The following is a 113,569-nucleotide window of genomic DNA, read 5'->3' as shown; positions in this document are numbered from 1 at the left end:
CATTTTTGCTATTGAATTGCAACGGTCTCCGAGGCAAGATCGACGAGATTTTGGATGTTATGAGTCGGAAGAACATATTGGTTGCAGCGATTCAGGAGACAAAGCTGAACAACACCTACAGCTTACACGGTTGTCACGGATACAATGTGCTACGTAAAGATCGCTCAAGGAATGTAGGTGGGGGATTGGCCTCAGTGATACATCATTCCGTGCAGTATAGACCCATTTCGGCTGCGCCTGGCGCCAGTGACCCCAACATGGAGTGAATGGGGATAGCAGTTAGGTCCGGTACTGGCGAGATGGAGCTATACAACGTGTACATACCGCCGGTTGGTAGATGTGTCCCATATCTGGCCATAATCGTCTGGCATTCTCCCCGACCAGCGTGGCATAGCTTTGGTAGAGCAGATTGTAGGCTCCACGTTTTGCACGGTGAATCAGGATGCCCCCATTAGGATTACGAGGAGGTGTAGCAGCTTGCCGGACATTTCCACTGCATCCCCTGATCTCCTTAGTGACGTATCCTGGCAAGCCGTCTTCTTCTGACAAGAACATAAAGAAATCAGCTGATTTTGTTGTCAGTCGAATGAAAGCAACCCCAAATTAAATTTTTCTCACAAATTTATGATTTAACCAGTTTTCTCACAAATTTAACAATTACTTCGTATAAAATAACAGCTTTGCTTAAATTTTTAGGTTATGTTTTACGAAAATAACATACAGGTGTGATAGCAAAGTGGTATATGAATTGACAATTTTGACAAACATTTTCAATTACATGTGAATACAAAAAGTAATAGTCATATGACATCTACATAGCGTCTTTAGTGATATATCAAACCTTTTAAGCTTATTCATCTATAAAGAATGAAAATAAAAACATGATTTTTTATATAAGAAAAATAAGTAATTTTTATTCAAAAGCACAATTACGTTTCAATGTTTCGATTTTATTTGTAAAAATATGTAAAATGGAAGCATAGTTCGTATTTTTTTTTATTTTGTATTTTTAAACACAGTGCATAGTAAAGACTACTGACGACTTATCTCGAACTGGCGCGTATTGTATTACTATGTCAAGGGAGAAAAAAATACAAATATAAATTAGAAATATAATATAATAAAAATTAGAGTGGGGAAGACTAAATCCATTTAAATAACTAAAAAAGGTAAATTGTAAAAATAAAAACAAAATAATATTCAATTAAACCAATCAAATTAAATTACATATAAATAGTTAATAATAATAATAATTAAAAAAAAATAATAATAATAAAACATTATTAAGGCACTTGAGAATTTTTCAATGACAAATTATTGGTTTTTTCTTATTGTTGTATACATGTTTTCCTCTACTTTTAAATATAATAGACTAAGACATATGATTTAAAAAAAAATATTACTAAAGTAAATATTTAATTTAGATGAAATGTGAATGCTGGAAATAGAAAATTAAAAAAAATGAAACTTTGCTCAATTTAAAATATAAAATAAAAACGGAAAGGACAAATTGTATGTTTTATAAAAAAAAATAAACTCATTCTTTAAATAATTGCCATTGTTTTTATTCTAAATTTATAGAAAATAGTGTAATATATATATAATAACGTACATATATAATATTTTGTATATGTATTTGTTTGTGGTTGTGTGTGATTTATATAATTTAGTTAATAAAAAAATAAATTATTCTTTCATTTAAATTAAGGTTTTTGTTTTAAATTACATATGTTTTTGTTTGTGTTCTTTTTCTTCGTTACAGATTTCTATTTTTATTCTCAATTTCATTTGATTTGTTTATATACATCATGATTTGTGGTTTTCTTTATTCCAACTTTAGTTTAGAAATTTTAAAAATTACAATTTTTTTTTATAAAAACAAGCGAAAATAATAGTAAGCAATTGACTCTGTACGCACCTAAGAAGTCTCATACGAAATTGTTCATAAAAATCTTTTTTTTTATTATTATTATCAAGTTTGTCATATAGCAAAACAAAAAAACAATTTTTAATTAAATAATTAAATTAAAAAAAATATATATAGAAAATTAATTTTAAATGTTCAGAGGTATTTTATTTTTAATATTATAAATATTAATGTATATAAGGCATATTCATTAAAAAGTACTTTCATTTGGGCATGTATGGTGTGAATTTCCAGTCCAAGGCTTTAAGGAAATATTGCAGATTAACTGGCCAAAGTCTTAATTGTTAACAATGCTTTCATTAGATAGCGAGACAAAGGCCCAAAATTTACAATGTTGTTTTCGTTGGTGTATATAACGGGAGGTTACAGAAACTAAATATGATGTAGTCCACCACAGTCATACCAGATACTGGAAAAGAATATTTTAAGAATTTAAACAACTCATTGTTTCTACCAAAGCTAAGTTGCCCTTGTACAAATACCTTTTGTCCGCTTGAGGTATACAAATCAGCTGTTTTCTTATTTTAAAATACATATACCAAGCTTATGAAAGAGGTTCTTATTTGTGTACTCATCATTAAAGGGTTTCCCCATTCATATGCTGTGAAAAGTATACAAAATTACCTATACAAACAAGAAATTTCGGCCAACCAATATGTCTTGTGATGGGCTTTGCGATTGCAATGCATACTTATGCGCAACAACCACTAAGGTAAATGAGAGAGTGAGAATGTTTCATAGACAATTTTAAAAATTTTGCTCTCTCAAGCAAACCCATACAATTTTCACTATAACTGAGTGGGGGCGTTGATGGCTTCAGATCAATGATGAGCAAATACACACACACCACACACAAGAACATTAGCTCATGGGCTTGACAATGCTGGGCCTATGTGTTAGTCCCCATCACTGCTCTTTTTTCTTGTTACCACAGTTTGTTTTGTTGTTTTGGAAAAAATCTAAGGTATTGCTACTCAACTGGCAATTTGGCGGCAAAATAGGGACATATGAAAACAAGTTCATTTTTTGAATATTGCCAATTCATACTTATGCGCAACAACAACTAAGGTAAATGAGATACTGAGAATGTTTCACAGACAATTTCAAAAATTTTGCTCTCTCAAGCAACCCAATACAGTTTTCACTGCAACTAAGTTCGGGGCCGTTGATGGCTCCAGATCAGTGATGAGCAAATACATACACACACACACTTTTGTACACGTGCAAAAGAACATTAGCCCATGGGCTTGACAATACTGGGCCTATGTGTTAGAATGTCCATCACTACTCAAGATATAACGGCTTTTTTTCTTGTTACCACAGTTTGTTTTGTAGTTTTGGAAAAAATGTGAGGTATTGCCACTCAACTGGCAATTTGGCGGCGAAATAGATACATATGAAAACAGGTTTAATTTTTAAATATTGCCATCGATTAAATAAACCATACAAAAAAAGGCTATTTTAGGCGTATGAGCATAATAATTTGGTTACCCTGCTGGGTTACCGTTCAGAACTTTGCAAAAAGGGGAAAATGCATTTTTTAAGTAAAGGGTCACAAAACATAATATTTTTCAAAATTTTACCAAAATGATTAAGTAAAAATAAAAAGATAATAATTATCCCATTAACGCCGATTAGGCAAAATTCTAGCTCAAGTTGGGAAAGTGGCTTTGCAATAGGACGAATGAAACTAGTTAAACAAATTTATGTCTTGTCCTATAAGGTTATTTTCTTGGTAAAAGTTAGCAATTTTGCAAAGCTCCAAAATTCAAATAAAAAATCTTTTTAAAATTCTTGCAAGTGTAAAGTTCTGGAAACTTCGAGTTTTCTTGTAGTTTTTGAGGGTTAGATATTAGAAAAAAAAAAACATTAAGGACGATAGGCCTACTATTTTGGGCTACAGACAACTTTCCTTTGCTTTGCTTTAATTTTTTTCAGTATTTAAAAAAAATACTAAGCCAACATAAATGCTTTAAATAATTAAAAGGAAATCAAGGGTCAGAAGTTAAGGGATTAAAAAAAGTAATATTAAAATATATATATATAATTAAGAAATTTTCTATGCAAATAGAATTTTGAAAGGTTTTCTTAAACCATTATAACGCCAGACCCTCGATTGAGAAATTTAATATATTGATTATTTTGGCTAATTATGTTGAGGTAGCATTTTGTTAAATTTTTTTTAAATATAAAAAATTGAAGAATTTTTAATTTAATTATTTTTTACCAAAAATACTTTTTTAAAGCTTGAAAAAATTGTATTTAAATTGAAAAAAAAAAAACAAAAATAATTGAAATATAAATCTTAAAATCTTAAGTTAAAAAAATTAAATATTAAAAAAAGAAATTTTAATTTTTTCAAAAAATTTTAAACAAATAAATTTTTTTTATTATCCCAGCCACAAATTGTTTACAAAAACAAAAAACCAAACGTTTACTTAATATTTTATGACAATTTAGCGAAGAAAAGTGGATTTTGTTGACTTTCACATAAAATCGCAACTTTTCCCAAAAGTGGTAAGCTTATCGCCATGTTTTTTATAATACAGAAACCATTAAATGCTAAAAGATACTAGAACGATTTCCAGAAATCTCATTCATATATATTTTTTTAGAATTTTTGAGCAATTTTTACAGCTGGTTTTCGACAAGCCAATTTTCTACAAAACATGACCTTATATGACGGCAAAATATTTTTAACTAGTTTCATTCATCCACTTTATGACAATCCAAATTGCATTTCCTTACTCGAGCTATAATTTGTCAAAAAAGGGTCACTAAAATGGGCAAACCTTTATAAAAAGTATCAAATTGCCCCTTTGGTTACACAACGATAGAACGAGCTGCTACCCTGTTCGAATGCATAGGCAAACCCATTTGCCGCCTACTAGTGATCCAATAAATAAATAAGATGATAAAAAGCATTCTGGTTAACATCAAACCCAAAAGCTCTCAAAAGTTTCTCAGACTATACCCTTATTGGGCAAAATATGCTTTAACTATCTGCTATATAAAGGGTGGTTACATTTAAAGCGAAGATGTTGATTTTGAAAAGCTTAAACGCATTGCTCAATTGTGTATCCTTACATGGTTTAAATTGAGTTAGTCTGAAATTCAGAAAGAAAAAATTTGACATTTCATATGGTGGTTTGACATTCAACATCGGCCCTTAACATTTCATCACCTTTTATAATTCTCGAACAATGTGTTCTTATACCGTTATATACAAAACTTAATGTAGAATCGGAATTGATTTCTTGGAGAGAGTTCCCTTATAGAATTGTTAAATAAACCTATAATAATTGGCAGTTTATGCGTCACATCATGATCGTACTCATCATCTGTATAGATTTTTTTCTTTTCTTTGATTTTATTTTACTTTCCAAACTTTTCTTCTCTTTTTATAATTTGATTTTGGCCAGAACATATTTTTCAACAGCTGTCAATTAATGATTACACATTTCTGTGTAAATGGTAATCGATAGACGACAGTCATTGAAAAAATCAAATGATTTAGATTTTTCGGCCATGTGACGCATTTCACCAATATTATTACAATGACCAAGTATCATGATGTGTAAACTGATTATAAGGCTTCATTAAGCTTTTTAAAAAAAAACGGGCCCTTAATGTTAAGCTCGATTTTAAAACAATTTGAAGTGTTCAGTATTCAGAAATGAAGTTTGCGGTAATTTAGCCATACTTTTTCTTTTCAATGTGGTGTTTTTTTTTAACTCTTAAAATATTCATGTTCCTGGTATGATGGAAATGGAGACAACTAATATTTCCCTCCTTAGTGTTGGTAAATGTTATTAAAATAAGATGTTTCCCTTAGTGAATTCTTGTTTGAGGGATATGAGGGAGGAAATAAACTGTTTCTGTTATAATTTTGGCACAATATGACAACTATTTCTTTTGATATTTTAACAACTCGTTGTTTGTTTTTTTTTTTCTCTCTCTCTCTCACTCTCTTTTTAAAGTCTGTTAATATGTGTGCTTATTTTATTTAGGCATTTAGTTTTGTGAGTTTTTGTTTTTTTGAAAAATATCACTCCATTGCTTTTTTGAAAACATCTAATGATTTGTCTTAAAATTTGTTTTTTTTTTTTTGCTTTTCTTTTCAAGATCTTATATTCTCTGGTCTTTTTTTTTGTTTGAATGTCTTTTCTTTAACGCTTTTTTGTTAAGTTACAAAATTTTGTTTGTCTAAGAAATAAGTTAAGAAGGAAGAAAAAAAAAAATAAATAAAAAGATTAATTTTAATAAATGCAAACATTTTTTTGTTTTTTCTTTTTTACATCGTTTAGATCATAAAGCAACCCAGCCAGAAGTTTTACATTTACATTGTGTATTTATGTTGGTTTTGTTTTTCTTTTAAATAATTTGTTTAAAAATAGGTATATGTTTTTTCAAAAAAAGTCATATCCACTTTTATGGATAATTATGTGTAAAATTAAATATGTGTATGTATATATATATATAGATATAAATTATAAATAGTAAATATAATAATAGTATATAATTATAATAGTAGTGTGTTTTCTTGTTTTTTTTTCCTTTTGAGATAAATAATCAAATTGTTGCGTTTTTTTTTTGTTTTAAATAATTATAATAAGTAATATGTATATATAAAGTTAAAATGTTGCGTGTGCTTGTGTATACATGTTTACATATACAATGTTGTTTGTATGGATATTTTTCTATAATATGTTGTATGAATGTTAATGTTTGCATAATAGTTATAACAGAGTAGTTGTCTTAGTTTTGCACTGCAATGTAACTTTGCTTTCGATTACATGTGAAAACGATAACACGCCTTTGTATGGCATAGTGCTAAAAATGTTATCGATTTCATGTGACGCCAGCCGATAGCACGTATAGACGCAACATGGAAAGACAAACAAACAAACCAAGCATTATACCGTTACAAATTTTTTTAAATACTAGGTATTTATATGGAGCAGCAATATGCAAGTGCTCCCCATGTTATCGCATGATAAATATCAAAAGCTACTTTGCAGAGCAAAAACAAAACAGCTTAACATTTTTCATCAATAATAGTTTCAATAATTTAGTACATTTTTTAGCAGTTTGTCGTTGTTGTTTCTTTTATAAGTGTGCATATGCAAATATCAGTTTTGTTTTTGTTTTATAGATATGTATATAAATTAATGATTTTTTTTAGTTATTTGCTGTCTGTCTCTGTCTGCTGTCTGTACGTCTATGCTGATTGTTGTTAAATGGTTGTCGGTTAGTTGTTTGGTGGTTAGTTCTGTCTGTACTGGTTGTTGTTGTTTAAATAAATGAATTGTGTTGTTAAATAACAAAATATGTAGATGTATATAAAAGTTAGATTGATAGATATAGATAGGGGTGTCTGTGTAAAATATATATGCATATGGATAAAAACATTAAAAAATAGAGATGATAGCATAAAAAAGTAAAAAAGTAGTTATTTTATAATTAATTACACATAAAAGATTTTTTGTTTTCGTTAATATTAATATGCATAAAGAAAAAAAACTAGAATTTTTAATTGTCTCTGGTTTCAATTAAATATTTGTATGCGTCGTGTGGGGGTGTGAAATTATTGAGATTTTTTCTTTGTCGCTTGTTGGTAAGTTGCTGGGTCAACGCGCAAGCAGGTTTGCGCACGCGTTATGTTCTTTGTTACATATATGTTTGAAAGTATGCATATGATCAAATTAAACTACTATATTACAGAGATGTTTATAAAGCTACATGGGGAAATGTATCTGCTACTGAGCTAATGCGATTGAACACAGGTAAACGTGCCTCATCGGCTGCCACAGCACCATTCAACGATGACACAGAGTTGACTTTGGTAGGAGTAGTAGTTTTGGTGGCACCACTGCCAACACCAACGCCGGCATTAGGGTTCCTCAGAATCGCTATGGGAGAGCTGGAACTTTTCTGCAACAATTGTTTGCAGGGTGGTGCAATCGAGGAGCTGGCAGCGGCAGCAACAACCTGACCACCGCTACCATTGGTGTTATTGGACACCAACGGCTTACTATATATGGCACCCAAGATATGGGTGGGTGGTGGTGTGTTCACTGGCGACATGGGTTCATTGGGACTATCGGGTGGTGTACTCCCATAATTGAAGCTTATTTGAAACACGGAATTTGCTGGACTGATTTGTTCACCAAATGTGAAATTTGTCATGGAACTTGTGGGCGAAAGTGACAATGAGCCAGTTGGTGATTCGCGATCGGAGCCGGTGGACATGCTCAAGGGAGGACTTAGCGGTAGGGAATGATTGATACCGCCGGCTGCTGCTGCTGTTGCTACTGCTCCTCCATTGAGACTAGATTTGGCACTCAAGGGGTTGTTTATATAATAATTGGAATGATTTTGTAATTTAGTTTGTTGTTGTGGTTGTTGAAATTGTTGCTGTTGTTGTTGTTGTTGCTGCTGCTGCTGTTGTTGCTGCTGTTGAAGAGCTCGCGCTTCATCAGCGTTGTGCACAAAATGGCAACGTGGTCCATAGGGGCAAAAGCCCACGCTATGGAAAGTGCGACAATATTCCGTTTTGTACTTGGGATGTCTCTGTAGGTTACGCAATTCATGATAGCCATGAGCGAACTGGCACTTTTCACCATACTTGCATTCGCCTGCTTCTTCAAAGGGGCGACAAAGTTCAGTTTTGTACCTTGAAAAGAAAAAACGAAGCAAATAAGAAATAAAAAAATTCAAATAAGTAAAAAAGTAATCATTCGATGTTAATGCATGTATAGTTCATTCCAAGTCAAACATATTTGGGTCACCACCTCGATTTGTTCACAACGTAGCTTTACGGAACTATTCCTACATACGTTTGGCGATAAGAAAATATATTTGATTTCCATTACATTTGGAAAAGGCAACATTTCGATTCATATGAGTTTGAACTCATTCATCAGATTAGAACGAAAAACAATCTTTGCCGCCTAACTGTTTGTGCAATAGCCTACACAACAATGTCGTATTGTGATGTACAGTAATACCTCGATTTACGTCGTGATTGATTCCAAAAAATCGGCGAATAAGCTTTCACCTATTCTCCATTAGTACGCTCGTTATCCTATGTGCTACCATATCATACCGAAATCTATGCTGATATCCTACCAATTCAATCTCCTTCTGACTGTTCCAGATTTTACCGTACCGTTTGTAACTCAGCCCAGTTTACTATCCGTAAAGATGTTCACACTCGACGTTCTCGGTTAACACTAAAAGTACCACCTAACGCATTGCGCGATCGGGCGGATCTCCTCTTGCAGGACCGTATTACGGTTAGGCAGTGGGAAACAGAGCTTAGTCCCCGGGTGATAAATGTAGACCTTCAGGCTCATTATGTCCTCTAGCTTTGATCCGTACAAGACTATGCCGCAGGCACCTCAGGTGTCGTCTCAGGTATTTAATCCGAGACCTCTTCAATTCCTTAGTTTTTCTATTGTCGCCTCGATTATACCGCGGGCTGGTATGACCTGCTTCTACCTCTGTCCATTTTCCCATCGCCTAAAGTCTCTTGAATCCCTCCTACCAGTGTGCTGGTGGGCGTGGTCCCCATCGTCCCGCGTATACCAAGACAACAAGTTCTCTCAACATGTTTTATTATCCTAATAATAAACCGATTAAAAGTGATTCAGTGAATCCCGGATTGAACCATTGTTGTTATTCTGCACAACTACTTCACATAGTTGATTTTCTGGTTTTATAAAACATCCATACTGCCGCTCATACAAACACAATCCAGTACTATCAATTGTGTTAGAGTGCCCATCATCGCAGTTGAGGGCTACCTAAAGGTCGTGTATGTCTCCATTACTTTGGAAGAGCGTTCGTACGCTCGATAAATAAAATCTTCTCGACAAATTCTACAACAGAACTCTCATTCAAGATTTTTTAGCGGTTGTTGTTCCACATTGTCATGTAGAGGTGACGATACTCGTCAAAGTCATGTAGGTGAGCAAGCTCGTTCCGGTGAAAGGACCGATCGCCGCTGGAACAGAGTGGTCATTGGTTATTTAAAGGCGCCAATAACTTGCTCTGTCATATCGAGCATCATAGGCACTCAGTATTTGTGCGAGAGCCGGTCCCGCCCGGCCTCTCACTGAGACTCTCCGCCCGATACCGCTGGTTGCCTGCGACTGCCTTTGCAGCTACTACGATTGGAGCAGTCCACTATCCGCAACCTGTGGACGCGCCCGGTAGCTCGCGGTTAAGCTTCTCGTGACAGCAATGAACACCACTCAAATTGGAGCCCAATGTTTGAGCCTGTGTGGTGCTCACAGCTCTCCCGTGCCGCATAGCAGGTGTTACGTTTTGCGATTAACAGACTAATCTCAATAGACATTTTCAAATCTTTTAAGCGAATAATGTGCAACCCACAGAAGAATATTTAATAAATCTTCTCATTTGCTATTCGTCCTTGCGAATCTTCAAAGACTTTTCTGACTTTTTAGGTAGCAACTACCAGAAGATTCGATCCCCACGACGTGGGAATTACCAGAAGAAAATTGTTTAGGCGTAAATCCGTCTAAAGAAGTAGTTGGTATTTTCAGCAGGAGATACAATGTACCCCCGGTGAAACCTGACACATTGGGAGAAGTGTTATTTGTTTTATTTAATTTTTCTCAAAAGCGTCATATTTCAGTTAAGTGATTTCAACTATTTCGTAATTTTTTTTTAACATCATGCCACTGTGTGTTATGGCCTTGAAGTAAATTCGATTTTCTGTTGGATCGTCAATGTGTTCGAACGCATACATACATTCATACACATGTTTAAAATTATAACCTTCAGATTAATTAACCCAAATTCCCCCCACATCCCGTAAGGGAACGGTTTAAGACTTTAAATCAGTGATGGGCAAAAACACGCACACTATTGCACATTATTGTGAATGTACACAAGAAAATAATTCAATGCAAGTTCATGGATTTGGAAATATGTAATTGCAAATAGGTTTATGGTGCTCACCCCAGCTTTAAAGTTTTTTCATACAACATACTTATAATGCCTAGTTTGAAATGAATGCTGCATCCACATGTAAATGAGTCTTGCTACTTACCTTGATGCATTAACCTGTTGCGGCAATGGCTCCGATTGTGTTCTTTCCAGCTTCCTATGTAGATTTATGTTGCCCAAATTCTCAATTAGGGTATTCACCATTGCCACATTCGGATCATGTTGCTGTTGTGACTGTGCTTGTGTTTGATGCTGTTGCAATGTACTTAGATGATGTGGTGGTTTGATTTGCGGCTGGGGCGTAGAGATGGTGCGAGTCAAAGCGGCATGAATGCGATATTGATGATTGAGCGCTTTAGTTTGAGCATTTGTGTTCGATGTGGTGGAATTGTGTTGAATTTGTTGTTGCAACTGATCCATTTGGTCCATATGATCCATTGAGGAGTTGTTTGAACAGTTAATATCCATGATGTTGAGTTCGGACAATGAGCTGCCGCCATTTATATGTCCATTAGACATATGATGATTATGATGATTCTGAAGAGGTTTATCAATGTTTTTATTCTGAAACAAAAGAAAAGAGAAATAGAAACAAAATCAATTATCGGTTTGAAAATAAAACAAAGTATCCCTACTTCTTGATGCGGCGACATTTCAAATTTTTAGCCGGCCTTCAATTGAGTAACAAAAAGCAAATTAAAAATCAATCCAGACCCACACGCACAACATTTGATAGTCACCAGCAGATCCACCGCACTACTACAGCACTCCCAATGCGAGTGCGATAAAAGGTATTAACGTTGAAGAACTAACCGCTGCTCCCAATAACACATAACAAACGAATCGAACTAAGTGAGCAGGCAGAGATGCCGCATCGTTCAATCGCCAAATGAGAAAGAAACAAACAACACGAGAAGAAAAAAATGGCAAAACCCCAAAATTCACAAAATCCTAAATGCGTAACAATGGCACTATAGCAAACACACTTCACCGACACTCTCATTTGTTCACCACAAGTTGTCAATGATAATCCATCCATCCATCGACCAGCCACCAAAACAAAGCCACAAAAAAGAAGAAGAAAAATAAACAAGAGTACTTCTTCTTCTACTTGGTTTGAACGGCAGCAACAAAAATAAATTACCTGTTGGTGGGGTGTTTGCCGCTTGGCTCATTGTTTGTAGCTGGTGCTGCTGGGTCGGTCTCTCAGTCTAGCTAAGCTGGCTGGCTGGCTCACTCACTGGCTGATTGTCAGTTTGTCTTTCGATGCTGTAATAATGTTATGCAACATACCAATTATGTATAGAGCTCAAGTTCAAACCACCAATACACATTTACCAAAATCTACGTAAAAACCCGTCCATCAAACACATAAACAGGCACGACACTGCAAAACACAGCTCAGCATAGCACATCGTGCTCTTTCCCAAACAAACCAACGTCGTTTCATACCGACCAGACCCAAAAGCACGATGGACGAATTTTCAGTCAACCAAACTGTGCTGATCGTCGGCGTCATATGTGAATAAAGACTCAAAATATCGTCATCATCTCTCATCATCCGTAAATGTGAACAACAAGCGAGTCCAACAACACACCATCCCCACTATCAATAGCTAAACACAACCAATTGGCCGTATAGCAGCAGTACAAATGTTAACCAATTTTTGTTTTTTCTGTTGTTTTTATTGTTGGCTGACAACCTTTAGCTTTAAGCTATGATGTTGTTTGAAGCGAGCAGCTTAAAATAAATCCGGTAATATTTGTTGATCGTATGAGTTGAGTTTTTTTGGTGTTATTCTTTTTTTTATATGCTATCCCCACCTCATACAACATCCACAACTCGACAAGTTCTACTGCTACGTAAGAACAACAATTACTAAGCAATTAGTTTGCTGTTCAAAAAGAAATGAGGAGCGTTGCCACCCTTGACAAAATAATTTTCGGCTAAAGATTTTCTTTAAATAAATCGAACAAGCAGTCACAAACAGACCTTTGACTACAGCCTAGTGATCCCAAGTTGGTACCAAAAGTCGACTTTTAGATTTCCAATCTTTATCAAAATAGCAAAAGTCGGCTTTTCGGCTTATTTTTGCAAAAAGTCGACTTTTGTCAAAAATTTGCGAATTTTTCTAAGTAAGAACTTCTATTTCCTGCAAGTTTTCGTAAACGTTTGCCATCAACTTATAATCATTTCCTGTATTTTCGTAAAAAGGAGGTATTAATAAAGGTTTTAAATGCAAAAAGGAGGCCACCGTAGCGCAGAGATTAGCATGTCCGCCTATGACGCTGAACGCCTGGGTTCGAATCCTGGCGAGACTAAAGACATCTACTCGTATCCAGTACAATCAAGTTCTAGATAAATTACCAGTGGAGTACAATCGTTGGTTTAATGCAATTTTGTTCCATACGACATTTTCGAGTTTTTAGGTGTAAATATGCCCTATTTCAATGTATATTGCAAACTTCAAATGCGTTTATATCAATAAAGTGACGTATGAAACAAGATAGCATTGCACCAACGTTACGTAGAGCATATCTTCAGGATTGCCATGATATGTTTTTCACAGTTAAGTGTGGCCACCTGCATAAACGCCTCTATTGTGAATGGCAGGATACAATTTAAGGCATCATTTGCGTTTTATTTCTATCCTTTACGGCTTGTATAGAGTACTAAAATAAAACACAGCCTATATTAAAAAATAAATTTCAACAGGAAAAATTAAATTCATATTTTGAAATAATTATTATTAATTTTTCTTTTTCAATTTAATCAAAAACATTTTAGTAAATTTTTTTTTTGTTCGATATTAGATTTGTTATAATTTAATTTATTAGAAATTAAGTTAAATTTTTTATAATATATGTATGTAATTTTAAATATTATGAGCAAATATCTATCCGGTTTAATATCGTCAAAAAATTACACGATGGCAACACTGGCAATAAAATAGAAGCTACCAACTGAATTACCTCGAGCACACGATGTGCAAATATTATAGTACGCAAAGTAATTGAAACAACCAATAATACGAGGGGGAGATAATTGAATGACAAATGAAGTGAAGCTTAGCGGCCGCGCATGTGTTTTTTTTTTACAACACTACAACTCATTTAGAAACAATAATGAATAAGAAACTAGTTAGACTGGCTTAAAGCTTCAAACGTATATTCTTCATCATTAATTTCATTTCCTAAGTTCTCCGGAAGATGTATTTTTAGTAAGAATGAATGAGCCCAATAAGAAGAAAAAGAAACGAAATAACTAGGTTTGGCTAAAACAAAAATTAACTGTTTTATTTCATTATTGGTTTGGAACGCAAGACGCAAGAACAACCAGTAAAACGCACAAAAGCTATCCAGTGAAATTTAAACAATTTAACAAAAGATAACGACGTTGCCAAACTTACAAAACATTTCAAATAAAAAAACTGGGCATTTTGGAAAAATTCGTTCAAGAAAACCAACTTGCCAAATATGTCTGGCGTAGCAAATGAAAAACAATTACAAGTATTTGCATATGTAATTGAAATAAAAATATGAATTTTTCATTCACAATAGAATTATTTCTTTAGTTGACCACACTGTGTGTAAAAACATACCATGACATCCCTAACGGCTGATGTACCAAAAAATTGATCTATTACGAAAACAAAAAGGAGATTGCATCTGTGAGATCTTTTCTAAGACTGGATATATAACCAGAATTAGGGCCGAATTAGAGCATATGTGAACATATTCTGTGGTGGTTTTCCCCTCCTAATGATGGCAACATTTGTGAGGTACTATGCCATGTAAAACTTCTCTCCAAAGAGGTGGCAGGCCCCTTATCATTAGGCATAAACTTGAATCGGACTGCACTCATTGATATGTGAGAAATTTGCAAAAAATTTGCATTTGCAAGAACACGAGTGTTTAAATAGATCGTTATTTATAAAAACTTTGACATAACAATATGTATTTCAGTGGTATAACTTCCATTAAATACGAGTTGAAATTTTATTCGATACGAAATCACACTCGATCACGCATGCGGTTATTCGGCCGCTGTATGACACTTGCTAGTGGAACAAGGGCGATCCCAAAAGTAGCCGACTTAACAAAGAAAGCACAACAAACTTTGGAAATTTTTCCATTAATTCTCAACATAATCTCCTTTTAGCTTGATACACATTTCCCAAACAGGGTATCAATAGCTTTAATACCCTGCTTGTAATAAGAACTGTCTAGCTCCTAAAAATAGTCATCAAGTGCAACTTCCATCTCTGCATTACTGACTAATCTTTATCGGCCGGACCATTTTTTCAAGTTTGAAATAAAAAAGAATAATCCGAGGGAACTTAATCTCGTGAATTTAGTGAGTTTTGAATTCAATACATGGATCTTTGTTATTACAATGGTGGATTTGTGAACTGGTGCATTGTCTTGATGAAACAATTCTGGGTTTTTCGCTAAATGAGGTTTTTTATACCCACCACCTTATTGTAAAACTTTGAAATATTGATCTGCGACCCCATTAAGTATATATATTCTGGATCGTCTTGACATTTTAAGTCGATCTAGCCATGCCCGTCTGTCGAAATCACGCTAACATTCGAAGGTGTTCAGCGCTTGAAATTTTGCACAAATACTTCTTATTTGTGTTGGTCGGTTGAGATTGTAAATGAGCTATATCGGTTCAGGTTTGGAAATAGCCAACATATAAACCGATCTCCTAATTTGACTTCTTGTGCCTCTGTAAGCCGCAATATTTATCCGGATTGGATAAACTGTGCCAATTACGGTTTAATTCGGTCATTAACCTGATATAGCTCCCATTCAAAAGGATTTACCGATTTGACATCTTGAGCCCCTGGAATTCGTAATTGATATCTAAGTTGGTTGAAATTTTGCACGAAGTCTCTTGTTATGACTTGCAACCACTGTATCAAGTACGGTCTAAATCGGTCAATAACCTGATATAACCACCATATAAACAAATCTCCCGATTGGTCTTCTAAGACGCCTAGAAGCTTCAATTGGTGCCTGATTAAGCAGAAGTTTGGTACGTAAAATACTGTCTTCAACTAAGACAAATCATACTATTTTAAATCATATGATTAGTGCTGGCAAAGAACTCGGATGGGCAAAAATTTCTTGTAGCTCAATTGACGATGTGCGTGATATTCACAATTTAAGCGCAGCCCACGCGAAATTTTCGATAGCTTGGCAAAGTTACTACACTTTCGATAGTTTGGCAAAGTTACCACACATTTTTACTGATAGAGTACACATTTACCAAATTAAGTATCATAATGTACAAATAGTTACGTTTCGTTGTGTAAAAAATTACCAAAACATTAGTTTTTTTTAAGTGAAGCCGAAAAAAATTCCAATGACTAGAATGTCACCCTGTATCACAAAGCAAACCGAAAATTTCGCTATGATATGGCAATGCAACGACAATTATGTTTGCGCTGCTTACCGACCTCTGGCTATTTCTTTGATTACCGCATGGCGTGTAATTCCACCTTAAGATCAAGACATATCTTTACTTGCTAGACCCAGTATGCACCTCAAGTGAAATTTTCGGAAGCATTTGCAACGAAAATTATGTTTGAGCTGCTTACCGACTTTTAGTCATTTGTTTGATCAAGATCAAGGCATATCTTTATTTGCTAGGCCCAGTATGCACCTCAAGCGAAATTCATGGTGACAGAAAGCTATGCATTCGATTGGCCAATTAGCTTTTCTTTTGGCAACGAAATTTTTGTTAGTGCTGCGAACTACCCATTACACACGAAATGTTTGTTTGCCTCCTTAACAGTTAGACGGCAGCCCTTAATCGCATTGTCAATCAGTGTTGCCACTCAAGAAAATTATTTCCTACCGAAATTTAAGAAAAATCCTACCAAACCCGTTCAAAACCTACCAAATGTTCTAAAAGCCAAATATGATGCAAATGTTTTTATACACACCGAAGAGTTGGCCATTTTGCAGTTTCATTTGGAACACGACAATTATACGTTTTCAAGACTGCAAAGTACCAGATCGTCGTTATTTTAAGAGAATTTAGACATGGCCGACCGTCTTTTTGTTGAAATCACTCTGCAGCCTTATGTTCAAAGATGGCGTATATCTTGATTTAGCACCCTTTATATCGATCTCCCGAAATTAAATATTGAGTTAAAATGTCGAATTTTTATCCCGATTTCAAGGTATAACTGTGTCAAGTTTGGATAAAGCGATCACCCGATTTAAGTGTTTGAGCCCAGAAATGCTCTTTTGCTACCCATTTTCGCCTTTAAGGGCAGTATGTACATCTGGCAAAATTTTCGTTACCATAAGAAATGCATAGACATATCCTAAGCAAAATTTTCGTTACCAAAAACTTTGCTTGCAGTTACGCAGCTCAAATGAAATTTTCTTTGCGTAACTGGGTGAGATAACAGACATTAGAGAATTTTTTCTTGCAATTACGTATGAAAATTTTTGTTTTAAAAGGCCCATGAAACATAAAATTAAATGATTTGCAAATAAAAACGTATAATTTTAATACTTATGTACTTTGTTAGCCAAAAATAATAAATATTTGGCCAAAATTATAAATCGTTGTTTGTCGCCATTTTGCAACTACGCAACTATTTTTCAGTGGTGACATAAATGTTGTTGATTGCAACCGAAAATTTCGCTAGAGGTACATACCCAACTTTACAGGGAGTTGCATGGACCCGTCAACATGTGAGTATGTATCAGATCTGATCATATTTCTATACTGATGCCATATAGCCCTGTTTTCCGATTAACGCATTCCCTACCTTGATTTGACTCTCGTATTAATTACAGTCAAAATCAGAACTTACGCCCTTTTTGCTGAAATTTTAAGCAGTAAGACCCTTTGTAACTGTATTAGGCCCCTCGACATTCATGGTTTTATTCTGCAATCTTAACGAATACACAGAAACGACAAAAGTGAATTCATTTTGCGTCATCCCTGGCGATTTTTCAGTAATTAACCAGTTATTTATGTGTTGAAAAAAACCTACCAAAAATTGAGGTCTGCCTACCAACCTACCATGGGAATAAAAACCTAACAACTTTGGTTGGAACCTACCAACACTGATCTCAATTCATTTTTTTGGCAACGAAATATTTGTTTGTGCTGCTAACCGCCCATTACAGACCAATTTGCCAAAATTTGTTTACTTCCTAAACATTTAGACGGCAACCCTTGATCGCATTGTGTGTATGCTTATTATTCTAAGCTTCCTTTATATTGCAAGAAAATATGTTTTTATGCGCCTGAATTAATAATTTTTCAGCTGAGATGGTGTAACAAAACGACATCAAAAAAAAAAAAAAATTAACCGTATTGACATTCTTTGAGATTAAAAAAAAAGATGGCAGCCCTGTTTCTACGACATTCGTTTGCACCTTACATAAAGTGAATGTGTAACTACATATTAGAATATCATTTCTTTCAGCTGCTATTGCTTATTACATAAAAACTTCATATGCTGTGTTTTAGTTTGAAGTTTATGGCGATACTTGAATGGTAATGTAAGAATGAAGTGCTCTTAATATGACAATAAAAGATAAGACTTGTTCTAAATTGCAATAAAACTCAACGTACACATGGAAGTGACTTGAAAAGTTTTCAATGAAATTTTCGCTTTCATTTGGCAAATGTAAACTAGTTCTTAACACAATTTTCACTATTGCTCTAGAAAATGTTGTAAACATAAAAAATATCTTTTTTGCGATATCAATAAACAACATATAAGAGAAGAAATTATAAATGAATAGTAATTTTGAAACCTATACAAATTATATACAGTTAGGTTCCTATCGAGAGGGATGAGAAGAAGATGATATGAAGATTTGTTGTACAATAAATCTATACATATTTCATGCAGGCAATAAATCGGTATATCGATAATAACCGTTACTGCTAACGATAATAACCTTTATTTACTTATGAAGGTAGCAAAACATATTAAAAATCACCTACAGAGAAACAAAATCCGTAAAATATTGATATGAATAACTGCTTAATTAAGATGTTAACTGTAATATAACATTTTTACCATAATGTAAAACTATTTAACATATTAAATTATATAAATCGATTTGTTGAAACTTGTTTTTGGTACACAATCGACCCCATCGACCAAACATTAATATGGACCAGTTGTTTATAGTTCATAATTTTCCCATCGAGTATATTGAACGATGTGTCTTAAAATGATGATGGACCGTGAAAAAATAAACTTCTATAATTTTATTCTTGTTTTTTTTTTTAACTTTGATTGTGTCTTATGTTTATGATTTCAAAAATAAAAGTTCAAGGTTATGTTTCCGCAACCTGTTACATATATAAAACGGTAGAACATAAAATATGCCACTTTAACAAACAAAATATAGTTTTCTGCCTATGTCCAATAACTGCTAAGCTATTAGCTTTCAAAGTATGTTCCCACATATTTCTAACATATATTCCGCAATTATTTTGAACCTAACCACTGTGATATATTTTGGAAACCAAAGAATTATGCTGGCCGTATGTAAATATTTTTGACTATTCTTTTCTTCTTTGTATTGTTTAATATGCAACACCACTCTCAGTTTGAATGTTCAAACGTCGATTTCAAGTAATGCCATTTAAGGTCGATACGCTGTTTGTAGTAAAATTTTAACGAACTAAATTATCATGTTGGCAAAAAAACAATTAAAATGCTTTAGGAAATCATTTGCGACCTTGAATTGTCAAACTTTGTTGATAGTATTCAACTTTAAGTTAAATAGTTCTAAATTTCGAAACAAAATGATAAACAAAAAGTTATAGAAATTTGTTAAAAAAAGAAATTGTGGAAAATAATTTTTTTTGTATTATTGTTAAAGTGATAATTACAGACAAATTGTGTCACACACAGAACTTTGAAAAAAAAAAATTGGAACATTTTTTAAAACCAATATTGCTCCTTGTCGAAATTGCATATTCTTCGAAAAAAATCGACCAAAAATTTTTTAAAATAGTTTTGTTTTTTTTGACATTTTTGGCGAATTTTGATTTAATAGAAAACTAGCTGAATAAGCAGCTGCTACTGCTCAAGTGCCGTTTTGCCTAAGAAATATGAAAATCCTAAGCTGTGCAGATAGCGCATTATGCTGGGTTCTTTTGGAAGTGGGTTACTTGTCCCTTAAATTTGACGACAAATTCCTACACGGAAATATCTTGGCCAAATATGAATCGCAGATTCTTACTCCTTTCTTCAGAATGGGGTTTTCTTCAGATCTCTGCTCATATCCGCTTGGTTTTCTTGCATGTGGTAAGGCTTCAGTTACTCTTGTCCCTTCCTTACATTTTATGACCGATTCGTACACTTATAGCAAAAATCTGTCATTTATATCCCATATGGTCACTATCGGTTATATATTTTAGTTTTCCGAGGCTTTGGGGGTTAGACGATCCCCTGATTCTAAACCCCCCAAATGTGGATGGCAGATTCGTTCTCTACCCCTAAATATCATTCCCGTGAGTGAGTTCCATATTGTTATAATCGGTTTTAATATTCATCTAGGGAGTTTTGGAATTTGCAAACAAATTTTGTCTTAAAACCCATCTCTCAAATCAAGGAGTTCGCCTTCACTGATTCCGTCCTCGCGTTACGCATCCCGTGATCGCCCGGATCTCGCCTGCAGGACCGTATTATGGTCAGGCAGTCTAAAACAGATCTCAGTCCCTTGGTTCTCAATGTAGAACCCCAGGCCCACTCTGTCCCCTAACTTTGATCCATCCGTGTAACTTGATCGTCCAGATGGCAATAGTAGGCTTCCGTCAATCCAAGACTGTGTCGATGGCAGCAGTGCCTCGCACTCGCGTCAAAGTTCATCTCAGGTATCCGATCGGAAACCTCTTCCCTTCCTTCCAATCGTCTGTGTTTCCTATCGTCGCCTCAATTATATCGCGATGATATGAGCTGCTCCCATCCTCAATTCATTCTCTCATTGCCTTTAGTCTCATAGCCGCAGATGCTGCCTAACACATAATCTGTATGTCAATGGGTCGGATATCTAGAATAGTCTCCGGTGCCCTAGTGGGCGTGGTCCTCATCGCTCCGTCTACGCCAAGACATGTTCTCTGAACCTGTTGTATGGTCATTATGTTGTACTTTTTCTCCATAGCAGTCCACCAAACTACTGAGGCGTATTGGTCTAATCACGCTCCTGTAGAGCCAGTGGACTATCCTCGGGTTCAGGTCCCATTTCGAGCCTACGGCCCATCTACATAGTGCATCTGTGAGCCTTCCCGCGAACGTTATATATTTTGCTATGCTAGAAGCCCAATTTAAAGGAGTTTTAACCCTTTTTCCAAAAAGGGGCAGAAAAATACTTTTTTACAAAATAATCCAAAATATTGAATTGGTGCAAGTTTGTGCAGCTGAAATTTAGCTTTTTTGATTCAGAATACTTTACTGAAGAACACTGGAAAAGAATAAGGGCGGCCCAAGTCAACCCCTTTTAGATCTTTCCTAAATACTACATTTCCCATGAACATTTCACTAAGGAAAAGGGGTTACTACAATTTTCTGTTCAGACGGGATTTGAACCCAGGCGTTCTTTGTCATAAACGGACATGCTAACTTCTGCGCCACGGTGGTCTCCAATTTGATTTGAACCCAGGCGTTCTGCGTCATAGGCGGTTACGCGAATCTCAGTGCCAAAGTGTCCTTGGTGTGTCCCCACACTCCAATTTGGATAGATCAGTGTACAGATTCAGTGGCAAGATCAGCATTCATTAGCGATTCATTACCAACCCTCGATGGCCCGGGGAACCTAGCAAAGCCTGACAGCGTTTTCGATGGTTTATATTGTAGATCCTTTTTGCTTATCCTAAACAGTTCCTTATCTAGCATGACGCCAAGAACATTAACCGCTTAACAGTCCACGTTCATTGCAATACATTATTATGACAGTCGCTCCTCCATCGAAATTATCTCCAGGGTCTAGAAGCCCGCTAAGACCTCTTTTATTTCGTGTCCTAACGGAATGTCGATTAGCAATACCACTTTGTAGAGCACTTACGTGGCTGGATACCACACAAATGTCGCCGACATTAGCAAGGGGAACCAGGGGGATTTGAATCCCGTGTATACCGAAGGTCCAGGTGAGACAAGATACCTTTCCCACTACGTAAAAGCCGTCAACATGGAAGGACCCCAATGGAACATAGTCCGCTACGCTGCCTTACCAGCTTTCAAAGGTCGATCAAAGTCAGGTATCCATATTCGTTGCATTGGATCGAGTATGGCATTTACCGCCTTCCTCTAGTTGCTCCTCCTTCCAGGTCCAGGTAAGACAAGATACCTTTCCCACTACGTAAAAGCCGTCAACATGGAAGGACCCCAATGGAACATAGTCCGCTACGCTGCTTTACCAGCTATCAAAGGTCGATCAAAGTCAGGTATCCATATTCGTTGCATTGGATCGAGTATGGCATTTACCGCCTTCCTTTAGTTGCTCCTCCTTGTCCCAGAGATCAGCAATCTCGCGTTTGCCTATACTTTCTCGCTCGCAAAGAGGAACCCAAACCTGATGCCAGACCAGACACCCATACTTGTGAATCGGCCAAATTTTCACCATAAACATCCAGTGCACCGTCCCCGGCATAGGCCTCTAATTCCTACCTATCAAGATGAGACTGGAGTAGAGCACATTCATTCAATCATTTGACCCTTTTCTCGTCGTTGCTTTAGTATCTGGTTACAGGTACTTTGACTCCATAGATGAAGGCTGTTGCATGCCATCGAGGAAAAGTACATTGAACACAATACGGGGGATCGCATACAATAGCCTCCCTAGTGTCTTTAAGACGAAGTATGAGATTGATACACGAGGTCAGATCAAAAAATAACCCTTTTTTTCAAATTTCGTCAGTTACGTATGCATTTGCTTTTTCTGTTATGTTGGTACACATGTATTTGGATTGTCGGTTTGGTTAGTCGTGTTTTGGTGTGCTCTTCGATTTTTTACTATTCGAAAAAATGGATCAAATACTATATTAAATTTTGTGTGACCAAAAAGCGAGTTTCAAAAGTGTTTCGAGGTTGGAAAAAATATCTGATGGGGATTACTTTGATGGCGACAAGATAGTTATTGACGAATAAATAAAAACTTTTTGAAAAAATTTAAATAATGTTTTTTTTTTATCAGACCTCTACGAATCTACTGAAACTATCAAATCTCTGATGAATCTTTCCAAAAGAGTGTTGGACTTGACTTTTCTATTGTCTTTCAGAGATATTTTCACTAAGGGTGTGTCACTCAAACAAACGATTTTCGTTCATAATTTCAAAATCAGCTGATTTTTAAAAAGGAAACAGCTGATTTGTATAAATTAAAGAACGAAAGCTATTGGATCGAAGAGGCAAAAAAATCAATGTGCACTGTAATGAATGAAATTGGTCAACGAACTTCAACAGACTGATCTTAACAGATATTATAAGGATTTTCACATTTATCGAGGGGACTGGTTAGACCAGTCCATTGGGATGGTACAAGACAATCTCTCTAGTTTGTTATTTATTTATTTAACAAACGAAGCCTAAAAAAATCAGGAAACAGCTGATTTGTATAAATTAAAGAACGAAAGCTATTGGATCGAAGAGGCAAAAAAAATCAATGTGTACTGTAATGAATGAAATTGGTCAACGAACTTCAACAGACTGATCTTAACAGATATTATAAGGATTTTCACATTTATCGAGGGGACTGGTTAGACCAGTCCATTGGGATGGTACAAGACAATCTCTCTAGTTTGTTATTTATTTATTTAACAAACGAAGCCTAAATATGGCTTGAGGTACATACTGGACCTAAGCAGTTTTTCTGCATCCTTTAAACTTGTTTTTACTAACAATTTTCTTTGAGTTTGTATACCAACTTTATCATTCCTTCAATTTTGTGCACTTTTGTTCTGTTTAAAGACAAGGAAGAAAAAGAAAATGAAGCAACAACAACATTGCCAGGTAGTTTTAAATAGGTTTTTTTATTGTATGGGTATATATGTAGGTATATGTATGCATATAAAGAATGATCATCGATGCTAATTAGAAAAATATTAACTTTTAATGGCTAGACATTTACAGAGGTAGCGACTTTGTATGTAAATTCTACGAAAAGAACTTACTCCACCAGATTCATATTATTCTGCTCTCATCGGGAAACAATAAACCACCGCCAACTGGTCGGTTGTCGGCAACAACCAGATCAACACATTCAAAACGAAACTGAAAACTTGTTAAATGGGATAGATGGATGGCATGGCTGTTTGGTTGGTTGACTGGTGGACTGACTGGATTGGTGTTTCGTAGGTAAATGCCTGAAATTCGCGTAATTGCTTAACGACAAAATACCAAGACACCACACACACCTCAGTGAGAAACAACAGCTCAAAGAAAAAGGAAAAACGCAAAGCAAAACAAGTCAGTATTTTATTAGCAGTGTTGCCATTTTTTTATAAACAAAAACAAAATTTGGCTTAGTTCTGTGATCAAATATCTACACATGGGGCACATGACTTTATAGAAGATTTCAATTTGATTTTCTGTTAAAATCACTAAAATTTTAGCATTCTCAATTCATGGAATTTAGTTGTTTTCATTAATTTTGCATTTTCAGTATACAACATTTTTGATAGCGGTAACACTGATGTGAAGCCTATCAGCAGAAACTGCCGCAACATTTTCATTCAGTACTGCTACTGCCGCTGTTGTTGCTTGACTCTGGCTGGCTTACTACTATCAGCAGTTAGTTGCTCAACAAAGTAGTCAAGCAAGAAACCAACCGCACGGATGGGGCGGCACAAGTAGACCTCAAGCTGGCTTTTTAAAATCAGTCACTTAGGACTCAAGCGCTTTGCGTTAGTTCTGCTGCGAGGGCTGCCCACAATCCTCAATATGCTGATGACCACATTTTTAACAGCAAAATTTCGTTGCAGAATTTCTTGATAGGCACCAACATCGGCCAGATCATGGGAGCATTTTGAAATATACTCGCTTTTTATACCATATCTCTATACAAAAAATACATATGTGTACATACACATACGTTTGTACATATTCATATTAATCGAGATAATTCGCTGGTGCTCAACCCATTTGATCTATTCATTCGTCGCATTCGTCGTTTCCAAACAAACATTATTCACAGCCAGTTGCCCCGCTGCTGCTGCGTTTTAAGTTGTTGACGCAACAGTCTAAACTACGTTACGTTATTGTTATTGCGAATAATCGAGATTCAAGATTTAAAAAAGGCTAAAAAACAATTGCTTGTTTAGCAGCAGCAGTAGCAGCAACAGGCACATAAGGCAGCCTCTTTGCAGGTACAGAGTCTGGCTGCGACGTTTTGCTTTTGTTTTCGTATATTTTTTCGTAATTTTTCCAGCCTGTTTTCAAAGTTTGTTTATTTAGTTCCTGTTCCACTTAAATACGTAAGATACAAAAACAAAAAAGGCGGCGATACCACAAAATTTTTAGTTGTAAAATGGTGTTGCCACCAGGATTGCTTGGACTAGAATACACATGTAATGCGTAGAACGATATATCAAATTAAAAAAAAGTGTCTTTCATCGGGCAGGAATTGAGGCTTCCGGGGCCTCAGAAACTCTGTTGACTATTCATAAGACAACGATAAGTTACATGATATTAGTTTTATTGACCGTTCATTATTTTGTTTACAAGCCACCAAAAGCATTTGCCTCTGTGTTTATTTAAAAAGAAAGTTATTCGTGATGGGGATCAAGTGTTATTGTGTGATTGCTTTATATTTGGCTAGAAAATCACAACCGGCTATTGTTGGCGAACTCAAACATCACAAAATGAACTGGTAGCGTTGTCAAACACCATGACGTCCAAAAAAACACTACAACAACAAATGCTAAAGATCTAAAAATATCCAGCGAAAGGATGCAAAATATATTGAAAAAGTTACATGGTCCCAAAAAGCCACACAATTTAACACAAAGACAAAAGTCAGGCTCCAAAGAGAAAATTAGTTGTTGTACTAAACAAAAGTGGAGAATTTCCCAATTGAGCAGCTCCCAAAATGATCGTGTTCACTTAACCGAGTGTACATACGAGAATTTGAGACCACGAACGTCCACGGCAAGGGTAAGAACAGCAGTCACCGCCGATGGCCGCACTCCAATCGTTCTCATCGAGTCTGGGGTCAAAGTAAATGCGACTTTTTATCGGCAAAACATTTAGGAAAATGCTTTGGAGCAGTGGGCACGCAAATATTTCAGTCGTACTCCATGGACGTACCAACCAGACTCAGCACTGTCACATAAAGAGCGTATAAACCAGGAATGGTTAAAAAGTAATTTTGCGCGCACAATGTTGCCAGCATTTTTCCGTCTATTGTCCACAAAAATTTTGAGTGTTTTTTCTAGGTACAACCTAATATTTTTTATTTGTCAGGCTATGTATATATATTTGAGCTTTATTCAAATCTGAATCGTTTTCCACCAAAAACTATAGAATAGTAGTAGCCATAGAAGACATTGCGTAACATTTTTAGAAAATCGGTTGAAAAATGCGCTGACAAGAGTCTTGAAGGGAAAATCGGGCGATACATGTATAGGAGCTATTCACCAATCTGATTCCTCTCAAATTCACCAGTAACGGCAAAAGTCATAAGAGAATCTTGAGTGCTTTGTCAGGATCGGTTAACAGAAGACCACTTTATTCCAATATTTTTCCAAATCTGAAGCGATTTCTTTCAGTTTCAAGTCAAAAAGAAATGTCAAAATTCAAGACGATGACATATCTATTGTGATCTGGAATTTGTCCACAAATAAACAAGGCAAAATCGACGGACGTGACTCAATCAAATCAGCATGTGACTCTGAGCTGATCGGTATACTTATCAGTGAGTTTTTCTCTTTTCCTTTTGGGTGTTACAAACAAATTAAAATTCAAACTATAATACGTTGACCTACAGTAGTTGTCCTGGATAGTTATCGATAAAAATAAAGCACAGCAAGTACAACATGGTATAAATTGTTCCAATATGTTATCAAATGTTTATCTAAATCGACAATAAACTACGTGTAGTCGGATTCGGACCATAAATGAATTGAATGCTGAACATTGTAGAAGTCATTGTGTAATATTTCAGTCCATTCGGATAAGAATTGCGCCTTATAGGGGCTCAAGAAGCAAACTCGCTATAGATCGATTCAGACCATATTGGACACGTATGTTGAAGGTCATGGGAGAAGCCGTTGTACAAAATTTCTGCCAAATCGAATGAGAATTGCGCCCTGTAGAGGCTCAAGTAGTCAAGACCCCAGATCGGTTTATAAGCAGCTATACCAGGTTATGTTGGAAGTCAAATCAAAACGTGTCATGCAAAGTGTCAGCCAAATCGGATGAGAATTGAGCCCTCCAGCGGCTCAAGAAGTACGGCAGCTATACCAGGTAATTAACCGATTTGAATCATGCTCAGCACAGTTCTTGGAAGTGATACCAAAACACCATCAATCAAATCGGACTAGAATTGCGCCCTATAGAGGCTCAAGAAGTCAAGAACCTAGATCGGTTTATATCGGCTATATTAGGTTATGAACCGATTTTAGCCATACTTCGCACTGTTGTTGGAAGTGATACCAAAACAACACGTGCAAAATTTTAGTCAAATCGGACTAGAATTGCGCCCTCTAGAGGTGCTTTCGACAGACAGACGGACAGACATGGCTAGATCGACTTAAAATTTCAAGAATATATATACTTTTTGGGGTCTTAGACGCATATTTTGAGGTGTTACAAACAAATACTCCCACCATCCTATGGTGGGGGTATAAAAAATAGTAAAGGTAACAAACAAAAATTTTTAGCGAAAATTCCTCCCCAAAGGATACCTAATTTTTGCTCCGAATCCCCAAGTCCAAAATTCGTGCCTATTTTCGAAAATAATTCCCAATTTGGGGAGTAGTCTCCAATACTGGTTCCGCACTTCATTTCGTCCATACAGAGCTGTCCAATGCGAAAGATGCCAATCCAATGGAATTTGCTTTTGGAGCCATTCTAGAGAGCAGGGTAAGTATTAAAAATATGCCAGTATGGATGCGCAGAGCTATTGTATGGGAATGGGCCACAATACCGGCACTTTACATTAGAGCTGGCAAACTATCGATATTCGCTACATTCAATATTTTTGATAGTTTAATAATAAATATCGATAGTATCGATACTATCGTTAATTTCCCATAACATATATTTCAAACGAAAATGAGAAGTAAAAATCAGGAAATCGATGTATATAGAAGCAATATCTATGCACAGACCAATTAAAATATGGCTTTATAAAGTCAGTTCGAAGTCATGAGAGAAATCATTGTACAAAATGTTAGTCTAATCGGATGAAAATTGTGCCCTCTATAGGGGCAATGTATTGGGTTGCCCAAAAAGTAATTGCGGATTTGTCATATAGTCGGCGTCGACAAATTTTTTCACAGCTTGTGACTCTGTAATTGCTTTCTTTCTACTGTCAGTTATCAGCTGTTACTTTTAGCTTGCTTTAGAAAAAAAGTGTAAAAAAGTATATTTGATTAAAGTTCATTCTAAGTTTTATTAAAAATGCATTTACTTTCTTTTAAAAAATCCGCAATTACTTTTTGTGCAACCCAATAATAATCTTAATGGACACATTCAGTGTCGGATTACATATTTTTGTTTAGTTTTGCAAAAAATTTAGCTTTTGCGATAGTATCCATCGGAAAAATATCAATCGATATTCAGTTAAAATATTAAATATCGATAGTATCGGCAGTGCCATCGATATTTTGCCAGCTCTAGATTACATTCGTGTAGTTTGCAACTCATTTTTTGACCGACTCGGAGCAAGTAATGGCAATAGGTTGTCATATGGAGCAAAAGGGAAAGGATTCTAAAACTTAGATTATTTTCACAAATTTTTAACATTTGAATCAATACAAAAGAGGTTTACAAACTAAATGTGGTCGTTTAAAGTGGTAACACTTTGTTTCAGCTACCCTGTACGTTATACCAACTGCAAAAATTTATTTAGCAATTTCTTTGAGTCGAATCCAGCCCATTTCTGGCGAATGGGACAACGATAAACTAATCGAATAGCTGAAATGCTAATCCATGCTTCACATTGATCTCCATTCTATGTTCTTGTCCAAATAACAACTTTTTGGCTTGAAATTGGATCTAGTTTTACAATTTCTTCTTTTCATATCTTTATCGATTTCACACCTAATCGAAATTTGGAATTTCCTTCAATTGTGAAATTTCTCGAAGTGGCATCGCTGGACCACATATCTTATTTGCACTCACACTTTCGCAGGAGCAAGTGTTTTGTAAAAATAAATCTGACTCAACTCCCCTGCGTCTGTGTGTATGTATGTGCGTTAGCCTGAGTTGGCTGACTGTTAACATAAACAACAAGTTGGAGTACCTACATACTCCTCGTCGTACTAGCTAACCTCCCCCAAATGATTGAACATTCACATTCACACGCAATCGTTATCTGCACATGCAACATTAGTAACCGGTAATTCCCCAACAACAACATAATACGGAATAAATGCTTGTTTGCCATATTTACAGCAGAGCAACATGGCGCTGCTCTCTTTCTTCTCGTAGGCAGTACGACCTAATAGGTGAACGAATTTTTATAGAAAGGAAAAGTTAATTTATAGGTAGTGACTGTGAAAAGACACTATCTAATGAAGTGTTACAATGGATGGTTTGTCACAGTGATCAAGAATGACATGTCGTAGTGATTAAAAGTACACTTTGATTATCATTGAATTTGGGGCCACTTAATTGAGCTCGTGATAATTCGTTTCTAAAGATTTAACAAAAACTGAAGTAGGGTTCAACATGTCTTAAAATATCCAATTCTCATATGTATATCTACCTATGTGTTTATATTTTTGTCTCAGTTAAGTTCCATTTTGCATCGTTTTATTAATGAAGCCGTGATTGACAAGTTGAATGGGATTTTCTGCCACATATATCTCTACAAAAATTCTAAGAAATCTAGCAATGAATACAACCTCACACCAGAACAAAAATTCCACTATCTATGAGCCATAATTTATATATTGTCGCGCTTTGTTTATTCAAAGGCAGTTAGTTACCTAGCTGCTGGTTATGGAGCTGTTGTTGGTGTTGGTGTTGCTGCTGTTGATTTGCTAGTCACACAGCATACATACTATTTGCGGTCTTTTATCTATTTTACGCAATCTCTTAGAGAAATGAATAAGTTTCGTGAGTTCTGTTTTTTTATCGTGGTGATTTGTTGTTAAACAGAATTAGCAAGCAAACAAACAAGTGGTCATAATATGACCAGCTTGTCAAACTTGTTTATATTTTTGGCTGCCATTTCGCAATATTCTAATGCAATTAATGTTGTGTACTATTTAAAATGAGATATTGGAATTTGAGATGATGTTTATGATAAGGAGTAAAAGAATCATTTCAATCACATTTTTTGTAATAGGTTGAAATGCAATTCAAATAAAAAGTAAATAAAAATCAGTAGCTATGCTAAATGAGCAACCCTATTTCGATAAATTTTGTTAGCGATTACAATGTATAAAGCAACAGAATGAAAGGAAAATCTCAATAATAATGAAAGAGCAAAAGAAAACACGTTTATTGGCGAGTTTACACCGGTAAATAATCTAGGTTGGGTTAGATTGAAGAGAGGGTGCGGATATTAATCCCCCCCCATGCCACTATGCAATTCAAATAAAAATCAGTAGCTATGCTAAATGAGCAACCCTATTTCGATACATTTTGTTATCGATTACAATGTATAAAGCAACAAAATGAAAGGAAAATCTCAATAATAAAAGAAGAGCAAAAGAAAACACTTCTATCGGTTAATCTAGTTAGGTTAGATTGAAGAGAGGGTGCGAAATTAAAGGAGGAAAATCTCAATAATAATGAAAGAAGAGCAAAAGAAATCACTTTTATCGGCGAGTTTACACCGGGAAATAATCTAGGTTAGGTTAGATTGAAGAGAGAGTGCGGAAATTAATCCGCCCCATGCCACTATGGACATACACCTAAGACAGTAATCGGCTTGTTGTGCGCACTAAATACTAAAAAAAGTAATCTCGAAAAAGAAAATTTAAGTTAGGAATTCGTTCTACTTACAAAATTCTTAATTGTTTTCCATGCCATGCCAAGTTGGTTCAGATAACGGTACCTAAGTGCCGGGCAATGACATAGGAAATGGTCCAACGTCTCATCATCTTCCCCGCATTCCCTATACATTTGCCACACCGATTTTGCATAAGTGAGCTCGTAGTTCTGTGTCCCTTTATGATACCGAAAGCTTTACTGACCTCCTTCTTACTTCCTTTAAGTAATATCCTCGTTTTCTCACGATTTGGATCTCCCAATAGGATTTTGCTTGTTTTGCTGGAGGCCACCGATGCGCAGAGGTTAGCATGTCTACCTATGTCGCTGAACGCCGGGGTTCGAATTCCCCTCCTAAATCTGGCAACATTTGTGAGGTACTATGCCATGTAAAACTCCTCTCCAAAGAGGTGTCGCACTGCGGCACGCCGTTTGGACTCGGCTATAAAAAGGAGGTCCATTATTATTGAGCTTAAACTTAAATCGGACTGCACACATTGATATATGAGAAGTTTGCCCCTGTTTCTTAGTGGAATGTTCATGGGCAAAAGTTGTATTTTACCGACGGTTTCGCCGTTCCACAGAATTACACGGATCGCTCCATCCTCAGAGAAAGCATTAATCTCCTTCTTACATTCCAAGACTGTTCGTGACCTTACCGTCCTCACGCATTCCGTGATGGCCCGGACCTCCGCTTGCAGGACCGTATTATGGTCAGTCAGTTTAAAACAGATCTCAATCCCTGGGTTCTCAATGTAGACCACCACATTTTGAACCCCAAGCGACTCACTCAGGGCATAATTTCGGATCCATTATTTGAAAGGTTTCGCCATCAAAATATGTTAAAGTTTTTAATTCAATTTAAACTAAAAACAAGTAAGAGTGTGGTCTGCATTTGTCGAGTTCCTTGCGCGGCATCTCCTTTTAGGCAAACAAAGAATAATGGATACAAATTGTTATGCTATTGGAGATATATCAAGTTATAGTCCGATTCGGACCATAAACGAATTGAATGTTGAAGACCGTAGAAGTCATTGAGTAATATTTCAGTCCATTCGGATAAGAATTGCGCCTTGTAGGTGCTCAAGAAGCATAATCGGTAGATCGGTTTATATGGAGGCTATAGATCGTTTCAGATCATATTGGACACGTATGTTGAAGGTCATGGAGAAAGCCATTTTACGAAATTTCAGCCAAATCAAAAAGTCAAGATACCAGATTGTTTTATAAGGCAACTATATCAGGATATGTACCAATTTGAACCATACTTAGCACAATTTTTGGAAGTCATAACAAAACACTTCATGCAAAATCTCAGCCAAATCGTATGAGAATTGCGTCCTCTAGTGGCTCAAGAAGTCAAGATCCAAGATCGGTTTATATGGCTGTTATATCAGGTTATGAACCGATTTCAACCATACTTAAAACAGTTGTTGGAAGTCATAACAAAACACTTCATGCAAAAATTCAGCCAAATCGGATGATAACTGCGCCCTTTAGTGGCTCAAGAAGTCAAGATCCGAGATCGGTTTATATGGCTGTTATATCAGGTTATAAACCGATTTGAACCATACTTAGCACAGTTGTTGTAAGTTGTAATAAAACACTTTGTAGTAAATCGGATAAGAATGACGCCCTCAAGTGGCTCAAGAAGTCAAGATCTAAGATCAGTTTGTATGGCAACTATATAAAAACATGGACCTATATGGCCCATTTACAATCTCAACCGACCTACACTGATTGCAAGTATTTGTGCAAAATTTGAAGCGCCTAAAGTTTGAAGCGACTGATTGCAAGTATTTGTGCAAAATTTGAAGCGCCTAGCTTTACTCCTTCCAAAGTTAGCGTGCCTAGCATAAACCGATATGGCCCATTTACAGTCCCAACCAACCTACACTGTTGCAAGTTTTTGTGCAAAGTTTGAAGCGCCTAGATTTACTCCTTCCAAAGTTAGCGTGTTTTCGACAGACGAGCATGGCTAAATCGACTTAAAACGTCATGACGATCAAGAATATATATACAATACGTTATGGTGTCTTAGACGAATATTTCGAGATGTTACAAAAAGAATGACGAAATTAGTATACCCCCATTCATGGTGGAGGGTACCAAAAAATAGGTAGCTATTCTAAATGGGAAACCCTATTTCGATAAAATTTGTTATCGTTTATATTGTGGAACTCAAAAAAAAAGAACTACAGGAAAACCTCAATAAATTATGAAAAGAAAGAAACCTGAAGAAGAAAACCTGAATAAATTATGAAAGATGGGGCAAAAGAAGAAATAAATAAAGGGGAGAATTTTCCCTTCCGACATTTTTGTAAAAATTTTCTATTTATTATTGTAAATATTTGATTTCGATAACTCGTTATCCTTTCATTTTGGTATATAATATATTTAACAATATAAGAAATAAAACTGTGCCAAATACTTTTGGGAATATTTTGATCGAGCCACGAAGGGGTCATATTGGGGACTTTACGAAAAAGGGCTGAATGACATTTTTTGTTTCGATTACATTGAGGAACACAAGACTTACAAGGAAAACTAAATAGAGTAAATAAAAATCCTTCTATTTTAGGCTTTTAAACTTATAAACTAAAAATTTTACCAAAGTTTCGCAAAAAAAATTACAATAATTCTATTGAAAATTTTATTAAATTTTCTTTAGTAAATTTTAACAAATGTTTTATTTTGTGTATTTTAAGAAGACATTTTTTAAAAACAAATAAAATGTTTTCCATTTTTTTCTCTACAACTTTAGAGAACTACGACTTCATAGGAAATATATAGTATTATAAAATTATTTTTTTAAGTTGTTGCAATCTTCACAAATTTCACTTTTTGTCCGGGTTTTAAACAACGTTGTTTTGATTTACTCATTCATATCTCCTACACTGTTCTAGTTATCGAAACCAACAAACGAATTGACATATAATTCAAACTAAAACATATGTCCATTAGAGTTGAAGTAATTTTCGGTCCCTCCGCGTTTTTCGTTCGTTGGGTAATCTTTGTGTAGTAGTGGTCGTCTCTTACCATCAGACAAAAAACAATCTTTATGTCCATAAATAACCCATGAAAGGAGCCTTTTTGGGACAGGGGATAAAATACCTTATCAAATTGGGTATATGACACACAACATAAACACACACATGCAAAATTTACCTACTCTCACATAAACTCATATAAATAAAATCTAGAGATAACAATGTCAGACAACAGTATCAGGAAAGAATGTTGGAACCGTAAAAACAATGTGTATTTCAATGTAGGAAGGTAATAACTTGGGAAGTGTTATGGTTGCCCAAGAATAAAGCGTTGTTATAGTGACTTGCAATGCAGCTGTAAAGACGCATACGACCAAATAGGGCAGTATAAGGGTTGAATAAAAAATATATCATAAGAACTTGTTGGCATTACAAAGGCCAGATTATTTTCCTTTGATTAGATGCTAGTGGTGTATGCAGTCAGACACACTAATCCCTTGTGAACAACAGAAGGAATGATGCCTTCTAGTCTCTACCATTAACCCAAGTCAAGTCTTCAAAGAAATGAGAATCTAAAGTAGAACTCCTGTCCACTAGCCTGGGGCAAGCACACAGCAGATGTTCTATAGATTCCTATTTCTTGACAACCTTAACTTTTCGGCAATTTCGTTGAGATATTTGCGATAGTAGATTGCGACCTGTAGAGATTTAGCAGAAGCCCGAAAATAGCAAAAAATTCCCCTCCGTACACATTGCAGTGACTAGGGAACCTTCTTCACATATCATGTCCTAAGACTTTAGGGTATAGTCCACCCGATCGTCTTCATTGAAAAAATTACGTTAGATGGATTAGGTACCTTCTGTTACTAGGGATATTTTAGTTTAAATAGACTCTATCTGGTATAGTGTTATAGTCGTGTTTATCAAATAGCAATTCAGACGATGTGATTGCTTCATTGCCTGGAAAATATGGCATTGTATTAAGGATTACACAATGTCCATATCTGCTGCTTGGCCACAGAGAAAGATAGCAGAACATTGTATAGCCACGATGTCCGTAAGCTTAATGTGTAAACTTGTATTAAGTGCTCCATAGGTATTGTCAATGTTGTCATCCTTTGAATTGAATTGTCCCGTCCACTCGACTACAGCACCATATAATATAATGGCTTGTCTTCCTTGTTTTAGTCCTCACCTTACTCTCTAAAATGGCCCAACAAGTCCATCGTATTGGCATCTGTCGAATTGGATAGTCACTGTCTGGAAGAATTGAGTGTGGAATAAGCTTTATGTGACAATGCCGAGTCTTGTTGGTACATCAATGGGAAAGTTTTCGGAGAACACGATGTTCCGAAATTGACCAGGTTCTTGCAAGCGCCTTTGCTCTTTCGATTCTAACTTTGTTTGCTTTGGTGTAAGGTATTTTTCGAAAAGATCACTCAGGCATTTTTGGTAAATGATCTGCAGCTGGAGGTAGAGCAGAGATTAGCATGTCAGCCTATGAAGTTGAAAGCCTGGCGGGAACATCACGACAAATACTCAGCGGTGTCGACTGCGAAAGTCGACTTCGATTTGTTTTAACTTCTTTTGCAAAACATTCCATTAAACGATTAGTCGAATTTTAGATCCCTATTTGGAACATGTAAGGCTTTAAGGTGCCATCACATTACATGTTCTTGTCTCATGACATATCAAATTTTGCTATTGGTAAAATTGCACACATAGTGTGATACAAATGAAACTAACACATGCAAATCACTTTTCAAAATAGCACTGTTATTTTATTGATTAGAGCGTTGCTCTATTCCTTCAACTGTTTTTGTTGTCAGTTGAATGAATGAAACCCCAAAATTAATTCACAACTTTATGATTGTGATGATTCTCACAACTTTAACAATTTTTAACCATAAAAAATTAGTTTTTGTTCACATTTTTAGGTCATGTCATACAAAAATAACATCCAGATGTAATAGCGAAAATGTGAATCGTATGTAAATTGGGAATTTTGACACACATAATGCAATACCAATGATACATAAAAAGTAACATGTGATAAGACAAAAACGTATAGTCTGATAACACCTTTAGTTTGAGCTCGTTTTCAAATGTATGTTGCATCCTTTCACGAGATATTGTCAGAACTTTAGACTTCACTTGCCGCAACATTTCAGGTGTTGTTTTTGGAAAACTATCATGACGTTTGGCAACCCTACCAGCCCTATGGTGGCGTATACACATTTTGTTCACTTTGAGGTGTTAAGAGTTCGCCAACAATATAACGCTGTCATAACGGGATACATAGGACGAGCTCACTTATGCAAAATAGGTGCGCCAAATGATAGCATTTGGGGAAGACAATGGGACGCATTTCCTATGTCAGTGCACGGGTTGCGCGGCTAATAGACGCCAGCACTTTGGTGGACACACAATGCCAGGCATGAACCAACTTGAAGGCGTGCTATGGAAACCAATTAGGGATTTTCTTTTTCAAGGTTACTTTTTAGTATTTAGAGGGCTCAAAGTGTATGTCCATAGTGACATGCGGCCATATATATAATTTTCTGGCCTGCAATCCCTAATGATCACAGTTTGCCACTCTAATAACCGATTGTGTCGATTTAACTTAATTATAAATTAATTAAGTTTTCAGTTCTTCTCCGGTGCAATGTGCCTTATTTAAGCTACCGATTCTGTTTGTTATTTTAACACAAAAGCACTCAATATCATTATTTTTTTAAAATTGTAATTTGCCTTTGCAATCCCTAAGGGTTACAAAGTGTTGCCATATGTCACCTATTTGTATTGTTATTGAACTAAAAGTTGTAAATCTTCCATATCCACTAGAGGTGTGTACGTGAGTCGTGAGTGAGTTTCAAATCTAATCACGTGATCGTGCGTGAAATTATTCGTGCGTGAACGTTAATTACGACTCAAAACGCTAATCACGACTCACGAAATATAACGACTCATAAGAAAATCACGACTTAGGGTTGGTTTTCTATTCTTCCAAATTTTGCCATGAACATTCCATTAGGAAACAGAGGCATTCTATAATGCTTTCCGAAAAGTCGCTTAAAATTTAAATTGTTTCGAGAGTGAAATTTCACAGCATTCAAACGTTTTTTTTTTTTTTCATACCAAAAGACTTTTTTTAGTTGAACTCTATTTAATTAATTTTTTTTTTTTGAAAGAAATAAAGAAAAACTAACCATTTAAACCGTTCAAACAAACAATAAACCCAAAAAATATTTTAACAAAAAACTAATTAAGTCAATATAGGAACAATTTGGTCGGTTTTTTATTTCTTGAAATAGTTATTCGGCACTGCAATCCCTAACGATTACAAAGTGTTGCCCATATACCGCTGATTTGTATTGATATTGAACTTAAATTTGTAACACTTACATATTCACAATAATTCACCATCATTGGTAATCTTGTGCACTGTAGTATGCTGTAAGTTTTGTTTGTGATTGACATTACACAGGGTTGCTTACTATTCACCATTGAACGAAATGTTATGAAAATTGGAACATTCGTTTACTGTAGAGCACTGAGTTTATACACTTTAAATTTTTAAAGTTCTTTAAGAAATTTGTTTTCAGTCAATCAAAGACTACAATATTTTTGTAAATACATACTCGCGCACTGGTTTGTTAATAATTTTGTACCCCACTGTAGGCACATATCACAGATTCTTGTTATTCATTCACTGATAATTGGAACTTTAAAAATATAAAAAAACACATTATACCAATAGTAAGTACTCTGGTAATAAGATCAATTTAATTTCTTAGTAGTTTTGTAGATAATTTTCGAAGTAAAAAAAAAACACTCAAGCACGAAGAAGATTGAAAAGGTTTGAACTCCTTCTTATCGGAGTTGAAATTATTTATTATAATTTTCTGTTGGGCTGTGATTAGGGGGCAGCAGCAGCAGTACAGAAAGACGACCACTAGGCAAGCGGGAGGGTTGTTTGGTTCGTTGCTTGAGTTTCTTTCTTATCATCATCATTATTAGAAGCGATTCTTAACGGTCGGTCAATAATATCAACAGCAACATGCTGTCTGTCCCTCCGTGTATGTCTGTCAGTCTATTCATCCGGCACACAAACAACTCAGTCACTTAGTGTTTAAAGTAATTTTCGAATCAGTTCGTTATCAGTCATTTGTGATTCAATTAAAAAAATACAATCGATGATGTACGTGCATTTCTTTAAATAAACTATAACTCACTCTGCGGCTCCGATCCAATGCGCTCCGCTTCGCTCATTGACCGAACGTTCAACCAAGTGTCTTCGTTTTGTTTGTGTTGTCTTTTTGTTGCTGCTGCTGTTGTCTTGCCGCGCTTGTCATTGTCTTCGATGAATAACAAAATAATTTTAACAATATTTCAGTTTATAAGTGTCAAGGAGATGTAGATAGGGACTGGATCAGATCAGCAGGGCAAAGTCAACTAAAATGTATTTTAATAATTGAATGTAGTTTAAGGTAAGTCTAGAGAGCAACAATAAAGCCAAGACTTTTTCTTCTTCTTGGTTTATTTTATTATTGTTTTTTTTTCTTCTTATATCTTGCCCGAAGGGCAACAACATTTTTGTTGAAACGATGTTTTGAGAGCAGCAGCATCATACAAAACCACCATATGAACGTGTGATGTGTATAAATTTAATATGGATTTTAAATCAATATTAATTAAATGTACAAATGTACGTAAATATGTAAATATACACGTTAATACTTGAAAACCTGCTATATGATAAAGGAAATGGTTATACAGTTGCTGGGCTGGTGTAATAATATATGCCACTCTTTATGATCAAATGTACATTCGAAGGTATTGCAGGCCCCAAACCAAATCGAAGAAGATGTGCAATTCAAAGTCAAATTCAAATGAAATGAACATAGTATGTTCTGTTAACCAAAACAAAATATTTTTATTCCAACAATCATGAATATATTTAAATATCTAAATTTTTGAAAAAAAAATAAAAATTTTGGGAAATTGTATTCTCATGAAAATGTTTTAAGAAATCTCATTAGCAACAGTCCAATTGGCAATCCTTTAAACTGCGTATCATGTATTAACTGTATATTGTAGTTGCCAGACCTATAATATTATATGATGTTGTGGTCTGGTGGACAGCACATTCAAAATCCACCCACTGTTCAATGCTTAGTCGAATCGATAGGGGGACTTTCGGTAAAGTTGTATGAACGACGCCAACTGTTTAATATTCAGAATAATCTAAAGGCTGGTTGGGATCTCTGCATTACAACGGTTCTGAGAACGACATCTGGAAATTGTCGCCTGATAAGTTAATGTCATCATTGTTGTAAAGTTAAGAGACACTGCCATCTGTCTCCCCTCGAAAGAAAGGAAGTTCCGTTAACTGAAAGTTCAAAATACCTGCATGAAAAAAATTTAAACGTTTGAAATATCTTTGCGACAAATGGAAGGCCACATTAGCGCAGAGCTTAGTATCTCCGCATATAACGTTGAACACCTGGGTTCTAATGCTTCGGCAATATCAATACTATCCATATCTTATTTTTTGTCTGAATCTCAATTGCTATTTTTCCATCCGATGCTATCGGCAAAGTTAACTTTTTTATAAATATGAACAAAAATATTTTTTAAGATGCTTTGCGCCTATAGAGGGCGCTATTTTCTTCCGATTGGGCTAATCTTTTTACAAGGATTTCTCCCATGACTTTCTCCGTTGAAACATCCAGATCGCTTTAAAAAACATAATAGTGCATAGATATTCCTTCCATATAAATCGACCTAACGATTTTTACTTCTCATTTTCTTTTGAAATATAGGTGATGGGAATTTGCCGATAGTATGGATGCTATCGATATTTATTAATAGAAATATCGAAAATATGGAAAGTTGCGATTATCGATAGCTGAAGGGAGCTATGATCACATGATCGAGTTTATAAACTCTGAAAAGTGACGATTTTTCAAATTTTACTTTAGATGAAAAAAATGCTCGTATTTACAATACCGCACGCAACAAACGGCGCCAGGCTAAAGACAACAAGAATTTCTACAGGGTATATTCTGCTTCATAAATAAATATGCACCCTTTGTATTCGTCACAAATTCTTGCAATTTTATCCTAACCAAAGTCTATACGTTTTTCATAAAAGAAGTTTACTGATCGTAAAGTTCGCTTATGGGTAATGTACTTATTTGTTGAGTGTGGGAGTTATACTGAACAAGAAAACCAATATTTTAGAAAGGGCGAAAAAGAACTCATTTGCCTGTCCACCTGCAAGGGGGCTATTGGAAATCGTTTAAAGGTTTAAGCCACTTGTCCTGCACTGACTATAAATGGCAGTTTACAGACATATGATTAGCAGCCCGAGGTAGGCATATGGGATTCAAGCCCCTGAGACGATCTCCCATGTACTTAGATACTTGGTGAGAATATTGAAGAACTACCTGAAAGATGGAGGCCACCTGGGTTCGAATCCTGGCGAGACCATCAGAAAAAAAATTTCAGCGGTGGTTTTCCCCTCCTAATGCTGGCAACATTTGTGAGGTACTATGCCATGTAAAACTTCTCTCCAAAGAGGTGTCGGCTATAAAAAGGAGGCCCCTTATCATTGAGCTTAAACTTGAATCCTGTTCCTTAGTGGAATGTTCGTGGGCAAAATTTGCATACCTGAAAGAACGGCTACTAATCTATGACACGATCCAAGCTACAGAAAGGGTGCAGGTGACCTCAGAAGCTGCCTAGGGATCAATATTGGGCCAAACCTTTAGAATGCAACCTACGACGAGATTTTAGAAATAATCATGCCTGACGACAATTGCCTAGGGGTTTCACAAAAGATATCGCAGCAGTGATAAAGATGAGCGGCCCAACGCAAACTCCGTCAAACTTTGATCCGCACAAAGAGCTGGCTGGACTCACATGTCCTACAATTGGCCACGCATAAAACAGACAAGACGACACATACCCCTGGAGATGGAGATGAATGTAGACGACACTATCATCCGGACAAAGACGTCTGTCAAATACCTAGCGATGAGACTCGATTCCAAAATAACGTACTCGAAGCAGCGGAAATAATCTCATGGTTTAGCAAGCTAATGGCCAATATAGGCGGACCTCTTCCAAACAAGAGAAAACTACTAATGGGGACCACTAACAGTATCTCCCGGCACGGAATAGCTGTGAGCACCACACAGGCTGGGAAATTTAGGTCCGATCTGAGTGTTGTACATGGCTGTCACGAGAAGCTTATTTGCGCCTTTAAATAACCAATGGCCACCATGTTTCTATGCCGATCGGTTATATAGACCAAAACGAGCTTGCTCATCTATAAGATCTTAACGAGGATTGTCACCTCCACCTGCAAATATGGCTACAACAACTTTTTCCCAGTTGACCACAATGGGCCTTTTCTCTCTATTGTGTGTTGAATTAAATTCGACTTATCCATATTTCTATTACGACTTGTAGGTGGCGCTGTGTCATGAAATTTGAATTAGAATATATTTTCACATATTGATTGAGATTTTACCTCTAGAGAAAAATTAACCGAAATGTTGGGTTTGTAACGGAAAAACTTTTCCTGAAACAAATATGGCATTTATGGGTGAAATGTTTATAAAGATTTATAAAACAATGTTTCTTCTTATAGGTCCGGGCCATTTCATCTCATCTACATATTTAACCAAATGTCTTCTAGTAGCCAATATGCCGAAGAGTATCACTTAAAAAGCTCTCCCCTATTTATTATTGCTGATCATTGACCCAAATCACTAGCTCGCATCTACATTTGTGCGTGTGGACTCATATCTCGAGTCAACGTCGAAGAAGCAATTGGTATGTCGTCTTTGCATGATTACAATTCTTCGGGAGTTAAAATCGTAGGAAAGAAATACAAAACTGCTGGTGCAATTAACAGATTGATGTTGATCACCAGCCATCGACAATTGCCTTAATTGCAAATGGGGAGGGACACATTTTGTGAGCCATACATTTGTGTTAATTATGATTAATTCCAATGAAAATGCATCCATCCCATACATAAGAGTACATATGAATATTTTCGATTCCAAACAAATGATAAGGGAGTCAATGATGGCAATAATCTTGATATTTTATAAAGAGACACAGTGCTCCGCTTGCTTTGGAAGGATATGGGTGATGCTGAGATTTGAATGCTTCTGAGAAATGCAGCTAGCTGGCCAGCAGCTAAGGCTACTGACAGTTTAAGCATTTTCCAAAGTTAAGGACAAGCAAATCTTTAATCTTAGAATCAGTTTATAAAACTGGTTGACCACTCTCAGAAAACTACAATAAAAAGAGCATTAAGTTCGGAAGGGCCGAATCTTTTATACCCTCCAGCATGGATCACATTTGACACTTTCAAATATATAGGATACGACATTTAACATTTCATCCCAATCGGATAAGAATTGCGCCCTCTAGAGGTTAAAAAAACTCAAGATTCGAGATAGTTTTATAAGGCAGATATATCAAGTGATGAACCGATTCGAGCCGTATTTGGCACGGCTTTGGGAAGTCAAAACAAAACACCTCATGCAAAATTTCAGCCAAATCGAATGAGAATTGCGCCCTCTAGAGGCTCAAGAAGCCAAGATCGGAGATAGGTTTATAAGGTAGATAAATCAAGTTATGAACCGATTTGGGCCATATTTGGTACGACTGTTGAAGGACAAAACAACTTATGCGAAATTTCAGACAAATCGGATGAGAATTGCGCCCTCTAGAGGCTCACGAAGTCAAGATCCGCGATAGGTTTATATGGCAGATACATGAAGTCCTGAACCGTTTTGGGCCGATCTTGGCACGGCTGTTGTAAGTAAACACGAAACGCCTCATGCAAAATTTTAGTCAAACCGGATGAGATTTAGAATTTTAGTCAAACCCTCTAGAGGCTAAAGAAATCAAGATCCGAGATAGGGTTATAAGACAGATATATCAAGTTGTGAACCGAATTGGACCATACTTGGCACGGCTATTGGAAGTCAAAACAAAACACCCCATGCAAAATGTCAGTCAAATCGGAAGCTCTAGATATTGAAGAAGTCAAGATCCGAGAAAGGTTTATATGGCAGATATATCAAGTTACGGAACGTTTTGGGACGGCTGTGGGAAATCAAAACAAAACACCCCATGCAAAATTTCAGCCAAATCGGATGAGAATTGCGGTCTCCAGAGATTCAAGAAGTCAAGATCCGAGATTGGTATATGTGGCACCTATACCAAAACATGGGCCGATATGGCCCAGATACAATCCCAACCGGCCTACACTAATAAGAAGTATTTGTTCAAAATTTCAAGCGCCTAGCTTTACTTTTTCCATAGTAAATGCGCATTCGGGCGACAGACAGACGGACGGACAGTGCTAAATTTGACAAAGAATGTTGTTGGGTCTCAGATCAATATTTCCATATGTTACAAACGGAATGATGAAATTAGCATACCCCGATCCTATGGTGGAGGGTATAAAAATAATCTTTTTCTTATTGGTAAACATATTGTTATAGCTAAAACTATTTCTTCTCTTTTCCTTGGAACAGTAGTATGCAAAACAATGGGATAGAGAACCTAACTAACAGGACATGACAAATGCATTGCATTATTATTGTTGTAAAGGAAGCCAACCCAAGTTTAATTAATAATAACAATTTTAGTTTCCCACAATTTCGATATATTTCCACCCATGCCACCATTTATGAGTCGCAATGGCATAAGGGTTGATACCAGGTGTGGGAATATGCGGGTCTACAGCATATAGACGGGGTAGTTATTATTAAAACAAACAAAATTGGCTGCGTTATTGTTTTTCTGGGAAAATTAATAGCAGGACTCTGCTCTATTATTTTATTCATAAAAAATTATTTCAAATGCTACCAACATACAGTCAGCAAAAAATAAAATAATAACCCTTATTTCATTCATTGATTATGAATGATGAAACACGAAATATAGGCTATTTTCTTTTGAAGAAATCGAGTTTATCAGCAGCAGAAGAATGATATCAGAAAATTTTTGAAAGATAACAGAATACCAGTCATTATACCTCTAGCAAAGACGTTCCAAGTTGTTTCAAACCTTTCTTCAATACTATAATGCGCTACCCTGTCCATTTATCCTATTGACAGTTGGTACCTTTTTAATCTTATGTTAGGTTTGTTTACGTTAAGATTACAACCCAAACTAATCAAATGAAAGAAACTACGAGTTATATAGACATTACAATTCTGGCAGCCACGTTTCCAGGTTAGGTAAACTCTTTATCAATACCATGATGTGTCAGTCTGTCCCACAGTTCATAGCTCGCTAATCATATCAAATTTACCCACATTTAGATTAAAAGCGAAACTAATCATACGAAACAAAATAACAGATCAACAGCCATTAAACCAATTACAGTTAAGTTTTCTAGTTGCCTAAATTCGTTATCCATATCATGATGTGTCATTTCACCGCCCCAACAGTTTATAGCTCGGTAATCATCTGAAATTTAGATATGGAATTTAGATTTCTACCGAATATATACTAAAATAGTATGAATCGACATAGTCGAAAGGTTTTTTTTCTACCAAAGTGTAGTGAGGCACAGTGGGCCAAACGGCGAAAAATTAGAAATAAGTCCACAACTTTTTGCGTTTTGATCTAAGCAGTAAAAAATGTACTGGACATCTGTAGAGGAGGACATAAATGACGTTGTTGATCTATATCTTTAATAGTGGTCGAGATACAGGATGCCAAAGTTGACCACTTTCCACTTCTTCAACTTTTGATCTACTGAACCGATTTGCATGATGTGGAAATCTCCAAATCATGTAAATCGGTTTAGTAGATCAAAAGTTATGGCCACTTGCTGGTTGAAGAAGGGGAAAGTGGTCAACTTTGACACCCTGTATCTCACCCTGTATTAAATATATAGACCAACAACGCCACTTATTTCCTCCTCTATATATGTCTAGAACATTTTTTACCACTCAGATCAACAGGTTAAAAGTTGTGGGCTTATTTCTAATTTGGCCCACTGTGTGACATTGGGATAATTTCGCATCCACAATTGCAATATGTTTAGTTTATCAGAATCTGTAACACGAGTACTATAATCCACAGGAAATGCGGTTAGTGGGTTGGGTTAAGCCTAGTACCGAGTAGGAGTGGTACTTAGTTTTATGAGCAAAATAATAGCGACATGTAGCTGCGTCATTATAAATTTGGCTTCAGTTAATTGCAAATCTAATTAAATGCTCATGAACTACATCACAAGCAACTCTGTTTCAATGTAGCTGCCTGTTTTTGTGTGTAGTTGTATGACTTTTGTGTTATGTGGTTCCATAGAATGCGGCATGTTTCGCAATCAATTAATAGACAATTTTCATGGTAACATAAGCGTAGTAAGGCCTCTGGGGGTGGGCTGAGCACACACCAAAAAGTTTTAGCATCTAGTTTTTAGCATTTTGTTTTGTTGATATTTAATTATTTTGGTTGTGGGTCAGTGCTGCCAACGTTTGAAGTACAAACCATTAAGTGGGAAGAGCCTTTACTTGTCCATAAGCTAGCGAATTCTCTAGACTGGTAACTAAAACCAACCAAATATACGACATTAGGATAGCCATGATATGTTCTTTTTCCGTGCTAGTATGGCCAACTATAGAAGTACACCTATTGTAAATAGTACAATAACATGTAGAATACATGTCTTGCAAGATTAATTCCGAAATTTTATAAATATTCTGATTTTTCTACCTGAATTGTTTTGACAGTTTGATAAAGGCGTAGGAGGCCCCAGTAGCGCAGAGGTTAGCATGTCCGCCTATGACGCTGGACGCCTGGGTTCGAATCATGGCGAGACCTTCAGAAAAAATGAGCGGCGGTTGTCCCCTTCTAATGCTGGCAACATTTGTGGGGTACTATGCCATGTAAAACTTCTCTCCAAAGAGGTGTCGCACTGAGGCACGGCGTTCGGACTCGGCTATAAAAAGGAGGCCCCTTATCATTGAGCCTAGAAGTTGAACCGGACTGCATTCTTTGATATGTGAGAAGTTTGCCCCTGTTCCTCAGTGGAATGGTCATGGGCAAAATTTGCATTTTAGGAGGGAAAAACCACCGTTGAAGTTTTTTTTCCGATGGTCCCGCCAGTCGTGGGTATTAAGTTCGTGTTTCAAAGTGAATTTCACTCATTATTTATAACAATATTTTATTAATAAAAGTATTATGTTATCAGTGAGAAGTTTGTAGTTTTTCAAGACAGAAATCGTGAAAAACATGGATTTTTACTGTGACACAGGAACTTAATACCCATCTTTAGGTGAAAATAATTTATAATTCAAAAGCAAAAGCAAAATAGCCAAATTATCATCTTTGACCATTCACAATATATTTTTGTTCATTCACAGTTATCCTGACCAAATTATCATCTTTCACCATTCACAATATATTTTTGTTCATTCACAATTATCCTGTTGCTCAAGTTTTCTTTGTTTATTTCTATTCGTTGCAACTTGCAGAGAGTCGCATAAAACTTCTATGGCCAACACCAAATTTCCATTTAATTTTTTTTATCATACACTTAAAATGTTCATATCTAATTTGTCTAGTTTCCATGAAAAATGGTGTTGTAAAGCAAAAAGTACCTTTTATTAATTAGTTTTCTTGATTCTCCAACGCCTTTAAGTCACAATGACCTAATGATGGCATGTTAACACAGATAAAACTTACCTAGAAAGAGAAAAAATTTAAAGAAAAAAATTAAAAAAATGTATATTTAAAACCAGCAATTATATAATTATATCTTAGGTTGTATAACAACTAGTTGAAAATCTTATGCCAAAAAATAAAAACAAAAAAAAACATTTAATACGATAAAACACGTTCTTCATCGCTTGTCACTTTAGTAAGAAAAACAACAAAGATCACAAACGTCTGTTGCCCAGTCTATTGCAAACGTATGTAGGCCGAAGACGCATAAAACTTGTATAAAATACTATTTTTGCTTAATAACACTTAAACACACATTTGGAAACCTTAAGGAATGTTAACACAAAGAGACTTTCAATTATGATCAATGATTGTGGGAGGGAGTTGTAAGACTTTAAATTCACTTTCGTTATATTAACGAACCTGGTTAAGTAGGTTAATAAGCCCCACTATGGGATAATTGTTGAAGCAAATTGTGTGACCTTGTGCTTTTTTTCTTTTTCTTTGGATCAAAGTAAATGTTACAAAATCACTCAATGGATTTTTAACTCCCATCTCCATACCTTTTCTTATGAAAAATATATTAATGATAACATCCGCTCAAATTCCATAAGCTTTAACAAAATTTTGACAATTTTAAAAGAATTATACCATACAATATTACACTCGTTAAAACATCTATAATAATTAATAATATCTTTTTTTTACTTCCGTGGAAAAAAAGAACAATAGAAATATTTTTTACATCTTTCAAATATATAAACGAATGTTGCACAAGTTTTTCTTCATTTTCAAAGTTGTTGGAGTACAATTATGGGAGATAAATTAACATAAAAATGGGTATTAACTTTAGTTTTCACAGTCAAACTCCATATAAAAAATTATTGAAAATAATCTGTGAAAGCAATTTCTTTTGTAGTACTAAACCCCGTTTACACTGCCCTATAAATCTTCGGATTTAATGGCTCGGTCATCTGTTTTCCATTTATAAAATTAGCTGGCGAGAGCCTTAAATCCGGATGAGCAATGTAAACGGGGTTTAAGTTCTTTATAGAGTGGAAATTTGGCATTCAGTAAAGGCGTCGATGAAACGTTTTTCAACTTAGGCCAACATGATAAAAAAAGGAATTTTCGTAGCATTCGCGTTGCATTTTCGTTCATTTTCTTTTAAATAAATAACAATTGTTAGCAAATACAGCTCTTTTAGTTTTAATTTTCGTGATAACACTACGCAAACAACACAATTTACCAAAATAATGCTGGTGGTGAAACATATGATGGCAGTGTTGCCTATATGTCTTTTTATTGGAAAAAATGCTTTTTTGAGGATTTCTACAATAATGAAAAAATATTTTGTGAAAACACAGTGAATCTCAATACCTACCTTAACATACACAATTTCAGTCAAAAGAGGAAAATTGAGGTTTCTAGGAATTAAAGTAGTCAAATCCCAGACCCAGACATTAACACAGCAAATGCTCAGTAGTCTCCTCTTCATCCCCATCAAGGCAACTCCTACAGAAGTCATTGTGCGGTATTCCCCTGCGCGTCGCAATGCAAGCTAAATTGGACAAAAACTTTTGTCTTCGTAATGCTCAAGAGAGATTAGAAAGAATTATATCGCTTGTTTCTTCCTCAGGAATAATAGTGGAATGGAATGATTTGTAGAGCAGGCAAAATATCAATGGCACTATCGATATTAAATTTTTTGACAGAATATCGATTGGTACTTTTCCGATGGATACTACGCAAACGTTAAATTCCATATATTTTGAAGATTATTTCATGCAAATGTTGACCGTGGTCCTCTAAGTCCAAGTTTGGCATACTCTTTCCAACATTTCGGCCGGTATATCACGATTAAATACCTCAATGTTGACTTTCAATGCGTCAATTGGAGCGAGCTTGTCTGTATAGACATGAGCTTTAACATAGCCCCATAAAAAATAGTCTAAGGGCGCTATGTCGCATGATATAGGCGATCCATTGACCGGTCCCGAACGTGAAATACAATGTTAGCCGAACTCGCCTCTCAATAAGTCCATTGTTACACGTGCTGTGTGGCATTTGACCCCGTCTTGTTGAAACCACATACCATGCAAGGCAAGCTCTTGCATTTAAGGCAAAAAAAAGGTTGAATATTATCTCACGGTAGTGCTCACCGTTCAGTTACGTTTCGATTCGTTATTTGAAGAAGTACGGTACAATGATGCCACCAGCCTTTAAACCACGCCGACTGACTTTTTCTGAATGCATTGGTAGCTCTTGCAATGCTTCTGGCTAATCTTCACTCCAAAATCGGCAATTCTATTCATTTACGTACCCATTGAGCCAAAAATGAGCATCGTCGTTCAAGAAAGTAGTAAAGGGAGTTTAATTATAAGTAAAGTTCTTCGGAATGGCAGCACTATTTGATAATTGTATTCAAACGTCACATGTGAACTTGAAACGTGTTCAGTATACTTTGCCATTTCATCATGAATAAACTCAAACGAGCAGCACTGGTTGATAATTGTATTCAAAGGGTGATTTTTAATGAGTTAAGTTTTTCAGAGTGGCAGCACTATTTGTAAATTTTGTTCAAACGCCGCATGTGAACTTGAAATGTGTTTAGTATACTCTGTCATTTTATCATGATGAAACTCGAACAAGCACCACTGGCCATAATGGTGTCCAAACAACTTCTGTGAAAATGAAAAGTGTTCAATATACTCTGCCAATTCATCTTGAAGAAACTTACAATCAAATAACTTCTGCAAATCGAGAAATTAATTATCCAAATGCATGCTCTGTGACAAATATCGAAGCACAAACGGACAGTTAAAAAGCAAAACTATGGCCTCTGGTGTGAAGAAGAGCCACATGCCGTGCAATAGTTCGTGATGATAACCATCGTTGACAATTTTTTCTGATGTTCTAACCAGGATTTGAACCCAGGCGTTCAGCGTTCATCCAAGCCCACATGTATATGATTCCCATGTCGGATTAACCATTGGCCACGCATATATGACCTCGTGTAGTATCCCTCTCAATGGCTTTCTGTAAAAGCCAAATCGTCTCAACTTTTTTGAGCAGATCTCTCCGATAAGTTAGCAAGATAGCCTAAATTGGAGAAAACTCGAAAAAGAATTTTACAAAAAATCTTTCTCATAAACACTCCAAGAACTTTCTTGTGTGCTTTCGTAAGCGCCGCCATTCTGTACACATAAGTCCTGAGTTCCGAGGGTGGTACATCCCTTCCCAGAATTTTAATTGCGGCTAAGGTAATGACACAGATATTTGCTGAACAACCGTTACTTCTCTCGGCATTCTCAGCGACATATTTCCAATGAGAGTAAATCCCCAACTCCTTCCCCTCTGAAGCCCTCAACAAATCATCCCCCTCCCAATTCTCTCTGCCTTCAATAATCCTCCCCGAACCTCTACTGAATAGAAGAACTTTTACCCAAGAACCCATGGGTCCATAATAAAAATCAAGCTTTCGGGTTTTAACGGCAAACTCGAATGGACTAAAGCAATTGGAAACTTAATTATAACCTTAGATTCATGGTTTCTTGGGAAAATGTTCTTAGAATTTTTTATAGATTAAGCATCCGTTGAGTAAATTTTTCACCTCGACAACCTAGCCTGTGGTATTTATCTCAACGATCGCAGAATACCGAAGCATGATAGTCTCTGGAAGAGGCCCGGGTGACATTTGTGGAGTACTATGCCATGTAAAAACTTCTACCCAATGAGGTGTCCCACTGCGAAACCTTGAATCAGACAGCACTCATTGATATGTAAGAATTTTGCCCTGTTCTTTATGAAATGTTCAAGGGCAAATTGGATTTGTTGGTTAACCTATATTTGTAAAAAAAAGACGTACAATGGCAATCCTGGTAGCAGATGTACTACACTACATTAAAGATTTCATTCACAACAGCATGCCATTCAGAATTAGCTGCTAATGAATTGTTCAGTTGATATGCTTATTTGTAGAAAAAACGTACCCTGGCAGTGCTGGTACATGCTCTACATTAGCCGCCCAGAACTTTGTTATCCTAAGTAGCATTCAGTTTAACATAATTTCCTAAATACTAGTAAAAAAACATAGAAAGCGGAGGTCCTACATAAAATACTAAGGTAGTGGTACTTGAAATTATGGAATCCGGCACCTAGAAATAACCTCCGTTTGGCCTTTCAAATTAAAGTTTTAAAAAATTCATGCTGGAAACTGACTATCGTTTTTGGAAATTGCCCTTCTCTTTGTAATGTGAGCATTTCCCTCAGTTCTTTTCCGGAAGTTTATTGGATGTACAAAAATACGGGCGGACATGTTTTAATGGAGGATAAGCCAGATTAATGGTTGTGACGGCGACCATTTATAACAAAACATAAAACAAAAACTCAATGTCATAGGTATTTACCACGATGATGACGACGACCTTGAAAGCTGCTGCTCATAACGATTTTGGGGAAGAAAAAAGATACAAAAATAATATGGTAACGTTTCGCAAGAAATAAAAGTAGCCCTGCGAGATTTTATTGGCGGCATACAAATATACACACAAGTACATATTGTATATGACAGCATTGTGGTCGTGAGAAGTGGTTAATTAGGGAATTTCAATTGCGGTCATATGATTTTGTTTGTTGTGGTGGCCCAAATCTTGGTGTCGTTCTGCCGCAAATGCCATAAACACTTAACAATTGGGTGCTTAAATTAGACATCAATGCTTCACCAATTCCAAATGCGGTTCAATAGACTTATTTGCACACACAAGTGCCTACCATAACAATTTGGCTATTATTTTCCTATGGGACCCTACCTTGTCCGCATCCCCTCCTCTCGCTCTCTTAACCTTATAATGCATACAAATAACCATCTAAAACACACGTGCATGTGCATACATTAGCCAAAGAGCTAAGACGACAGCCTGACTAACTTGCTCGATTCGCCTCAACTCAGCAGTCAGTGAATGACTGAGTGAGTGGTGTCTTTTTCAGTTTAGGTCATGGTCAATCGAATGGTCAAAAGCATATTAAAAAGAGTGGCTTTGGTTGTTTGACTGCTACCAAATTAAACGCTTACAACAGCCAAGAAAATTAAAATTTCCAGTTTATTTTGATTTTGTGTTCCCGCTTTTGTTTCTTTCGCCACACAATTTGGCTGGCGGCAGGCGGCTGCGACTGTTGCCGCTTCGCCGAGGGGTGTTTGCGGTAGCACCGACAAAATAAAAGAAAACTCGTGTTTCAAAGAAGCATTGCCCTTTTACTGCTACAACAATAACAATATGACCAGTGTCCCTCCTCCCCACCATCATTATCAACAAACCCCCCTGTTCATGGAGCTATGATGATCGCCTTGTTGTAGGTTTTTGGTAGCTTTATTTATAATGTATGCTCAATGCTTCTCTTTTTATTGCTCATATTCAGTGTTGCCATCACTATTTTTTTTTTCAACCAAAATGATGATAGATGGATGTGAAGAGTTCTTTGACAAAAAAGTTGCAAAACAAATATGAATAAAAAACAATAAAAAAAATTGATATATAAAAACAGATGAAAAAAATAAAAAAAGGAAATAAAAAAATATAAGAAGAAAATAAGAAAGAAAATTTGAATATGCAAAAAATAAAAATTAGAGCAAAAAATAACAATTTTAAAATAAAAAATAACAAACATAAAAATAAAAAAAAAATAATAAAAATTATAAAAAGATTAAATTTAAAAATTATTAAAAAATATAAAATTAAACTAAATATAATAAAAAACAATTAAATGAAAAGAAAAATATAAATATAATATAAAAATAAATGTTTATAAAATTTAAAATATATATATAGACAATAAAGATAAAAATAATTAAGAAGTAGAAAAAAAAATTTATAAAAATATGTAAAAAATATTAAAAAAAATATTAAAAAAAAATTTTAAATGTATTTAAAAAAATAAATAAAAAGGCATTAAAATAAATAAGAAAGGAAATAAATGATAAGAATTTGCAAAATTACATAAAAAAAAACAAATTAAATAAAAACAAAACAACAAATAAATTAATTAATTTTATTAATTAATTAGCAATATAAAAAAATAAACAAATTAATATAAAAAAATTATAATAATAATAAAAATATACGAACAAAATTAAATTTTTGTTCCGTTTTTTTTTTATTACAATCGAGCTCGAGGTCTTTTTTATGGTGTATTTACTTATCACTCCGATTGGAACAAAAATTATGAATAAAATATAAATTAAAAAGATAACAAAAATAAAATAAAATTAAACTAAGGATATATGAATATAAGAAAATTAAAAAAGAATAAACAAGTAAAGCGTGACAGCGAACAATTCGGCCGCGTCGAATCTTATATACTCTCCACCATGGATCGCATTTGTCAAGTTCTTTGATAACTTTATCAATATATATATATGGGCTACATCAAGTTATTGACTACTATGATCCGTACTAGTTGCGCCCTCCAGTGGCTCAGAGTGCCAACTTGGGAGATCGATTTATATGGCAGTTATATCAGGTTTCCACCGATTTAGACCAACGATATGTGCGAAATTTCAGCCGAATCGGATAAAGATTGCGCCCTTTAGTAGCTCAAGAATTCTAATCAGGAAATCGGTTTATAAAGAAGCTATATCAGGTTATGAACTGATTTCAACCATACTTAGCAAAGTTGTTTTTGTTGAAGTGATACCAAAACACCACGTGCAAAATTTCTGCCAAATCGGATAAGAATTGCGTCCTCTAGAGGCTCAAGAAGTCAAAACCCAAGATCGGTTTATATGGCAGCTATATAAAAACATTCACCGATTCATTTCAGCACCTAGCTTTACTTGTTGAATAGTTAAGGTGCTTTCTGGAGACAGACGGACGGACATGTCTAGATTGACTTAAAAAATCATGACAATCAAGAATATATGCACTTTATGGGGTCTTAGGCGCATATTTCGAAGTACTAGAAACAGAATGACAAAAAAAGAAAAAATATTAATAAAATTTTAATAAATTAAAAAAAAAATAAAAAAATGTTTAGAAAATATAGTTATGTATATTAAAACAAATCGAATTTTTAAAATTTTTTTGTTTTATTAGAAGTTTGAAATAAATTTCCTAGAAAAAAATCCTTGCTAATTAGTAAAAACCTATGCAAATAATTTACACAAAAATTTTCGACTAGTACTGAATTGGATCTAACATCTACTGATTTTTTTATAAATAGATATACCTATCAACTTTTTGCAAAGAAAAAATTAAAACGGCAACTCTGTTTTCTTTATTTGTGATCTGTGCAGCTCAGCTGTGTATGTTGTGTGCTTGTTTTGTGAATTTGAATTTGTCAGGGCAAAGCTTGTTCAAACGCCGATCGTGCTCCAAATAATGTCATTAGTTTTTGTCTTTTTCCCCATTTTTGTTTTGTTACCAAAAATAATTTTAAAGGTTTTGTGCGAGCATGGGGATGGATATATGGAAGGTGTGATGAAAAAAGCACATTGACAACACAAACTGAAGACACACACAGCCATCTATCTATACAAACAAAATTGTTGGAGTAGAGCAGCAGCGACAGCAGTAGAAGACCAACGATTGTGACTGAATAGCTTTTGTGGTTTAAATGTGGTGGTGATGATAGTAGTGGTAATAAAGTTTAACGAATTTTTACACAATAACAACAATACGGATAGATGCGAACGAACGAAGGGGAACAAACGATTGTGTGTTCAAATCGACCTAGACCTCAATCAATGGACATTATGTAAATGATTTCTGACGTTTTGTTTTGGAGTTTTTTTTTTATTCGTTTGGCTTTAAAAAATCTATATTTTACCATTTTTACACAACGATGCTCTTTCTCTTCTTCTTCTCAACTGGTCATCGTATTCATTTCATGTTTATTGAACTCCAAAGGTTTGTAAATAACGAAATACACGCAATATACCTTTAGGAAATAAAAAACAAACAACTTAAGATACGACAATAAAAAAACCTGGGTTTTCGGAGTTGCTTCCAATTGATGAGTTGTTAACCCGATTGTAATCATTAAAGTGATCAGCTTAACAACGACATTGTCGCAGGGCTTGAGAATAGCAGAGAAAAACAAACATTAAAATGCGACTTTAAGATTGTTTGCACCGTATCTGATGAATCTTAAGATTTTTTTAGAGACAAACGTCAATTGGAGAGAAGCAGCACTGTGTTGAAACTGATCATAATTTTTTTTTCCTTTATTCTGGAAAGAGTCGAATATTTGAGGATAAATCGAATATCCATCGTTTTGAAGATCTAATAAGAATACATCAATATAGAATAGGGTGCTAGACATGACAAAATCTTAAGTACGAGTAACAGTATCCCTGCTTCTTTTTAGCTTCCAAGCCGAGAAGGACAGAAAGTTATACGCATTTAATCTTCCCAAACATTTATTAAGACGTGTACTTATAATTTCTTTCCTTTCTTTTTTCTGTCATTCACTTTAAAGCCTCCATCTAGAAAATTGTTAGGCCCCACAAGGGTGATAGGTGCCTTATAGTAATCTCTGGCTTTCCTATATCATTTAAAAAATCTTCTATTGTTAGGCTCGTTTTGAAAGATAAACAAATCATTCACAATAGATGTTTTATTTCAGTTGGCCACATTTGTTTGTGAATTGCATAACATGGCAATCCTGGAGACAGATGAATTACAATAAATAAGCCTGCATTGATTGCTTATCCAGAACTTTGTCGTACTGGATAGATGTAATTTCCATAAAATTTGCACTGGTTAACATTACAGTATGAAATATTTAACAAAAATGTTAAAGCATTAAAGTGTTGCCAAGAGAATAAAATTCCAAATAATATCAGAAAATACTGAAGATCACGGAGTAAAAATACGACGTACTGAATGTCACGATTAAACTGGGAGCTAACTGCCCCGACTATCATTTTATAGTAGGCAAATAAGAGGGAGAGAGGGATAAAGAGCGGAAAAGGGGTAAAAAGCGGGAAAGGGAAATGAGGATGAGGAGACAGAGTTTGGGAAATATTGTGAGAGTGAGGTAAAGAGAGAGAGAGAGAGGCTAAAGGGTGGGAGAGGAAAGAAAGGATGGTTGTGGGAAATTGAGAAAGTGGGAGAAGGTAAAGAGTGGGAATGGGAAAATGAAAAAGGGGTAACGAGTAGGAGGAAGAAAGAGAGAGAAAGATAGGGCGGGCAAAATATCAATAGAACGTTTGATATTTTATCTTATGTCTGAATATCGATTGATATTTTTCTATCAATACTATCGGCAATGTTAAATTTTTTGCAATATTGAAAAAAAATAAGTAAACCAAGCACTGAAGGCATACTATAAGATACATTGCGCCTTTAGAGGGTGCAATTTCCATCCGATTGGGCTTAAATTTTGTACCCTGATTTCTCTCATGACTTCCAACTGATTTATTGATTCATTCGGTTTGTGCATTGATATTGTTGCTTCTATATAAATTGATCTTTGTTCCTGATTGGAAATCAACGAAAGTAACGATATTTATTATTAAAATTATCGAAAGTTGCGATTATCGATAATTTGCCAAAGAAAGAAAGAGATAGAGAGAAAGGAAGAGTAAAAAGGAAGGGGAAAGAGGGAAATTAACGAATGTCTACATATTCATTATTAGAACTATCGAAAGTTGCGATTTACGATAATTTGCCAGCCCTAGATAAAGAGAGTGAGGAAAAGAAAAAAGGAGGGGGAGAGAGGGAAGGGGAAGGAGGGAAGAAACGAGGGTGGGAATGAGAGAGAGGGGAAGATAGAGCAGGAGAGAGACAAGGAATAAGAGAGAAGGAATGAGAGGCAGGGCAGGAAGAAAAAATAGAGAGAGTGGGAAGAAAAGAGAGGGGGGAAGATAGAGCAGGATCGATCTTCCTCCTGATGGAAAATTACCGAAGTACCGATACTATCGATATTTATTATTAAAAGCAGAGCTGCGGAGTCGATTTTTTAGTTCGAAGTTCAGCAAGCCTTTCACGACTCTCCGACTACGGCTTAATATTCCGACTCCGACTCGGGATCGGAGTCGAGGGTTAAACTCCGCAAGCCCTAATTATAAGTATTGAAAACATAGGAAGTTGCGATTATCGATAATTTGCCAGCTCTAGAAAGAGAGAGAGGAAGTTTAAAAAGGAATGATAGAGCAAGACCAATCTTCCTCCTGATAAGAAATTAACGGAAGTATCGATATTTATTATTAGCAAATATCGAAAATATTAAGTTGCGATAATTTCTCGGCTCTAGAGAGAGATAGAGGGAGAAAGAGACAGAGTAAAAAGGAAGTCGTGAGAGGAAATGGGAAAGACGGAAGAAACGACAGTGAAGAAGTGAGAGAGAGGGAAAAAGATAGAGCAGGAGAGAGACAGAAAAAAAGGGAGAGGTAATAAGAGCGAGAGGGTAGGAGAGAAAGGGTGACAGAGGGAAGGAGTGAGATAGAGAGAGAACGAGTGAAAGGGGGAAGATAGAGCAGATCGATCTTCCTCCCAAGGGGATATTAACAAAAGTACCGTTATTTGTTATTAGAAGTATCGACAATAAAGAATGTTTCGATTATCGATAGTTTCACAGCTCTAGAAATAGAGTGAAAAGTAAGCCGAGAGGGGGAAGGGGAAAGACGGAAGAAACGAGAGTAAAGAAGAGAGGGAAAATAGAGTGGGAATGAGACAGAAGGGGACGATAAAGGAGGAGAGAGACAGACAAAAAGAGAGAAGGGATGAGAGCGAGGGCAGGAGGAACAAAAAGAGGGGAGAGAGAGAGGGGGAGGTAGGAAGAGGAGTTGAAATATAGCAGGAGAGAGAGACAGGGAATGAGAAAGATAGGGCAGGTGAGAGAAAGAGAGGAAAGGGTGAGTGAGAGAAATGGAATGGAGAAGAGCGATACTAAGGGAATATAATAGGTTTACCGGCAAACAAAACGGGTTACCGGCACGCCTACGCAAATTAGTTGGTACTAACGGCGCCATGTGTAGGGCACGTGGAGAGCACCAAGAGATGTTTGAATACTTACTATTGGGTTGCCCAAAATGTAATTGCGGATTTTTTAAAAGAAAGTAAATGCATTTTTAATAAAACTTAGAATGAACTTAAATCAAATATAATTTTTACACTTTTTTTCTAAAGCAAGCTAAAAGTAACAGCTGATAACTGACAGAAGAAAGAATGCAATTACAGAGTCACAAGCTGTGACAAAATTTGTCAACGCCGACTATATGAAAAATCCGCAATTACTTTTTGGGCAACCCAATACATCTGTGTCCGGCTTTGGCAAAAATACAGGTCCCATCAAATGGGATCGGACATAATGGATTTGCATCAATTTAGGGATAGCGTTTGGAAAAGTAAAGACTTCTTAAGGTTTCTAACCATTATAATAGCTTACTGATCAGTTTGATCTTGAACATCAGTATGACTTATTAAGGGTTGCAGGCATGTGGTATATATCGATAGTACCGATACTATCGATATTTATTATTAAAAGCAGAGCTGCGGAGTCGATTTTTTAGTTCGAAGTTCAGCAAGCCTTTCACGACTCTCCGACTACGGCTTAATATTCCGACTCCGACTCGGGATCGGAGTCGAGGGTTAAACTCCGCAAGCCCTAATTATAAGTATTGAAAACATAGGAAGTTGCGATTATCGATAATTTGCCAGCTCTAGAAAGAGAGAGAGGAAGTTTAAAAAGGAATGATAGAGCAAGACCAATCTTCCTCCTGATAAGAAATTAACGGAAGTATCGATATTTATTATTAGCAAATATCGAAAATATTAAGTTGCGATAATTTCTCGGCTCTAGAGAGAGATAGAGGGAGAAAGAGACAGAGTAAAAAGGAAGTCGTGAGAGGAAATGGGAAAGACGGAAGAAACGACAGTGAAGAAGTGAGAGAGAGGGAAAAAGATAGAGCAGGAGAGAGACAGAAAAAAAGGGAGAGGTAATAAGAGCGAGAGGGTAGGAGAGAAAGGGTGACAGAGGGAAGGAGTGAGATAGAGAGAGAAAGAGTGAAAGGGGGAAGATAGAGCAGATCGATCTTCCTCCCAAGGGGATATTAACAAAAGTACCGTTATTTGTTATTAGAAGTATCGACAATAAAGAATGTTTCGATTATCGATAGTTTCACAGCTCTAGAAATAGAGTGAAAAGTAAGCCGAGAGGGGGAAGGGGAAAGACGGAAGAAACGAGAGTAAAGAAGAGAGAGAGGGAAAATAGAGTGGGAATAAGACAGAAGGGGACGATAAAGGAGGAGAGAGACAGACAAAAAGAGAGAAGGGATGAGAGCGAGGGCAGGAGGAACAAAAAGAGGGGAGAGAGAGAGGGGGAAGTAGGAAGAGGAGTTAAAATATAGCAGGAGAGAGAGACAGGGAATGAGAAAGATAGGGCAGGTGAGAGAAAGAGAGGAAAGGGTGAGTGAGAGAAATGGAATGGAGAAGAGCGATACTAAGGGAATATAATAGGTTTACCGGCAAACAAAACGGGTTACCGGCACGCCTACGCAAATTAGTTGGTACTAACGGCGCCATGTGTAGGGCACGTGGAGAGCACCAAGAGATGTTTGAATACTTACTATTGGGTTGCCCAAAATGTAATTGCGGATTTTTTAAAAGAAAGTAAATGCATTTTTAATAAAACTTAGAATGAACTTAAATCAAATATAATTTTTACACTTTTTTTCTAAAGCAAGCTAAAAGTAACAGCTGATAACTGACAGAAGAAAGAATGCAATTACAGAGTCACAAGCTGTGACAAAATTTGTCAACGCCGACTATATGAAAAATCCGCAATTACTTTTTGGGCAACCCAATACATCTGTGTCCGGCTTTGGCAAAAATACAGGTCCCATCAAATGGGATCGGACATAATGGATTTGCATCAATTTAGGGATAGCGTTTGGAAAAGTAAAGACTTCTTAAGGTTTCTAACCATTATAATAGCTTACTGATCAGTTTGATCTTGAACATCAGTATGACTTATTAAGGGTTGCAGGCATGTGGGAAGCAGTAATAGGTACGTAATCCAATATGTTTCATTTGTAATTTGTAGTGTCAATAGAAGTATTGAATGAAATGTTACACAGAGCCTATAAGAAAAAAGATTAGATAGCTGGAGTATGACTACTACTCAGTATTTTGGAAGGTGATGGAGGACTAGGCTGAAACTGGAAGTCATTTAGCAACGAATGCATGACCCTGAGAAAAAATTTAACAAGACCGGCTTCTTGACAATGCGAAATTCAAGGAGAGAACACATAGGGTTATTATGCACTACTAACACGACGCTCTAGCACTCACCAACACTGATTTCCAATCGAGACAAGTGTAATGAAGGGAATGTAGCGAACTCCCACAAGATGTCTATGTTTAAAGAAACAAAAAAAAAACAGGTATGGGGCTAAATGAATTTAGCAAGTCATTTTATGACGATAGATATAGACCTATTCGTCTGCAAACATGCTAAGAGATTTATAAATATATTTGAAATCCATCCATAGATGATGAAAATCATATTAAGACAAGGTCTCATCGACTTGATGATGGTCTGCATTCGCTTGTCTGTCTGTCTGTCAATACCAAATATATTCGAGAATACCGCAAATCTTTAATTTTATGGTATATTTAATATAACATATGAGCTTGAACAGACTTCCAAAATTGAGTTTTATGTATTCTTGTTGTTTTTGTTTCATACACTGAACACACATTCAGACGCGTTCTTTCTCATATGGACATGCGATGGCTAACCAATAAAAACAAAAAAAAACCTGCAAAATTGAATTTATTATAATTTATTAACATGTGTTGTATACATAAATACGACAAGTATTTGTTGACTCTGAGCGCTCCATGGTTTCTTTTTGGTGGTGTTCTGAACAAATTAGTGAGCCAAGTTATTTTCAAGAGCATATGAAAATATGAATGTACATCGCGTCGCGCAACTCTTCAAGGTATAGCCAAACGCAGAACATGGACGAGACCGAAAGACGGGCAGACAGACAGACAGACGGTGAGTTAGGCGGATGGACGGACATACAGAGGGACGCTCACAGTAAGATATATATGCATGTGTGTGTATGTTTCGAATGTGTTTTGTTTTTGGTAAACTTGGGACGGATGCTAAGAAACCAGTTATACCATCCAAGCAATAGCCATGGCTAAAATTATTTCAATTTTGTCGATGTCCGTTGATTATTGATGATTCGAAATTGTTATTGTCTTGGTTTTTGTGATTTCGTTAGTCGCCATCAGCAGCAGCAGCGCAGGTAGAAATAAATGTTATCATTTTGTTTTTTGTTTGTTCATTGGACGTGATCTTTTGACGAGCAACTTGAAATTCACTGTTTCAATGATTCTTTTTTTTCCATTTCATGAGTTTCAGCGGTTCTGATGTGTTTGCCTGCTGCTGAAAGGGAGCTGAGGACCCCACGCCACAATGACCAACCACCACACAGCAGAAGCTACAGCATTTTATTATAGGTATATAACAAGCAATACACCGCAACCTTACTTCCTGATTTGATTTGATGTCATTTTATTCAAGCAGAGAAGTAAAAAAAAACTTTTGATGAAGGATAATGAAAGCATTGACTTATGCCTTTAAAGTAATAGAACCTAAAGGGGATACCGTAGCTTACAGGTAGACATGTCCGCTGAACGCCTGGGTTCTAAGCCCGTTGAGAACATCAGAAACAAATTTGCAAATTTGTCCATGAACATTCCACCAAGGGACGAGCTAACGGACGCGCCCGGTAGCTCGCAGTTAAACTTCTAGTGATAACAATGAACACCATCCAGATCGGAGCTTAAAGGTCCAGCCTGTGTTGTTATTATGTGCCGCGATTGAATATCTTGATTGTAGATCATGCAGGTGGCGGTTTGAGCAATCACGGAATGCTTAATCTTGTATAGTGAAAATACGAGACTGGCATTTGTGAACGTGTGACTATACAAATCAGGTGATGATACCAAGAACCGTTCTAAATTTCAAGGACAGTAAGGCCAGAGAGTTGCCGGTGACAAACTATGGAATAATGAGAAGTCTTTCATGGCAATGAGATGAACGGAAAACGTACATGTGGCATTGTGGAACGAAGAAAAGCAGAAATGCCAGCAAAGATCCTTTGTGGACTTTCAATTCCCTGGGATATCTCTGGAGCCCGGCACCCGGAATAGTTGAATTTTGAACTTTCAGCCATTTCGTTGAGCGATGTGCGACCTTCGGGGACGGCTGAATGGCTGTCTGAGAAGATATTTATGCCCGTTGCCGTAATGACATTATACCTTTGCCATTCATTAAATCACTTCTTTAATTCAAGTATCTTCGCTTGCTACACACTCCAGTGGTCTGGTAACCTAGTCGATATTATCAGTCCTAGTTCTTCAAAGTACCGCTCGAATACCACCTGGTCGTCTATTTTGGAACCATCTGTATAGAAATGTATGTAATTTCTTTTACCAGGGATATTGTAATTCCAATCGGTACTTTTAATCAAAAAGCGGCGCAGGCACTGTGTAATTCACACTGCCTGGAACATTGAGCATTGTAACAAGGCTGACAAAGTGTCCGTAGCCGCCGCATGACCAAAGAGACAGCTCCCTTAGCCTCACAGCAGTGATGTCAGCAATTTGTCCAGGCACAATGCTACCATTGTGTATTCCTTGAAAGCGAGAGAACCCTCTATGTAGGCGACTAGATCATGAAAGGCTGATTCAGTGAATCTGCCCTTACTATATGCATAATGTTGCCGTGACAGTCGATCTCCAGAGATCTTTGCCCTAAGATATGATTCTATCAACCTCTCTAGAGTCTTCAGCATAAAGCATGACAGACTAATTGGACGAAAATCGTTCGCTTTCTTGTGGTAAGGTTCCCTGCTTTCGAAATGATAAAGATCTTTGTGTCTCTTCATCCCAAAGGTATATACGACATGCAAATACAAGCGGAGGACATCTCCCTAAGACAAGGAGTCAGATAATAACCAAACTTGAAGCAACTTGGAGCTATGTAATACAAGATCGATCCCATTTACTGTCTTAGGTAAACCCAACAATCATGTGTGAGAGTAAATCCTATGCTCTCTTTTCAACGTAGCTTAAATTAAACTGCAAAAGCAGACCAAATAGAACTTGCAGTGTTTGAAAAAATCCGTAGTATCGTAAAGGTCAAACTTCAGACCCTTCATCGGCAGATCGGTCTGTATTGCAGTTTTATCTAAATTTAGTTCGATCTGAACCATATTTAGGTCCTATGTTGGGAGACGTATAACTACTCATTGTTTAAAATTTCAGCGAAATCGGTTAAAAATAAAACTTTTATGGGCTTCAGGCCCTTAATCGGAAGATCGGTCTATAGGGCAGCTATATCTAGATATAGTCCGATCTGAACCATATTTAGATCAGAAGTCGGGAGGCTTAAATTAACCCACTGTTTCAAATTTCAGCGAAATCGGGCAGTAAATAAAGCTTTTATGGGCTTCAGACCCTTCATCGGCAGATCGGGCTACATGACGGATATATCCAAATATGGTCCGGTGTGGCCCGTTCAAGAAATTATCCAGCGTACATCAAAAAGAAGTATCTGTGCCAAATTTCATCCCAATATCTCAATTTTTGAAGGGACAAACGGACAGACATCACGGACATCATCAGACACGGACATCGTTAACTCGTTTTAGATTTTTTTAACGACGATCCGAAATATATATACTTTGTAGGGTCGAAAATTGATATTTCGATCTGTTGCAAATGGAATGACTACGGTGGTGGGAAAAAAGGCCACAAGTGACGTCAATATAAACACCGGTCATTGAACAGCAGACATGTTTGATAGTATGGTGATTATAAGGAAAAAGCATTCAAGATTTTATCACCTTCCAGTCTGATCTGAATAACACATAATGTTTACCAACGCTCTGTTTTTTCCCCCAAAGGTGTGTAATCAACATAAGCATTTAAAAAAAAATATATATTATAAAAAAGTTGTATGGTGTGATTAATTTAAGATCGTTTAACAAAGGGGTAACTTTCATAGTAATGTTAAATATCAGTTAACCCATTATAGATATGAATTAACCCCCCATCCTTGGCAATACCCAATCCATTTATGACAACAATGAATTATATATAATAATATTCGGGGTCGAACATTAATATGTTAATGCAAATATATAGGAGAAAAAAACAATACAAACAACATTATTAAATAAGTACGTATGCACTCCCCACTCCTATCCCAGCAATTCAATGTTGAAAATAAAAAACTTCATAAAATGTCAACTTCATTTCTCCTTGTGTCGTTTTGTGAGTGGAGTGAGCAAGTCAAATTATTTTGAGTAGAGAAAAAAACATATATTCATCATTAAATACCCCCGTCAGAGGTGCTTTTCCCTCTCTTGTTGACATTTCTTATCAGTAAACCATGACTCTATGTTTGTGCATGCAAGAGATTATTCTCAGCCAACTAAACGTCAAAGTGGGGGGAAAGAAATGTACGCACACATACAGTTGCGTTAAAAAAAACACACACACAAAACAAATGTCTAGTAATACTGACTCTTATCGACGAAAGGCAAGGCTCCAAGCAACAAGCCAGAGACTTGTCAATGTGAACCCACCACCACCGCATGAGTTCGTTTACATACAACCGAAGCAACAAGCTCTTGTGTGGTAGGCAATTATTACATACAACAAACAAGCATTACACCACAAGAACTTGATCGATATTGGGCAGTGTTGCCATTTTACATTTTAAGGCTGCAAGACAACCCTGCTTTTGGTAAAATAATATGAAATGGAATTGCATTTAATTCGAATTTGAAAGTTATTGCGTACTTTGGTTAATAAAAAGAATAAAAACGCAATTTAGAGAGTAAAAGTACAAGTGAACTTTGTTGATAGTAAACTGATTTGAAACAAAACAAAAAGTTATCTACAACATTGGACATAAAATAAAACAAGTTAAAGAAATGCGTTGATATTGACGGGCCAATCAAATATGCCCTCCCCACCATGAGTCACATTATACAAACAAGTCTATATATAAAAGATTTCAAATAATTTAATTGAGAACTTATCTTCAAGGATTTATATCGATTTACCAATTAGGACTTAGCATAAATGCTAAAGGTCAACAAAAATCATCATAGGAAATTTCTGCTAAATCAGGTAAGAAGTTCGTCCTCCAGCTGCACAAAAAGTTAAATTGGACGATGAGTTGTATAGGTTTGGTTAAGTTGAAAAGAGAGTACGGATATTAATCCGCTCCATGCCACAAGGGACATACACCTAAGTAATCGGCTCGTTGCGCGCTCTAAAAACTAAAAAGTAATTTGGAAAAAAAATCTTAAATCAAAATATTTAATTGTTCTTCATACCACGTAAACTCGAAAAAAAAATTAAAATCTTTGTTTTCCATACCAGTTGATTCATGTTTGGTATTGTGTCCCCACCTAAGTACCGGTATCTGTTAGCCGGAAGATGACATAGAAAATGCTCCAACGTCTCATCATTCTCCACATGCTATCATTTGCCACACCGAATTTATATAAGTGAGCTCGTAGTCCTATGTGTCCCGTTATGATACCGAAAGCTGTACTGACCTCCTTCTTACTTCCTTCCAGCAATAGCCTCGTTTTCTCATGATCTGGATCTCCCCATAGGATTTTCGCCACCCTACCGACCGTTTCACTGTTCCAGAGGGTTGCATGCGCATTCGTCGCCCACGCTCTTAACTCGGGGTAACAGTTGAGCAAAATCACAATTTTGCGAATTGATTTTATATTCCGGTAATCGAAAATCGCAAAAATGTTCCGATTTCAAATCGCTCAAATTGCCTCTGCACCGAATTGTGTGTCAGAAAAAGAAATGAGTTTTTCGCTTTGCACTTTATCATCATAAGATGATAATAAAGCCAAATAAAAACAAATGTTGATAATGCTTTATAATTATTTAGTAATTTTAAACGGTTCTTCTAAAGCAGATAAAAAGTAATTGACACAAATATATGTACGTATGGTGTATGCAATTAGGCAATACATTTGACTCATTTCTGTTGCATCTGTTCAAGTGTTGCCAACGAAATGTTAATAAAAAGAAAATCGCACGAATGCCGAAGAATCAACCCATGCATCGCCGCACCAAATGCTTACGATATGGAATCGCAAATTTCCGTGAAAATAGGAACAGGCGTGATTACACAAAAATTGCTTAAAAAATAACAATAGAAATAAAAAGTAAAGTATATATATAAAAAAAAATAAGTAAAAAATAAATGAAGAAAATAAATAAATAAAATAAAAAAATTATAAAAATAATAAAAAAATAAAAAAATTATAAAAATAATAAAAAAATAAAAAAATAAAATAAAAAATAAAATGAAAATTAAATTTAAAAAAAAAAAAATAAAATAAAAAATTTAAAAAAATTAAAAATGAAAAAATCTAAATAAGAATTAAATAAAACAAAAATTAAAATCAAAATTGAAAAAAAAAATAAAATGTAAAAATTAAAATCTAAAATAACAAAAAAATATAAAAATTAAAATCTAAAATAACAAAAAAATATAAAATTAAAATCTAAAATAACAATAAAATAAAAAATTAAAAAAAAGTAAAAAATTAAAAAAAAAGTAAAAAATTAAAAAAAAATAAAAGCAAAAAAATAAAATTAAATTAAAAAAATAACTAAATAAAACATTAAAACAAAACAATAAAATAAAAATTAAAATTAAAAAAATAAAAAATTAAAAAAATAAAAAATTAAAAAAAATAAAAAATTAAAAAAAAAATAAAAATAAAAAATTAAAAAAAAAAATAAAAATAAAAAATTAAAGAAAATATAAAACAAATAATAAATAAGGAAAAAATAAAAATAAAAACAAATAACAATTAAAAAAAAATAAAAATTAAAAACTGAAATATCAACATAATAAAAAAATAAAAAAAGAATAAAATAAAAAACAAAAAATTAAAATTGAAAAATTAAATAAAATCAAAAAATTAAATAAAATTAAAATTAAAAAATTAAATAAAATAAAAAATAAAACAAAATAAAAAATTAAAGAAAAATAAAAACTTACAACAAAACCATAAATAAAGCAAACAACGAAAAGAGTACAAAAAAATGCAAAAAAATACACAAAAAACACAAAAAATGTTTATATTGTTGTCACATCTTTGAAACCATCTAATCATCTTCCGGAATTTAAAGCAAAAACATTTGCACTAATAACCTATTTCAAAATGATGCTTTTGTTTGCTTATGACGTCAAAAAGCTTAATAGGGACTTTGGAATTAACATAGAAAAACAAGGTGACACAGTGCAAGTTTAACGCAATACCTACTATCAAAAAAATACATTTATTTAAAACATTTACTAATCGAATAGGTATGTTTATTTTCTTTAAGCATTAAAAGATGTAGCAAATGGCAACACTGCTTCTGCAAAGATAGATATGCTAGCATAACACACTAGAGAATAAAACCTATCACCTATTCTAGGTGATGGTGATAGACGCCTATGTTCTACCATCCCCAAGCGTTGTTTGCACAGTGTCAGTTCATCAGACTGCTGCTTATTTTTTTTATTATTACTGTTGCCACATGTGTTTGTGTATGGGGTTTTTTTTGTGGTATTATTGACACCATCCCTCCATGCAAACCATTCGGCTCATTATTGACGCGGTACTCATTCAACTTTATACACACTACTATCAGTCATTCACAAACAAAAAAAGAGAAAAAACAGGCTGACATAAAATAGAAATGAATAGCAACAACAGCAAAAACACAAAGAAACATTTTAAAATACACAAAGTGTTATCACACTCGAACTCCTTCATGTCGTGATTACAGCCATAGTCTTTTGATTTTCATAATTGTTGTTGTTGTAGCCGCTGCTTTGTTTTATTAACTCAATAAAATATATACATATATCACATACAACACATACACACAGCTATATTCTTAAATGTATTCAAGTTACTTCTTAAGGTATGAACTACAAAATGGTTTTGGAACGGAGAAAGAAAGTACAACAGAGAGGAAAGATAGATAGAATATGCTGAAGGGGTTGTGGGCAAAAGCGACTAACCAAATTAAGTATTTAACACAAAGTGATAAGAGGTAGTAAATGCATGGTTAAATTATCACTAGCACTTGTCTCACATGGTGCTGCCGCCACCCAATTAATATGTTGTTGTTGTCGTTGTAAACAATCATACATACAGTTGTGATTTGCGTAAAAAACTCAAATTGCGAGTATCCCCCCTTACAGCTAAGCACATATCGATATACTGCAAATACCTTGATATTATCTCACCTTCAAGACATGGTTGTTCTGTGTTTGTCATCAGCTCAATATTTGTTGTGAATGTGTTTTGGCGTAACGAAAACAATTTGTGACGTTGATAATATTTCATGATTCCGCCATAGGATTTTCGCCGTCCTACCGACTGTTTCACTGTTCCACAATGTTGCATGCGCATTCGTCACCCGCTCCCTTAACCAATCCCCTAAGTTGATTCATGTCTGGTATTGTGCCTCCACCTAAGTGCCGGTATCTGTTAGACGCGAAGGCAGGGCAATGACAAAGGAAATGCTCCAACGTACATAGGTGAGCTCATAGTCCTGTCCCGTTATGATACCAATAGCTATACTGACTCCTTCTTACTTCCTTTCAGAAGTAGCCTCGTCTTCTCGCGATCTGGATCCCCCCATAGGATTTTCGCCGTCCTACCGACTGTTTCACTGTTCCACAATGTTGCATGCGCATTCGTCACCCGCTCCCTTAACTCGGACTGCGTCGACCCGAAAGGCTTCGGGTTAACCAAGTTTATTGACGACAGTCCTCTGGCCTTCACCGCCAAATCGTCTGCCCTTCTATTTCCCATTACTCCGTTATAGCCCAGCACCCAAACGATGCGGATTTTGCCATTCTCAGTGAAGGCGTTAATATCCTTCTTACACTGCAAGGCAGTTCGTGACCTTACCGTGCTAGTTGTTATAGCCCTTATGGGAATTTTACTGTCGGTAAAGATGATCACACTCGACGTCTTCGCGTTAGCACTACACCACTTCACGCATTGCGTGATCGCCCGGATCTCCGCCTGCAGGACCGTAGTACTGTCCTCTAGCTTTTATCCATCCATGTAACATGATCATTAGTATAAAAAAAGTTTACGTTCAAGTAAAATAAAACCGAAGGCCACAGTAGCGCAGAGTTTAGCATGTCCGCCTATGACGATGCACGCTGGGGTTCGAATCCAGGCGAGTCCATCAGAAAAAATTTTCAGCGCTGATTTTCCCCTCCTAATGCTAGCAACATTTGTGAGGTACTATGCCATCTAAAAATTTCTGTCCAAGGAGGAGTCGGCTTTAAAAAAGAAGCCCCCTTATCATTGAGCTTAAAACTTGAATCGGTCTGCACTCATTGATATGTGAGAAGTTTGCCCCTGTTCCTTAGTGGGGCAAAATTTGTAAGACAATTTCTATTTGGTTCAAATACAAAAACTTTGCCCTCTAGAAACCAAACCGGAAGTTGTGGGTATAAACTTTACATCAGGTTGTGAATCAATTGGAGTCATATTCCTTACAGCATATCCACGATGAATACAAAGCAATAACAATTTTTTTTAGCTAAATTGACATGTTCTACATATGTGTTATACATTAAGAGAAATTAAAAGCTAATGTATTATGATATTTGACACTTTCATGGAAATCCCAATAACAAGGTATTTAGTTCAGTTCAAAACAATATGAAATGAACGAAATACAAAACACCTGTACACATTTGGAATTTGTCCAAATTATTTGATTGATTGTCAACACACTTTTGAGTTTCGATAATCTTAATATAAAAAAAAACAACAACATGGTATGTGTTGTACTATATCGTTGTATTTTCAAACAAGCTGTATAAATAGAATGATTAATGCAGTTAAAAAATCATCAATTGGGCATTATTATATGGGCGGCCTAGTGTATACAACAAAGAGATTATACGCAGCAGATCGTACGAAAGTTCAGCATTAGCTAGCATTTAACATTTAGAAGTAAGTTAAGACGGGACGCGAGATAACAAGTTTGAGTGTCGAATTATTCACAAATGAAATGAGTTTTAAAGAAACAGATGAAATAACTAAATATTAAGAAGCTGGAACCTAAGAAACAAAAGGAATAAGGACAATGATTTTAGATTGGCTTTTGCGTACACTTTACATTGGTATTTTATATGTACTACACAGAAAAAATACCACGAAAATTTTTTCAATTAAAATTTTAATTGAAATTAAAAATCTTTTTAATTAAAAAATTAATTGAATCAATAAATTTTTAAATAACTACGGATTTTTTTCATTCACGATCGTGATTTAAATTTTGCCGATTTTTAATTAAAAATTTAATTGGAAATTATCATTAAAAATTTTGCGCTCTATAACGTGCAGCCTCGATTTCAATGCAATATGATTCACATATATTTAAACTCCTATATCTCGAATTTGAGGTTTTAGTTTTAGGTCCATGATTACTTTTGATTCAATCCTTTTTTTTTTTAATTGGATTAATTAAAAAATTAACTGGAAATTGCAATCATTTTTTCAATTGAAAATGCAATTTTTTTAATTGAAATTGTATTCAATCACCTTTTTCAAAAACTGTGATTGATATTATCATCTTCGTGATTCAAGCAGTTGCAACCAGTAAGGAAGGGCAAAAGTCGGGCGGGGCTGACTGTATAATACCCATGCATAGTCATGTAAAAAATTATAACCAAAGGGGTGTCGCACTGCGGCACACCGTTCGTACTCGGCTATAAAGAAAGTACATTATCATTGAGATCAAACTTGAACCGCAAAACACTCATTGATGTGAGAGATGTATGCCCCAGCTCGGTTCCTTTGCAAATTTTTACTCTACTCCCAAATGACTTTTTTTCAGTCCTTTACTACCGTATTGGTAAATATTTCCGGTTTAGGGGGTATTTCGGAAGTGGGTTGGCCATCCAGGCCTAAGCTTCGTGCTCTACTTTCAAATGCATTTTATATGAGCACCAATAGGCCAATAGGCAGGAACGGTAAACGGTTTGAGGGTGGGGTGGAGTCCAGGCCACAGTCGGAAATGAAGTTCAGTTAAGGGGGAGCTTTTGGGCGTAACCTCAAACATTTGGCTTCAAAATTGAATAACAGATACGTGTTCTACTCTCAAATACCATTCATTTAAGTCCCACATTGTTATAATGGGACAATTTTGAAAAAATTCGGTCTGACCTAACTTACTCCCAAATGTAAGTGAATGCTTCCTTGTACAAATTATATAAATATGATGTAATAATCTCGTGTATATTGATTGTATATAAAATAAAACAAAAACTTCCTAGCTGAAGTGTATAAGTAAGCGGCACAAAAGCTTATATGGCTGCATACATATCCTATATTGAATCTGGAAACATCTTCCAGAAATTTTTTTCATTTTCTTTCATTTATAAATTTAATTTAAGCATGTTATTGTTCTTTTTCCAACTCGGAAGATGTAAAATGCTCCCAGAACACAAGAACACGAAGATATTTATGTACATTAAATATAAATACAATATTCATTCATTACTCATAAAAATAAAAATAAGTGCCATGAACAACAAAAAAAACTTGAATTAAAGAAACAAAAATAAAAATTGTATCTCATTCACACTAAATTTTTATATATGCAGATAAACACACGCTTATCTAGTTGCATTCATAAAAATTGCAAATATTGGCATAACATCATATACAGAATGAATGCTGAACATTTTTTTAAGTCAGTCATATCCGCAATAAATGTATTTTTTTTCTCCCCATAGATAAAGCAAACAGATTAAATAGTTAAGCAAAAAACAATAACAATAATTTTAAAGGTGGTTAATATATTCAAATGGGAATTTTAAAAGAAATTGATAAACCATTTAAATATTATATACATTTTGATGACCATATGATTAGGTAAAATAATATATATTAGCCCACCCAGGCACTCTACGCTGTGCCTTCTTTCACAATACACAAAACAAAAATTTACTTCAATTTGTAATCTAAACTTCTAGAGTTCATGGTTGCATCTTAGCTTCAAAGGATTGTGTATTTTTATTAGTATTTTAAGTAGAGTTCAGTGCTCAGATACTTGACTTCATATGGTCAATGTTAGATCGTACTCTACTCTCAAAACCCTGCCCTTGAGATACTTGGCGCAAAAAGTTGTATATCAAATACAGTTGGGTATCAAATTTGTGCACTGTTCTCAAATATCTTGAATTTAAACCACACATTATCATAATTTGGTTACATGCCCGTTAGCCCGTTTTGGGGTTAAGGCTCTCTGAAAGATGAATCAATATTTTAATGTTTGTTTGATACCATGCTTCTAAAACCCCCGCAATTGAGTACTACCTTATCAAGATCATTGGTTTTAGAGCCTGGGATAACCTCAAGGCACATGACGCCATATTTCTATGTCAGATTCGCTATATCTTCCATTTGAGACACCATATTGCTTTGATTACGCCTTTCGTCGCATTATCTCCAACAACCCCAAAGCGAACATGTACATTTTGAGTATGTTCGCGAAAAGGCGACCTACCACATATCCCGTTCTTTAATTACTTAGAATCTTTATTCACTGCGAACATTTCAAGAATATTGACAACTTCGACTATATGAATTTACAAACTAAAAGAATTTTTATTTAAATAATAAACATATGAGCCCATCACATATTGCAAAATATTCCATCCTCTCCCCTACTTCTTTAAATTGTCCACCAACTATTTTGTTCATTGAGTGCATAGTATAGCCACACAATTAGTTATTTTGACTGAGCGAATTATTCATATCCGGCTATCTTTTTAATTGTCGCTTCTATGTTTAAATACAACAAGTGACACTGCATACTACAAGTATCGTAGTTCCAAAATTGTTTGTCTTGTTGTGTAGGCTCCCAATATATACATATACAAAATGCAAAAAAAATGCAAATGCCAAATAAAGCCGAGCCTTAAGGAATTGACTGACCTATTGGGTTGCCCAAAAAGTAATTGCGAATTTTTCATATAGTCGGCGTTGACAAATTTTTTCACAGCTTGTGACTCTGTAATTGCATTCTTTCTTCTGTCAGTTATCAGCTGTTACTTTTAGCTTGCTTTAGAAAAAAAGTGTAAAAAAAAGTATATTTGATTAAAGTTCATTCTAAGCTTTATTAAAAATGCATTTACTTTCTTTTAAAAATTCCGCAATTACTTTTTGGGCTACCCAATACATGATAAGCAGGGCCACGCACATCACACCACCACGAACCCTCACCTTGGCTCACCTACATGCCAAGTAAGGCCACGTACTTCACACCCCCACAATACTCTCACCTACTATAAATAGTGATTCTCTTTCTCTCGCACCTTTTGTTTCTCTTACTCTCACTACTACTCGCAAAACATGTACAAACAACAACAGCAAATGCCAAGCATGCCAAGTAGGGCCTCGCACATCACACCCTCACAACACTCTCAACTACTATAAATAATGGTACTCTTTCTCGCGCACATCTAATAGTTGTTTGTCTTACTCTTACCACTAATACTATCACATATGGCTTTGCACTCACACCCATAATGAATGCTTTCGAACAAAAACCCACAACAATTTGCTGTGCTTATGCTTCTTCTTCTTATATTGAAAATTAATTCCTTATTTTTATGACTTTTCTTAAAGGAAATTTAATTTTTATATATATTTGTCACTTCTCTGGAAAAATATCTTTCGATTGATGCCAATTTCAATAAAATCAATTCGGCCGCAATATCTACCGCAAAATCGCCTTTATATTATTAAACGGCAAGGGATTTTAAACGGCGTTTTGAGATACATACATCATATTACGGCCAAACGCCTGAATGGATTTTAATGAAATTGACACCAATCGAAGGATATTTTTCCAGAGAAGCGACAAATATATGTGAAAATTAATTTTTCTTAAAGAAAAGCCCAGCAAATTGTTGTTGGTTTTTTTATAGTAGTTGAGAGTGTTGTGGGGGTGTCATGTGCGTGGCCCTACTTGGCATGCAAGCCATTTGCTGTTGTTGTTTGTGCATGTTTTGCGAGTCTGCACAACGATACAGACAATTTTATAAATGCAGGTTATATGCAGTATGTGGTTGTTGTAAAGGCGAGTTTGTGGTGGTGTGGTAGAATATAAATAAACATTAATATCCCGAAAAGAAAATCCATGAAAATGAGAAATTAATTTCCAATAAAAAAGAAGCAGAAACACAACAAATTGTTGTTGCTTTTCACTTAAGCATCCGTAAATGACATCAATCGAAAGATATATTTCCAGAGAAGCGACGAAAATATATGAAAATTTCTTTTCCTTTAAGAAAAGCGATGAAAATGAGAAATTAATTTTCAATAAAAAAGGGAAGAAGCATAAACACAGCAAATTGTTGTTGATTTTTTTCTAAATCATTCGATATGGGTGTGAATGCAAAGCCATAGGCTAGTGGCGAGAGTTAGGGAAACATGTGGTGGGAGAGAAAGAGTATTTCTATTTGGATGAGGGTGTTGTGGAGGTGTGATGTGCGTGGCCCTACTTGGCATTTAATTCAGCCAATTTCTTAAGGCTCGGCTTCGGCGTGCGAGGCATTTGCATTTTTGTTGTTTGTATATGTTTTGCGAGCCTGCGCAAGTCCTTTGCAGAAGTTGAAATTAAAGAGATAGCCAGTTATGAACGATTCTGCTCAGTCAAAGTAACAAATTGTGTGGCTATACTATGCGCTTAATGAACGATATAGTTGGTGGACAGTTTAATGACGTAAGTCAGAGGATGCATGTATTTTTTTGCATTATATAATGGGCTAATATGTTTATTGCGTAAAAAAAGTTAATTAATGTTTGTTTGTATGTCTATATAGACTCTTCAACGACGTAGTTAGCGTGCATTCGACAAACAGACAGACAGTGTTGCCAAGTCGGAAAATTTTCAAAAGTAATTCTGGAAGTTTGTACACGAAACTTGACATAGTCAATGTTGAGGTTTTTTTCCAACAAATAGATATATTTCGTGCACATATCTCCATCCGTTTAAAAGTTCCAGAATTAATTTAAAGATTCTTCGATTTGACAATACTGTGAAACAGATAGACTATCGAGAATAAATATAGTTTGTTTGATCTCAGATCAATATTTCCATGTGTTACAAGCGTAATGGCCAAATTAGTAGATCCCCCGATCCTATGGTTGAGGGTAAAAAAAACTACATTACACTTTGTAATCATTCTTATTAACTTACTCTTGGTTGACTCTGTAACTTAGAACTGCTCAAGGGCACATCCAAACTTACCTAAAAAGAAAGAAGCAAGGAAAAAAGTTAAGAACGTTTATAGAAAACAAAGCATTCGAAATATTATGATTTACTTCAAATATTTTCCACTTCAATCATCGGTATAACAGCGACCAAGTCGCAGAGACACTGATGATGCATTGACAATTTTATCACATATTACTCGAAATAAAATTTAAGTTTTGTCCGGTAATGTCTACTTTCTGTTTAAAAGTGCTATCGAAAAGGATATTCCCATCAGATTAAAATCGTCGTCTTCAGTGGAATTTTACCAACGTTCTACGTTCGGGGGACCCTTTATTAACTCAGTTTACATTTGAATTATTTGGCAACAATCAAATCACGAGTTGATTGCGGCTTCTATAGTCTCAAGGACTCATATCGGGGTATCGATACTTAAGGGGCCTATATTAATCAATATATTGGCCGATTCGTAACATACTTGCACAGCTGCTGGAAGTCGTAAAAAACTCCCTGTGCTAAATTTCAGCTAAATCAGGAGAAAATTTAAGCTTCTAGGGGTTCAAGAAGTCAAGTTCGATTGAGGCTTCTAGGGGCTCGGTTTATAAAGGGCTATATCAGTTTTTTTGACGAATCGGGGCATACTTGGCACAGATGTTTAAAATCATAACCGGGTGAAAATTAAGTCAAACCAGGTGAAAATTAAGGCTTCTGGGAGCTCAAGAAGTCAAACAGGGGATCGGTTTTTATGGGGGCTATATCAGTTTTTTAACCAATTCTGAGCATTGTTGGAACGGATGTTGGAAGTTATAACAGAGGTCCTTGAGCCAAATTTCAGCCACATCAAGTGAAAACTTAAGCTTCTAGGGGCTCAAAAAGTCAAAAGCGGGAATCGGTTTATATGGGGGCTATATCAGTTAATAAATCGATTCAGTGCATACTTGGCATAGATGTTGAAAGTCATAACCGATGTCCTTATGCCAAATTTCTTCCAGATCGGATGGAAATTGAGGCTTCTAGAGGCTCAAGAAATCAAATCCGGGTAGCGATTTATATGGGGGCATAACAGTTTTTGTGACTGATTCTGAGCATAATTGGCATAGACGGGCGTGCATGCTTATGAGAGAAATGATTACACAAAATTTTAGCCCAACCGGCTATAGTGTCGATAGGAAAACTATCAATCGATATTCAGAGTAAAAATAAAATATCGATAGTGTGATTGATATTTTGCCAGCTCTACTATAAATCCTTATAAATCAAAATTTAACCGCCACCCCAATTTTTTCCAATTTTATCAAATAAATCCATAAACCCCCGCTTTTACACTGCTCAATAAACCGGATTTGAGTCTCTCCTCAGCTGATTTTATAAAGGGGTAACAAATGGTCGAGCCATTAAATCCGGATTTGAAGAGCAGTGTAAATGGGGTTAAACAGTTAGTTGGTATAAAACGTATTTCATTTGACATTTACATTTTTCTCCATGCAAAAATAAACGAGCAAATCCATTTGTCAACCAAATAAAAAACAGTTATTGAATGTTCTAATCTTATTCAGTAACATCTTAAAGTAACTGTTATGAAATGCAAGGAAATGTTAACAAAAAAAATGACTGACTCATCTGGCAGCAAGCAATGCCAAATCATATGTAGTTATGTAATATGGGCAAATGGCCACATTGCCTATGATGCCAACATTACCTTTAATAATATGGCATCCCCCTTCGAATATGGGGGTGGGTGGGTGTATCGTAATTGCATTAGTAGTGGCATCCCAGTTGGGATCGTTCACAACTGTTGGAGAATAATAATGATGACATGTGACATTTGAGACGTCTTATTGTAAATAACTTCGTGATAATTGATTTACATGCTATCGATTATCTCAGTAGCATGTATTGCCAACAACGTCAGCAATAATTACAAAACGAAATTAATATATGTTTATTAAAATCAATATTACTCCTTACCAACCAACGCCACACCATTCAACAATTGCACTGCATTGTTTTCAAAAAAAAAAAACCACAACAACAGCAATTCAAATTACAATGACGAAATTCGTTAATCGTTTATTCATTATGACGAATATTTTGTTTTTTTTTCGCCTTATTGTGTGTTAGTGTGTGTGTGTGTTTCTTTTTATTTTCATATTTTATTTTGCTTATTCCACAGTTTGTGCCTTAATCTATACTTGTATTGCGCGGCTTCGTTTGCAGTTTCTTGTTTCTGATTTTATTGTTGTTGAGTTGTTTTTTTTTTTCTTCTTAAAGCTTGACTTTGTTGTTGTTATCATTGTGTGTTTTTTTGTTGTTTCGTTTTGGGGTCTTTTTCTTTCTTCATCTTCTGAAGCGGATGTTAAGGTTTATATTTTATTTATACAATTTTGTTGTTTTGTTTTGTTTTATCCACACCACACTCCATACTACACAACATCACACCATATAGCACATGCATAAATGTCTGGCTTGCTGCTTGCTCCTCTCCGGCTGCTTGACTCTTTGCCGACAACACCACAAATCCACATGGTGTTGTGGTGTAGTTTTTTTCTCATATTCCCCCTCCACCATTCTCCACTTGAAATTTGTATAAAGGAATAACAACAACAACTACAACAAATCTTCGAGGAAAGAAACAAAATACAATAGCAAATAAAGCAAAATATGATCACGGTTTGTGGTATGACTCCGTGAGGAGTGTGGAGGCGCGCTTTTGCAACAGAAAATATACAACAACAAAAAACGCGAAAAACATTCACTTAAAAAAGTTATTGTAACCAAATAAAATTCACAACAAAAACAAAATATTTGGCATGGTAAAACAAACGACTTCACACAATTATGTAATCGCGTACTTTAAAATTATAAAGAAAACCAAAAACAAAACTACCAACGAAAAATGGTCTAAGGATGAATTATACCCCATTGAGATTTAAAGCGTAACCAGAGTATCCACTATAACTATTTATAGTGTTATACCACCACCACACTACAAGAATGGAAAAGTTGGGGGAAAAAAACCAAAATATTGGCTTATGGTCATCGACTATGGTCAAGCAAAGTAGGAAGGAAAACAAACACAATTGACTTATAAAGAGAAAAGCCTGATGTCCAACATTATGATCTGCTTCCCCATCACCAATTGAAGCATAATAATCGAATGATACAATTATCGGAGAGAAGCTTAATTGTTTGTTTGCTCTCTGACTTCATTACATTCAAGGCCATAGCAAACGTGAATTTGTTGTCGTTTATCGAATGTAAAACATCCGCTATGAGTAATCTCTAGTTGAATGACACAATTGTATGGTTAACACATAAAAAAAAATTAACGGGTTTGCCTAAAATTTCCATGTTTGATTTTTAACGATACAATTACGTCAAACACCTGCATAAGACGATGGAACAGCAATCAATTGAGAAATATTTCACTACTGATTATAGAATTTATGGAAGATACGTATACTTGATACAAAAACTTTTATAAAATACTACCAATTTCGTTTCACTTATCCGTAATTATACCCTCCACCATAGGATGGGGGTATACTAATTTCGTCATTCCGTTTGTAACACCTCGAAATATGCGTCTATGATCGTCATGACATTTTAAGTCGAACTAGCCATGTCCGTCCGTTCGTCTGTCAAAAGCACGCTAACTTTCGAAGGAGTAAAGCTAGCCGCTTGAAATTTTGCACAAATACTTCTTGTTAGTGCAGGTCGGTTGGGATTGTAAATGGCCCAAATCGGTCCATGTTTTGATATAGGTGCCATATAAACCGATCTTAAGTCTTGCTTTCTTGAGCCTCTAGAGGGCGCAATTCTCATCCGATTTGATTGAAATTTTGCACGTGGTGTTTTGGGGTGGCTTCCAATAACTGTGCTTAGTATGGCGCAAATCGGTACGTAATCTGATATAGCTGCCATATAAACCGATCTGGGATCTTGACTTCTTTAGCCTCTAGAGGGCGAAATTCTTATACGATTTGGCTGAAATTTTGTACAACAGCTTCTCTCATGACCTTCAACATACGTGTCCAATATGGTAGCTCGATACAGCTCCCATATAAACCTGTCTCCTGATTTTGCTTCTTGAGCCCCTACAAGGCGCAATTCTTATCCGAATGAACTGAAATATTGCACAATGACTTCTATAATGTTCAGCATTCATTTATGGTCCGAATAGGACTATAACTTGATATAGCTCCAATAGCATAACAGTTCTAATTTAATATTCTTTGTTTACCTAAAAAGAGAACTCGACAAATACGATCCATGGTGGAGGGTATATAAGATTCGGCCCGGCTGAACTTAGCACGCCCTTACTTGTTGCATCTACGAAGATGAAGAACACGTGGATGACGCTAAACATATTTTCTTCCACTGCACAGGAAGGAGGGAACCACGCGCCTCCCTTGAAGGTCAATTAGGGTCAATACCTGCAGAAACTGTTGTGGACAAAATGATCGGAAGTATTTACAACTGGACCGCAGTAGAAAGATCCTGCGAAGACGTCCCGAGACCAAAGGAAACTGATCTCAATGACGCAAATGCTGTCCGGGCACGGATATTTCCTTTTCTCTACGAAGATGAAGAACACTTGGATGACGATGAGTGTATATTTTCTTCCACTGCACACGATGGAAGGAACCACGCGCGCACCTTGAAGCCCAGTTAGGGTCAATAGCTGCAGAAAATGTTGCGGGCATAATGATCAGAAGTATTGACAACTGGACCGCAGTAGCAAGATGCTGCAAAGATTTCCTGAGACAAAAGAAAACTGATCTCGACTAAACATAAGTAATCTCAAGGATGAGTACTTGGATGCAAGCGATGTAACGAACGACGGTGTAGGAACCGATTTGAGGGCAACCTCGAAGTAATACAAAAGCGGTGCAGCGGCGCATTTGACTCTCTACAGTGATAAGATGGGTTTTTAGTCGGTCTGAAAACCTGGCATATCACATAATAGACGACTTATGTGTATGCAGCAATGCATTTTCGCATCCTAACCCAAAAAACAAACAAACAAAAATAAAAAAATGAGGGAATGTACAATTGAAATTTCCATACTATTTATAGAGAAGTTGGATCAGAACAGTTGGAATTCGTAACACAACACCACATTGAAAATTTCAGCCCAATCTGCTAACAATGCGGCTTCTAGGGGCCCAAGACGTCACATCCGAGGATCGGTTTATATGAGAGCTATATCAGGTTATACGCCATGCCGGACCATACTCACCACGGTTGTTGGAAATCATTACTGAACACTGCGTACAAAATCACAGCTAAATAGGCCAGCAATTGCGGTATCTAGGCGTTAAAGATGTCAAAACGGGAGATCGGTTTATATGGGAGCCATATCAGGTTATACACCGATTTGGACCATATTGGGCACAACCGTTGGAATTCGTAACGGAACCCTACATGCTACAATTAAGCCAAATCGGCCTACAATTGGGGCTTGTAGGGGATCAAGAAGACAAATTTAAATGGGAGCTACATCAGGTTATACACCGATTTGAACCATAATTGGCATGATCATCGAAAGTCGTGACCGAACACTATATGCAAAATTTTAGCCCAATCTAGGGGCCAATGAAGTCAGGTCGAACGACCAATATAAAAGGGAGCTTTATCCAAATCTGACCCAAGTTAAAAATTATTAAATTTTTGCGCATATTTGCCAATTTTTTTCAGAACGACTCCTTCCTTTCCTTGTTTATTTCAAGCCTTGTTTAACTCATTCTATTCTAATGTAGGTACATATTCTTTGAGTAAAATGATGACCTCGGGGTTTTTTTCTCACTCTCATAGTGTTTCACATACCCTTTTTTCACTGTGTGTTGTTTTTCATATCTTCCTGTTGCCTACCATTGTCGATCTGTTTGAGCACAAACACATGCGCACTTTTAACTTACAATTGCTGGACTAGAGAGAAGTTGTATTTGTTGTTGCTTGTGCTGGCTTGACATTTGATTTCAGAATTTTTATTTTAAGGAAAGAAGACACAAACCAACGTACAAAAAAAAAAGAAAATCGTATAACAATCAAGAATGGCTCAAGATGCACAATGTGGCAAACACGTGGTTGGAATTGCTAAATAAGTCTACTTTGTCAACATGTTTTTCATGTGTGTCTGTCTTTCTGTCAGACATATAAAAACGGCCGCCTTTAGCATGAACTTTAGAAACAGTGCCTTGCAATGAATTATGTCCTCCCTTCTAGAATTCTCAATGAATGTAGATATGTAGGTGTGTATCTAAAGTTTAGATATACAAATTCACCGGAAGGTACAAAAATTGGAATAAAACAAAACAAAAACAATAATGAAATAAAAAAACTTGTTGGAAAATGGTTACATACTATAGACAGCTATATTTTGAAAACCAATGGTTAACGATATTATTTTATAAAGATATATGCTGGGTCTATTTTATCGAGTATTTCTTGCGATTTTCATTTTATTTACACTGCATTTCGTTGACAACACTTCAACAGCTGTTGCAGAAATGAGTCAAATGCTTTGCTTAATTGCATACGCCATACATACATACATATATTTGTGTCAGTTACTTTTTATTTGCTTTAGAAGAAATATTTAACATTACAAAATAATTTTACTACATTATCAATATTTGTTCTTATTTGGGTTTTCAGGAGATCGGTTAATAAAGAAACAATATCAATGCACAGACCGAATAAAGCCAAATTTAATAATAGCTACACACTTTGCCAAATGGAATAGAGATATAAACAAACAAAAAAAAAATAATTTAAAAAAACATTTTTTCCTACAACAAATTTTTGGCTTAAAAGAAGTTTGGAATTTTTGCGTAAAAAAGACACAGACGAAGTTCATAAAAGTTTTACCATAACCGAAGAGACTTAAACATCAACATTTGGCAAATTGGCAACTAACAATACTAACACCACGACTAACTCTAACTGACACCCTCAGTTAAGGGTGATCTATTTTGCCAAACACTTAATATAAATTTAGGTGCAAAGGCCTGAGATCGAAAAAGTTATTCAGTTCTCTCACGGGGACTTTTTCAGTCCTTTTTTCCACAGAGCAGCAGCGCACAGTAATCTGTACCTTTGCGTTCGTCCTGCGGAGTGCACAGTTGTCCAGAACCCTATGCCACACCAGACATCCATAGGTGAGAATCGGCCGAACAACTGAAGTAAGCTTCCAGTGTACTGTCACCGACCTAAGCCCCCAACTCCTTCTCAATGAGTTGCGACAGTTGTTGTTGTAGAGCGCATTCAGGAGATCGGTTTATAACGTATGATTTTGGCCCCTTTCTTAAAGTTCCTTCTCCAGCTTTGTTTCTGGTCAAGAATCACAACTATGAATTGGTTCTAAGGAGAGGACGGTAGCTCAACCCCCTGGAAATACCCTGAACTTTTCAGTCTTTTTAGGGTTTAAAACAAGGTCATTAGTCCTCGTTCTAGAGCTGGCAAAATATCGATGGCACTATCGATATTTTATTGTTTTCGGAATATCAATCGATATTTTTCTTATCGATACCATCGGCAAAGTTACATGTTTTTCCAAAATTGAACAGAAATATGAGTTCCGACACTGAATGTATCCTATAACATACATTGCGCCTATAGAGGGCGCAATATTCATCCGATTGGGCTAATATTTTTTACATTGACTTCTCCAATTAATTCGAAATGACTATATTTAATTTCGTTTTATGCGGTCTGTGCATTAATTTTGCTTCTATATTAATCGATCTCCTGATGTTTACTTCACATTTCCGTTTGATAGGTGATGGGAAATTAACGATAGTTGCCATTTTTATTATTAGAAATATCGAAAATATCGAATGTTGCGATTATAGATAGTAAATTTATTTAAACTTGATTTTATTCGATCTGTACATTGATATTGTTTCTACATAAACCGATCTCTTAATTTTTACTTCTCATTTTCGTTTGAAATATAGGTAATGTGAGATTAACGATAGTACCGATACCGATCGATATTAGAAATATGGAATGTTGCGACTATCGATAGTTTGCCAGGTCCATCCAGGCAACTTCCTCAATGCCCCCGTCATAACCCTTGTATGGTTCCGATAGACCTAGTTGCCACGGATCATAGGGCCATACAAGAGACTATCGAGAGATGGCAACAAAGGGGCTGGTAAATACAACGAAGATGATATGGATAATCACCACATATGGGCCCTCCTCGAAATAATGCCGGATTGTTACGAGGTAGAATTAATCCCCCGGGGTAACAAAGGGTGGATTTTTAGCCGATACCGTTAATAAGATCGGAGTCCGACATAAGGCGAGAGATGTACTCGTCACATGCGTAAAGCGTTTTCCCATCCTGACCCTCAAAAAAAATCTCCCGCAAAATTCTATACCCCGAAGTAGGTAAAGAACTACAACTATAATATAGTCAGCAATTGTATCTACCTTGGCGCCGCCTTGAACTTTTGAAATATAATATTCGGGAACAAAGCCATCTCTCAACAGACAAAACCAGACACTGTTTCAAAATCAGACGAGGTGGTACTTTGCGTTAATCTTTGTTTTTGAGCGTTGCGTTGAAGAATGCAACTCTGCACCAAATCCCACAAAAGCAAAGCGTAAAAATTAAACAATCTTGACAGTATTTGAGGATATCGGCGTAGTATAAACCACGAGTTGTAAGAAGGATATGAGGTCGTTAGCATATTTAAACTTAAAACATACTTAAAAGGAAGAAGTTTTTTGAAGGTAAACATTCTGATAACAGGGGCAGGTGCAGTCCAATTCAAGTTTAAGCTCAATGATAAGGGGCCTCCTTTTTATAGCCGAGTCCGAACGGCGTGCCGCAGTGCAACACCTCTTTGGAGAGAAGTTTTAGTTTGCCCCTGTTCCTTAGTGGAATGTTCATGGGCAAAATTTGCATTTGCAAACATTCTGGTACACCCAACAAGGGAAGACCAAAACTCCGACGGAAAAATCAAGTGGAGAAAGACATCTGGAAATTAAGTGTCAGAAATTGGAAGATCGAGTTGCTTGGAAATCTAAATTCGGTAAGCGGAAGAAAAGTGTTGTCATAGCCAATTAAACTTAATTATCGATCGATTTCGGTCACATGTAACTATCTCACGATTATATCTTGTGATGTCTACTTTGGCAATTCAATACAAGACGGGGTCGCTTTTCTAACCCTTCCAGTTTAGAAAAATCCCATTTGTGAGGTAGCTAAGTAGGTACAATATTTTACTTTTCTTCAATACATTGGGGGGGAGAGGAGAGAAGTAAAGAACACACAACAAATGAAAAGTAAACTTGAGAACATTGTTTTACTACGTCGTCAAGAAAAACTAAAACCAGTTATAGGGGAGAACAACAACAAAATAAAAAATCGTTCACCTATAAATGCATAATAACCCATGGTGTTATGGTGGTTGTTTGCTTGATGATGCCACTTTTCATGTGTTGCTTCAATTTAAAAGCCGGCATTAGTTGCCACTATGAAATAATCCCAGAGTACGAGTATGTTCAAATGCAAGCATTGCTTGAATAAACCAGCGTTTGCTATTTCATGTTGTTTTATTTTTTTGTTTGTTATTTACTTTTATCCAAGAAACAGGAGAAGTAAGTCGACATTTCTTCACACACACACACACACACAAGCATACACACATCTCAAATAAGTAATGGCAAACATCGGCATGGAAAAGTAAAAGGCAACGCAACAAAACCCGGTAACCACCAACGGACGGCAGAGAAAAAAAATCATCAAATGCATGAAATCAAAAGTAAAGAAGAAAAAGAAGCACAATAAAAGTGCAAAAATGTTGATCAAACGATAGTGAATGGAAATGTGGAAATGTTTACAATGTGTACGTCTCATTACCTAATACTCGATTTCAAGAGGAAAACCAGCCAAAGATGAAAAGTGAGTGTGGCCTACACAGATGTTGCGAGATGGAAAAATATATCACATTTCTTTGGCGATAGGCAATAAAGGCTTAGTGCAACGAGTGCCGTATCCCATAACATTTCATTTCACAGTTGCAGGAAAGTTATGCGCTCTCTCTCTCTTTTTCGCTCTTTCTTTTTTTCTTATCGGTTTGAATTAATACTTAATTGCCCGTATTTGTCATATGGCAGAGTATAGGGAATTGTCGCTGTTGTCGCCGCCACCGGCGTCATCATCATTTAAGCCAAGTAAATGACAGACGTCAAGGCTGCAAGAAGAAAGGGAACTTAAAGGTCCAGACGTGATTAAAACGAGAAAAAATGCACACACCACACTACTTACTAAACGGCAAACAGGCAGCAATTGAGCCAGACTCACCATCAATCCCATTCAATGCTGCAGCCTTTCAATAGCACAAGAGCATATGATTTGAAACCTCTGAAAAGATTATGAACATAGTTTTCCTATACCCTTACAACAAACACACACACGCTTAAACATCATATACGTATGTATGCATGTACGTGCACACAATACACCATTGAGCCCGCACATGTGTTCAAGACAATACTTGGCCAAGCCAGTGAGCCGACCGTACAACCAAACGACCGATCGACCAGCAAAACCAGTCAGTCAGTCAGGCAATTCAATAATAATAATAAAATGCTGATTACAACACAAAATAACACCAAGAACCACAGCAGCAGCAACAATAAAAACAATGCCCCCAACAAGAAGACGAGAGCAAGAATATAATTCTATGGCGAAATATGAGAGCAACGCATATTTGATTCTGTAAAAAAAAAAAACGAACAAAAAGAGAACATGAACGTTTCTTCTACAGGCCATTGTTGCCAGATGTAATGAGTTTTTGTCTTATTGACAAATCAAAAGAATTGACACAGAAATGTTGTCTTGAGTGAATTAGGGATTTGTTTTTCCAAGACTAGTGACTCCGGTCACCTATATTTCAAACGAATATGAGAAGTAAAAATCAGGATATCGATTTATATGGAAGCAATATCAATACACAGACCAAATAAAACCAAGGTTAATAAAGTCAGATGGAAGTCATAATAGAAATCATTGTACAAAATGTTAGCCTAATCGGATGAAAATTGCGCCCTCTATAGGCGCAATGTATCTTAAACGATACATTCAGTGTCGGATTGGTTATTTTTGTTTAGTTTTGCAAAAAGTTTAACTTTTGCAATAGTATCCATCGGAAACATATCAATAGATAATTAGTCAAAACATTAAATATCGGTATTTTGCCAGGTCTATCTCGATACTGTAGAAATGATGATGACTCATAGGATTAATGACTGATCCGAAAAGATGCTAGAGCTGGCAAACTATCGATAATCGGAATATTCGATATTTTTAATAACAAATATCAATAGTATCGATACTTTTCAACCACCTACATGCAAAAAATAAAACGTTTGGGATATTTTTACAACAAACAAAATACTTTTTTACAAAGTTTTTCTTTTATAGTTGCCGGGCGCCCCGGTAGCCGAATTGGTAGCGTGCTTGGATTACCAGTGCAGGGGTCGTGGGTTCAATTCCCGCCAGAAGCCTTGGTATGGTGCTACTATGGTATCACAATGGACCTTAAATTGTCTAAGTGCGTCTGTAAAGGACTGCCACTCTTACCTAACCTACCTTGTAAAACTAAAAAAGCCGGTGTCGGCGATCAATGTTTTTATTTAGTTAAATCTTCTCAGAACATGTCGAACTTTTTAACTTACATTCGATTTTTCGAAATCCAAACGGGACTTTTGTCTAAACGTCCATAAAAATTACACTAAATATAAGCAATCCGACACGATACATTCAGTGTCGGATTGCTTATTTTTGTTTAGTTTTGCAAAAATTTAACTTTTGCGATAGTATCCATCGGGAAAATCTCAATCGATATTCTGTCAAAAAATTAAATATCGATAGTGTCATCGTTATTTTGATACATAGCGCCTATAGAGGGCTCAATTTTCATCTAATCAGAATACCATTTTGTACAATGATTTCTCTTATGACTTCCAACTGACTATATTAACCTTGGTTTTATTTAGTATCGATACTATCGAAATTTATTATTAAATATCGAATGTTGCGATTATCAATAGATTGCCAGCTCTAATTTGGTCTCTAGAAAACGAAAATGTTGTAATTTGCTACAGCCGTTTGCAGCTGTATGTGTAGTATTTGATTTAGTAACACATCCTCAATGTAAGAACTAACTAAATATTTAGTTGACACTGGGGTTTAACATTAGTAATTATTTTAAAATGTCAGTAAATGTTGTAAATTGTTGTTGTTGCTTGAAGTGGTATATATATTTTATAATAATATGATACATTTAATTTCGAGACGTTGAGGATTTTATTTCGCTGTAGGCGGAGTATAGCTATTTCGTACTACTTTAAACCTTTTTTGCAATATTCTGGGATTTTTAAATCCCATCTTATTCCTAGTGTATGAAGTCAATGAGTCAGCTAAACAACTCTTTAACATTAATAGGGTTGAAATTGTATATTTGCATTTAATGTTATCCAATTTCATACCATATTTATATTTTCTTTCATTGCTTCTTGAAATGGCACTTAAGAACCTATATTTATATTTATATTTCAGTCTCAAAAGGTAAATTTTTTCATTGTTAATAGCATCAAATCAGATCTTTACAATACTGCCGCAAACAATATTTCAATGTAATATTTAAACCTGTTGCCTGAAAAGTGAAAATAGTATAGTCTTATTGGTTCCAAATAGTACTTATTAGTTCCAAATAGTACTTTTTGGTACCAAATAATACTTTTTGTTAACAAATAATTACTTTTTGTATCAAATAGTACTTTTTAGTAGCAAATAGCACTTCTTGGTGCCAAATAGTACTTTTTTGATTTTAATGTTGCAGACCAAGATTTCCTGCTTCATTCGTTAAGTGGTACGGGAAAAAGTACAATTCGAACAGTTGTACGAAAAATGGTACATTTCGTATTGTTGTGCCAATGGCCCTTAGCTATAAATTTGAAGTCGATGGCTCAACTAAAATTCTTTTTGTCGCACCTTTCCATACAAATGGAACCAGTGTGGAACCGTGATAGCTCAACAACTTTCCTGCAAATGCAGACGACTCATTTCCTATTGGGCAGTGATTGATACGAAAATGCTAGATGTATATCTCGCTTGTAACGAGGGACCACACGACAAGCGTCGCCTATTCATCTGCACAACCAGCAATCGATCTCCCTCCACAAATATGCAGCCACAAAAACAACAAACCTCGTTTTAATTCATTACAAAATGCATTTCTGTTCATTATTTCAAGTAAACTTTAATGTTCTGGCATGCTTTGTAAAACTTTGAGTATGGCAACACTATTATACTAAACATATGAGTGTCTCTTATGTATGTATATGTGTGTAAGTAATTGAAAAAAAACCCCTTAAGTGGTCGAACAAGTGATCGAACGACTGGAAATACATAGCAATAATAAAGAATGAACGATGATAATAACAATTCTACAATTCTTGTTGTCGTCGTCGTCATAGTCGTCAAAGTATTGTTTATTAAGATTGTTTTTATTTTTCTTTCTTCACGAAAAAAAAAACTCATAGTCAGCAGCAATAACAGCACCAGAAAAGTTTGCAGTTAATCATTCATTCCAATTTTTATTTAATGTTATAATACTACATTTAGTATTTAAATATATACAAACACAAAACTACATTATATTACAACATTTTTCTATCGGCGTAAAATAAATATACAGGGTGGCTGATGAAAGCCGCTACCAAAAAAAAATGTAATAACTTTTTTTCTATTTAATAATAATAATTTAGTAATTAATTTAATTAATTAATTAATTAATTTAATTAATAATAATTTAATAATTAATTTAATAATTTAATTTAACATGAATAAAAGAAAAATGTATTCCATACACCGAAAAAAAAATGTAGCAATATTCATCATTGTAGCAATATTCATCAGCCACCCTGTATGTTAAGGTTCTATGTGCTATCTTCTTTCTATAGTATAGGGGTATCAAGTAACATATCTTGAAATATCGAAATATCTACGACACTATACAATTCATGCAAAATTTTCAGAAACATAAGAGAGAGAGAGAGAGAGAGAGAGATACCAGTGACTGATGTCAAAAAAAGGTTTTAGGCAAAAAACAATTGGATCTACATACTTTCTTAGTCTGCTCCGAACAGCATGACCCAAAACGACCTTCCTTCATAGTGAAGTTTTAGATGACGGAAGTTTTCATAAATGTTCATTAAAGGATGGCGCTAGCTGACACACGTGCTTCCATTAAAAAAGAACCTCTAAGTGCAGTTTAAATCATGATGAGGCCTTAGGCAGGGAGGCAGCGTATTGTTTGATATCTTTAATATCCTACTGACGAAGCTTACGAGATGCAGTTGTGAATAGAATGACGCGCAATTTGCAAAAAAATGCAACAACACCTAAAATGTTTCGGCAAACGTCCACTAACGTCATGAATTTCCGAACATTGTGTTCCTTGAGCAGAAAAATTTACCAATTGAGCCAAAATTATCGTGTTGTTGTAGAAGTGTGTTGTACACTGAGGAGGCAGCCCTTGCCGACGAAGAACTTCATCAGCTCAATACGGTACGTACAACCGGCTGCCATGGCATTCAAAATGATCGTGTTAACTTAACCGAGCGCATGCACGGGGTGACTATGAGCACCACACGGTTTCGAATTCTGGGCTCCATCACGAGCATCTCAGCTGCCGCGTCCACAGATTGCGGATACTGGAATTCTTCGTATACGGAGTAACTGCAATTGCAGTCGCGGGCAATCACCTATATCGAGTGGAGAGTCTCAGTGAGACGCCAGGCGGCACCGGCTCTTGCCTAAATGCTGAGTGCCTGAGATATTCGATATAACGCGGTCCTATGGACCGGAACGAGTTTACTCACTTTTGGAGCTGGACGAGTATCGCTACCTCCTCATACAAATATGGCTATTAAAGGATTTTTTCAGGGATGCTACAAAAGTACGCCAATAGGGACAGCAAACGACGCCATATTTTTTGCCGCTGTTTTAACACTTCTCTTCAGTAAGGTTTTCCGTCTCATGATGCATGTGTATGTATGCGTCTTATGTTCATAAATTAGGCTGAGCTACAACTTGAAACTGATTCGGATTGCCAGCGAAAAACCATTTTCAGCGATGAGGCTCATTTCTGGCTGAATAGCTTCGCCAATAAGCAAAATATACGTTATTGGTTAGACAGCAAGTAATTCGATTTGGATCTCATTCACGAATCACGTGACTCACGCGTGACACGACTACTCCCTCACGTAGCACGCCTCTTATCCACAACCGTTTTTTTTTTATTTAATAAAATTTTAATAATATCGACACTGTGGTCATATCCATCTTCTCTCTTAAATGTAGAGTCTTAATTAGAGCCGGAAAACTATCGATAATCGCAACATTCGATATTTTTGATAGGTTTGATAGTATATATAGATAGTATCGATACTATCGTTTATTTCCCATCACCCTATGTTTCTAACGAAAATGATAAGTAAAAATCAGGAGATCATTTATATACAAGCAATATCAACACGCAGACCAAAAAAAGCCAAGGTTAATAAAGTCAGTTGGAAGTCGTGAGAGAAATCATTGTACAAAATGTTATCCTAATCGGATGAAAAAAGCGCCCTCTTTAAGCCCAATGAATCTTAAAGGATACATTAAGTGTCGGATCGCTTATTTTTATTTAAATTTGCAAAACATTTAAATTTTTCGGAAAAATATCAATCGATATTTAGTCAAAAAATTAAATATCGATAATGCCATCGATATTTTGTCAGCTCTAGTCTAAATATATCAGCCATCTGGTAAATTGTTAGGAACTTAGTTTGTGTGATTTTTTTTTCAACGCAGTTGATTCCTATGTAAAGCTAATTCTTATTACATACAATACATTGGTAGTCCATATAGATATGTATCTTTATGGTGGAAAGTGAACGAAATATTTTACTAAATACCTATATATTTGAACTGAAAGTTTTTATGTTAATCTATGATTTATAGTGACGCTACGTGTTTAATCATGCCGATAGTACATCGTCTATACATTTTTGTTTTGCATTCACGTTGTCGTAATCCAATAGCAAAATCAGGAGAGCGAAAGTGAGCGAGAGAGAGATAGAGGAAGGACAAAGAGTAAAAAACTGGAGTTTAAGACATTGTTGTACTCTTGCTTTTGGTGTAATAGTTGCTATTGAGGAGTCACAAAAATATAATAACAACAACAACAACCACAATATACAGGCATATGAAATGCATTGCACAGAGGCTTGTTGTAAATTTGCTTGCATTGAGCGGAGGAGGGAGGGAGAGAGAGAGAGTAAGAAACAAGAAGTTACTTGCAACAAGAAATCACACACAGCTGAAATTTTTGTTATCGCATAGACAGGAAATGGAATTTACATACAAACATACAACTTACTCGTAACGAAATATCAATGTCCATGGGTATGTACATATGTATGTATATACAAAACACAAATCAAAATAGGTATAAATGTGCATAGCAATTGCTTTTATTTGCTTTTATAAAAATTGAAAGAAAACCCGAAAAATGTATTCCAATATTGTCGGTTTTCCGACCCCCACCTCCATTAAAGCAGTGTAAATCAAAACATGACGAGATCTCATCAGACCACTATTGATTTTCATTTGCCTTGGCCTCAATATTCTGATGCGAACGATCCTCGCTTGCTATATATTTCACAGCCTAAAACATTGAATTTCCATTTTGTATGAATACTTTAAAATGCGATTCTTGGAATAACAAAAGTAAATAAAATATGCATAAAATGTAAATTTCCTGAAAACAAAAAAAAGAGCATTACAAATATAAGGATATATATTTGTAATATATACAATAAGACATATATTTGCATACTGTGAACCCTATAACCACGAAATGTATTTGAAAGAAATCTAAGTGTGATTATCGATTTTTCGTATAAAAGGGGTTACATATTTTGGATTTCTAGGACTAGACGTTTAGGTATCTTAAGGAATTTACAAAGCGATAGAAAAATGGATGCCTTATCATGACTATAAGAAATCATAAAAAAATCGGGTGATAATGGCGCCCTCTAGAACCTAAATAAACAAAATCGGGCGATCGTTTAGCGTGACTACCACAGACTGACAAAGGGAGAGTGCTAAATCGTTTTAGAGTTCCAAGAAAATCAAGAATATATACATTGTTGGGTCTCAGATCAATATGGCGATGAGTTACAAACGGAAAGAATATGTTAGTTTACCCTCATTCTATGGCGAAGAGTATAAAAATGTTTTCGCATCAGATTGAATCTGACTCTTTTCAATGTTAATGCCTGTTTTACAGAGTTTATAGAGTTCCACACAAAAACAAACCTACGTTTTGCATAAAGTAAACTGTTTACGTTATATAATATGTATATACATACGTACGTTTTTGTTGTTGTTTTTTTTTTTAATTTTTAATAATGCTGAGATTTCCAAACCAATTGTATGGGGAGACCTAACAACAATTGTTTCAAAACACAAACAAATTATGGGATTTTTTTTTTTCATTTTGTGTAAAATAACTTAAACTGATTAGGTTTCCACGCTATTCTTATTGTGTTATCACAATCACAATGTTTTGTTTTTTTGTACTTGTTTTTTTTTGTGATCATATATGAACAAATTTTTTTTTTGAAAACACTAAAATAAATTTTGGGCAATTAACCTACTTGTACGAAACATTTCAATGTTTTTTAGCATGGTTAACATAATTAAAACATTTTTTAAATGCCTAACTACACATGTACCTACTAACCCAACCTTTTTGTAATGAATAAAAATTTGAATGAAGACAGATATATGAACAAAAATATATAGAATATGTGGATCAAAACATTTTAACCCATCCAAGACCTAATAAAGTCAAAAAATGAGTCATAAGCAGTGTTGCCACTTAAGAAAAATGCTTCCTAAGAAATATTTAAAAAAAAAATACTACCAAAATCTACCAAATGTTCTAAAAGCGTAAATGCGGTATATGTTTTTATACCCACTACCGGAGACTAGCCATTTCGCCATTCCATTTTCAACACATCACATTATACATTTTCAACGCTACAAACGATCTAGTGCCATCGTTATTCATAAAGGATTGATCCAGCCATGTCTGTTCTTCTATTTGTTGATATCACTCTATAATCTTACGTTTAATGATCTGGACCCCAAATACACTTTTATCAACGACATTTATCGAATGGAATTTGGTGCTTTATATACCCGAACCTAGTGATGCACACTTTTAAAACATTTAAAGAGTCAATTACAAATCATAAACTAAAAAAATGAAAAGCAAATAATAACAATAACAAGTAAAAGCGTACTAAGTTCGGGCGGGCCGAATCTTATATACCCTCCACCATAGATCGCATTTGTCGAGTTCTTTTCCCGATATCTCTTTTTAGGCAAACAAAAATAAAAGAAAAGAATTGATTTAATATTGGAGCTATATCAAGTTATAGTCCTATTCGGACCATAATTGGATTGAATGTTGGAGACCATGGTATAAGTCATCCAAGATCGGTTTATATGCCAGCAATATCAAAACATGGACCGATATAGCCCTTTTACAATCACAACCGACCTACACCAATAAGAAGTATTTGTGCAAAATTTCAAGTGGCTAGCTTTACTCCTTCGAAAGTTAGCGTGCTATCGACAGACAGATGGACGGACATGGCTAGATCGACTTCAAATGTCATTACGATCAAGAATATATATGCTTTATGGGGTCTTAGACGAATATTTCGAGGAGTTACAAACAGAATGACGAAATTAGTATACCCCAATCCTATAGTGGAGGGTATAAAAAACTAAAGAAGAAATTTTTTCTTTCCCTTTTTTTGAAAAAAAAAAAACAAACAGAAGCAATCCTCACGATTTTGTTTAGAACCATTGGAGGAAAAAAAGTGTATTTAAATGACCATAACATAAAATCGTACCCGTAGAACAAAATAGTGGGCCTATCGCTCTAATTTTTTTAATACACTGGATCACATCATCTCCTAAAAAAACTACATAACATTTTCACAGACCTCACACGCTCAAAAATTTACGCTTTCGCCGCTTAAATGTGCTAGTCCACTTAGTAATATTATATAGCATTCTCTCATATCAATGTGTGCTTCCGGCTCTAGTTTAGTCTCAAAGACTTGGAATCTCTATTTTTTAGCCAGGTTGGGCTGCCAGAATTTTTGGTTTTTCTTTTCAATTTTTACACCCAACACCGAAGGATTGGGGTATATTGATTTTGCCATTTTCTGTCCCACTCAATGAAATATTCCCTCCAACCAAGCAACGTATTGTTGATTGTTGTAAAATTGTTAGACGCTCTAAACATACATGTATAATAGATTTTTATTACAAATTATCACATAACTAATCTGACAGATTTTAGCCGAGTCGCCAAGAGCATGCCGCTGAGCGACACTCTTCCTTTGAATTTTTTTAAAAGCCAGAAATCTTCACTATCGACTTAGAATGTCACGATTATAGACTTTTTAGAACGAAATTAAGTACCACATTCGTTAATGTTCGATAAATAATGTTTTTGCATTGAAAATATATTTTTAATAAAATTTTACTTATAAAAATTGTTCGTGGGTGCATCTATACCATAACCATGGTATGAATTATTACTCATAACTCTTTCCCACTTTAGTTTTTATTGCAAACTGCTGATTTGTTCTCTTCTCCACCACCCTCCAACCAATAAAATCGATAACACAATATGTACGACGAAAGATGCCATGGGTGGTATATTATGGCTACGCTGCTCGACGGCAATTCATGTCATGTCATTGTTTTCGAGAAGCTAATAAAATTCGCAAAGCTTATCAGAATTAGCGCAATATAAGTGTTAATCTCATGTCGAAGCAGGTTATTGTTGTTGTATAAATAATACTTTGGGTTATTATTATTGTTGTTGTTGTTTATTTATTCGCAGAATATGCCATATTTTTGTTAATCAATTTTGAGTGGCGCAGCGAACACAAAAGCGCTGGCGCAAGAGCGGCAGAACAAGCAACAACAGCTGAGACAGACAACAGTAGTTCCGGGTTAGTTTCATTTCAAATGGATAGCTTATAAATTGAAGTTAAAGTGATTTTGCAAAGACAAAATAGAAAAAAAATAAAAACAAAAAACCACTTGAAAGCCACAGCACAAGTTGGGCTTTTTTTAAGTTTTGGACTTCTATTTTTCTCCCCTTGCGTAAACTGAGAAAAGTGAAAAGAAAAAATTTGTGTTGTTACCTCACAAATTATGTCAATATTGGGCTTAATATACGGTTACCAAGTTGCTGCCTTGAAGAATATTAACGCCCCCGAGTGCAATCTCTGTAGGATGGATGATTAAAATTTCGAACTGGTTGCAGATGTGTAACCACAACCACATCACTTTAATCGAATAATGATGAGAGTTGTTATTGTTACGCTAAGTACTTGACACACAGCACTCAGCTACCAAGCTAATTAAATTCCCAACATTTCAATAAGAATTTAAGAAAAAAAAGGTGCTATTGTATTTTCCTTAAAGGGGTCTAGAGAAGTCAGACTTAATGTTCTTTAAAACACAGCTCTATGTTTTTACGTCATTTACATTTGTTATTTATTTCTGTAAACGTGTATGTGTGTGTGTGTGTTTTTTTTTTTTCAATTATTAAAAAAAGGTTCGTTCGCAAGCGCACCCATACACAGTCAACCAGCCAGCCATGCAGCCAGTCAGTAGAATAGTCCGCACTACGCTCTCTTATTAAAATGCACTTCAACGGAATGTTTCTTTTATTTAAACAGCAGGTAATAAACAATCAATGTCGAATGTCATTAATGCCCTCGTTAGTCAGCTAGTATAACAGAGTGCAGCAGCGCGCATTCTTCACTCTTAAGTACTGCCATACAATTGAAGCAACATGTAAATCAAAAGTATAACAGACGTTTAGTACCGTTTCATACATTTTGACAGGCGAAGAGTTTGTTATTGTTTTTTGATTGAAAGACCCACAGGTGTCAAATTCTTTAAGTCAAATGCAATTACCCAGCAAACTTAACGGTCATTATCTGGAAAACGTGATGTGATAGCTACAAATACCAATCATTATTTGACTCATCAAAATTAAATGGAATTATTTTTCGACTAAAACACACCATTCGAGGAAATTCTTTGATACACAACGGCTCAGTGCGATATTGTTACGTAACAAACAAAACACAATACAACAGCGATTTCTAAGCGAAAGGATAATAAGTCATAAACAATACCAAGCATATTTATATATATATATATATATATATATATATATATATATATATATATATATATATATATATTTACAAAACTTTATGTTAGTTTATTTGACAGATTTACTTTATAGAACTGTCAAATAAACCTATTTAAAAGCTTCATTAAGTTTTATGAATAAGGCCGCAAGTATTTATATTATATTTGCAAGTATTTATAATCTATTTCCAAGTATTTATATTCTATTTCCTAAAGCTAAGGAAGAGGCCTGCGCATATTCAACTAGATCACCCTGTCTGAGCCTCTACTCCGAACTCGGGTCAAAACAAAAATACAGAAATCTCAATGCAAATGAAGAAAAATAGGAGAAATATAGTGGGGCTGTTTCGGGGGTGCAAACTTATTCAACGCGAATCGGATACCGTCTCCGGCTTAATTCTCCAACTTGGACTCTCCACTCCGCAGACCTGATGTGAACACTACCAAATTTCTGGGCTTTCCAAAGGAATTTTTTTATACCCTCCATCATGGCAAGGGAGTATACTAATTTCGTCATTCTGTTTGTAACTCTCTCAAATATTTGCCTAAGACCCCATAAAGTATATATAATCTTCACCGACATGACATTTAAAGTCGATTTAGCCATGTCCGTCCTCTGTCTTTTTTCCCTTGTAACCAACACACTGGGGATGTCCCCTATATATGCAGTGCATTGCGTTGGCAAATTTAAGGTTTGGAGGGGGGAAAGTGGGAGTAGTGTTTATTGATATTCGTTTTAAATTTCTGAACGTCAATGTCGGTGGGAAAGACATTAGCCGGATGTCGATTCCACATACGAATGGTTCGGGCGAAAAATTAAATTTCTCGGGAATGCATGGTTCGGCCGACTGGCCAATCAATTACAAACGGGTGTGAGTTCCTGGCAAGTCTTTTATTCCTGGTAAACATCCTAACGTCAAGGATAAGAATTCGAATATCACTGGAACACACGCCATGAAAATAACGATAGAGCAATACAACGCTACCCACATTCTGACGATGTTCAAGAGAAGCAATAGAGTTGGATACCCTACTGTCCCCAATCAACACCATCACTCTCCGTTGAACCCGGTCAAGTAGCTCCAAGGATGATTTTGGAGCTCCTGCCCATATATGAGAGTTATATTCCATCCTCCGCCTGATGTAGGTAGTATAGATAATGAAAAGATCAGACGAGGTGAAATATTTCTTGCACCGCTTAAGAAAGCCCAAACACTTGAATGCTTCTTTCGACACTTTGAATACGTGTTTTGACCAACGGACATCACATTGTATCTTCATACCCAGAACATCAAGAGCATTTGACTGTTCAATATCTATACCGTCGATAGATATCGACGATTGAAGTGGATTAGTGAATCGCTTGCGAGACAAGAAACAGGACTGCGTCTTCTGTGCGTTAAAGTCTACTCTGTTCATTCAACCCCATTCGGAAATGGTCAACAAATCTTGGGAGATTTAATTTAAGTACTGGGCCTATGGCGGATTGAATATGAATGACACAGACTACTGTCATCGGCGAATGAGTAGACTGGATTCGAAGTCTGACCCAATAGATCGTCAATGAAAATATGAAAATAAGAAAAAGGGAAGGGAAAGGAAAGGACAGAGCCTTGTGGCATACCTGCGGTCAGTGTATACTCATCTGATGAGAATCCTTCTACAACAACTCGTAAAGTGCGATCCCTGAGAAAGATCGATATAAATCGAACGAAGTTATTACCGACTCCAAAAGCGACAAGCTGTCGAAAGCACACAAACTTTCTGTCTGTCAAAAGCACGCAAACTTTCGAAGTAGTAAAGCTAGCCGCTTGAAATTTTGCACAAATACTTCTTATTATTGTAGGTTGGTTGGGATTGTAAATGGGCCATATCGGTCCATGTTTTAATATAGCAGCCATATAAAGCGATCTTGGATATTGACTTCTTAAACCTCTAGAGGGCGCTATTCTTATCCAAGTTGTGGCTCTTTCTAAGGCGCTTGTTTATTCCAATGGTAGCCATGGGCATTACAAGAAATACTTTTGCTCCTGTTCTTTAGACATTACAATGAAATAAACTGTCTAAGCCATTCTGCTTAGCATAGCCTAATATCGAATTGTCAGTTAATTTGAGCAAGAATCGAATGTTTGTCTATGCTGTTGAACGAATTTTCCAAGTCCACATTTAAAAATCAAAACAAATTGCAGGAAAATGTTATTCAATAATAAAAGGAAAAATAACTGAACAATTACAATACAATGCGTTTTTAGTTTTGTTTTTTTTTTTTTTTGTTTAACAAAAAGTAACGCTCGTTTACATGCATAAGTTGCTCACCAGTCAGGTTTGCATGCAAGAGCAGGAGGAGGGAGAGCGTGCACAAAAGTTGTATTGCGGTTGAGTGGCTGTCTGGGGGCTACTCCTATTACTTTTTACATAACTTCGCAAAGAGCTGGTGCTGACCCATTGGACCATTTTACTTTCAACATTTTTAGTCTTGTCTGTTTGTATGTCTTATATATTTGTATGTATTTATATTATATTATTTCTGTAATAGCAATAGTAGCTTCAAATATTTTTGTACATACATATACTTGTATATAAAAGAGTTTTATTTTTTTTTATTTTATGCGGATATGATGAAGACATCTTGGTGGATGTCTGTTTGCATTTTGGCTGTTCGGCAATACTGCTGCGGACTGTGTGTGTATGGCTCAAAGCTTGGCTTTGGCTAAGCCATAGTCCCCAGGCTGGTTGGTTGCATGATTGTTGCTTGGTTGGTTTTTTCTTCTTCTTCTGCTTTGGCTTCGTCTTTGTCTTGCGAGTACAACAAAAACAATGCCAAAACAAAAAAAATGTGACTTTAATTTAGCAAAAGGTCAGTAAAAAATATTTATTAGATAAAAAAAAAACAGAAAAACAAACAAGGCATCAATGCAAAAACCAACAACAACTATTGCTGCATTGTTGCTGCGACGCTCTATAACAATAACTGCTATATACCTACTTCTTTTTTTCGCTCATCACTTTTAGTTTTAATCAATTTACATAAATATTCATGAATTAATGTTGCTTCTCTCTCACTCTCTCGCTCTCACTCACACACACCCCCTGTTTCTCTTACGGTGGCTGTGTTAAAATTTAAATATGTGCAACAGCAGCAGCATCGTTTGCTTTAACAATGGGAATGGCATAATTTGCTGTTATTTACAACACATTTATCCCCCTGGTATCGAAATGGTATTAAAGTATTAGTCAATCGTGTAACACACACCACCTTGGAAATAAATTAAAAGCCCTTAAATTCATTTGACTGTTAGATCTTCCAATAGTAATGAGTGACCTGCAAACTTGAAGATGAAAATATATACAAAGGAAAAGAAGATCTTAATTACCCTGAAGGTAAGAGACAACATAGGATCAAGGGAAAAAACATATGTAATCAACATAAACATGTGTATGCAATACATCAGTAGAGAAAAATGTATTAAAATGCTCAGGGTATTGTAACAATTTGTAATGAAGTATGTCTCATTGAGCTCTCAAAACTGTTATAATGGTTGAATATGGCTTGAAAGAGTTTCGGGTAGTTGAACTGGGCATTAATTTCCAAAAAAAAAGCAAAAGCATAATTGTAATCATTAGCATAATGTAAGTGTACGGTTTTATAAAAATGAGTTCGATTTATCGTTAATCGATTGCGATAAATAAAATAAATATGAGAGGAAAGGATGCTTCCGCTTTGATTGCAGACCAATTAAAGCAAATAATTAAAATAAAGATGAAACGATCAATACCTTTATTGATTTGAAGTGAATTTGTAATACCAAAGTTTAATAAATAAAATGATCGAGCCTACCCTAATTGGATCTAGTCGCGATCACTTATGTATCCGCCGTTTATTTGTGTCTTTTGCCAATTGCTTTTATTTAGGGTCGCTGCAGTTAAAGCGAGGCCACCGTATCGCAGAGGTTAGCATGTCCTCTTATGACGCTGAACGCCTGCGTTCGAATCCTGGCGAGACCATCAGAAAAAATTTTCAGTGATGGTTTTCCCCTCCTAATGCTGGCAACATTTGTGAGGTACCATGCCATGTAAAACTTCTCTTGAAAGAGGTGTCGCACTGCGGCACGCCGTTCGGCTATAAAAAGGAGGCCCCTTATCATTGAGCTTAAACTTGAATCGGACTGCACTCATTGATATGTGAGAAGTTTGCCCCTGTTCCTTGGTGGAATGTTCATAGGCAAAATTTCCAATTTGCAGTTAAAGCAACAACAAATACATCTGGTTCTAAATGCGTTAAAAATTTCAATTTTTCAAGAACCCAAAGGTAGGGCCCTAACCTTTTTTATACCCACCACCGAAGGATGGGGGTATATTCATTTTTTCATTCCGTCAGCGTAAAAATCTAAGACGATCTAGCCATGTCCGTTCGTTTGTCTGTTGAAATCACGCTACAGACTTAAAAAATAGATATATTGAGCTGAAACTTTGCACAGATTTGCAGGTTAAGTTCGGAGATGAGCTTTATCGGACTATATCTTGATATAGTCCCCATATATACCAATCCGCCGATTTAGAGTCTTAAGCCCACAAAAAGCAAATTTATTATCAGATTTTGCCAGTCGATACCCTGCTTCAATGTGGCCCAGATCGGTCCAGATTTGGATATAGCTGCCATATAGACCGATCTCGCGATTTAAGGTTTTGCACACATAAAATCCACATTTATTATCCGATTTTGCTGAAATTTGGGACAGTGAGTTGTGTTAAGCCAGTCGATATCCTGCTTCAATTTGGCGCAGATCGGTCCAGATTTTGATATAGCTGTCATATAGACCGATCATCTGATTTAGGGTCTTAGACTCATAAAAGCCACATTTATTATCCGATTTTGCTGAAATTTGGGACAGTGAGTTGTGTTAGGCCCTTCGACAACTTTCTTCAATTTGGCCCAGATCGGTCCAGATTTCTCGATTTAAGGTTTTGCAACCATAAAAGGCGTATCTATTGCCTCATGATTTTCTCGTGAGTGCCCTGTGAGTCGTGATTTTCTCGTGAGACGTGAGTGTCTAGTGCCTTGTGAGTAATGATTTTCTCGTAAGTCGTAAGATTAGTAAATTTTCGTCTCGTGATCGTGCGTGAACGTGAGTCGACACAATAAAGTCGTACGTGAGCGTGCGTAAGTAAAATTTTGTCTGGTGAGCGTTAGTGACTCACACGCACATCTCTAGCTTCTATGTATGGCCTAATACCTCACAAATGTCGCCTATATAAGGAGGGGATAAACCCACTGAATATTTGTTTCTCGCCAGGATTCGAACCCAGATGTTATGGTGGCCTTCGGGAAACACGCACAACAACGGTTTTTAGTTCTGTTCTATCCAACGACAGCAAAACGGTAGAACTCTTGAAGCCTCATTTGAGCCACATAATTTTTGGACCATTCACATCCCGCACTTTGTGACCACCTGCTATACGTTCCCTTCGGGCCTCATCGGATACGAGCAAAAGTTTTTGTAGGCCCCAGAGGCGCACTGCTTCACACCCACCTAAGTGACCACCCCGTATGTTTGCCAAACAGTTACTCTAAGCGTCCATACTTAAAAGTTGAAACCATGCTGTAATGTCTATGTTTTTGGAAAGACCTCTCAGAGATACTTCAGCAAGAACAACTTCAATGGAGAATAACTTACCCCCCAAGATAGACAGCCAATGCCCCAGGAGACCTGGTACATTTAACTAAGTTCATGTTTTAGATCCACTAGCACTTTGATACTCCAGCACATTATTGGACTTGATATATTTTTATAATTTTTTTCTATAAATCAATAATAGTGAAAACATGGCTATAGATTACAGTCATAATCATACCACTTTTCTAATTTCAATTTTTAATTTTTATGAATTATTTTTAAGGCTATTTTGTTTCCTGGTTTGTGGTAACCCTTTTCGTCTATGAGACGAGGTACCCCTGACAACAAATGAATACTTGAAACAAATTTTAAAAATATGACAGAACAAAGAAAAGGCAAAATCTATAAAACTCACCGTTGTAAATATGTCGCCACAATCGAAATAAATGGCGGTGGTGTTCGATGAGGTTTTCGTTGTTGTATTGGTGGTGGTACTCTTTTGCACAATAGCTGCAGACATTTTCGTTTCGGTTTTTTGCTGTTTGCGCGGGGGTTCCTTTTAATAAGACATGCAACAGGTTGGCTTGGCCACAAAAAATAATAATAATTTACAGCTCCAACTATCTCTTTAGTAATGTAAATACGTATGTATATATACAATCTTCGTTGTTTTGTTTAGTTCTGTTTAAATAATTTAGACACTGGGTTACTGCTTTTGTTTTATTTTATGGGTCTTCGAAAAATTAACGTTAAACAGTGATTAAAAGCAATGTATTTTTTTAAATTAATTTCTTTTTTTCTTTTCTTTATTTTTTAAGTCTGGCGTCTGTGCGGACTTTTTATAACAACTGCATTATTATACAGCACGCGTGGGGGATAGAACGAAAGTAAGAAGATGCGATAAGAGTTTTTTTCTCAAGGGATTTCTCACACCACGTTGAGAGAAGTTGGAGGCATTGGCGCTATGTAGAACAATGTAGTAGGCCCAACAAACAATCAGAACATAACACTCACTGAGAGAATGATGTGTCGTTCTCTTTTGTTCTTTCTATCTCACAATTTCAAACACGAAACTTTGTTTCAAAACCCCGATGTTCAATTACGCATGTATTTTAGCAACAACTGTTGTACACCGAACCGACGATGTCAATCCATCCAACGATCGATCGATTTGATGAAAATGATAATTGTGGGGACACAAACATTCATTTGAACTCACACTATAATAATCGAAATATATAAATGGGCGAGGGGAGCAAGCAACTAAGACGTTGGCGACGACAATGTTTAAATGTTAGCGGGCGAGGGAAAAGAAAAGGAATTTTAACGAAAACACACACACACAAGATTCCAGTCTCCTCCTCACATCACAAGATAAAAAGATTTTTTTTTATTTCCTTTATTGAATTGAAATTGTTTTGATTCTTTGGAAGACATAAAATTAATCGCTTGTTATTTTATTTGTTTTCTTTGATTTTTTGTGTTTTTTTTCGTTAGATTTGTTATTGCTTTTTTGCTGTAGTTCTGCCCGCGTTTCAAACGTGTTTTCTTTGTTTCGCGTTTCCCTTTCGATTCTTCTCACGTTGTTCTCTCGATTCTAATTCTGAACACAAAGTAATCACTTGTTTGTTTCTTTGTAGTCTGGAGCCTGTCGCTTTGCAGTCGTGCCTTTTTCCTTTCTTCCTTTCCTCTCTCTTCGATCAGATCGTTTCGACTGTTTATGTGAGACTAAAGTGGCGTTGAAGTTTGTTGCTTTACTTAACTTTATTTCTTTTGTGTTTTTGATTTTTTGTGGGTTCGTCGTATCGTCGGTTATTGCTGCTCTGCTGCAGATGTTATTGCCATTGTTGTTGTTTTTGTTTTTGTGACGGTGGTGCTGCTGTCTGGCTGTGTGTTTTTATTTCGTTATGAACTCAAGTTTAGTTTAGTGGTGGTATTTCTTTATACGTGTGACCCGCCGCAACCGCTGCTGGTGGTAGTCCAAGTAGTTTTGTTTTTTTTGTTTGATTACGCTTTGCATGTCAAACAGACAGCAATAAGAAAATTCCCATTTTTTTCGACTCCACTTCAGCCCACTATATGCTCTTACCTCGCTTTTGTATCTTTGGTTGTCAGAATATTCTCCTCGTGTCTTATTTATTACTTGTTGCAATGCGCGGTTTTTTTTAAAAAATATATGTACAGATGTCAAATTATAAAATTTAATATCACATAAAAAAGTAACATAATTTGATTTCAATGGCCACTTCCTTTTTTTCACTGGAGTTGTTTATTATTCCCGCACTGGAGTTATTTATTATTGACGAACCAACCGGGTAGGACAATTTGTTTTGTTCTTTTAAATTGACTAGTTTCGCTGTTTCTTTGCCAATGAACCAAAGTTGTTTGGTTGACGATAGGGCTGGCAAATTATCGATAGTCACAATCGATAATCTAATAATAAATATCAATACGATCTCATCACCTATTTTTCAAATGAAAATGAGAAGCAAAAATCAGGAGATCCATTTATGTAGAAGCAATATCAATGCACAGACCAAATAAAACCAAGATTAATAAAGTCAGTAGGAAGTCATGAGAGAAATCATTGTACAAAATGTTAACCTAATCGGATGAAAATTGCGTCCTCTTTAGGCCTAATGTATCTTATACATTAAGTGTCGGATCGCTTATTTTTATTTAAATTTGCAAAACATTTATTGAGTCAAAAAATTTAATATCGACATTTTGCCAGCTCTAGACGGTAGGGCTGGCAAACAATCCCAAGGTAGGTTTAAAAAGGTGATCTCACGAACAGCTGTTAACAGACGGCCAGCTTTGACAATATTAAGATGTCAGATTTTTGTTTGCAATCTCTTTGTTGCTATCTTCTTTCTCGTATATTCTCTGCTTCATGTACGCACACGTATACACACGTAAGATGGCGGATTGCACCATGATTTTTGGAGGGAAAATTCATCTATAGGAAGGATATCTATTGTGTGTGATTGTACCATGAACAACTTCAGTGATTTTTTTGACCTCAAAGTCGATTTTCAACTTTTTTAGTCAGTAAAAGTAGAGCTGGCAATATATCGATGGCAGTATCGATATTTAATTTTATGTCTGAATGTCGATTGATATTTTTCCCATTGATACTGTCGGCAAAATTCAATTTTTTTTTGCAAAATTGAACAAAAAATAAACGATTCGACACTGAATGTATCCCATAAGATACATTGTGCCTCAAGAGGGTGCTATTTTCATCCGATTGGGCTAATTGTACAATGGTTTCTCTCATGACTTCTAAGTGAAATATAGGTGATTGGAAATTAACGACAGTATCGATATTTATTATAAGAAATGTTGTGGTTATCGAAAGATTGCCAGCTCTATTGCAGAGTTTACATCGCACATCTTTTGAATGGTCATTGTAATGGCCCTTTTAGACAGCATATCATGATCGTACTCATCGTGTATACGTGTTGATTACAGGTTTTGCCATCGATTTTATTTCTTTTTGCATACTCTACTTTTCAATTCCTAACATTATTTGTCACAGAACGTGTTTTTCAATATCTGTCAATTAAGGATTACACATTTCTTTGTAAACGGCAATCGATAGTCGTCATTCATCGAAAAAAATACAAATGATTATGATTTTGATTTTAATGTGCCGTCTAAAAGGGCCATAAGTAAAAGTCGACTTCGATTTTTCCGAGTCAAAAAGTCGACTAATCGAAATCGAATTTTAGTTCCCTATGTCCAATAAAAATAAATGAAATATATATAAATACGCAATTTTTATGTTTATATTTTCATATAAACTTGTTCTAATCATTATTTGATAATGCTGAGTGATAAAGCTATAAAACTTCTAGTAATTGGAGAAAGTGGAGTGGGGAAATCAAGGTATGAACAAAAATATTTCAATATTATATTCTATTATTTTATTTTGCGTATTTTCGTATTTTTATATATATTTAGATCATCGAGAGTGATGACTGTATGTGGACAGCGTGTGTATTTACAAATACATAAGAATTTCTAGTGTTTCAAACGACCAAATCTCAACTGACATAATTTCCTTATATCGGTAGAGGATTAGCGGAGTTTGGGGGGGTAGTTAATTATATATTTGGAGTTAGGATTATTACGCAAATCAAAAAGGAAACATCGGAAATGACAAAAATGAAGAAGATATAAACTCTGCCACAACAGTGGCGAATAGTCTACTCTAAAGAACAATGGCTTATCTTTTGGTTCAACGTAAAGTTGATGTACATATAGAGGTGCTAAACCTTATTGTTATTCTCCAACAGCTGGAGGAAAATGTAACCTTTTTTTATCTATATTAACAAATTGGTATATTTATATCAACCAATTTCAGTTCACCTATATAATGATGACGTCATAACATTAAACGTTTCCTATTGTTTATGTTAAACTTTGAGATTTCACCATATCTGTACTGTAGTCGTCACAGGCCAATATAACTAGAGAATCCCACATGCCGATTTTTTTTATAAATTTGGCTAATACAAAACCAAAAACTTCAAATTTTATTCACATAAAACCAGATAATGTTTTACAGTGCATACGTTTTGTTTATCGGCGAGATGGCTTTTGCTCTTAACCCTCTTACTACAGTTAATACCTGGTCGGAGTTTCTCAGACTCTTGAGTGAGTTACTGCCACAAACTTTGCTAGGTGCTCAGATGTAGCCCGCGATTTGATATACTCAGATGGTATGATATTATGATACAACACAGTGTCGAAGCCTGGTTGCTGACATAATAACCGAGGAGAAGATAGTCTGCGCAAATAATTCGCTTCAATGTTTCTAGTTCGTGCCTGATATACTACTTGTTATATTGCAAAGAGCAAGACTGCATGTCATGCGATCCTTGAGCTAAAGCTGATTAACCTGGAATACGTGCGGAAGGTTAGGTTGGTTTTCATCTGAAAGGCGGGAAACCAAGCTATTCATTACCCAAGGATTAAGGAAGAAGAGAACATAAACAAATATTCGGCTGTGGTAATCCCCTCCTAATGTTGGCGATATTTGTGAGGTACTTTGCCATGACTATGGCGCTAAACGCCTAGGTTCCAATTCTAATGAGAACTTAAAAAAATCTTTCGACGGTGGTTATCCCCTCGTAATGCTGCCGATATTTGATAGGAACTTTGCCATATAAAAACTTCTCCCCAACGAGGTATCGCTCTGCGGCACTCCGTTCGAGCTTGACTATAAAATAGAAGCCCCTTATATTATCATTGAGCTTAAACTTGAATCGGTCAGCATTCTGTGATATGTGAGAAATTTGCCCCTGTTCCTTAATGGAACGTTTAGGAAAAATTTGCCTACAGGAAACAGCTTGGATAACGGCCCATATGATCTCTGGTGAGAGACATGAGAAGAAGAAAATTTATCTGAATGGGGAAGAGCTGGCGCACTACCGAAGCCTGGAAAAAGATTCCGGAATAGCCGCCTTCCACCAAAAAGAAGGTGGGATTTATCCTTCACCAAAAAGAAGGATTTATCCCACCCTAGAGCTCTTGAGATTCTCAGGTCTTTTGAGGAGACAAGTGTCATCATTGTGGTTGGCCGCTTACAGACCTCGTTGAGTGTGCGTTGGGGAAGCTGGGAAGTTGGGTGGTGACGAATGGGGTTTGCATAAACCCCAGAAAATCTAAGCTGGTACTATTCACCATAAGGACGAAGTTTGGCTTCGCTATCTCCCTTTGCATTGCTCTCAAAAGTGAGAGTAGTACTTATTGTTCAGAAATAAAATAAAAAAGTGCGTTCGTTCTACTCTTTTGTGCGGGCTTCTTAGTAGGATAGACGCTTTCTCGGTTGATAACTGATGTTGCCTATTGTATCTGCGGATTAACTATGTGTGTCTAGCTTTCGTGCTGTATCAGATCTTATGCTTCCCAAATCGCAGCTACAAGGTTATGTTGCAAATGAATTTTGGCAACTGGTTTTGTTGTTGTAGCCACTTATTTGCATGTGGAGGTAGCGATCCTCGGCAAGCTTGTGTAGGTGAGCAAGCTCATATCGTCCATTCCAAATCTATATCTAATACATACCGAGAAACACATCTATGAAATACCTACCTCATCCCTCGAAGATAAAAAATTGAATGTGGTCCGAGAAATTTCAAAAATTCATCTTCTCTATGGAGCGAACCTGCCGTTAATTGCTTAAAATTTTGAGCATGATTTATTGTGAATAAATTTAAATCCTTTTTTTAAAGCCTTCTATGTCGCTTTGTGGAAAAAATTCGATGAGAGCCATGACTAGTAGGATCCCACGGGTTGCCAGATGAACTATTTATGATAGGAGGCATAATGCTGATAAGGCATATGCATTAGCGCCTAGAAGAACTCATATCCGATGATTGGAATCTCAGCTTATTATGCCCCACACGGAAGAAAGGAGACACGACATTGTGAGAAAACAATAGAGGACTAAGTCTCTTTTTCATCGCATTCAAGCGTACTCTGCGAAACAATCTCGGTTACTAACTTCAATCTCGGGGACTTCAGCAGAAAGTAGAAGAGAAAACAATTAAAAGCGCGACATATTCAGCCAGGCCGAATCTTCTATACATCTACAGATACAGAAGGACCGTACTTATCATGACTCTCAGAAGTCATGAAATACCCTACACCTACAAAGTGGGATTGTGCCTTGCTTAGAGACGGCGTTAATCTCCTTCTGACACTTCAATATTGATCGTGACTTTATCTTCCTGGTTGTATTGCCCTGTCCTCGTCCTCCTGTAATCACCACACCACGACGTCCTCCTGTAAACACCACATCACCTTAGGCATTCAGTGATCGCTCCGATCTCCGTATGATTCTCAAGCAGTCGAAAACAGATCTCAGTCCCTGGGTTCTTAATATAACCCCTTAGGCCCACTCTCCTCTAGCTTAGATCCATCTATGTAGCATGATCTTCCAGATAATGCCAGAGTTCTGTTAATCCAAGACTATGCCGCTAGTCCTCGAGCTCAAGTGTAGCACAGTGAGATAGAACCAAAAAAAAATCTAGTAAAAAATATGCCGTGTAAGAACGGGTAGAGATATCGCGTTGAAATTTGGAAAAGCTAGGGCTACGAAGCAGGTTTCGTTCAAAATTGAAAAAAAAATTAAAAGTCGAATGTCCCTGTAACAAGACGAGATAAGACCTTAAACGGACTTTTTTTAGCAGGGAATTTTATGCACTATTTAGCAGTCACAACTAATTTTCGAAATACCGAGGTGACCAATTCTACAAATCTGCCAGAAGTCGCCTGGACAACCCAGAGTCTTGAAATTTTGCATACGAACTCGTTAACACCTCGGCTCTAACCAAATTTCAGGGAGATATCTCTAGCCTTTCGGGGAGATATCTCTACCCAGATCGGTCTAGATTTGAATATAACTCCCATATGGACCGATCTCTCGATTTAAGGTCTTGGCCCCATAAAAAAAGCATTTATTGTCGGATTTCGCCAAAATTTGGGACAGTGAGTTGAGTTAGGTCCTACGACATCCCTCTTCAATTTTGCCCAGAACGGTTCACCACCTTAGGATACTTTTATACCCACCACCACCCCGGTGAGAATCATGACCTCACCCCGATGAGAGTCATGACCTCACCCCGATGAGAGTCATGACCTCATCCCGATAAGAGTCCTGATCTCATCCCTCCTAAACAAAAAAATGAATGAGGTCCGAAAAAAATTGTGTATGTTTTATTGTGAATGAATTTATTTCTATTTTTTACAGTCTTATACGCCGCTTTGTGGAAAACAAATTCGATGAAAGCCATGATGTCACCATTGGTATGGACTTCAAGAGCAAAGTCATGAATATCGATGGCGTTGATTATAAACTGGCGCTTTGGGATACAGCCGGTGCGGAAAGATTTCGCAGTTTAACTCCCAGCTTCTACCGCAAAGCACTGGGAGCAATTTTGGTGTATGACATTAAAAACCGCGAATCACTGGTAAAACTGGAGGCATGGTTCACAGAACTGGAAAACTATAGTGATAATCCAAATATATCAACAATTGTGGTGGGCAACAAAATAGATGACGAGCGCGTTGTTAGTCGAGAGGAAGGTTTAAAATTTGCTCGTAAACATCGTTCTTTGTTTTTGGAAACTTCGGCAAAAAATGATAAATTTGTGGCTGATGTGTTTAGAGATATTGTGGAAAAGGTAAAATCTCACCATGCTTCAGGCACAATGAAGAAATGTTTAAATAATTTTTTTTTTATTTTATTCCAGATTGTATCATCGGAACATTTTGAACAGCTAAATAATGGAGATAGAATTGAGGTTCGTTCAGATGATGACGATGCTGCCGCCTCGTATTGTAGATGTTGATCATTATCTAGAAATGGTTGTATGTTTGCATTTGTTTCTGTCACTCTTCTGTATGTATGTGATGCAATATTGAAGAAATACTTATTAATCATTTTTACCATGTTTATGTTATAGTTATATAAACTTTTCTTTTTGGTAAGGTATTGATAGAAAAATCTAGTATTTATTATGTAATCTGTGTACCAACAGTAAATCTCTATATCATAAGATAATAAATAAACTTAACATGTGTAGGTTTCTACCGAGTTGCTAGACCTGTTTATTTTTCTTTTATTGTTGATATAAAGTTTACAAAACTTTATACTTATAAACGTTATGCTAGTGTCAGACGTTGGCGGCGAAGAGGATACCGCAGAACCAATCAATGATAATGGCATAGAATGTTTACCTCCTAGTCAGAATGAGGTCTAGGTAGCAGTGACCCGACTAAAGAACAAGAAGGCGGCAGGAGCCGGCGGGTTACCCACCGAACTATTGAAGACCGGCGGCGACACGCTGATAAAGCGTATGCATCAGCTTATCTGGCTAGAAGAACGCATACCCGATAAATGGAACCTCAGCATACTATGTCCCGTGGCAGCCGGTTGTACGTACCGGATTGACCCGATGGAGTACTTCATCGGCAAGGGCTGCCGCCTCAGTGTACAATACACTGCTACAACAACAACAACATGTCCCGTACAAAACATGACACAAGATGGAATGTGCCAACTACAGAGGAATAAGTCTCCTCCCCATCGCATACAAGATACTCTCGAGCGTACTGTGTGAAAGATTAAAACCTAAAGTCAATGGGATAATTGGGCCCTATGAATGCGGCTTTAGATCTGGCAAATCCACCCTGAGCCAGATATTCACACTGCGCCAAATCCTGGAAAAGACCCGAGAAGGACAAATCATTACCTACCACCTCATTGTTGACTACAAAACCGCTTTCGATATCCCTTACGTTCAAAGGTATTTCAAGCCATGCCTGAGTTTGGTCTCCCTGCAAAATTAATAAGACTCTGCAGGATGACACTTGCTGACACGCGTTTCTCAGTAAGAATAGGAAAGAGTCTCTCCGAACCATTTAATACCAAACGAGGTGTCAGACAAGGAGACAGCCTATCGTGTGATCTCTTTAATATTCTGCTGGAGAAGATTATACGAGATGCCGATATGGCACACAAATCACACAAATCACACAAACACATTCTATTCGCCTATACCGTCGACATCGAAATCATAGGTCGGTCAACGAAGGTAGTAACTGCTGCCTTTGAAAGATTCGAAAGAGAGTTAGTGAAAATGGGTCTGGCAATAAATGGAGATAAGACGACATGGATGGTTTCAACTCCCAAAACACCCTGTACAACCGAGCAGATAAAGAAAATGGAGAAAGTTGGGAGCCACAACTTTGAGATAGTCAGTAGCTTTTTCTACCTCGTCACCGCCGTAACCGAAACGAATGACACCAGTTTTGAGATAAAGCGAAGAATAATACTGGTGATGCTACTTTGGACTAAGTAAGCAGTTTAGAAACAAGGCCACCTCTCGACAGACGAAGATTACACTTTACAAGACACAGATACTACATGTGTTGTAAATCCCATGGCAGCCGGTTGTACGTACCGGATTGACCCGATGGATTTATTCATCGGCAAGGGCTGCCTCCTCAGTGTTTAACACACTGCTACAACAACAACTACATGTGTTGTTATATGGTTCTGAGGCATGGGTATTTGTGAAAGCAGATGAGGCAGTGCTTGGGGTATTTGAGAAAGATTCTTCGTAAGTTTGCGTTAATGGAGAATATAGGCGACGTATGAACCACGAGCTGTATGACGACAATAGCATAGTTACACGCACCAAAATACAACGGCTAGGTCATGTTGTCACAATGGATGAAGAAGCTCCAGCATAGTAGTCTTTTGAAGGCAAACGCGGTGGTACACGCAAACCGGGAAGACCAAAAGCGCGATGGAAAGATCAAATGGGGGAAGACACCTCGAAACTTGGTGTCAGAGATTTAAGAATGAGCGCAAGAGATCGAGGCGCTTGAAACGCTATTCTACGTTCAGCTAGAGGAACAAATGTTCTTTCATAGCCAATTAAAGTAAAGTAAAGTTTAAAAAGTATTTATGTAAATTACAATTTTGGTACAGGCTTTAAAATTGTCTTCTTGACGACAACAATCTGGAATTTGTTACAGTTCAAAGGCCAATGTAAATCCTAGACCTTATACGCCTGAGGGAAACAATACCATCCATTTTTTGAAAAAATAGACATTAAAATTTCTAAAAAGCAAATAAAATCGATCGTTTGCTGAAAAAAATTTAGCAAAAGACACTATTTAAATTTTTTTTCCCTTTCTCTACACAGCTCAATACCGGCAAACCATTTGCCAATGTCTTTCATTGGAATACCTGATTTGCCTAATTTGGGACTCATGTTGGTTTTAGAAGCTCACAAACTTCTGTACCTTTTTAGCAACAACATCGAGACGTATTATATGGATACAACTGTGATCATGTCGTCCTTAAAAAGGCAAATAGTCCAGTTTCCTTTCCAAGATAGCAAAGAAGAACAATCAATGGCGGTACAGCGGCGAATAAATACTAAAAAAAATCGATCCCATGGTAGCCGGTTGTACGTACCAGATTAACCCGATGAAGTTCTTCATCGGCAAGGGCTGCCGACTCGGTGTATAACACACTGCTACAGCAACAACAACAGCAGCAACACTAAAACAAATATTTACAACTTTCCTTTGACACTACACGGTAAGTATATTTTTCCAACTTAACGACTACTAAAGGGTGATTTTTTTGAGGTTAGGATTTTCATGCATTAGTATTTGACAGATCACGTGGGATTTCAGACATGGTGTCAAAGAGAAAGATGCTCAGTATGCTTTGACATTTCATCATGAATAGACTTACTAACGAGCAACGCTTGCAAATCATTGAATTTTATTACCAAAATCAGTGTTCGGTTCGAAATGTGTTCATTCACCGTAACGTTGCGTCCAACAGCATCTTTGAAAAAATACGGTCCAATGATTCCACCAGCGTACAAACCACACCAAACAGTGCATTTTTCGGGATGCATGGGCAGTTCTTGAACGGCTTCTGGTTGCTCTTCACTCCAAATGCGGCAATTTTGCTTATTTACGTAGCCATTC

The 113,569-nt window shown here is 36.0% G+C and overlaps 2 protein-coding genes across 6 annotated transcripts; one reads left to right on the top strand and one right to left on the bottom strand.

The window, feature by feature from the left end:
* Positions 1–929: 929 nt before the first annotated feature.
* On the bottom strand, positions 930–104,399 carry LOC106083906 (protein TIS11). 5 transcript variants are annotated; one of them, XM_013247209.2, is made up of 3 exons: positions 102,459–104,399; positions 11,007–11,467; positions 930–8,603 (listed from the first exon to the last, which is right to left on the bottom strand). In XM_013247209.2, the coding sequence occupies exons 1-3, from the start codon at positions 102,561–102,563 to the stop codon at positions 7,658–7,660; spliced, it is 1,512 nt and encodes a 503-aa protein (XP_013102663.2). In that variant the 5' UTR covers positions 102,564–104,399; the 3' UTR covers positions 930–7,657. The 5 variants fall into 5 exon arrangements, with proteins under 5 accessions (XP_013102663.2, XP_059224339.1, XP_013102664.2 ...); XM_059368356.1 differs by lacking the exon at positions 102,459–104,399 and adding an exon at positions 77,060–77,092; XM_013247210.2 differs by lacking the exon at positions 102,459–104,399 and adding an exon at positions 37,458–37,496.
* Positions 104,400–105,753: 1,354 nt separating this feature from the next.
* On the top strand, positions 105,754–110,657 carry LOC106083931 (ras-related protein Rab-18). The gene is made up of 3 exons (XM_013247253.2): positions 105,754–105,934; positions 109,803–110,235; positions 110,305–110,657. The coding sequence occupies exons 1-3, from the start codon at positions 105,873–105,875 to the stop codon at positions 110,401–110,403; spliced, it is 594 nt and encodes a 197-aa protein (XP_013102707.1). The 5' UTR covers positions 105,754–105,872; the 3' UTR covers positions 110,404–110,657.
* Positions 110,658–113,569: the final 2,912 nt, after the last annotated feature.

This window comes from Stomoxys calcitrans, chromosome 4 (genome assembly GCF_963082655.1).
Source record: "Stomoxys calcitrans chromosome 4, idStoCalc2.1, whole genome shotgun sequence".
NCBI classification, from domain to species: Eukaryota; Metazoa; Arthropoda; class Insecta; order Diptera; family Muscidae; genus Stomoxys; species Stomoxys calcitrans.
Note: the sequence above shows the minus strand (reverse complement) of the source record. Positions and strands in the feature narration are given on the sequence as shown.

Excerpts from the sequence above, each read along its gene's own strand:
- LOC106083906 (XM_013247209.2), bottom strand. The coding sequence starts at position 102,563 with ATGTCTGCAGCTATTGTGCAAAAGAGTACCACCACCAATACAACAACG. Across the intron at positions 11,468-102,458 it reads GTGGCGACATATTTACAACG|AATAAAAACATTGATAAACC; the intron begins GTGAGTTTTATA and ends CTTTTGTTTCAG. Across the intron at positions 8,604-11,006 it reads CAACAGGTTAATGCATCAAG|GTACAAAACTGAACTTTGTC; the intron begins GTAAGTAGCAAG and ends TTTCTTTTCAAG.
- LOC106083931 (XM_013247253.2), top strand. The coding sequence starts at position 105,873 with ATGCTGAGTGATAAAGCTATAAAACTTCTAGTAATTGGAGAAAGTGGA. Across the intron at positions 105,935-109,802 it reads AGTGGAGTGGGGAAATCAAG|TCTTATACGCCGCTTTGTGG; the intron begins GTATGAACAAAA and ends TATTTTTTACAG. Across the intron at positions 110,236-110,304 it reads TTAGAGATATTGTGGAAAAG|ATTGTATCATCGGAACATTT; the intron begins GTAAAATCTCAC and ends ATTTTATTCCAG.